This window comes from Lethenteron reissneri, chromosome 28, assembly GCF_015708825.2.
Source record: "Lethenteron reissneri isolate LAM-NWPU_2019-01 chromosome 28, ASM1570882v1, whole genome shotgun sequence".
In the NCBI taxonomy this organism is placed as follows: Eukaryota; Metazoa; Chordata; class Hyperoartia; order Petromyzontiformes; family Petromyzontidae; genus Lethenteron; species Lethenteron reissneri.
In genome coordinates, this window is record NC_083806.1 from 9,463,090 (window position 1) to 9,567,321 (window position 104,232).

At 45.1% G+C, this 104,232-nt stretch overlaps 2 protein-coding genes across 14 annotated transcripts; both read right to left on the reverse strand.

Annotated features, from left to right (window-relative positions):
• Positions 1–40,871: 40,871 nt before the first annotated feature.
• On the reverse strand, positions 40,872–87,185 carry LOC133348926 (RILP-like protein 1). 8 transcript variants are annotated; one of them, XR_009755854.1, is made up of 12 exons: positions 86,576–86,599; positions 84,953–85,142; positions 82,175–82,351; positions 77,534–77,690; positions 73,775–73,893; positions 64,584–64,829; positions 61,642–61,689; positions 59,095–59,237; positions 53,361–53,420; positions 51,587–51,685; positions 46,226–49,131; positions 40,872–45,906 (listed from the first exon to the last, which is right to left on the reverse strand). XR_009755854.1 is itself a non-coding variant. In XM_061562055.1 (11 exons), the coding sequence occupies exons 2-11, from the start codon at positions 85,091–85,093 to the stop codon at positions 48,942–48,944; spliced, it is 1,380 nt and encodes a 459-aa protein (XP_061418039.1). In that variant the 5' UTR covers positions 85,094–85,142; positions 86,702–87,185; the 3' UTR covers positions 40,872–48,941. The 8 variants fall into 8 exon arrangements, 6 of the variants coding, with proteins under 6 accessions (XP_061418039.1, XP_061418038.1, XP_061418035.1 ...); XR_009755855.1 differs by having other exon boundaries at positions 40,872–41,122; positions 41,225–49,131; XM_061562055.1 differs by lacking the exon at positions 86,576–86,599 and adding an exon at positions 86,702–87,185 and having other exon boundaries at positions 40,872–49,131.
• Positions 87,186–97,668: 10,483 nt separating this feature from the next.
• LOC133348929 (N-acetyltransferase 8-like) lies at positions 97,669–102,607 on the reverse strand. Of its 6 annotated transcripts, XM_061562063.1 has the most exons (4): positions 102,523–102,570; positions 100,852–100,922; positions 99,621–99,779; positions 97,669–98,922 (listed from the first exon to the last, which is right to left on the reverse strand). In XM_061562063.1, the coding sequence occupies exon 4, from the start codon at positions 98,918–98,920 to the stop codon at positions 98,162–98,164; it is 759 nt and encodes a 252-aa protein (XP_061418047.1). In that variant the 5' UTR covers positions 98,921–98,922; positions 99,621–99,779; positions 100,852–100,922; positions 102,523–102,570; the 3' UTR covers positions 97,669–98,161. The 6 variants fall into 6 exon arrangements, with proteins under 6 accessions (XP_061418047.1, XP_061418046.1, XP_061418048.1 ...); XM_061562062.1 differs by lacking the exon at positions 100,852–100,922 and having other exon boundaries at positions 102,523–102,584; XM_061562064.1 differs by lacking the exon at positions 102,523–102,570 and having other exon boundaries at positions 100,841–100,864.
• Between the last annotated feature and the right edge of the window lie 1,625 nt (positions 102,608–104,232).

Genomic DNA, 104,232 nt, shown 5'->3' on the forward strand with positions numbered 1-104,232 from the left:
ATGTATTTTGAAATATATAGAACAGAGATAGAAGATATTGATAGAATATAGATAGATAAAATATACATACGGAGATAAATACAAATGATAGAAGATAGCTATGAAAGATAATGCAATTTCAGGATTCAAAAAGTTCGTCACGGATATTTCCTCCATCGTGTCTCGTCTTCGGAGCTTAAACTACACCAGAGACAGCTGTGAGATGTCTCTGGTGTGGACCAATCAGTTTCAAGGACAATTCCATATATTATCAGGGCATGTTTTTTGTTTGCATGTTCACAAGTACGTGTGGTTAACGCAGCCAGGATTCCTTGAAAAAATATTTTGTTTGGTGTTTTAACATCTTAACACCTCCTGTTTGATTGCCAGAAAGGGTAGAACATATTGTTATATTTTGATACTGGCAAGAAAGGTCCCGTATTATAGATAATTTTGTATGTATGAAATAAAAAAAAGAATTAAAGCCCTATAGTCTTGTATTTGACGTGCAATGAGGGGACAAAAGCTGGCAGACATGTTTCCGCAGGTGAAAATAGACATCTGGTTGGCCCTGGAATATGTTCCTGGCAAGCTTCTGCACCAGGCTGAGTGATGTGGACAGCACTTATGCTTTTCCTGATTACATACCAGATGTGACTTGCTTGAGCAAACACATTAACTCTTTCCCCACGTACAAACGAGTCAGGCTTAAGTAGCTCGTAATGCATTTATAGAGGCAACTTTGCAGCAGACTCTTTAAGGAGGGGGGCTGCTTCGTGTGCAAGGAAAGTTTAGTTCAGTGGAGAGGGCGAAGGAGGATGGATGTAGGAATGCACCTGGCTCCGTTGAACGGCTTTTGCGATCTCAGACAGTCCTTCTTGATAGTTTCCACCATGTAGATCTCAGACAGTCCTTCTTGATGGTTTCCACCATGTAGATCTCAGACAGTCCTTCTTGATGGCTTCCACCATGTAGATCTCAGACAGTCCTTCTTGGTGGTTTCCACCATGTAGATCTCAGACAGTCCTTCTTGATGGTTTCCACCATGTAGATCTCAGACAGTCCTTCTTGATGGTTTCCACCATGTAGATCTCAGACAGTCCTTCTTGATAGTTTCCACCATGTAGATCTCAGACAGTACTTCTTGATGGTTTCCACCATGTAGATCTCGGATAGTCCTTCTTGATGGTTTCCACCATGTAGATCTCAGACAATCCTTCTTGATGGTTTCCATGATGTAGATCTCAGACAGTCCTTCTTGATGGTTTCCACCATGTAGATCTCAGACAGTCCTTCTTGATGGTTTCCACCATGTAGATCTCATACAGTCCTTCTTGATTGTTTCCACCATGTAGATCTCAGACAGTCCATCTTGATGGTTTCCACCATGTGGATCTCATACAGTCCTTCTTGATGGTCTCCACCATGTTGATCTCAGACAGTTCTTCTTTATGGTTTCCACCATGTGGATCTCAGACAGTTCTTCTTGATGGTTTCCACCATGTAGACCTCAGACAGTCCTTCTTGATGGTTTCCACTATGTTGATCTCAGACAGTCCTTCTTGATGGTTTCCACCATGAAGATCTCAGACAGTCCTTCTTGATAGTTTCCACCATGTAGATCTCAGACAGTCTTTCTTGATGGTTTCCACCATGTAGATCTCAGACAGTCTTTCTTGATGGTTTCCACCATGTAGATCTCAGACAGTCCTTCTTGATGGTTTCCACCATGAAGATCTCAGACAGTCCTTCTTGATGGTTTCCACCATGTAGATCTCAGACAGTCTTTCTTGATGGTTTCCACCATGTAGATCTTGGACAGTCCTTCTTGATGGTTACCACCATGTAGATCTCAGACAGTCCATCTTGATGGTTTCCACCATGTAGACCTCAGACAGTCCTTCTTGATGGTTTCCACCATGTAGATCTCAGACAGTCTTTCTTGATGGTTTCCACCATGTAGATCTCAGACTGTCCATCTTGATGGTTTCTACCATGTAGATCTCAGACAGTCCTTCTTGATGGTTTCCACCATGTAGATCTCAGACAGTCTTTCTTGATGGTTTCCACCATGTAGATCTCAGACAGTCCTCCTTGATGGTTTCCACCATGTGGATCTCAGACAGTCCTTCTTAATGGTTTCCACCATGTAGATCTCAGACAGTCCATCTTGATGGTTTCCACCATGTAGATCTCAGACAGTCCTTCTTGATGGTTTCCACCATGTAGATCTCAGACAGTCCTTCTTGATGGTTTCCACCATGTAGATCTCAGACAGCCCTTCTTGATAGTTTCCTCCATGTAGATCTCGGACAGTCCTTCTTGATGGTTTCCACCAAGTAGATCTCAGACAGTCCTTCTTGATGGTTTCCACCATGTAGATCTCAGACAGTCCTTCTTGATGGTTTCCACCGTGTAGATCTCGGACAGTCCTTCTTGATGGTTTCCACCATGAAGATCTCAGACAGTCCTTCTTGATGGTTTCCACCATGTAGATCTCAGACAGTCCCTCTTGATGGTTTCCACCATGTAGATCTCAGACAGTCCTTCTTGATGGTTTCCACCATGTAGATCTCAGACAGTCCTTCTTGATGGTTTCCACCATGTAGATCTCAGACAGTCCTTCTTTATGGTTTCCACCATGTAGATCTCAGACAGTCCATCTTGATGGTTTCCACCATGTGGATCTCAGACAGTCCTTCTTGATGGTTTCCACCATGTAGATCTCAGACAGTCCATCTTGATGGTTTCCACCATGTAGATCTCAGACAGTCCATCTTGATGGTTTCCACCATGTTGATCTCAGACAGTCCCTTATGATGGTTTCCACCATGTAGATCTCAGACAGTCTTTCTTGATGGTTTCCACCATGTTGATCTCAGACAGTCAATCTTGATGGTTTCCACCATGTAGATCTCGGACAGTCCTTCTTGATGGTTTCCACCATGAAGATCTCGGACAGTCCTTCTTGATGGTTTCCACCAAGTAGATCTCAGACAGTCCTTCTTGATGGTTTCCACCATGTAGATCTCGGACAGTCCTTCTTGATGGTTTCCACCATGTAGATCTCAGACAGTCCTTCTTGATGGTTTCCACCATGAAGATCTCGGACAGTCGTTCTTGATGGTTTCCACCATGTAGATCTCGGACAGTCCATCTTGATGGTTTCCACCATGTAGATCTCAGACAGTCCTTCTTGATGGTTTCCACCATGTAGCTCTCAGTCCTTCTTGATGGTTTCCACCATGTAGATCTCGGACAGTCTTTTTGATGGTTTCCACCAAGTAGATCTCGGGCAGTCGGCCCCGATGTCGTCCACCTGCAGTCGTCCTTCAGGCCCCGACCGCAGGCCTCGCTCCCCCTTATATCTCCACTTGGCTACGCCCCGGCAACTTTCAGCACTTTCTCCCGGCAGATTGTTCCAGAAGACTCTACCGTGTTTTATTTTCCTTCTCGAAACTTCCCTCATACAGTACCCTGCACCTGCTTTCACCAATCTCAACTGACCTCCCTATAACCTTTGCCATGTACAGTACCCTACACCTGTATATGAATAGAGCTGGCTCCATCTTCATGTTGGACGTCCTTTCGGATGTGCTACAACCCTTGGCTGCCACTCTGCCATTATTCTTGACCATTGGCCATCATCATCATCCCTTCTGGCCACGTGTCATATAGCAGGTAGTACGGATTTTTTTTTTACTTCTTCAGGCAAATTGGTATGTTAACTACCCAACGAAGAAGATCCCTGGTTTTGGTCTTCCACGAAGCTCATGGTCCACCCGAAACCACATCTGTACAAACCATGGCAGATGCAGATACCCGGTGCACAAATGGAAGATTAACTCTCCAGTGTGCGACTGCGGTCATCCAGAACAGACCGTGCAACGTATGACGACGCAATGTCCCGATCCACAAAACACGACCGAGACATCACGGCGATGCACTTCGCTGCTCCTGATGTGGTTGCCTTGGCTTGATCCACCGGAATGTGCAATTGCAGTTGTTGCTCTGCATCTACATCAGCAGCCACATGAAAGAAGAAGATATGTTACATTTAATGATCAAGTTTAGCTTTTCAAAAGCACTCCAAGCTGCTCGTGTCCACCTCTTTATTGCAACATTTGAAAATTACGGCAAGCTTTGAATAGCTCTTCCTTGGTACTCTTAGGTTTTTTTCGGTAAAGTCACGTGGGTAAAAATTTGGCTGTGACGGTCCCACCTGAAGACGGAGACTTGTGTTGCCTCCGAAACGTCGTGATTTAATTTAGTTATTTTCATTTTTTTTTATTATAAAAAATTTACCTACGTGACTTTACCGAAAAAACCTAAGAGTATGAATCCTTGCAGTCACTAAAGCTTCAATTCTAGAATCTTCCTTGGTACATTCATGCTGCTGTTTCCCAGTTATGTCACTCTGACAGGCACGGTGCAGTATCTCCAATTGTTTAGTCAACTTGTGCAGTACATGACATTTGAGTTTCTCATTTTTCTAAATATTAACTTTGTACCCATCTTTGTTAAGTCTTAATATTTTCTGCGGTCCATTTCCATTTGACCTGTAATTACACTATGGATGTCAGACGATCTGAGATGATTAATATTTCCCCCGTAAACGTTTACGCCTTTTGTTTGTCCAATCGAATCTTCAGAAAATATGTATTTTACAGGAATGTTGTTGTGAATATCTTTGGCAGCAGTGAGTCACCTTGTCTGACTTGCCATTTAATATGTATGTTGAAACTCTTCACGTAATCTCAGTGTGACTGTTTCACGTTGGTAAATGCTTTCGCTTTAAAACAAAAACATCTGAAGGCCACATGATGGGTGGGATAATCATCATTCCGCAGCGGAGTTCTATTCGGTAACAGTGGAATTAGAAAACTTACTTAATTTAGTAAGTTGTGTTCGTAAATATACCATATATTGATTGCGTAAGTGTGTAATTTAGAAACAATGCAATGACTAATTTTACATTATATTAGTAAAATTGTATACATTGTATACATTGCCCGATGAAGCTGATTGTAATTATCAGCGAAACGTCGTACTACTAAAATTTTAAAATGCTGTTGATTCTGTCTTCAGCACACCGGTGGGCTAAAGAAGTCAATTAATTTGTCCTTTGAAAACGTGACACATTTTTTACTGTTTGGCCGTGTCGGGTGGTGGAGGGTTACGACACATTTATAATAACAGGATCTGACCCAAAAACCTATATTGTGAATAATATTGGTCGCGAAAGCCTGCAACGTGTTAAATTGGGATTTACTGAGTTTTATTTTTACGTACTATACCTACAAATTACTATTATTATGTTAAACTCGCAGATAATTGACACTGACTCCGAGCATTACCCGTTACAGCTAATCTGTTCCTCAATGTATGTAAGTGCTCTGAAACCAAATACATTTGATACGGGAGCTTTTAAAGTCTCTCTTTCCTTCCCGTCCTTTTGTAATGCGCAGGACATCAATTTGATCAGTCTGCTATGGGTTGCACCCAAGCAACCTTGCAGCCAACTATTGGACGATGATAATGCAGGGTTTTTAAAATAAATTTGCATCAATTTGGGTTCACCCCCCCCCACACCCACTTTCCATGACCAACATCGCAAGCCAAACGGGTGGGCAAAGCGTGATATAAATGCATTCATTCTAGATTTGAAACTTTCGTGACTGCAAGGATTCATACTCTTTGTTTTTTTCGGTAAAGTCACGTAGGTAAAAAATCAAATAAAATTAATGAAAACAACTAAATTAAACCACGACGTTTCGGGCGCAACACAAGCGTCCTTCTTCAGGAGGGGACAACGTAGCGAAAGCACAACCACTTACTTAAGCTTACTTAAGCTTATTTAAGCTACGTGACTTTACCGACAAAAAATGCATTCAGTAAAGAAAATGCATTCAGTAAAGCGAATGCCTTGTGAATGACAAAAAAAACGCACACACACAATTTTTGTAAAATAATGACACTAAAAAAACCCCACCTCGGAATCTCCACACCCATTGGCCACAGCATTCTAGAAAAAAAGGGGCCTATTTGTTTCCACTGCACCCAGCCGGGGTCCCTGCGGGGAGTTTTTAGAAGTGTGGAGGTGCAGCGGAGTGTGTCGAGAAATCCTGGTGGTTGTTGGATCGTCCATCATTGGGCTCCCAGCCTGACAGGCCGCGGGGTTGCCTAGCCGAGATGGTGAAGCACTTTTGGTGGTGGTGGTGGGGTGGGGGGGTGGGGGGCAACAGAGGGGGGGGGGGGTGGCGCTCTCCTTCAATTAGTTAAGCGGAGTGAGCACCCTCACCCCGGGTTCCAGAGGGCGTCTCGCTGAGGGCGAGCGAGGTGCGAGGATGAAGAGGAATTGAGAATTAATCACGGCGCGCTACGGCAAAGCGCTTTGCTCTTACGCTTTGGTTCTTTCGGTAAAGTGACGTGTAAAGAGAAAATAATAAATTAAATGCTAGCATATTACGACGTTTCGATTGCAAGACAAGCAATCATCATCAGGTATAAATGAAATAGAAACACAAATCTAGTATGCTTCGAAATGTAATGTAATACAACAGAGAGTCGGATAACATAACAGTCAACACCCTACCTGGTTGATTACGTTCTTCAAATGTAGCATTCTCAGGAAGAACGTAATGAACCAGGTAGGGTGTTGACTGTTATGTTATCCAAATCTCTGTTGTATTACATTACATTTCTAAGTATACTAGATTTGTGTTTCTATTTCATTTATACCTGATGATGATTGCTTGTGTTGCAATCGAAACGTCGTATGCTAGTATTTAATTTATTATTTTATTTCGATTTAAAGCTTTCGTGACTGCAGGGATTCATCTTCTTGGTTCTTTCGGTAAAGTCACGTAGAAGGGAAGTAATAAAATAATAAAAATAAAACACAATAAAATATTACTTCCCTTATTATTTTATCTTTATACGTCACTTTACCGAAAGAACCAAAGAGTAATTCCTGCAGTCACGAAAGCTCTAAATTGAGTTCGCTTTGCTCTTACTGAGCGCTGCTCTTAATGGGACAGTTGAAGAGATGGTGAGAGGCAGACCGTTTAATATTCCCTCCCCACCCCACCCCACTTTTTAAAACAGAGAAATGTGTGGGTGGTTTTTTGTTGTTGCAGTTTTGCAACTGGTGGGGTGCCCACAGGTGCAGTGCCATGCAGTCTGAGCCTGGTCTAGATGACTACAAAAGCCACTGGTTTTCGTTGTTTCTCTAGGTAAAGTCACGTAGATAGAAAAATAAAAAAATAAAAAAATAAAAAAACACTAATGTCATTTACATTAATGTTTTTATTATTATTTAATTGTTATTAACTTTATTTTATTTTTTAATTTTTTTGTATTCATTTTTATTCTTCGTCTTTTTTTATTCACTTTATCTTTTATTATTATTCTTTTTCTATCTACGTGACTTTACCGAAAAAACCCAAAGAATATGAATTCCTGCGGTCACGAAAGTTTTCAGTCAAAGTTTAAAAGCCATTGCTGCTCCTCCTTCTATTCCATGTCTCGTAGACTCAGGCTGCCAGAGCGCAGTCTCTCAGAGCGCTTCCCACCTCTTGGTTTCCCACCTCTGCATCGTCGTGTTTTGTAGGCAAGGCGAAATGATGGGTGGCAAAAAAAACTGTGAAAATAAAGCATTTGTGCTGTCGAAAATGTTTTTTTTTCCCAAGCAGAAGAAAATGTGCGAACGTTTAACATTTGTAATCGTCATTTTAACACACAGTATGCTTTCGCTAACGATATCATCCATAATAGAAGGGGTGGGGGTTTGGGTTAGATCGCGTAAATATAAATGTGTCGTGAAACCCCACCACCACCCGACGCAGCCAATTATTCATGTTTGTCACGTAAACAAAACATGCCAATTCGTTCCTAGTTCAGCACACCGGTGTGTTGTAAATGTTGTGGTGGGTTTACTCTCCAACACACAGCCGGTGTGCTGTGCTCGTAACGAATTGGCCACGTTTTGCTTACGTGACAAACCTCACCAATGGGCTGTGTCGGGTGGTGGCTGAGTTTAACGACACAGTTAAACTCACGTGATCTAACCCCAAAAAGACCCTATTATGGGTTGTATCGTCACACGCCTGTGACAGTCAGAACCTTGAATATGAGCCCAGGTCAGGGTGGCCTGCGACTGCGGGTGCACGAGGAACACAAATGGGGCTGTGCGAGATGCCGCGACACCTTGGGGGGAGGTGTTTGTATGTGGTCAGTGGAAACGCAACAATGTGGTTTTTTTTTTTGCGTCGTGATTTTAGAACGAACAAAATTGTCCGACCGTGGGTCTCCGAAATGCTAACAATCGACCTCGCGAGAGAGCGTCTGAGATCACGTCCTACGGCGGTCTCGGCCTGATGGCGGCAGACCGGGACAAGTTCAAGAGGTTGATATGTACTGTGTTACTTGTGATGAGACGTGGAATGCGCCGTTAGGATCCAGAGCCCAAACATTTGTCCATGCAATGGATGCATCCAACTACTTCTCCAACGCCAAGAGGAATCCGAGTCAGTGCTGCTCTGCAGGCAAGGTCACGTGCACCGTTTTTTAGGATGCTAAAGGTGCGGAGCATATTGACGCCATGCCACACGAGACGATCACAGCTTGATATGGTGTAAAAAAATCGGTCACAGTTCCTATGATGACTGTTTCATTGCTTTTATGGCTTTATTTTGGTGATTTCGAAAAGTTTTTTGGTCTGGCCGTGTTTGTTTGTTGTCGTACAGAGTTAGACTGATGGCCTTAATCTAAGTTGTCTTGCGGTTGTTGTTGTTGTTTGACTTGTATCCCACTGGGATTTTTGCACACAGCGTTGGTGTACACGGTGCTTTTTCTGCAATATTTTGCTGTCTTTTCTTGGATTTTCTGTTTGCACATAGTCGCATAGTCACTTTAAGATGTTTTCTTGTTCATGTTTTAGTTTTTTTGTTTGTTGCGGTTGCACCCGATTCAAGAGCCGAATGGCTCACAGGGCTTGTACCTAATAAATGAACTTGAACTGGACTTACTCCATTCATTGTGTGCGTCACAGCGCGCTCTTGCTTGTGAGTGGCAATGTCAAGGACCTAGCTCGCGGTCCCTTTCACCCACTTCAAACATCGATGGAACATCCGCATGGAAAGTGCTTGACAACAATGATGACGATGATGGCAAAAACAACGCCCCACCTCCCCGATGGTCGCCAGATGGTCACACTGTGGTGCGTTGTGAGCACTGCCAACGGCGCTCACACTCACCGCGGTGGACATCGGGGTCTCTGGGTGGATGCAAAGGGCTGGTGAAGCCTCCACCGTCAACTAAATTACCAAAACAAACTGAGAAGAAAGATCAAACTAAGCTTGTGCCAGAGACCCCTGGAGGGACAGGTGTCTATGACATCTACTGGACGAACCCCATTTGGCAGGGCCATGAGACTGAACCTAGCCCCCCCCCCCCCCCCTCGGGACTCCTCCAAAAATCGCAGAAAACAACCACTGCCGGCTGGCCACGTGAAATGCCCCAATGCTTACTGCGGAGGAGAGGCTGCCACTCCATCATTTGGACATTTATAGCACCAAAATAATCTAAATAATCTCAACGCACGTTTCTAAATGTGGAGGGGAAAACTGGAAGACCCGGAGAAAAAATTCCAGACGACCACGGGGAGAGACATGCAAACTTCCAAATATACAGACATAAGGCTCGGGATCGAACCCCCGATCTCCTGCATACCAGGCGAAAAAGACAAATATCTCGCCGCCGTGGTGCCCCAAGGAACCAATGGATTCTATCATCCCGTTATAATTAATTGCCCAGGCGAATCCACAAGTGCACTCCGGCAGGCTTCGCTTTTTCATCTTCATATTTTCGCACGTGGCGACGAGACGGGAGGAATTGACGGCCGCAGCGACCCCTGTCACCACTCCCAGCTGTTCATCGCCCACCGCTCGTGGCAAGACAAAGCGGCGGAGGCATACGGTCACCAAATGGTAACTTTTAATGAGCCGGCACGACCGTGGCGTTTAAAATTTCACGGCAAACCAAAAAATAGCGAATTGCAACCGCGCCGTGTGCATGCTTACAGCAACGCACACGATCTCCATGAAAAACGGTGCAACGTAAGTGCCGCTGTTAACCTTTATTTGCTTTCACAGTCGTAAATCGTAACCGACACGGCATCCAGTCCCAGGCAGATTTGTTTACTATGAGCAACAGGATTTAATATGAGATAAAAAAAATTGCCTACGTGCTCGTGCTGGAACGTGACCGTTTCAAATCTACTGATGGTATTTGGCCAAAGTATTGGCCACTCTCGCCGAAGAAGCCACACGTCGCCCTAGATCTGTCTGTACTTGCAGCCATTGAGAGTCATATTTTATTCTGCCAGATTCATATAATGTAATTGTGTGGACAGTTACAATACAGAAAATAATAATAATACAGGACTAGGGTTGACCATAGTGCTGAGAACTAGTGAATTTAATGTGTTTACCTGTACCATGTAGAGATGAAAAGGAACTATATTCTTTGGGTCTTTCGGTAAAGTCACGTAGAACAAAAAAAAATTTGTTACAAAAAAAACTACGACGTTTCGATTGCAACACAAGCAATCGTCATTACCGAAATACCCAAAGAATATGAATTCCTGCAGTCACGAAAGCTTTAAGTCAAGATGAAAAGGAACTCCTTGGGGATATTTATGCCCCATCCAATATATATTTGGGTCTCGAATTCTCCCCTTTCTCCACCTGAGCCATGGTGTAATTGGTATGAACATCTGCAGACTTGCATTACGCAATGCGCTAATCTTTATACCTCGAGCACTTCGCATTCGTATCCGCTCGTTTCCGTTCTACCTCGATCGAGTTTTTACGCGCTCCCTGAAGTTCATTGGCATGGTGAGAATTACGTCGGATTTTGCTGGAGTTAAAACAAATGTCGCACCTGTTAAGGACAGGAAAAAAAAACTGTGATACTTTGCTGACATCGGTTGCGCAAACTACAAAAACGCAACATTGACAAATGCATAATAAAGGTGATTGTGGGTTAGATCGTGGAAGTATAAATGTGTCGTTAACCCACCACCACCCGACACAACTAATTAGTAAGGTTTGTCTCGTTAACAAAAGTGCCAATTAGTTACTTGTTCATCACACCAATGTTTTGGAGAGTAAATCCACAACTTTTCGATTTAAAGCTTTCGTGACTGCAGGGATTCATCTTCTTGGTTCTTTCGGTAAAGTCACGTAGAAAGGAAATAATAAAATAATAAAAAATAAAACATAATAAAATTCATTCGGACGCTGTCTTTCCTACAGACCTGTTCTTCACCTGAGGACGGCTGCTTGCATTGTGGCCGAAACGTCGTGAGAATTGTATTTTATGATGTTTTATTTTTATTATTTTATTATTTCCCTTCTACGTGACTTTACCGAAAGAACCAAGAAGATAAACCCACAACGTTAACAATTTGAGTACGACGTTTCGCTGGTGATTAGCACCAGCTTTATCAGGCGATTTGCCAGGATTGAATCATTGGCACGCTTTGTTTACGTGATAAACATTACTAATTGTCCGTGTCGGGTGGTGGTGGGTGAACCACATTTATATTTAAGCGATCTAACCCAACATAACCTTCATTATGAACATTGGTCTCCAAAGCCTACGTGTTACATCGATAAATGAGTTTTTGTCATGAGCACATATTTCCAGGTTGTCTACGTGTGTTTACAAAAATCCTGACTTTAGAAGCAGAACTTGAAAGTAATGCTAATTTTCCCAAACACCACACTCTGATGTGCTATTAAGGCTTTTTATATAATAAGTTATTCCTTGATGTACAATTTCCCTGCCATTGTATCGCCTCGAAAGACACCAACTGTTCATAACCATGGCATTCACGTTCATAGCACGGCACAATGTTTATTGTACATCACACGAGTCTGTGAAACGTTCCCAACACAAATATAATGAGTCGAATATGTTTTATTCATTGTGTGAACATAAACTAGACTCGAAGCTTTCGTGACTGCATAAATTACTCTTTGGTTCTTTCGGTAAAGTCACGTAGAAAGAAATTAAATTAAGTAATAATAAAATACGATGTTTCGATTGCAACACAAGCAACCATCATCATGATGTGACTTTAGCAAAAGAACCAAAGAGTAGGTGTGAACATCTTTAAACAAATTCTGTGTTTTTTAGAGATATGGCCCACAAGACTGAGTGAGTGAAACGCCTTAGTCCATCTCTTGTGATCGCCACAATTGCGACTTCTGTGTGTGGACCATTACAATCTTTTATCTGTGTCAAATATATAATGTTTAAAACATTATTATTTATCGGAAAAAATTGATTTATTGTTTGTTATGAACATGAACATGGAAATATAAATGGCTTTTATGGCCTGTAGGATAAAATTCCATCAACATAATTATCATTGTCCCTCAGTGGCATAATTCATCACTGTTTTATGATGCAAGCTAGAGGCTCTTGCCATATTTTGCATTTTGCGGCTCTGCTACAGGCGTAGTGTCTCATTTTCTTGAGAGCCTATTTGTCATTTGTCGTGACACAAGTTGGATTGTGCACAATGCAAAAGGTGACCGCGTAGGATTCCAAGTAAGTACACACCATCGTTATCCTTCGCATTGAGTCCTTGTTTACTTCAAAGCAAGAGCTTATTCTAAAGTGCATGTTTCAATTCAGAATTTGTATCGTCGCAGTGTCGCGGCGATGTGCGAGTGGAGACGGCAGTTGGTAAGGTTCACGCCAGCAGCTGCCCTGAGCCACTTGCACACCAGGGCCGCATCATCCAATAGGCAGAGTAGGCACTGTGCCTAGGGGCCTACTCACTCACCCAGCCACCCACTCACTCATTCACCCACTCACCCACCCACCCACTCACCCAGCCAGCCACTCATGCACCCACTGACCCACCCACTCACCCACCCACTCACTCACCCACCCACTCACTTATTCACCCACTCACCCACTCACTCACCCACCCACCTACTCACTCACCCACTCACTCACCCACCCACTCACTTATTCACCCACTCAACCACTCACTCACCCACCCACCCACTCACTCACCCACCCACTCACTCACTCACCCACCCACTCACTCATTCACCCACTCACTCACTCACCCACCCACTCACTCACCCACCCACCCACCCACTCACCCACCCAATCACTCACCCACCCACTCATTCACCCACTCACCCACTCACTCACCCAGCCACCTACTCACTCACCCACCCACTCACTCACCCACCCACTCACTCATTCACCCACTCACCCACTCACTCACCCACCCACTCACCCACCCACCAGGGCCGCATCATCCAATAGGCCACAGTCGGCACTGTGCCTGGGGCCTACGAAAACTTAAAGGGCCTACGAAAACAAATTTTGACCATGTATTTTTTTTGTATGAAAAAAATATATAACCAAGTTATCTTCTTGAATAAATATATTCATATATAGCAAGGATAGGCACAGTATATACACAAAGAAGTAGAGTCATGTCCATCTTGTCGACATTTTTTTCCATTGAAAAATTAGCAAATAACATCTCCAAATGGTATCTTTCGCACAATCTCATTCTCAATAGAGAGTAGTGGTGCAAGGGAAGAACAAGGCGTTGTCACTGAAGTTATCAATGAAGGCCTACTACACAGCAGTACCTCGGGCCTCCGAGAACCTTGACCCGGCCCTGCCTGCATGTAGGTGGCTCGTGTTCTCTGGTTGTTCGTCTACCGGATTGAAGTGGGAAACCAGTCGTGTCCGGTAGGTACCTCAAGCAACTGACCAGCCTGGCTTAGGCAATGGTCACCCCGAATGGGGGAGGGGGGCTCTGGAGAAAATCGTCACTTGAACGTTTGCCCGCTGAACACAAACAATCTCCTCCAGCCTGTCCGCGGTTGGTGAGTCGTTTCCATCTTTTTTTAAATCCTTTATATTAAGTTCGCTTGCTTGCTTAGGACCGTGCAAATCTTTCGGTCGTTTTTTAACCCACTTCCCGTGATCCAATCGAGCTGACATTTTCCACACAGACTCGTTGTGCGTGACAATTAATGTTCGTGGAAAAAAAATTCAAAAATTTTACACTGTTTAGGGAATTTTATTAAATATTTAATTACCTATTGCTTAATGGTGGCAGACAATCATCTGACCCATAGGTGGCAGCCATCTCAAGCCAGAGGACGAGAGGACTCTAGCCGCCACGCATATAAAGGATTTATAGTGAAAAACTTTGTTTTTACGGGTTATACTTATTTACATCCTTTATATTAAGTTTGCTTGCTTGCTTAGGACTGTGCAAATCTTTCGGTCGTTTTTTAACCCACTTCCCGTGATCCAATCGAGCTGACATTTTCCACACAGACTCGTTGTGCGTGACAATTAATGTTTGTGAAAAAAATCCAAAATTTTACACTGTTTAGGACAAAATATATATTTAATTCCCAATTGCTTAATGGTGCAATGCAATTATCTGACCCATAGGTGGCAGCCATCTCAAGCCAGATGACGAGAGGACTCTAGCCGCCACGCATATAAAGGATGTATAGTGAAAAACTTTGTTTTTACGGGTTATACTTGTTTTGTCTTCCTCCGCCACCGAACAAAGTGACAAACGTTTTGTTTTTTACTAAACACGCGAGGAGTGCTTGTCACAAATGTACCACAATGCTTTGTACTCAACTTGTCAAGGAGCATAAACCATCGCCACGAGAACTACAATCATCCTCGCAGCAGCTTTTGGCGAGCACGCTTTCAGATGCGCGCAGCTTCTGCGACCGTCTGGAACGCTCTTCCTTTCCGATATTAAAGGAAGTCGCTTGGAGCTACGTCCACTTTTAAATCTAGATTGAAAACGAATTTCTTTATAACTGCGTTTTGTGTTTAGTTTGTTGGCATTCGCCCGCACCTGCGATTAGCACGGTTGCGAAATAAGTTCAACATACGTATCCATAAGGAACACCGCCAGAATGTATGTGCATGAACTTAACATGTCATTATAATTTCGATTTAAATAGTGGGGACAAAAATATGCACCAACTCGAAAAGGTTGTGCATGGGCACATTGTTTTGAAACGCCATCTTATTTAACAATTTATAGACAATAATGCCTTGCTTCAAATAATGTAGTTATGATCAACTCGCTCAAACCCATACAAGCCCAAACGTTTGGTTTGCATCGTTTTGGCTGTTGGTGTGTGTTGTTTGACACATTTTGTGTGTTGTTTGACACTGACGGTGTTCCTTATGCGAAGCTCGTGCTGGGATGACTCCACACTCCGATTGCAGGGACGAGCTTACACTGGCTCAGGGCAGCTCATCTGAGCAGAAACCCACCTTGAATAAAACGTAACATTGCATTCCACGCAAGTACCTTTGACGTGCATTCTCAACGCATTAAGTGAATTGTCCATCGTCCATAGCTGGCGTGAGCGTTTCTTGACAAGGGGTGACCCTCGCAAGCGTCATCGTTGGGCGATTAATTCAATAACTGTCCATTACGCGGCTGCGGTCACCCTGAATAAACCACGCAACTCGACGCCCCGAGTCGCAAACGGCGATGGAGGCATCACAGCGATACAACTCCGCTAGCCCAGACGTAATTATCTGGCTCAACTCCACTTCTGTTAAACTCATAGCGGGTTTACACTATGAGACATCTCCTTTACCAGTGGCAAAATATAGTAGTAGGTTTTTACCCTTTAAACTGGTACAAAACTGACACCTTTATACAAGGCATCATGTTGTATAAAGGTGTCAGTTTTGTACCAGTTTGAAGGGTAAAACCCTACTACTATATTTTACCACTGGTAAAGGAGATCTCATAAGTGTAAATGCTTTCCCCGAGCTCTCAATACTCTGATAGTGCGCTGTCTTTGAGTTGTACGCCTTTTGGCGTCATCTGGTCCAACACCAATGGAGACTGGGCTCTAAGGAAAGCTGTCTCGGGTGTGGACCAATCAACTTCAAGGACAGTGCATATCATTATCATCATCAGAGTTGTTTCTTTTTGTTTGCATTTTGACTGCTTGTGTTGTGGTTATTGCAAACATGAAGCCTTGTATAAAGGTGTCAGTTTTGTACCAGTTGAAAGGGTAAAAACATACTACTATCATAGCAGGTTGCTATACAGAGTGCTACAAAAAATGTTAACACTTACATGGGACAATCGTTTTTAATGTAAAAAGAACGGATAATACAACTCTGACATGATAACAAATGTCATGTATAATAGATTTCGATTTAAAGCTTTCGTGACTGCAGGGATTCATCTTCTTGGTTCTTTCGGTAAAGTCACGTAAAAGGGAAATAATAAAATAATAAAAATAAAACAATAAAATACAATTCTCACGACGTTTCGGCCACAACGCAAGCAGCCGTCCTCAGGTGAAGAATAGGGCTGTCGGAAAGACAGCGTCTGAATGAACACCGCCAAGCTTGGCAGCGTATTTTAAGCTGTGTTAGAGGAGGAGAGCGCCTTGACAAAGGAATTTACATATCAACAGAGGCATTTAGCATATTTATGGGAAATGCAGATATGGGATTAGTCACTACTTGTGGAATGTGTAGGTGGTGGGGGGGGGGGGGGGTCTCAATGTCATATTATGCTCATGTATTATGTATAATAGCTTCAAAAAGTCAAAGAGTCTCCACTTGTTCGCCATCGTTGTCAACGCGTGGCCTGGAATCTTCTCCAGGTGGTCTCCAGAGCCCAGAGGCAGTACATTTCTCGTAGTATTATTGCAAATTCTCAGAAGTGTTAAAAAAAAAATTAAGCACCCTGTACACTGGCTCAACCACTTCAATGTAAAATGTATAGCGGGTTGCTATATAGTCAACATCAGCCGTACAAAGAATACGTGAATTATCTCGGGTATCGGAGTTACAATGTAGCATTAAAACAATAATAGTCTTTGGGTTACGACATTAAACATAGAAGTGGCCTACAGGGTCTTGAAGGTCCACTTTGCAGCAACAACAAAAACCGTGTCCTGGTGATGTCTTGCCGCAATGTTAAACTTTTGCAAAATAGTTCAGTGCATGAGCTTAACGAATCACCGAGCATACTCGTTAAGTTAGTATAGTCCAAATGTGCGCATTTCAACATTTGGCAAATTCAATAGAACAAGAGGCCACATCTTTGCCTGATTCATGTAAATTGGGTTAAGGACTGTAATGAAACTAAAGTCGTTTTAGTTAGCAAGGACTGCCTTGTCGTGCGAGATTCATCAGGGGAGGGAGACTGATCATTTTATTTGAATAGCAAAGTATTGCTCCCAGCAATCAAATAATTCCACCCTTTAGCTGAGCCACACATAAGACAAAGATCCCCCGTATAGCCTTAACAGACTGTTGGGGCAAGTGCTGTTAGCGAGTAGCGCCTATGAAGGCCGGTACGGCACACGAGGGGGTGGGTGGCCAGCACCACGCCCGGGCCGCCTTTGTCTCCCCAGTGGCGATGTTTACACACCGCACCGGGTCGACCTAGGGGAGGTCCAGAACCGGTTCAGATAATCGTCACTGGCGTTGGCCGTGAGCGGGAATCGAAGTCAGGTCACCGGGTTCGTAGCGGAGCGCGCAAACCGCTCCCTGCACACACGCGCACGCACACCACTCCACTAAATGTAATTACTAATTTCAAAGCTGAAATAATAATCGGGACTTTTATTGTAATTGGCCAACATGATGATTTCACTGTTAATAGGGTAACCTGGGCTGCACACAGTGTGGAAGGACCTCCTTCCTCTGAGAACACCATGGAACCTTTCTTGCCAGCATCGAGGTATAAGAATAGGTGTTACTGGTAGGAACCTCCTGGTTACACCAGCCCACAGGGGATTATTGTGTCCGTCCGTCCGTCGTCCATCCAAAAATGGGAGGGGTATGGCTGGGTGGAGAGGGGAGGGTGGGGAGGAACTGGGTGGGTGGGGTGGGGCTGGGTGGGGAGGGGAGGGGCTGGTCACCCCGTGGTGCCCTTATAAAACTCAACGTTTAACCTACTCACGCCGGCTTGTGCCCGCCCTCACAGTCGGGCATATTTGCGGAATACACCACGCCGCCGTTGACCCTGGCCATTGACCGAGCAACCCAACGTTCCTACCAGCTCCCTCCGCAGGAATGTGTTACCCTTGCTGGCAATAACACAGGAGGTGTTAAGATGTTCAAACACGAATATAAACCTTTTTACAATGATCGTGTCTGCATTAACCACACGTACTTGTGGTAAACATGCAAAACATGCTCTGGTAATATATGGCATTGTTTTGAAACGGATTGGTCCACACCAGAGACAGCTTTCTTTAGAGCCACCTCTCAAACGGTGTTAGACCAGAGGACGCCAAAAGGCGGACAGCACAAAGACAATGCCACTATCAGAGTAATGAGAGCTCGGGGTGAGCAGCTAAATCATGGGACCTCTCTTGCCAGTACCAAAATATAAGAATAGTTTTTACCCTTTTTTCTGGCACTAAAACAGGAGGTGTTAAGATGTTCAAACACCAAACAGAATCATGTCTGCATCAACCACACGTAACTATCGTGAACATGCAGACAAAAACATGCATTACATTTTGATTTAAAGCTTTCGTGACTGCAGGGATTCATATTCTTGGTTCTTTCGGTAAAGTCACGTCTGAATGAATGACGCTGTCTCCCCGATAGACTTGGTCTTCACCTGAGGACGACTGCTTGCGTTGTGGCCGAAACGTCGTGAGAATTATTTTATTATGTTTTATTTTTATGATTTTATTATTTCCCTTCTACGTGACTTTACCGAAAGAACCAAGAAGTTGTGATGATTATTAATAATTAGTCCTGTAATGCTTTCTCCCTTGAATAACATTCAATGATTCAGGGATTTCTTTCGATTCGAAAACGCATGCGTGGCTCATCGTAAGCACCTTTGGTAGCTGCAGGGGCCACTAATCTACAGTTCACGAAACATATTTAAAAAAAATCATTCTCACAAGTTGAATTCTATGCATTGGTGAGTGTAAGAATCGATTCAACATGTAGGCTTTCGCAACCAATATTATCCATTATAGATGGTTTTTTTGGGGTTAGATCACGTAAATATATATTTTTACGGGATCTAACCCAAAAAAAATGTCTTATAGAGAATTAATTTAATTAGATGAACTAATGCCTAATCTCAACACATTTTACATTGTAAGTATCAGGGTCTTTATTACCGGGTTTTCTGTATAATAAAGGTTGGAAATAAGTATGAGTGGGATATTGTAATAGGGTTTTCCCCTTTTTTCTGGCAACAAAACTGACACCTTTTGCAAGGCATCATGCTTACATTAACCACAATACTTGCAGTCAAATGCAAACAAAAAACAACAATACTCTGATAATTTATGCATTGTCTTTGAAACTGATTGGTCCACACCAGAGACAGCTTTCTTTGGAGCCTAGTTTCATATGGTGTTCATCTGGTCGAACACCAAATAAGACTAGGTTCCAAAGAAAGCTGTCTCTGGTGTGGACCAATCAGTTTCAAAGACAATGCATAAATTACCAGAGTATTGTTTTTTGTTTGCATTTGACTGCAAGTATTGTGGTTAATGTAAGCATGATGCCTTGCAAAAGGTGTCAGTTTTGTTGCCAGAAAAAAGGGGAAAACCTTATTAGTATATTTTGGTACTGCAAAGGAGGTCCCAGTATGAGTGGGATATTGTCACGTTATCAAAACCATTCTGTACCCACTCTGCATGGCCTTGCGCTCCCTAACTCAGCTACAAATGAAGGTGTTCTAACGTGTTCCAGGAAGCCAGCCAGAGGTCGTACGTTCGTATGTTGAGCGTTTTTAGCGCCGTGCATAGCCAACCATGCTCATTGGAGGGTGCCGGAAATATTCTATACGTTGAGGTGGCGGTGTAAGGACAACAAACTAAACACACACAAAAGCAGTTCGAAAAAAATTCGTTTTCAATCTGGATGATTTACAAGTGCATAGCTCCAAGTGGCTTACGAATATCGGAAGGCAGAGCGTTCCAGACGGCCGCTGGTTGGGTCATTGACTATTTGAAGGCGAAATCTCCCGCTGTAACGCACGGGAAGAAGAACAAGTAGTCCGTAGGCCACGTTCCACGAGGCTGGGCACCTGGCCTCTCTGGACACTGCCATCAGCACCCCCCTCCCCCGGCCCCCCCCCCCCCTTACCGCCGGCTGCTGTGACACCGAACGACTCAACACTGCTTCCCGTGCGGGCGCAGCTGCGGCATCGGCAGTGAGCGGCGCGCGCGGCTCCACATCGCGGAGGTTCGTGACCTCTTGGTGCATCAAAAATTGTCTCTTTTCATCGGAATAAAAACGATCATTTTGACGGAATGGTAAAAAAAAACAACACCATTGCGGGTGTGGCGGGTTATCATTTGCCAATGCGTGAAAATAAGAATGAACCCTTTAGCTACCTGCTTTTGTCAAATAGGTTGCACTAAGTCGGTTAATTTCCTTTGATGTAAAATTTGCTAATGGAGCAACGTAAAACCATTAAAAATGTTGTCTTGATTTTGGCCTGAAAAAAAGGAAAATGTCTTACTCATCCAAGTTTATGTGCCCTGTCTATCATCTGAATACCACAATCGATACCTGTTTGAAAATGTCACCAGATTCATTGCGTGTGTATCTATGTATGCATGTATGTTTAACTTCATTCGCACCGTACGTAGCCAACCATGCTAATCAGAGGTGTGGATTATGGTATCCGTTGCGGTATCCAGATGAATGTCATCAAAGTCATATTTATAATTTTAAGATATTATGTAATCAAGATCAATACTTGTTTTTTTATATATTTTGAAAACCTTACGATTATCATTATTATTATTTGCAGGGTTGCAGAAAGTGAACTGCTTACGTATTTTTAAGTGAGATCACAGTTGGTGCATTGTCCATAAAAGTTTATAATTAGGTTTTTTTGGGTTAGATCGCGTAAATATAAATTAGTTAGGTTTGTCACGTAAACAAAATATGCCAATTAGTTACCAGTTCAGCACACCGGTGTGTTGGGGAGTAAACCCACAACACTGTCGGGTGGTGGCGGGTTTAACGACACATGTATATCACGTGATCTAACCCGAAACTAAATCCCTATTACGGATAATATTGGTTGGGAAAGCCTGCGTGCTAAATTGGTCCATTGTTATTCATGTTTTGTTGGAAATGTCATTTATTCGATAAAAGATAACCCAATTGGCCCAATATTTAAAAGTGTTTTTTTTTTACCAAAAATGAACTCACATTTTTACGTGGATATTCCAACCAAGTTTGTGATGAATCTTGACGATTGGTGTAAATGTAAGCGATGTTAATCAACATACAAGTGCCGTGCTTGTGGTGTAAATTGCAAGTTTCCTCGTTCGGCCACTGTGGAGAAAAACACAAGAGCATCTTCACAAGTGGTATTGGTGGGCAAAGGATTGAGATGCAGAGGCATGCTTCCATGAGGTTGGTCTCACGCACAACCTTAATCCCTTAATCTGATTCCGAGCAAATCTTCCGCCACTGAGATCTAAACCAATAACACTGGTCAACACACTTTTTCTGGCATAAAGTTTTTGTCTATCACATCAGGTTTTTGAGATATCAAATATTGCATTTTCAATAAAAACTGCAGAAGAAAAATATTAAATAAATGTGGATATCTACATAAAATTATATTATAAACACACTATCCTAAAAATACGGCACCATATTTTAACACTAAAGCAGTAACTGACTCGCAACAACTTGCACTCATAAGTGACAGAGTTAATTTCGGGTAAAATCAATGAAAATGGGGTATGCCGATAGCATAAAAATTAGATGTGATAGAGCAAATTTGAGATCAGATTTGGAATCAGCATCCTGAAATTAGTCTAAAACAGCTGCAAAAGTCCAGGCCAGAATTATTTTTTTTGTTGACCAGTGTAATATAACGCTGGGATGAATGAGAACTCTTTACGTGTTTATTTTTCATTCTTGTTTCGTTCTTTGCTCGGTCCCATCGTAGGCGCGTCTATGGCGAAGTTTTCATCACGTTGCTTGTAGATCAGTGGCGACCACCTCGATCGGCTGACGAGTACAATCCTTGGAGAGACAGGCGCGGCCAAGGCCCTGGCACGTGCAGACCACGTGGTCATTTAGTGGGGGCTGCTGCTGTTACTGCCACTGGCACGCACGCCTCTGAAAGATGACTTTCGTACAGCTATGTATCTTATATGTTTCGTTGATCACCGATTGTCCCGGCCGCTTCCAACATTTATCCGACGGTCCAAAGGGCTGTGACCAGTCCGGCGATCGTCATCCTTTTGCGTGACAAAAAAAAAGTAGCTACGCTTGATTTTAGTGTCAAATATTATATACGATACATTATACACCACATACAACTTAAACAATGAAAATACCGCAATAAATACATCACCCCATGCTGAGTCTTTGAGATTGGAGTGGTACGTAAGGTACAGTAAATACAGTAACTTTTTAAAAGGATGTTTATTTTTGTCTATCTGTATGTTTATTTATGCCACTTTCACATAGTAAACAAATTTCAAACACCAAAAAAACCTTTCGATTTAAAGCTTTCGTGACTGCATGGATTCATATTCTTGGTTCTTTCGGTAAAGTCACGTAGAAGGGAAATAATAAAATAATACACATTTAATAACATTCTCACGACGTTTCGGCCACAACGCAAACAGCCGTCCTCAGGTGAAACGTCGTGAGAATTTTATTTTATTATGTTGTATTTTTATTATTTTATTATTTCCCTTCTACGTGACTTTACCGAAAGAACCAAGAAGATGCTTTAGAGTGAGTTCGTTAATGCCCTCTTTAGAATGACATTCAAGCAATAGAAAAATGTGGGACTTTTTTTCATTTTCAATCAGAAATGTCAAGCGTGCATTCAGTTTACCGGCAAATTAACCATCAGAAGCTATCGCATTGTTGACGTTGCTTCTAATCTCCAGTTTTCAGAAGCTTTGCGATCTTCATCACAGTGCGGTGGGTAATCAAGCGGCTTTCTTTCGTGAGAGTGGGGCGTCCATTCATAATTGATCACATTCACTCATTATTGTTGCACGCATTGTGGAGCCCTGCTGTAAACGAACATCTCCCGCTCAGCTTTTGCAAAGATCTGTCCGCAGGTGTTGTCACGCAGCTCAGCCTCACTGCACCGTAAGAGGCCCCTTTTTTACAGGGGGTAGGGTAGACGTTGTATTGGCATATTTGGCCGAATTTCCTATTTTGTGTGGCGTTATCGTGGCTTGGAACAAAACAATTCGCTGATACGTATGGACAGCATTTTCACGGACCCCCCCCCCCTCCTCTGTCGCTCCCACTGACAACTCCTTGACGAACTTACGGCCTAGCGGGGTTTTTTTTGTAAAGAGTTTCGCGTTGTGACTGCGATCGTGTTACAAGCCCTTTTGTCAAAATTGTGGCTTACATGCGTGTCAAATTGTCCACAATCGACTCTGCCAAGGCTATGTCGTGAAGTGTTGGCTGCATATAAAAAAGGGAGTCTTGGATTGAAAGCGTTTGAAAAGACCGACGTTTAGACCGAGGTCACTTGCGAAATCAAACGCGTTTTATGGAAATCCAAGGGTAATAATAACTCGAGTAACAACAGCACAACCACGAACCACAGTGGATGAAACCCTTCTTGAGCGAAGCAGATTGTCTCATGCTGACAATTCACTTTCAGATATACCGCTTTTCGAATCCCATGCGCTCAAGAGCTCCGCGCGTAATGCGATGTCAACATTCGTCAACAGATCGGCACGAGTGATTCGCGTCATCGGGAGAGCGCGTGCCTCTTGACCTTTGTGACTAAACTTCTTAAGCAATTGTCAATTCTACTCGGGCCTTGTGTGTGAGTGAGACGCAACGACTTGCACGTTGGAGTTTGTTGAATCAAAATGTGAAATTTGAATTTATTTAATACGCACCCCGCCCCCCCCATGATTAGAACGAGTTATGATGATCACAATTTGGGGGGTCACGATTCAATTCTGAGTTAAAATACATTTCTCATCGGTTGCATTGTTTCTTGCTTTTTTGCTTATTGCGCTTGTCCACTCGCCTTAATTTAACGTTCGCATCTTATTTGCATGCAATTTCCTTTCGTGACATTCAAACAAATGATTTGATGCACACAATGCGTCGCACATTCCGGGCACGTGTGATAATCTTATTCTTCTTCTTCTTCCACGCGTTTGTCTCACTCACGTGGGGTGCGCTGTCCTTGCCAACCTTCTCCACGCTGCCCGTGCCCCACGCTGCCCTGTCTCCATGCTGCCCTGTCTCCACGCTGCCCTGTCTGTCTCCACGCTGCCCTGTCTCCATGCTATCCTGTCTCCGCGCTGCCCTGTCTCCACGCTTCCCTGTCTGTTGTCCACGCTGCCCTGTCTCTCTCCATGCTGCAATGTCTCTATGCTGCCCTGTCTCCACGCTGCCCTGTCTCCACAATGCCCTGTCTCCATGCTGCCCTGTCTCTCTCCATGCTGCAATGTCTCTCTCCATGCTGCCCTGTCTCCATGCTGCCCTGTCTCCACGCTGCCCTGTCCTGCGCCATCTCTCTTTCCGCTCCTCGGGCCACGGTGTCCGATCGCACCACCTCGCCCCCCTCCCCCCACCCCCACCTCGCCCCCCCCCTCCCCCACCTCGCCCCCCTCGCCACCCCCACCTCGCCCCCTCCCCACCCCCACCTCCCCCCCACCCCCACCTCGCCCCCCACCTCCCCACCCCCACCCCCACCTCGCCCCCCCCCCTCCCCCACCTCGCCCCCCTCCCCACCCCCACCTCGCCCCCCTCCCCACCCCCACCTCGCCCCCCCTCCCCACCCCCACCTCGCCCCCCCTCCCCACCCCCACCTCGCCCCCCCTCCCCACCCCCACCTCGCCCCCCCCCTCCCCACCTCGCCCCCTCCCCCCCCCACCCCGCCCCTCCCCCCCACCTCCCCCCCTCCCCACCCCCACCTCGCCCCCCCTCCCCACCCCCACCTCGCCCCCCCTCCCATCCCTCCACCTCGGCCCCCCCCCTCCCCCACCCGCCCCCTCCCACCCCCACCTCCCCCCCTCCCCACCCCCACCTCGCCCCCCACCCTCCCCACCCCCACCATCGCCCCCCCCTCCCCCCACCTCGCCCCCTCCCCACCCCACCTCGCCCCCTCCCACCCCCACCTCGCCCCCCCTCCCCACCCCCACCTCGCCCCCCCCTCCCCACCCCCACCTCGCCCCCCCCTCCCCACCCCCCCTCCCCACCCCACCTCGCCCCCCTCCCAACCCCCACCTCGCCCCCCCCCCCACCCCACCTCGCCCCCCCCTCCCCCACCCCACCCTCGCCCCCCCCCACCTCCCCCCCCTCCCCACCCCCACCTCGCCCCCCCCTCCCACCCCCACCTCGCCCCCCCTCCCCACCCCCACCTCCCCCCGCCCCACCCCCCCCTCCCCCACCCCCACCTCGCCCCCCCCCCCCCACCCCCACCTCGCCCCCCCCCCCCCCACCTCGCCCCCTCCCCACCCCCCCTCCCCCCTCCCCCTCCCCCCCCCTCCCCACCCCCCCTCCCCCCCCCCCTCCCCCCCCTCCCCCCCCCTCCCCTCCCCACCCCCCCTCCCCCCCCCCTCCCCACCTCCCCCCACCCTCCCCTCCCCCCCCCTCCCTCCCCACCCTCCCCCCCCCCCCTCCCCACCCCCACCCCCCCCCCTCCCCCCCCCCCCCCTCCCCCCCCTCCCCACCCCCACCTCCCCCCCCCCCACCCCACTCCCCCCCCCCTCCCCCTCCCCACCCCCCCCCCCTCCCCTCCCCACCCCCCCTCCCCCCCCCCTCCCCTCCCCACCCCCCCCCCCCCCCTCCCCACCCCCCCCCACCCCCACCCCCTCCCACCCCCACCCCCTCCCCACCCCCACCTCCCCCCCCTCCCCACCCCCACCTCCCCCCCTCCCCACCCCCACCTCCCCCCCCCTCCCCACCCCCCCTCCCCCCCCCTCCCCACCCCCCCTCCCCCCCCCCTCCCCACCCCACCTCGCCCCCCCCCTCCCCCACCCCACCTCGCCCCCCCTCCCCACCCCCACCTCGCCCCCCCTCCCCACCCCCACCTCGCCCCCCCCTCCCCACCCCCACCTCGCCCCCCCCTCCCCACCCCCACCTCGCCCCCCCCCTCCCCACCCCCACCTCGCCCCCCCCTCCCCACCCCCACCTCGCCCCCCCTCCCCACCCCCACCTCGCCCCCCCCTCCCCACCCCCACCTCGCCCCCCCCTCCCCACCCCCACCTCGCCCCCCCCCTCCCCACCCCCCACCTCGCCCCCCCCCCTCCCCACCCCCACCTCGCCCCCCCCCTCCCCACCCCCACCTCGCCCCCCCCCTCCCCACCCCCACCTCGCCCCCCCCCCTCCCCACCCCCACCTCGCCCCCCCCCCTCCCCACCCCCACCTCGCCCCCCCCCCTCCCCACCCCCACCTCGCCCCCCCCCCTCCCCACCCCACCTCGCCCCCCCCCTCCCCACCCCCACCTCGCCCCCCCCCCCATCCCCCACCCCCCACCTCGCCCCCCCTCCCCACCCCCACCTCGCCCCCCCCTCCCCACCCCCACCTCGCCCCCCCCTCCCCACCCCCACCTCGCCCCCCCTCCCCACCCCCACCTCTTCTTCTGCCCTCCTCTTGATCTCGTTCCGGACGCGCGTAATTTATTATTTTCAATCAATAATTGAACGCCTGCAGCGTCAACAGCAGGTGAGCGAATACAATGAGGCGTGAATGTGAATTCATTTCAGGTTGTTATTGGTTGTCTGACAAACGCGGGTAAAAAAAAAAGATAGATTTTTTAAAAATAATAACAGGAAATTATTCTGAAACCCCCTCGTATTTTTCCTCTCGATATAATTCAAAACGAGACACCCCTCCCTAATCGCTGAGAGGTCACTTCCTGTTAAACGCATTAATATGGATTGTCCTTAACTCCCCTCTGCTGATAATTAATGTCATCCTCCTCTGACAAGCACAAATGAGATACACAAGCCTGCTGGCAGATAAGCTGCACTTTGTGGTAATTAAATATTGCGGCCACCGTTCAAGTCGGGGGAACATTTGGACCCGTAACTCGCGGTGATATACTCCTGAGAATTACATCACCGGGGTTGGTAAATGGCTTGGTCACAGAGTTTGCAATATCTCCATATTCATGAATCCATCTTCTGCGAAGGACCGGGGTCTTAACAAGTTATTGTTACCCTCACCATCTGGCATGAGGTCTCCGGTAACCTGTGTGAGCGTACGCCCCACTCGTTATCGCACGTGTAATGGGTTCCGGAGACACTTGTTGAGATAACTTCTTTATTACAATCCAACACTACAACAGTCCTGATACTCTGTTACAGCCTAGGCGCGCAGCCTAGGCGCGCAGCCTAGGCGCGCAGCCTAGGCGCGCAGCCTAGGCGCGCAGCCTAGGCGCGCAGCCTAGGCGCGCAGCCTAGGCGCGCAGCCTAGGCGCGCAGCCTAGGCGCGCAGCCTAGGCGCGCAGCCTAGGCGCGCAGCCTAGGCGCGCAGCCTAGGCGCGCAGCCTAGGGGCGCAGCCTAGGCGCGCAGCCTAGGCGCGCAGCCTAGGCGCGCAGCCTAGGCGCGCAGCCTAGGCGCGCAGCCTAGGCGCGCAGCCTAGGCGCGCAGCCTAGGCGCGCAGCCTAGGCGCGCAGCCTAGGCGCGCAGCCTAGGCGCGCAGCCTAGGCGCGCAGCCTAGGCGCGCAGCCTAGGCGCGCAGCCTAGGCGCGCAGCCTAGGCGCGCAGCCTAGGCGCGCAGCCTAGGCGCGCAGCCTAGGCGCACTACTCTGGCTACGCTCTGGAACTCGCCCTCACAAGGACGTAGAGCCGGGAGTTCCAGAGTCCCACCACTGGCCCTCACAGCGTCCCGGGGTCCTGAGATGGCTGGTCTTGGGTCTTGGGTCTTGAACTACAACTGGCCCTGATCGGCCAGGGAGCTGCCCTTTTATGCCTCGTCCCCAATGAGGGGTGGGGTTGTGTGCGCCCCCAGATATCCCACAGAGCACACACAGCCCCCCCCCCCCCCCCCGTTGGTGGCGCCAAGGGGCTTAATTGGCTGGGTTGTCTGGGATCCCAGCGCCTGGCGCCAAGGGGCTTAAGCGTCTGGGTTGCCTAGGGTCCCAGAGCCCCCAGCAGCCCCTCCCCTCTTATGTCACTACACACGCACACGCACCTTACCACGCATCCCCTGCACATGGCAAGGAATGCGTGGTAAGGTCATAGCACTCACTCGGTAACTACCAACGCAGGTTGCACATTTTTTTTGCCTGCCTGGAACACGTGTCCTTCATCTCTGCAGGGTTCACGGTCATTGCCGTGCTGAGACCCTTCACACACGGCGCGTGCACACCTGTGTCTGCTCAATTCTGCTCAAATGAGAGATATTATCGGCTGTCCGCTCCCACCGTCGGTGTGAAGGCCACTCGGCACTTGTGGCAGACGTGACCTGGGAATGGTAAAGCCACTCGCCTCTGATGGCTCGGGTTAGCTGGCGACGGGTGACCGTGGGGGGGGGGGGGGGTAGGAGATTGCTTATCCCCTGCCGGCTTTCAGTCGGTCCAAGGCGAAGCGTTGGCATCGCACTCGGAAAATGGCCTAAGCGTGTGGCAAAAAAACGTATTTGTACAATTAAAAGGTGGTCTTTGAGACGTCGCGCAAATACATTACGCGTCCATACGTCGCGACTCGTTTCGTACACAACAGAATGTTTGTTCTCATAGAGGGGCAATTAATCAGGCTGGTGGTTTTTTTTGTTTGCTAACAGCCTTTTGTCACCTGTCTTTAATACTCGTAGAGTTAACAGCCGTCGAGCGAACATAAGGGGCCGTCCATAAATGACGTCACGCACCTGGTGGGGGGGTCAGAGATTTGTAACGATGAGTGACGAGGGGGAAGAGGTTTGAGAAATGTGACGTCACGTCAAAATGCGCAACTTTAAATAAATATAGACAACACGTTCTACTTAATTAAATAGACTTTTTAATAAATGTTTTCTCCTACAACATCAGAGTGCAGCGCCACATTAAATACGCACTACAATGACAATAGTTTAAAGCGATTCGAAGCATGTTTTATTTTTGGGGGGGGGGCAGAGCTTTGTGACTTTTTGTGACGCCGTGTAACGAAGGGGGGGGGGTCAAAAATCGTCAAAAATCGCGTGACGTCATTTATGGACGGCCCCTAACTGCTTTAGAAGTTGTGTTTTTGCTTTATTTGGGAAAATGAATCACTGCGCCATTTCCGATGACGTCTCTTCTCCTATAGTGCTGCGTGTTTTCTTAACGGAAATTGGATATCACGCGATGCATGTGTTAGGGATATAACGCGATTGAGCGAACAGAACTCCTTTGCTCGACTAGGAATAAGCAGTTGTGCGGCTGCCTCGGTGCAGCATCGCACAATCCATTGGGATGCTGCTGGATCTTTCTGGATGCTACCCACGCATCCCACTGGGATATTTGCACAGGGTTGGTGTACGGTGATTTTTCTGCAATATTTTGCTGTCTTTTCTTGGATTTTCTGTTTGCACATAGTCACTTTAAGATGTTTTCTTGTTCATGTTTTTTTGTTTGTTGCGGTTGCACCCGATTCAAGAGCCGAATGGCTCACAGGGCTATACCTAATAAATGAACTTTGAACTTTGAGCTTGTTTTCAAGCCTGCACACGTATCTCACGTGTTATAGCGGACTGTGCTTTACCCCTATCACATATCATTTATTATAACACGATATTTCCATAACGCAGTGCTCTTCAGGAACGCAACTGGCGCGTTATAGGAGAAGAGACAATATATTTTGCATCACTCTCATTATTTTAAAGGCCTCTGACATTTCGATTTAAAGCTTTCGTGACTGCAGGGATTCATATTCTTGGTTCTTTCGGTAAAGTCACGTAGAAGGGAAATAATAAAATAATAAATATATAAAACACAAACATTCTTGCTGTGGATTTCACACCTGATGACGATTGCTTGTGTTGCAGTCGAAACGTCGTGAGACTTTTATTGTTTGATATTTTTATTATTTTATTATTTCCCTTCTACGTGGCCTCTGACATGTTATTGCCTGACGCAGTGTAAACATGCAACGGTCAAAGGTGTTGCGATGCTATGGTGAGGCACACATTTTAAAGACTGTACATCGTGAAGAGACGAAAATGAAAAGTGTCATTATTCACTGGGTTAAATTGATCGTTTTAACATTTATGTATTTTTCACATTGTCACTTTCATTGCTGGACGGAAACATTTACCATTGTGAGCTTTCATGCTTAGCAAGTGCCCCGTAAGGCTGAGCACTCGGAATGTTCTTCGTTCACCTGCACTGAACTGTTGATGTATTTGGATGTGTTGATGTATGTGGTAACTTAGCACTTTCATCACGTTCGCATTTTTTTCTTTCTCTCAAAACTAATAAAAAAAACAATATAAGCGTGTGACCAAAGTGGTGAATAATGCACGAAGGCAATGCATCATATCGAGCCGTATTACATGTTTTATTTTAAATCGGTATACGTTGTAGATAATGGGTAACGACTGAACGGCAGTACCGGATTACTAGTGCAGGGCCTGTAGTATATGTTATAAAGGGGCCCTAAATAAGTAAATAAAACACGTAAATATTGTTATTTTTTTACTTGCATAGTAAAGTAATTGTATTTTTTCATTTGCTATACAGCCAGATGATACGACAATTCGCTAACCTTAAACACGCAGTCGTTCATAACAGTTGAAGGCAGTATAGTACTATAGTAATAGAGCAAGTGCAGAATTGATAGCTTGAAAGCATTTAGCGCGGGGCCCTTGAAAGTGCGGAGCGCGTGGCATTTGTAGCTACTTTTGCTGCTAGCATAATCCGGCACTGCTGAACGGTGATCTGTATTCGCCGGTGCCTCAGCACCACAGAACACGCAACAACACGTTAAGGTCGTCTGCTCTCTGCGCACAATGGGGTCAATCTGTACACTGCCCCATATTCAGTGTTGAATATTGGGCTGCCCGCACCTCCCACGAGCACCGTTTGGCTACGGACGGTGCGAACGATGGTGTGCATAACGAGACGTGGCCACTGCATTGACCGCAGTGTTAAACAAAACAAAGAGAGATAATTTATTTCTATTCAAGTGAGAATCGTGACTCTGAATCGCAGCCACTCATGTAATCGTCAACGGGCTGAGTGAACCATTCCATGACCACCCAGAATGGATATGCGGGCGGAGGGGAAACCCCAAAGGGTGATAAGAAAAACATGTTTTTGTTAATGTAGTGAATGTGCCACTTGGTCTCTCATATTCTTAGGTTTTTTCGGTAAAGTCACGTAGGTAAAAAATTAAAATTAATAAAAGTAAAATAAAAATAAAATAAAAATCACGACGTTTCGGAGGCAACACAAGCTTCCGAAACGTCGTGATTTAATTTTTTATTTTACTTACCGAAAAAACCTAAGAATATGAATCCTTGCAGTCACGAAAGCTTCAAATCTATACTTGGTCTCTCGATTCCTCGAAGTGCAACGGTTAAGCAATGTGAATTGTCTAAGATTTCCTTTCATGATCTTCATGTCTGCTTCTGGCTGATGCTTAAAGTCACGGGCGTTCATCATTCAGTGGCCAGGGTGAGAGACAATTAAGTAAAATTGCCCATCGGACGACGCCGCATCTGTTTGGGTTGGTACCAAATAATAAATAAATGCGCTTGGGACACGTGCGATCTGGTCCCACGGGACGACAAGTTTTTGCTCGATAATGGGCGAGAGACAAATCTAAACGCGCATCAGTGCGGCACGGCGATGTGATCGAAACGAACGCGGCACACACACATACACACACATTGCCAAATGTGTCCTGTGCTCACGCTGCAATACCCTCCAGCGCATCAATAAACAATTTTCAGTTGTGATCTTCGAAAGCGGGAGTTTAAAAGTGAAAGTTTGAGCCACTGTTTGGTGGGAAAAAATAGCCAACGAATGTGTGCTTATCCACCGAGACGACCACAGCCACAGTTTCCATAGCACCGATCAGTACCGGATGATCCTCGTAGCAAAAGTAGCTACAAATGTTACGGGCCCCGCAATTTCAAGGGCCCCGCGCTAAATGTTTTCAAGCTATCAATTCCGATTCAGTGATTCTGCACTTGCTCTATCACTATAGTACTATACCACCTTCGACTTTTATGAACGACTGGGTGTTTAAGGTTAGCGATGTGTCGTATTATGTGGCTGTATAGCAAATGAAAAAGCACAATAACTTTACTGTGCAAGTTTAAAATGTGTTTTTATATTCACGTGTTTCTTATTTAGGGCCCCTTTATAACATATGCTACAGGCCACGCACTAGCTTGACCCGGCACTGGCACCGATGTGAGTGTTCTAAGCCCCTGTGACAGAAGCCATCAATGTATTCTGACTGCGGACATGGGGAGACGACTGTGAAAATAAAATCTTTCCAGATAAAACAAACGTGAGAGTTGTCTAAATAACTATTTACTACCATTGGAACCTCATTTGCCAGTAGCAAAGTATGATAATTGTTTTTTTACTCTGGCAACAAAACTGACACCTTTTTTACAAGGAGTCATGTTTGCATTGACCACAATACCTGCAGTCGAAATGCAAACAAAAAACACAACTCTGATAATGTATGCACTGTCCTTGAAGTTGATTGGTCCACACCCGAGACAGCTTTCCTTAGAGCCTCATCTCACATGGTGTTGGACCAGATGACGCCAAAAGGCGCACAACTCAAAGGCAATGCACCATCAGAGTATGAGAGCTCGGGGATAAGCATTTACACCATTGGAACCTCATTTGCCTGGAGTAAAATATGATATTATTATAACTTATGTACTATTTACTCACTTACTCATTAACTGCATGAGTTTCGTACATCATTCGAAGCACGTCACATGTGCGCGCAACCCGCATACGTTGTCGAATGTAAAAAAAAACGTGTGGATCTACGGTGTTGTATATAAACTAATATACAATTTTTTGAAATCGGTACGGTAGAGTTTATTATAATTTTTCGAACTCGTTACAATCAGTCATTTAGTGACTGCAATCAGAAATAATAAGTTAGATTTTTCATGCGTTAGCCTTGACTCAGCCAAATAAATAGTTTCGAAGTCAAAAATGTATTTGTAATGTAAATTAAATATGGTTCACAAATGTAAAGACATTGTAATGAATGTAAAGACATTCATGAACCTTCACTGCGTTGGAACAAAACGCAAAACAGGAATGAAGCTTTACATAGCTCATTCAAAATCATTTGGGCCGAGTTGCATGTTGATAGATCATGTCGTTACTTACATTACCAGTTACCCGTGAACAACAACAACAAAAACACGTTGTATCAATGGGCTCGTCCCCGATTATAAACGAGTGGAAAGATGCAGCGATTTAATATTGATTGTTTGTTTGTTGAGATCATGGTATCGGACACACAACAAACTCACGCGTAAGAATACTCGGGATAGGATGAATCCGTTCCAACCACCACCTCAACCAACTCGTTACTTACCAACCACCACAACCAACCACCACCTCAACCAACCACCATCTCAACCACCACCTCAACCACCACCTCAACCAACCACAACCTCAACCAACCACAACCACCACCTCAACCAACCACCTCGTTACTTACCAACCACCTCAACCAACCACCACCTCAACCAACTCGTTACTTACCAACAACCTCAACCAACCACCACCTGAACCAACCACCACCTGAACCAACCACCACCTCAACCACCACCTCAACCAACCACCTCGTTACTCATTACCAGTCACCCTTAAACAACAAAAACTCGTTGTATCAATGGGCTCATAATCGGTTATAAACGAGTGGAAATATGCAGCGATTTAATATTGATTTTTTTTTGTTCAGATCTTGATACCGTACACGCAACGACATCACGTGTAAGAATTCTTACTCTTTGGTTCTTTTGGTAAAGTCACGTTTTTTGAATAAAATATTTAAATTTCTACCTACGTGACTTTACCGAAAGAACCAAAGAGTATGGATTCCTGCAGTCACGAAAGATTGTAAGAATACTATTTGTGGCATTGCTGGGCATGGGATGAATCGTCCCAGCCCCAACGATAAAACGAAAGGGCCTGGTGATAATGATGACGACGAGATTTACCTTAGGCTCCCTCTTCCGCATCTGCATAGGGGCACCCACTGAGTGTTGAGTCTTCCCTGCTGATAATGTAATTCTACTGGCAGCAGTTACAGAACAAAGTGTTTCCATCATTAGAATCCCCACTGCTAACGAAACACTCTCCGTCCTGGTGAGAACAATCTAGCCGTGAGATACGGGTGGGTTTTATTCCTGGGGGGGAGGGCAGTTTATGGTCACGTTCCCATGGAATGTCAAATACATTCCTGCGGAGGGAGCTGGTAGGAACGTTGGGTTGCTCGGTCAATGGCCAGGGTCAACGGCGACGTGGTGTATTCCGCAAATATGCCCGACTGTGAGGGCGGGCACAAGCCGGCGTGAGTAGGTTAAACGTTGAGTTTTATAAGGGCACCACGGGGTGACCAGCCCCTCCCCACCCAACCCCACCCCTCCCACCCCCCACCCAGCCTCTCCCCACCCTCCCCACCCAGCCCCTCCCCACCTTCCCCACCCAGCCCCTCCCCACCCTCCCCACCCCACCCAGCCCCACCCAGCCCCACCTCACCACCCAGCCCCTCCCCACCCTCCCCTCCCCACCCAGCCCCTCCGTCCCCACCCAGCCCCTCCCTGCACGACGGACACAATCCCCTGTGGGCTGGTGTAACCAGGAGGTTCCTATACCAGTAAGAAACTATAAACTATAACGTTGTTATATTAGCCAGCTCACTAAGCTATAGAGCTCTTTTTCAGAAGCGACCTGGCCACAGGTGGCAGCTCAAACACGTGGCTTATCGTGCAGAAATGCATAGCAGGCAAATTACTCTGAAACGCATGTTTTGAAATGTGGAGGGAAAAACCGGAGGACCCGGAGAAAAATCCACGTGACCACGGGGGGAGAGAGACATGCAAACTCCAAATATACAGCAGCAGGCGTCAGGGTCGGTATCCAACCCACGACCTCCTGTACACCGGGCGAGGTAATTAACGTCTCGTCACCATGGCACCCTTAATACAGGGCCTCTAAAAAACCTTCCCTGCTTTCTGTTGAGGCACACACATGCCTAGCGGGCAGATTTTCACCAACTTTTCACTTCATTAGGAGTCAGAAGGTTTCCGACCACTCACACAAAACAATTTCACTTGCCAATAAATACTGGAACGAGGCACCACTATGAATGCTTTTAACTGCAGAGCATGGTAATGGACTAAGCGCAATGACTCCACGCTGTAGGAGGAGATTTGGGGGCTCATAACAGTCACATTTTGAAGAGACCCAGCTGGAAAATCAAACGCCTCGTTGGACTTGCGGAGTACTCGTCCCCGACGATGTGGACTGCGCATCCTCATCAGGGGCTTCGGTCTGCACCGGTGGGGGAAGGGGGGGGGGCTAGAGGGTACCCTTCCGCCCCCCCCCCCCTGGCCCCCCAGTCAGGAGGGCAAGGAGGGGGGCCTTGCAGGCGCTGCCTTTCCAAAGTGTCACTGTGGTCATCCGGAACAAACCGTACAACATAATAACGACGCGATGTCCGATTCACAAACACGAAGACGAGACGAGACGTCACGGCGATGATACACTACTCCGATGCTTCGGACGCGGTTGTCTGGGCTTCACCGCCTGAATGTGAAATTGTAGTTGCTGCTCTGCATCTACATCAGCGCATGCGATAGAAGAAGAAGCCGCCTCTCTGCCCGTGCCTTCATGGAGCGGATCGGCACTGTGGCACGAGCACTACAACCGATTGTTGAGTGATCTGGTCCGAGGTATGTCCAGCAGTGATCGTGAACACCTGAGGTTGGCAGTCCTAGACTGCAATCAATACAAATACTCCTTTGTTGAAGCTTTGGCTCCCCATCTTGCTCAGGGATAAAAGTGTCAAATTAATGGTAAGATCGTTGCTGTCCTAGGATCCTCCAGACGCTATGCAAACAAAATCAAATTCATAACAGAAATAATAATTTTAACACAAAGCTACAATGCTTTGATTTCGTCACTGTCGCCATGCGACAACTGAAGAGACACCTGTTGCGTGAGCGGGGTGTGACGCGTCCCTAATCGGTGACGTCACAAAGGGGACACACGAACGACGCCGATTGGTCCATCAAGGTGCGGGGCGATCCAAGGCGGAGGGGCGGGGGTGACGGGGGGAACAAGCGATCCTGTGTCCTCCCCCCACCACCCCCACCTCCCCCATCTCTCTCACATCGCTGGAAAGGTTGAGACGTTTTCATACTCGTTGGTTCTTTCGGTAAAGTCACGTGGGTAGAAAAATAATAGATCACGACGTTCCGATCGCAACACAAGCAATCGTCATCAGGTGGGGCAACCACAGCAGGAAAAAATAGCAAGAAAAAATAGCAAGAAAAAATAGCAAGAAAAAACTGCAAGAAAAAAATAGCAAGAAAAAATAGCAAGAAAAAATAGTAAAAAAAAAAACAGAAAGAAAAAATAGCAAGAAAAAATAGCAAGAAAAAATAGCAAGAAAAAACAGTAAAAAAAACTGCAAGAAAAAATAGCAAGAAAAAACTGCAAGAAAAAATTGCAAGAAAAAACTGCTGTGGTTGTCCCACCTGATGACAATTGCTTGTGTTGCGATCAAAACGTCGTGATCTAGTATGTTTCTACCGACGTGACGTTACCGAAAGAACCAAAGAGTATGGATTCCTGCAGTCACGAAAGCTTCAAATCAAGATTTGGAGGTGTTTCTCTCTCTTTCTCTTTGTACCAGTGTAGAATCGACGGGTCACAAGACACGGGTATCATCGTTTTATTCGTACGGTGACCATCTTTATTGCAATATAACCCACAGGTTACCGCGTGGATGAACGAGGAGGGGGGGGAGGGTGTTTAACGAGAAGTGTTCCCTCCTGTACTTGGTAAAACTGGCATCTTTGCTTACAACGTGAACGCACAAGTCCTCGCCACTTGATGAGCTCTCTCTTACTTCTCTTCACTTCCACGGCTATTTGTTTTATCGTTACAAAGTGCATGGGAGAACAACAACAACAACAACATTTTAAAGCGGTCTTCACTTCAGATAATTTCCGCCCCCCCCCCACCCAAAAAAAAACCAAATGTTTACAACGGACTGCTAATGTTACACTCTCACACATTCGAATTCGTAATCCAGACCTGCAGCTATTTGGTAATAAACAAAATTACCGGCAGGTAAGAAGAAAAAAAACATTTTCCAACTTGTTGAGTAATTGCCCTGAAATCCAACGGTCAAGAAATGTCAATACTGTATTTAAACCAATGGTGGCAGATATCAAAGCGAGCACATACATTCCCTTTTAAAGAGGTTTTACTCTTCTAATTCGTCTCTCCTTTAGCTACAGAAAAGGCAACATTTGTGGACAAAGTCCACTTCCTCTGGCACAATGCAACTCACACCTTCCAGGCACTACCAAACCTTGTCCAAACTAAATGTCCTCCTCACTACTCGCATAAATCTGATTACTACTTCAGGAAATATGTACTTTCAATCGATGCACTGGCATTTGTTTTACGCGGCACACACACTCTGCGACACTTATGTTGATGGGATTTCTGAGATTCACATACTTCATACGTTGGAGGCGAACACTTATTTCCATAAAAACGGACATTAACATCTTTGTCTCAAGGATTACAGTATAAACAGCCATACACCCCAACACTGTTACCGATTTTATGTAATAATAAACCCCGACACAATCCGTGTATACTTTGATCAGGAGTGCTCAAAAGTGGATGCGGCGAAATATCCACAGGCGACATTTAACGTCAAACGAAAATGCTGCTTGTTCTTGCTGAAGCAAATGAAACAGAACTCATTATGTTCTTGGTTCTTTCGGTAAAGTCACGTAGAAGGGAAATAATAAAAATAAAACAATAAAATACAATTCTCACGACAGTTCGGCCACAACGCAAGCAGCCGTCCTCAGGTGAAGAACAGGTCTGTCGGAAAGACAGCGTCCGAATGAACACCGCCAAGCTTGGCAGCGAATATATAAGCTGGGTTAGAGGAGAGCGCCTTGACAAAGGAATTTACATATCAACAGAATAATTATGCATATTTATGGAAAATGTAGATATGGGATTAGTCACTACTTGTAGAATGTGTAGGTGGTGGGGAGGTCTCAAATTCATATTATGCTCGTGTATTATGAAGGATTAGCAGTCATAAAGGGAGGAAGTAGGATTAGCAGTAATAAAGACCGCATTCATGAACACATTCTACTGCGCTTACGTACCAAGTAGAAACATTGGCCGAGTTGACGCTGAACGCGAGCAACGCAACACGAAGGCCTTGAAGCACTGCCGTGTATAGAAGAAAGCACAAGCAGTACCCCCCGTTCACAGGCAGTCCTCGACTTACGGACACAACTCGTTCCCGAGACCCGTCCGTAAATCGAACTGTTCATAAGTCGGAACACAGTAATTTACTGTATATTTAAATGCACACACACACTCGCACACCCAGCACGAGGCCGACTCATCGACGTATCAGCGGAGCATCGCTCAGCTGAACAAACCAGAGCCGCGGTTCGATTTGCCAATCGAGAGTGAATGTTTAAAAAATATATATTTCACAGAAGCTGGTTCGTAAGTGAGGGTGTTCGTAAGTCAGGCGTTCGTAAGTTGAGGACTTCCTGCACAGAAACAAACAGAATAGTAATCAGCACTGGCTGCAGCAGATCACAGACGACACTGGCAGCAAACAGGACAAATGCCAGCGATAACGGAGACCCGTTCAAACTCTACGCTGTTAAGCAGCCACTAAAGGAGTTTTGCCTCCACGGCTGCGGACAAAGGAGCTCAATTCAAAATAGGCAATGGAAAAAGAGGATTCAATGTTCCAAGTTCTCAGACAGTGACGGGTTCTTCTGGCATCAACAGCTAAAGCGTGACAATTACCTCCCATTACACATCACCGAGTGGTTTGTAAAAGCTGCGTGGCCTCATTGCCTCGACACTTTTGACCACGTGGTCTTTGCTGTTCATCCTATTGTGCCTTCTCAAATTACGAACAGAATATCAACCATCGTACTGACAGCCTCTGGTACCATGCCGATGGGACAAGCTTCAAAAACATATTACCCCGGTCTTATTATTTCCCCCGGTTTAATCCAACTGCACTTTCGGCATATTGTCTCGAAGATCAAATACATCCAATTAAACATTCTCACATGAGCAAGTGCATCTCTGTGCTTCAAGCCGTCGAGACTGTTAAAGTGATGTTCCACGGGACGTTTGCCAATCCCTCAAGTGGTCTTTCGAAAAGTGGGAGTCGCAGTTGCACAACGTGCCACCATGAGGTTGTTCATCGTACGACAGAAGCAATATTTTCTCTCGGTGACCAGCCTTTAGACCATCAACCCGCTACACTCTATACTCCAGTTCAAGCAATGAGTTGCTGCTTGGATTCTACTCCAGGATCTGAGTTGCACGATAGACACTTTGCATGGCAACCGTTTGAAACAGGAGGGGGTGAGAGTGCAGTTGTGTTGACACATTTCGGAATTCTTCCATTTCCACTGCAAATAAGTGTATCGTGCCCCAGGTGCATACAGAATTCGTAGGAGGCTGGGTTCCGCGGGCGTTTAAACCCAGTGAACTGCACCTGAAACTCCTTATCTTACCGGGGGCATGTTGCTCATACATGTATGAATTAATCAGGCATTTATCTTTTTCAAAAACTGTGAAATTTTTATAGTCTGGCAGCAGGAAAGGCTTACGAAAACATAATTCGAATCTTAATGGGTTCTGTTCAGTTGAATGCTGCTGCTATATAAACTGTTAATTTGTAATTTTGATTTAGGCTAAACATCACTGTATATTTAATATAAAATCCTGCCTTAGCAAGTTGTTTCTATCAATAACCATATTCAGATGCAATTCATATTGATGGCATGATTCAGTTTAACCAATACTGCTACCTAAAATTGTAAAACTGATGTTTCAAATCAAGATTACACTCGTGTTTATAAACGTGTATTTTAACATGATTTACACATTTAAAAAAAAATCCTCTTTCATCAACAAAAGGCAACGCTTAAATTCATAGCCATTCTGGGGTATCTGCCTGCTCTGATCTAGCTACAACTGTGCTTGGTATTCTGAGCATCCTCGGTTAAATGTGATGTACAGCAGGAGAAAGCCCACGAGATTAGTTGTATGGGTTTTAGAGGGCCTGGCTGCTCCTTGGCACTATACATTCCACGTCGCCAAATGAATACTAAAGAGACAGCACTGGTACAGGACCATGCTTCTCAATAAGCAACTTGGGTATGCAGACCAGCGCTCGACTTTACCTCGATCCAATATGCGTCGGTCATTGTGTTTAAAGATGAGGACGAGAGAGTCAGTGGAGGATGAAACGGCAATCAAGACATCGAGTTAAAGAGCACTCTCCCACTCTTGCATAAATTCAAACGTGTCTTAAGAGCCATGTTCCTAGGATGGCAAGAATGGAACAATTGTTTATGTTCTTTATCTGATGTGCATATTTACAGCCCTTGTTTTTTGTTATCACGTAAGATACTTTATGTTTTGATTTAAAGCTTTCGTGACTGCAGGGATTCATAATCTTGGTTCTTTCGGTAAAGTCACGTAGAAGGGAAACAATAAAATAATAAAAATATAAAACAATAAAATGTATACGACGTTTCGACTGCAACACAAGCAATCATCATCAGGTGTGAAATCCAGATAATTTTATTGTTTTATATTTTTATTATTTGATTGTTTCCCTTCTACGTGACTTTACGGAAAGAACCAAGAATAGACTTTATGTTGTCAGTTTCAAACGTGAAGTGTAATATGTATACGATCGCCAGGTCAGTGATGTGCGATCGTCTCCTTTCAGTTTGGCTCTGCACAAAGCAGGTTGAAGGGAACACACAACAGCTGCGACGGCCAGCGTGATCTCCCCGTCATCGCAACCCCTGAGCAATAAATAAATGACTGTAAGTGGGAGAGATGGCCTTTGCAACCTAGCCAATGGCATCGTTGGGTCAGAAGGTCCACAGCATCTTACTTTTGTTTTACTGAAAGTAGAAAATGTGTATACTAGTGGGAGAGATGGCCTTTGCAACCTAGCCAATGGCATCGTTGGGTCAGAAGGTGCACAGCATCTTACTTTTGTTTTACTGAAAGTATAAAATTTGTATACTTTGCATAGCACACATATACCTTAACGATGTGGTGTAAATGTAAATTGTAGACTTGCGCTGTAGACTTTTAGAAACATGTTCTGACCCAACATAACCAAATATTAAAACATTTTCCCCCAAATGATTTACCCTAATGTTTTAATAATAATAATAAAAAAATATTATTTGAACCCCAAAGCATTTTAAATTGTAGACGCAAGATTTTGTTCTTCAACGAGGTGTCCATGACAAAAGCAGCATGCACTTCTGATCACTCCTACAATTCACTCGGCCCCAGAACATGAAATCACCATTGCATTTACATTCATCCACGATTATACGTTAGATCCCGATTAGCTAAAGATTGTTAAAGGCTGGATAGACTTTAAAACGCGTGTATCTGAAGCTCCATAACTAGAGCAAAATGTATGAAAAGAGGGCAAATCATTATGCAGCTGGATACATCAATCTTGTGAGATCCAGATACCACAGCTTATGAGAGCCTATCGCACTTTCGACACGTGTGATCCAAGCAACGATCACATATCAGGACGTAAGAGGAAGCCAATCAGACATTAACACCCATCGTACGAGGCATCATTGTTACGTTATGTAATTTAAGCCAGATGCGGTGGTACCACGTGCTTTTGGAGGCAAGGATTGATGGATCATCCTCCCAGAACCCCTTGGGCTACGAGGTGGCCTAAAGATGGTGGTACAAGCGAGTGGTTTCATGAACCTATCTGTGCAGACCTTTGATTGTTATTCCTCCTCATTGTGGGTTTTCTATGCCAAATAATTATCTCCCCACCCCCCCACCACATGTAAAATACTCTTGAAATGTAACTGATAAAACTGGATCCAGTTGAAAAAGTAACAATGGATAATCAGCAAGGCCTTCCTGGGTGAATAAATGTAATTATTCACATGCCCGAGAGCTATGAATATATTCCAATCAAGCTTTGATACGAGTCACCCAAATGAGTCCTAGTCTATTCAAAGCTCGCACATTAATGAGAGCTATGAATACATTCCAATCAACCTCTGATACAAGTCAGCCAACGAGACCGAGTCGTGTGCGATGTGCCCCGTCAAATTTCAGCGAGCTCGACGGTCAAATTGGTTTTGGCATCGCAGTTGCACTGACAGCAGGCACCACCCTGTAAGACCACCCTGTATTTCGATTTAAAGCTTTCGTGACTGCAGGGATTCATCTTCTTGGTTCTTTCGGTAAAGTCATGTAGAAGGGAAATAATAAAATAGTAATAAAATAAAAAAAACATAATAAAATAATTCTCACGACGTTTCGGCCACAACGCAAGCAGCCGTCCTCATGTGAAGACAGCGTCTGACGCTGTCTTTCCGACAGACGCTGTCTTTCCGACAGACCTGTTCTTGAGAATTATTTTATTATGTCTATTTATTTTATTATTTCCCTTCTACGTGACTTTACCGAAAGAACCAAGAAGACCACCCTGTATCTTCACTTCTTTGTGTAAGGAAAATACCAAAAAAGTGTTTCTTAAAATTGTATTTCTCCATAATGCACAACTAAAATGTTTTTATATATAGTGAGCAATCTCACATTGGGTCATATCATATTCGGCAACAAAATTTACCGCGCGAAACAATATTCTGTTCTTCCAAAATGACTTCTCTTGCTGTCAAGTGGGTGTTCCGTCGTTATCGTCGTTATTATCGTTATCTATCCACTTTATCATTTAGTACATGGATTGTTGTGGAGACACCAGACACAGACGAGTGGGTTTCCTTTTCACGCGCGGTGGATTAAAACTTTTGGTGTACACGAGGCAAATTTGAAATGTTTTTTTTTCTTTCAGACTGCATTAGAACAAGTTGGAATGTGGAATTATCACCACACAAATTGTGCTTTCGTATTTCAAACGGGTAGTCTGCTGGAACATTCGACTCTCCGTGCCTCTCGCGCACTCATCATATGAAGACACGTCACTAAATTTCGATTTAAAGCTTTCGTGACTGCAGGGATTCATCTTCTTGGTTCTTTCGGTAAAGTCACGTAGAATGGAAATAATAAAATTGTAAAAATAAAACATAATAAAATAATTCTCACGACGTTTCGGCCACAACGCAAGCAGCCGTCCTCAGGTGGAGAACAGGTCTGTCTTCTCGATATACCTGTTCTCCACCTGAGGACGGCTACTTATTATTTCCATTCTACGTGACTTTACCGAAAGAACCAAGAAGATGACACGTCACTAGTTTGGTGATGAACAAGGGAGCAACAGCGTCTCAATGATCCGATTCACAAGTAATCCATGAATGTCAGTCTTCACGTAACTATAGTCACCCATTGAAAACAATCGGTTGCGCGTTCAGAAAGCACGTGGCCCACTGCATGATTTACGCTCCTGGTCACCTGGTGTTTCCATGCCAAAAGAAAATGTACTGTACTGCAGATAACTAATACTAGTTATCAGTATTGTAACCATTCTGCCAAAGTGCACTTGATTCATTGCACAATGGCACGTGGTCAGAAATGTACACAAACGATTTGCTGCAAAGCATCTTCTTGAACTCCCTCGGATGCTTTGCGATGTAACACACCACGTGTGTCCACTGCCCACCTATTGTCAGCATGTTTTCAATACATTTGTAAACTTGTACAATTGTACGTTCAGTACTTTAACATGATACAGGAGTTGCAAGGGGAACTTAAATCATCTCCATTGAAATAGGGGGTTAGGCCTGCTGACTGCAAGTCATAACAAGACCGTTAACATCAATCCCTACAACATGATGACTTTTGGTATTCAAGGAAATGGCTATGCATAATAATCAATTGGTGCCCATGCATTTCATCACTGAGTGTAGATAACATCCCCCAACTCAGAAGTCTTCGCCCAGAAGTTGCTCATCCGCGCTGAAAAAGTTATTAAATTGGGTTTATATAACCAGTGCTTCTAAAATAGCCGACCTAAAACTTTTGGCCTCAAAACGCATTTGAATTTGTAGTAATTTAATTCCCACTTGATTCCACCAAATAGCTCTCACTCAGCCAATTTCATGACTGAAACTGCACATCTATCGTCACAATTCTGCATATGCTATGAAAAATAAATGTCACCCTTAAAACACGTAATTTTATACATATACTCTTTGGTTCTTTCGGTACCTACGTGACTTTACCGAAATAACCAATGAGTAAGGATTCCTGCAGTCACGAAAGCTTCAAATCAACACAATTTTATGTTATCACAAAGATGCATCTCAATGCTTACAACAAAACACAATCCTACAAATGCATTTTTGATTACAAAGAAACACATCTCATTAATATATTTAGAGCTTTGCGTACATTAAGATCGGCGTAGACTCCTGCGAGCTAATTAGCTCCGCAGGCCCTGCACAACCAGCACCACACCTCTCAAAAAACCTCCGACAACTTCCACTCGGTGGGAGGTTACTGCTTCTCTGCTGCTACTACTGCTGCTGCCCCAAGTTGTGTCAAATTCCACAACACGGCATGGCCATTCATGCTGTTATCTCCCTGCCCGTTCCAATCCAGGCTGAAAACCTTACTCTTCTCTTCTGCCCATGACTGACATGCTAATCTCTCACAATACTGGGGCCACTGCCCCAGCCTCTGTGGTTGGACCATCTCTAGCTCCACCCACCTACCTTGATGCACCCATCTCAGGCCTATATAAGACCTTGTCTCAGCAGCTCTCTCTCTCTCACCTGAAGACGATTGCTTGTGTTGCGATCGAAACGTCGTGATATTGTTATATCTACGTGGCTTTACCGAAAGACCCATAGAATATCTAAGAAGTGTCTATATTTACATCATTCCTTAATAACATATGGACGTATTAGCGGTACACCGGTACAGCATTGCCCTCGAGTGAGCTGCAGATTATCCATCAGCAGTTGCCTTAGATTCAGCAGCTGCGTTCCCTGTCGAACGTGTGACACGAGTCGTAAACTATCGATGCCACTGTCCTCCAATGATTCCGAGAAATTAATCGAGGAACCGACCGACCAAGTCTCGGGAACGAGGATTCAAATCTTGGCCTTTGGAACACGGAGGCAGCCAATCGTCATCAGGCTGGGTGCTGCTCTACGGCAACAGACTGCGAAGCTTCGTGTTCGGCCGCTCATAATGTCCGTCTTACGACTGCTTCGACATTACGAAAACCGACTTTGACGCACTACCACCACCAGCACCACCACCCCGCAAGATTTTCTCACCGGAAAATAAATGATCGCGAAAAAATTGCGATTTTTTTTTTAATACCGCGCACCAACGGTGTACCGCCAATGCGTTCACGTTCCTCCCCGTTTCTATGGTCACTGCGACACGCATCCCACTATTTCGTACAGCATGTTGAGATGCAGCGGCGTTTAAATTCTCTATAAATCCAAATTCCATGGTACTGCATATCACTGCATTCAAATGAGAATCTGGCAGCACAGATGGCATGTGATGGTCAGAATTGATGAAATAGCATCGGTGAAGATGCACCAATGGACACATTGATAAGACTGCCCAATGTTATCCAACACAAGCTATATGCAACTGAAGAAGTATTTAACACTAGGAGACCTCCTTTACCAATGGCAAAATATAGTAATAGGTTTTTACCCTTTCAACTGGTACAAAAACTGACACCTTTATGCTTACCCTGAGCTCTCAATACTCTGATAGTGCACTGTGTTTGAGTTGCACGCCTTTTGGCGTCATCTGGTCCAACACCAATGGAGACTAGGCTCTAAGAAAAGCTGTCTCGGGTGTGGACCAATCAACTTCAAGGACAGTGCATATCATTATCATCATCAGAGTTGTTTCTTTTTGTTTGCATTTTGACTGCTTGTGTTGTGGTTATTGCAAACATGATGCCTTGTATAAAGGTGTCAGTTTTTGTACCAGTTGAAAGGGTAAAAACCTATTACTAAGTATTTAACACTTGCCATGATGATAATCATTGTAGGCTGGCTTCAGGGTGCTCCACACACAAGTATTGTGAAAGCAAGGGCACTTGAAAACGAAATCATGAGATTATGTACTGGTCGCTGAATAATCGGTTGTGGCCAGATTCAAACCAACAAGAATTGAAATATAAAACAACCTCGACTGCTTTGCATTGTCGAGCAACGAGGAGCGGAGTGCTCCTATCCGTGTGCTACCGGGGCAGAAGAGAGATGTCGTCATGTGAAGTCGTCATGTGGGATGGAGTAACGCCTTTCCCGCGCGGTCTCATCACCCGGCCACTGGCCGCAGCTTGAGCAGAGCAGAGGTCGCAAACGGGTTTTGATTCCTTACCCGTACCCGGCCACACCAGGGTCGAAAACAGGTACCCGTACCCTACCCGATACCCGGCTACCCGTACCCGGCCGGGTATCGGGTAGGGTACGGGTACGGGTACCCGATTGCGACCTCTGGGATGAAGCCATGTTGCAGGCGTGGGTGGGTTGATTCTAGGATCTTGAATTGTGAGAAGAGACAAGACGTTGGGAAATGAGTGACAAACGGTTACTCACCAGTAACTCACGGCCTACCCGTACCCGGCCGCACCAGGGTCGCAAACGGCTACCCGTACCCGGCTGGGTACGGGTGGCCGGGTATCGGGTAGGGTACGGGTATCGGGTACCTGGTTGCGACTTCTGGAGCAGAGGCAGTGCGCAGCCCCAGCGTGCGACGGACCCCGTGACGCGCGCGGCGCAAGTGACGAATGGGGACTGTGTCGCCGGCACCTCTCCCCCTCTCTCTCTCAAAAGATCACGTGAAGCAGAGAGCAGCCTTCACGGCGGATGCCCCTGGTCAGTATTAGCAGGGTGTCTTATTCGAGCCCAGGCAGGTTAAATTTCATTGGCACCCCTTCGTCAATCCACCGTGCCTCACCCCCACACTACTGCCGAGATTGAGTTGCCTCCCTTAAACGGGTTCTAAGGCAATGTGCTCTCGAGTCAAACAAATCACCACTTCTGCAGATGCTAATGAATGTCTGCTTGTGAGAGCGGTGGTGCGCGGTGGTTAGCGAGACGCACTACCCAAACTGGCGACCTTTAATTCGATTGCCGGGCAAGGTTAATAACCGGCGGTGGGGAAATGTCTGGACCAATCCTGGCCGCCCCCCCCCCCCCCCTGCACCGACCCACATTGACCAGTGTGAAGTAAAGTCAAAAATCCCACGACCAAAGTAGGCATGGGGAGGCCCTCATCTACGCTTTGGATTGACAAAAGTAGAAGTGTTATAAATATATTCACCCAGTCGTTAAGACAATCAAAAAGTGCAACAATAGCAAAAGTTAAAGGTTTAAATCGCAGGCTCGCGAGAGATGGTGGGAGATTGTGGAGGCCTTCACGCAGCAGTGGATTAACAACATATTCCACTTCCTACCCCTTTTCGCCTTACATGGCAGTAACAGCCATGCTCGCCCACCTAATATTTTTCTCTCCGCTGCCACCGGTTGAAGTCTTCCTCTGTAGGCTGTGTGATATTTGGCTACAGTGCATCGTAAGTCACCGAGACTTTTTTTTGACGATTCCTCGTCAAGCAATCAAAGATTTAATACGATTTGACGCTAAAATACTATTGCTTTGGAGTGCTGCAAACATGACCCGGTATGTCATGCGCGCGTTATAAACAAGAAAACAAAGCATTCCTTGCACATTTTCATACCCAATGAGCAAAAACTGTGGTATTATACATGAACTCTAACCCATTTGTAATACACCACATATAAATTAAAAGTCACTTGTGCTTATTAAAATGCGATGAAGTAAAACGTATTTAAGTGTGAGGGTGGTTTTGTGCTACTTGACCCAGATAAACAAACCTACTAAAAACAACTATTTAACACGAGTTGACTTTTAAGCAGCAATGCCTTAACAGGTGAAATACATGATCTATTTAATACTTAAATTCCCAGCTCCATCATGATTATGTAAAAATTTCCTTTTTTCATTCATGAACCCATGGGACTTTCACTCGAAGAAGCTATAATCGCCAGGGCTCTCTCTCGCTTTAAATGAAGAAAAACTGAGTTTTGCAGTAACAAGCAACACTCAATTGTTGACCTTGCACAAAGTCTCAAGATGTGCACAGCAGTCCGTAGAAATATTTAAAAAACAAAAGCAAAGCTAACGCGATTCTAATTTTCATCAAAAGCGAATGCTGCTGCTAGCGACGGCTAAGGAAAGCGGACGCACGCTGAACAGAATGAGGAAACGGTGGCCTCACTCTGGACTTCAGCCGACGACATTGAGGTGCATATATCCACATTAATTAGCAGAAGTATGTATCCCCACGACATGCCAAATAATAATTGCATCCAGAGTGATGAAACACAGTACCTCCGAAAAGCACGGTTGGCTACGTACGGTGTGAAATAAGTACAACATACTTACGAACGTACATACATACATACAGCAGAAAATAAAAAAATAAAACTGCTTCGAACAAGGAAACACATTCCCTGATCCAAGGCGCTTTTTCTCAACCACGCACATGCTCGGCCTGCGGCTCCAAGTAGCACAAATCGACGGCCGCGCTCGATACCGCAGCGCTTGAGAGGGTGAACATCTCGGCCCTTAACCCTGTAACGGCAGCCTCTGCGTCAAAACACCGCCGCCGACCCCCTGACCCCCCCGTAGTACGCGCGTCGGGGCGGGGGGGGGCTACGGGTTGAGGCTGATGGACTTGAGGGTGGCCGTGCTGCCGGTGAGGCCCGACGCGTCCGCTGCCTCCCCGTCGTTGGGCAGCCTCTGCTCGGGAGCCGTCGCAGGGTGCCGAGCCTCGCCGGGGCGCGTCGACTCCACCGACAGCTTCCTCATGCCCGCGGGACGGTCCTTGTAGAAAAAACTGAACCTGAACAGAACAGAACAGAACAAAAAAAAAGTATAAATATAATAAATAGATGTTCTAATAGTAATAACAGAAGGCACGGTTTGGAAACGGCAGTCGCCCTTGAACGTTAACGCGCTGCAATTCACGAGGATTGGATTGCCCCGAGTGGCGGGGTGATATTCGCAGGCAGGTGGTTATTGAATAAATTGCACGCACAAGAAAAATCCCTAACGCTGCACACGTGCCGCCGACTTGTACGTGAATTTATCATTCTAAAATGAAACACTACTTTTAGGGATGGCGAGCGTCACTCCTCATCCCTCCTCCTGTTACAATATCAATGGATGTCAATAATTTGTCAGTTGTGTGCAAGACTTCATCACATTCGTAATTGGGATTTACAGGAGAGTGGCATTTCAGTGCATTTTAATTATTATATGAATTAACAATGAATGTACAGAACTTGATATTTTGAATTAAAGCCTTTAAAAGGTCTGGCTATATAAGCAACATTGGCCTATATGAAGTCAAATGTAGGTATACAGTGCATGTCACTCATACCATGTTAGCCTGTAGGTAGTACAACAAGATGGACATTCACAATACTTGTTTTTAAACTACTGTCTCCATAGCTGTATCGACCCTGTCTCCAGCTGTGGAATCAGGGCTGAGAAGGCAGGAAGATTACTGAAATGAGGAAGTAAAACATGCAAGGAAGAATATGGATTAATGGTAAGGCCCAACCAAGGATAAAGCAGTGGTAAGTGGGAACTCTTTACTAAGTAAAACATTCATAATATAGGTTTTTGGGTCAGATCGCGTTATTTATAAATGTGTCGTAACCCTCCACCACCCGACACGGCCAAACAGTAAAAAATGTGTCACATTTTCAAAGGACAAATTAATTGACTTCTTTAGCCCACCGGTGTGCTGAAGAGAGAATCAATAGCGTTTTAAAATTTGAGTAGTACAACGTTTCGCTGATAATTACAATCAGCTTCATCGGGCAAAAATGGTGAAGCTCTCCTGTTGCTTCCGGTCTTAAATAGAGCAGCATTCGGGTGACGTCATCATTTAATTCAATTCAATCTGGTGCAGTGATTCGAGGCAAGGAGGGGGAGGGTATCGTAATTATATAGATTGGTAATCATTCAATTGTTATTCATTGGTATTTGTTTCCCTTATAAGGAATTGTAATTGTATTTATTTGATAATACGAATAATATTGGTCGCGAAAGCCTACGTGTTAAATTCAGTAAAACATGCTGTCGAGCTCTAACAGAATGACAGCCGGATGCTGGCGTAGTCGAAGAGCAGACCTTGAGGGTCAACTGTCGACTTGAAAATAACTACGGGAACAAGCAGCAGCAAGGGATGGCGAGGTGTGGGTGACATTTATGGCACTGGCCATCATGGTGACCTCTTGACCTTGATCCCTCAACTACTGATAACGAAGTCGAGACCTCACTGATTGCATTGAATGCCCTGGGCTCACCGCATGAACCAGCGAGACGAGCATGCAAACGTACACACATACGAACAAAAGATTGAACAGATTAATGAATGTGACCTAATGGTAGCACGTGTGCCACTTGTTGTAGATATTCACGGTTTGAATCCAGCGGCCTCTCTTCATTCATACTTCGGGTGTATTAACCATCAAAATACAAGCCATCTTTTTCCAAATGGACGTTAAAAGATCATGCGAGAATCATTCGCAAGAGCGCGCCATTGTGTGACCGGCGACACGGTCCAAACTTGCGAAGTGTGAAAAATTACCCACAAATCACTCGGCTGGAATCTTCACCAAAGTCCTCGCTCAACGTATTTCCGCACAACGAGTCTTTTTGTCGCTCGAAGGCTTTCCACACAAAGCGGAATGCGCCCGTTATGACGCTGTTTTTGAGCGATCGGCGAGCGACCACCTTTTTATACTCTTAGGTTTTTTCGGTAAGGTCACATAGGTCAAAAAATTTAAGAAATTTAAATAAAATAATAGATATTTTTACCTACGTGACCTTACCAAAAAAAACCTAAGAGTATGAATCCTTGCAGTCACGAAAGCTTCAAATCTAGACCACCTTTTTCTCAAGCTGTGCGGCCGATCGGTACGGGAATTCTGGGTGTACGAGCGGATTGACCACAGCGCGGAACGGCGTACCCTCACCTCAGCTCTTCGCCTCACCATCTTACTTCGTGTGCGTACGTCGCATCTTGCAACTCCCCCCCCCCCGCCAACATCCCCACCGTTTTTTTTCTTTTGGGGAAATTATTTTTCACCCCGCGCGTTTTTGCTTCACGCGGCACTTTTCGTCAACACATCTACCGCGTTAAACGAAGAATTGCTGTTACACAGCGATCATCGCCGTCGACTGCAAAAACATTTTTGTAAGAACCCTCCTTAAAGATAGTAATGAGGCGCAGAGAGGCTGTACTGGGTAAACAAGTGTCACGACAATAATGATGATAAACTTACAAGCGACGGATGCCCGAGTCCTGTGGGGAAGGCTTGACGATGGCGTGTTGTGATGGGAGAGCTCTCACGGGAGGTGATGGGTCCAGGTCACTGTCCTCACTGCAATGGGGGGTGAAAATGTGTTAATTTTGTGCTCGCAAACACAGCTGCTGCATCCTGCAGTACAGCGCTAAAACACACCCAGAGCATTGTGTACATCCCACCTCGCAGAAGCCATTGAAACGAACAACTCGATGCATCTTGAAGGTTAACAAATTTGGGTGCATTGAAAGTGATGGAAGCCCAACGGAGCAAAGCGGACACAAAGCATGCGGCTACCGGAACACAGAGAAACTTTGCGGATGAAACTATATTCCTCGAGACGGGGCTGCAGGTTATGGAATAAGAACACGAGGAGGAAACGTGCGTGAACATCCACACATCTCACAGTGTGTACGGTAGAACAACGCTGTGCAGAATATTGAGTGTTGGTATGTAAAAGAGTTGTGTTTGTGATGTTTTGCAAAGACATGCGAGTTCTACAGTATTATAGCATATATTACCCGCGGACAAAACAAGCTAGTTCAGATCGTATTGAACTCAGGACAGGTTACACTTTACACATCATGCTGTCTGCTGCTTCTGTAGCATTCACCAGCCACGCAGTTGCAGACACACGTGATAACGTGTTGGAATGTCACAGGCTGACACATTACGTGTCTCCATGTGACATTGGTACAAACAAAATACACGTTCAGATCCATATTCTTGGGTCTTTCGGTAAAGTCACGGAGAAAGGTTCAAAGAAAATAACAAAAAATAACAAAAAACTACGAAAAGACGACCGCTTGTGTTGCGATCGAAACGTCCTAGTTTTTTTTGTTATTTTCTTTGAACCTATCTACGTGACTTTACCAAAAGACCCAAGAATATGAGTTCCTGCAGTCACGAAAGCTTTAAGTCAAGATTTACGTTCAGATCCATGAAGGAATGCAAAACCTGGTGGTCTAAACTGAATGTTAAATCGCTCATCTTGAACAAGCGACCCACGAAATTTGAAACCGTCAATTGGAAAAACCGAGACTCAATTGATTAAGGTGTTAAACAAAAAAAGTCAGTCGGAATTCCCCCCTTTCGCTGTTCGCTCTTCACAAACCAAAAGTGCGCATGTCAGAATAAGTGAGCAGAGACAGGCAACCCTTATAGAGTAATGGCATACAGTATCGTGAAATGTATCTATAGTTCACGAAGCAAGATGACCTTCATCACCAGATATGAACAATGATGACACACGCACAATATGTACTGGGAAGTTGTTACAATTACTGTTTTGCAGGTTAAGGGAATGAGATGTTGGGGCAGCATCTTATATCTGGATTCACGTATATATATTGAATATATGAAGGAAGACTACAACGATATAATTTACTCTTTATAAAAGTGATACTTGAATGTGTGTGCTACAATTTTGCCTTGACCAGGTAAGTGTTACATTACGTACGTGTTGTCTGGGATTTGATCTGGCCTCCCTTGCACAAGACACCACGCGTTATCAATGACATCTCAACTGGTTTCAAACAGAAAGCAAACACGTCACATTTTTTGCCGGCCGAATACAGGCAAGGCGGCGGCAGGGGGAGGGGTGAGCGAGCATCGGTTCCCTGCGGGAATATAAAGCGAGTGGGGCACACGACAGAAGGCAGCGGGGGGATTTCAGAGGCGGGCAATGAGGTGCCAGGGCAAGAATTCCAGGCGATCAGGTCGACGCCAAGCAATGGGGAAAGTGTGGGAATACCTGACGGGAAAAAAACCTCGCAGCCGTTTCCGGACGCCCGACATCCAAGGGTGGTTGTGGCTGGGGTGGGTGCCGGCGGGGGGGGGAAGCCCGAAAGGGGGGACACAGCAGGGACAGGAGGGAAAGAGCGGGCACAAAATAAAATGAAGGAGAAAGTGGAGAGAAAGGGGTAAGCGGAAGAGAAAGGCAACAGGTGGCCTTCCTTGAAGGGTAATACTAAAAAAAAAATCGAGCATATTCACAGTATCTCCCCCCTTTTCCCCGACCACTTTTGTTAGTTTTTTGACGATATAAGCTGCGCGATTCACTCGCAGAACGGAAACATGGTTCGTAGTTTTACTTCGTAGGTTTTCGCGGTTGTGCAGTACATGCTTTCGGGTTGCACCGCGCGAGCTGTTCGGCATGAGGTCTGACATTATTCTCCACGTGCTGGGAGCTTACTTTAATTTGTTCTGGAAGGACACACCAGTTCCGAAAGCACACGGCAGTGAAAATGTCGTACGTCATTCTGGACAACACGCGGTACGACCCGAAAATACATCGGACAGGCACATGGTTCCTGTGACTCACGGCAGAGCCCGGGCAACGCACACACAAGCGCACACAAGCCAGCGCAACGCGGCACCCAGACCTCGGCAGACAAGACTGCAAGTGGCAAAGCATTCACCGCTCTGTCATTTCTTCAATGAAGATTTATGATAATCGTGACACCATGCAAATCTGGATTTTATTATAGCTACCCATTCCTGCTGTTTAGAGAGTGCATTCATCAATTGCGGAGGAACCTGTTGTGTGCAGTAAACATTAATTAGTTCTGGGAGGCATATCAGTCCACACTTTAGTGAGCCATATATCGTATTTTATGGCTTTTGCAAATACACAAGTCCCATTTATTGACTATTTTTAGACAGACGTGTTCATTCAAATTGTTTAACCACTGACCGTGTTTTTTAAAATTGGTTTAATTATGATCTACTCTAATTGCATAGGTCCATCGATTTATCCCATGTGTGGGTTTTCTTTCTGAGCATAATGAAACCTTTGCATATTAATGTCATGAGACATTTACATAAAGTTGAAACTACCAAGACAATCAAGTGAAATACACAAGAGCCTGATTTCTTAATTCTTAAGAGTATCTTCTTCATTCAACAGAACCTTTCCAATGTTTTATTTTATTTACAACCCTTTCTTAATCCCCTTCTGAATGAATGCCTGACTAAGCCAAGTCAGTTACGGTGGTTGTTTGACCATCCTTCCCCGTGCTAGACTGATGGCCTTAATCTAAGTTGTCTTATGGTTGTTGTTGTTGTTTGACTTGCATCCCACTGGGATTTTTGCACACAGCATTGGTGTACGGTGTTTTTTTCTGCAATATTTTGCTGTCTTTTCTTGGATTTTCTGTTTGCACTTAGTCACATATTCACTTTAAGATGTTTTTTGTTCATGTTTTTGTTTTTTTGTTTGTTGCGGTTGCACCCGATTCAAGAGCCGAATGGCTCACAGGGCTATACCTAATAAATGAACTTGAACTTGGTCAATGCTTGTTCTCAGTACTATTGCATCAAATAGCCTCAATGTCGAGAAGCATATACTTTGCTTCCCACCATCATCATCATAATTAGTCAAGCTCTATTCTCTGCTGTGTGAAGGCATCAAGTCGAACAACCCTTTCTCGTGGTCTTGCGATGTAACAATCTAACAGCACGCGAGCCAATTTAATCGCTCCATCTCCCCGGTGGACGTCCTCTCAGCCGTAAATGTATTTTTCAGGTGCCACCGTCGCGATTTTTACCCCTTCTATCGACGCGTACCGTCCAAGTCCACTTCTCTTAACAGCGTATGTGTGACGTCTTTAACCTGGATTTGTTCATTTACCCACATGCATCAGAATTAAGGTCAATTGACGAAGACAATGGGAAACTAAAGAATGTACAATGAGGCGTGGAGAGGCGTGTAAATAAACTGCATGCGTACGAAATGTAACGTACCAAAATCAATTGATCAAATACAACTGTCAGCAGTAGCACAACACGCGGTGCCAACGAGGACACTCAATTGATTTTGATAATGTTGAAGTTCTGTGCAAAACTAATTAAATAATCTATCGAAATTTAAAGAAATAAAAAATACTTTACCGGTTCATACAGCTACCGCCTTAGTGCTGCGTGGAAGCGAATCATCAAATAAGACATTATTTAAATGTATGCCTACAAAGGGCAGCGTACTTCAATAGGGATTACCGTTGGTACGGCTATTTTAATACACACAATAGACAGGGAGGATAAGTTCACAGGGCTCGCATAATGCATAATGTACGTTGCATCAGTAATCCCTCCCCCGCCCCCCCCACGTGGTGCAAGAGCACAGAAGTGTGGTCACCACATCTACGCCTCTATATAAGGAACGAAACAGTTAGCCTTCTCCACAAATCTGGCTGTCGCCTGATGAAGCTAGTTGTAATTACTGGCGAAACGTCGTACTCAGATTGTAAATGTTGTGGCTTGGCTCTCCAACGCACCGGTGTGCTGTACTAGTACACTACACTATACACTACACAATACACTACACTACTATACACTACACTACTATACACTACACTACTATACACTACACTACTATACACTACACTACACACTAGTGCTGTACTCGTGACGAATTGGCCACGTTCTGTTTACAGTGACAACCCTTACTAGTTGGCTGTGTCGGGTGGTGGCGGGTTTTAACGACACATTTATAAATTTACGCGATCCAACCCAAAAAAACCTCTATTATGGAGACCACACAGCGTCGCCACTAATCTACTTTGCTCTCAAGGGAGATTTTCACATTTATACCAAACCTCTTGTCGTCAGTGTGTCATCGATTCGCATTGGCCCAATGTACTTCTGACCATCCTAGGGGTCAAATTTGAAGCACTGGCCAAGAACACATATAACATAGATAGAGTAAAAAAAAAACAAGAATGTAGTTTTTTCTAGCTGGTGCAAAGCCATGCAATCGAGGCAGTCACGCTTGGTAGTACGGCACACACGTTGTGTTTGTGGTGTTGCAGTGCCACCTCCTGGCTACCCGGTATATACTTCGCTCGCGATGTTAAAAATCACCGAGAAAAAAATGTAACTAGAAATCTGTACACGTGCACGGTGGCCTGATTAAATGAATATGGGCATTAAAAAATAAATCTTGGTCAACCCTGCCAACACGTATTAAATGTGCATTAACGCAACAATTAATTCGTTAAAATGAACTCTTAACACTCATGATACACACATTATAAAAAAAATACACATAATTTGAGATGCATCAAAATAATACGATGTTACACCTTTGGGCTTACAGAATGCACAAAACGGGACGGTACAAATGAGACGGTACAAATAAATAAAAAATCATCTTGTGTTTGACCTCCACATCACAAAAATGTCATGAAAATCGTGGTGTGTTGGGGTGACGGAACTTGTATACCATCTCACAGAGGGCACATGATGGGACTATATACCTCGTGGGGATGTTAAAAATATGCCTCGTGGAATGTTAAACATATACGTCGTGGAATGAATAAGTAGGAAATCCCAAACAAAACTCTTAAAGACCCACTGCAGCACATCTTCCCACTTTTACCACTTTCTCAATTAAAATCACATTACAGGCAGGAACACACACGATGTAGAGCGCCCTGAGCCGACTGCACCAGCAGATTTTACACGTCTGCGTGTACGTACAGGTGTGATAGACTTGAGGATATTAATGTCAATCAGCTTCCGGTCTCTCTCTCTCGAGGTCACGTGGGGCGTGCTTATCAACAATCAGGTGCGAGCAGTGATAACTATGTAATTTTTGTTATTCTACGAATGGTAAGCGTAAAAAATGACGCGGCGGTGGGACTCTTTAGGATCGAGTTGAAGGAAACCCCCTGTGTTCACACGAGCAAATCAGTGAAGCCGGAGAAGGGATCACAGCCAGAGGAGCACAGCGAACATTGAGGCAGTGCAAGCGAGATTGAGCCCCTTAGTGGAGGAAAGGCAATACAGCAGCAATATCAGCTGAAGCGGAAGCCAGGTGTACGTACAGAAATAGCAAGCGATCTATCCTTCCACACATTCCCATTTCTGCCCACCGCACAAATCCTGATCTCCAAGACGCTGATCAGTTAGGAGTAAATAAAAGTACAAGCTGCTAAGCACGTGCAAAAAAACGAGCAGAACGTCTTACGTGAAAGGTGACGGGTGGACAGAAATCAGACTTAGATGGAGGAAAAATAATGCTTGACCAATATCAGAGTTCCCTCTTGGAACACTGCCACGGTAAAGGCTGACGAGCACATTTATAAAGCAGCGCCATGCAAGAATGAGAATAAAACCAGTTCAGGTGAAGCAAGTGTAAATACTGGGAATGTAACAATGCATCAACTCCTCAAAGGCTAAAATCGATTCTTACAATCGCAACACGTGCATTTCATCGTGCACATACGAATCGGATGTTTTCGATCTGTACGTCATTGTATGTAATCGGTTCACGTGAAAAAAGATTGTTTCTTGAATTGAATTGCAATCCCGAATCATGAAAATGCAATGACATCGCGAGAAGGATGAATTGTTACACACATCCCCTATTAAACGCCTCAGAACATTAATGTTTTGCATAAAACAGGGTCCTGTGGGTCAAAGCAGACATTACTCGTGACCAGGAGAAAAGGGGGTAAAGGTGGCCACTCAAAGTGAAGCCCAGAACGCTCATCCTTAGCTACACTATACTCTTAGTTCTTTCGGTAAAGTCACGTAGGTAAAAAATGAAATAAAAATTAATAAAAATAAAATAAAAATCACGACGTTTCGGAGGCAACACAAGTCTCCGTCGTCAGGTGGGACCGTCACAGCCAGATTTGCTGCATCAAGGTACACTTAGCTACACTGTTGAGTGTGTGGCTACCACTGGATGACATTCAGACTGGTGCCCTTTATTTGTGACCAGGTCAGAGGCCATGGGGAGCGAGCACCTCCTGTCCAAGGGAGACCTCGACTCAATTAAGGAGAGCAAAGCTGTACATTCCAATGTGTCACCACAACAGAACGGCGAATGCAAGCTGAAAATGTTAACACAATAAGATTTTAAATATTTAACGATGTAAACATTTTTAACATGGATATGAAAAGGATACCCACATCTTGGTTATTTTCCTTATTTACAGAACAGTACTCAATAATGACTTGAAATTAATCATGTCATTTGTTTAACATTAAGCAATATAACACTCGTCACAAAAAATATCAATATGTGAGCCTCATTTTGTTTCCCTCTTGAAAACATCTGGATTCAAAATCGCCAAACAGCACCCCACCTTTTGGGAACCACACTCAACCCTCTTTGGCTGAATTAATCCTGTGGTGTTCGTGATTACCGGAGGGGCTCGCAAATAACGCAGGCTGCACAGTGTAATGAGTACATGTTGTCCATTTTGTTACATTTTGTCCTCATTACAAATTTCCACGTGACAAGCCACTTAGTTCAGCTATCATGTGGGGCCTTTTTGCTTCTGATAAAGAACTATAAAAGCTCAGTGGGCCTTACCTGATTAATAAAAAATAATTGATATTTTTTTTTTTCACACCCTAACGCCTTTCAACGGATTCTAAATGTCTGCTTCCAATGAGAATGGTTCTGAGACCGTGGCGGGCTGTGACGGGCTGTGGCGCAACAACCCCGACAGCTGCCAGGCCGTGCCATTCATCACCTCTTGTAGTACGCCAGCTCCTCCTGGAGCAGGAAGAGCTTGGCCTTGAGCTCGTTGCGCTCCTGCAGCACCTCGCGCAGCTCCTGCAGCGTGAAGCGAGGCCGGTTGGGGTCCTTGAGATCGACCACGAGCTTCCCGTCCATCTGAGCTCGAACACGGACACACGACACCACGCCCCCACGTGCGCGCACACTCACAGCTCTGCACCGTCATCGAGCGAAGAAGTCTCGAACACACCTTGGGCCATGCGAGGCGAGACCGACGCGGCTGCATTTCGAACGTTAGTGTACAAAACAAAACGCGTGCACGCCAACGGCAGGTGGCAACAGCAGATGGCGGGATAAAATTAGTCACGAAATATTCGTAAAAAGGAGGGGATTTTTTTTTACGTTGATGACCGAGTAGACGAAACTCATCAAACGCGGCGATGAGCGCTGACTAGCCGCCAAACACCAGACATCATTTAATGAGTGTCAATGAAGGTGCAGGCTAAGATCATTTTGTAAAGTTATTAGAATCACGCTGCTTATTTGATATTGGGTGGGGGAAAAAAAAGTGCCAAACATTTAATGAAAGTGGGCTACATTTGTTTTATGCTCGTGTCAACTAGACAAAAAGAATGACTAAATGAATTTCACACATTAAAACTGAACTAAAATTCTGGACGCTGTCTTCAACTAAACTAAGCACTGCAACAAAAAAAAATGCCGACTAATTTGGACACTGTAGTACAGCAATTGAATATTAAATTTTTGTGTGTGTACATCTCTCAGTGTTACCCCCTCATATGGGTGGGTTTTCTCTGGTCACTCTCGTTTTCTCGAACACACCAAATCCCTGATGGATGGAACTGACCAAACATCTCAATGCAGGAACCCCAAGAGGACACAGTCAGGCTTTCATGGATTAATTTTGTTTTAAATGAAGTGCAAGACTAAAAAGAATGTGTTCCATGCACAAGAAGAAACAAAAAATAAACACACGGCATGGCCATCTGTTAAACAGTTAATAACACCTCAAACATAATTATGATTTATAGCCTTGGTCAATTCATATATTTTTTTAAATAGTCAGATGAGAAGAAGTGCTTCTCTTGCTTGCATGTGATTCTACTGGACCTGTGTGATGAACCTTAAACCAGGTGTGGTACTACACCACCACCAAGTTTTAACTCCACCCTCAATCCTCAATAAACCCAAATGTTTCTAGTCAAAAATTTAAAATCATCATTAAGAAACTGCTTACACTTGTTCAAACAAGACGATAACGCACAATTTAAATATCACTTCAAAGGACTTTAAGGGACCAGATGCTGGGCAGGACCTTTGAGCTAAAAGTAACATTACATTGCCAGCTGCTGCATTGGCCTTGTTGGCACACAGTGGGTTACTGGATTCATATCAGGATGCAGGCAATGTCACACTGCCAAGGGCAATAAAACAAGCAAAGTGTATTATCAGCACAACCCACTTCTCGGTTAATCACATCCAATTGAGATTCCAATCGCCAAGGTAAATTGACATTTTTAAAATGTTTCCATAGACCAAACCACATTGAATGCACCAACATCTCAGAAGATTGGTTAGTACTTGGATGGATGACCCATCCGTGCATGCCATGTGTTGCAAGCATAGTGGTGCGAGGTGGCCAGGAGATGGCAGAACATCCAATTGGGTTCAGTCCACAAATTATTTCAAGGATTGGATTTGTTGAACACGTAGGCTTTCGCGACCAATATTACCCACAAATCTGGCTGTCGCCTGATGATGCAATGCAAGTTGTAACTACTGGCGAAATGACACGTTTATATTTACGTGATCTAACCAAAAAAACCTCTATTATGGACATTAAGGATTGGATCTATCTGATGACTTGAGTCTCTCTGCCAGGAGATGGCAGTGTTGAGTGGTCACTTCCCCTGTCCCTATCTGGCCAATATAACCCAACAAATGGCATTAGTGTTAACATTAAATAGATTGGATGCACTTTATAAGTTGTGCAATGGCTATATTTAAAGTTAGGTGGCATATGGCATCATTAATTAAGCGTCCTCGTATTTAGTGGCAGCAATGGACAGACAACCATTCCTTCACGTGCCTAGGCCTCAAATAAGATCTGAAGATAAGTTCCAAGCCTCAATGTGCAGATAAAATCAGTGCCAAATATTTCCGGATACACACGAGGCAGTCAAATGCACGGGTATCCAAGGTTGCATGCAATTCCATTCAATATAACACGCCACACCTGTGCAGCGTTGGGCACATGCACAGATTTTCTGCAGGTTTTATTCCATATATGTATTGGACAAATATTTAAATTAAGGACCCTCCTGAAAACAAAAGTCCCAGGACTCAGCAAGGCTCTCCTGGATAGACGAAGAAAATAATGATACATTTTAAGTGAGTTTTACCTTCATCTTTACAACCGAGTTGTTGTACTTCTAATGCCCCACTGTGTTAATGGCAAACATGCTGATGTGTGTTGCAACACGTTAATTTTAGCAAGGCAGTCAATCAGAGCTCTCGGTAAGTAGTTTAGACTCATTACCCACACACTTTCATCTTCTTCATCCTCTACCCCAGGGAAGAATGAAAGCTGTTTAAGAGAAAAAAAATCCACATGTATGTGCTGCTCCAGTTATGCGACACTCAAGAAAGACATAAACACAACAGCACCATCATCGGCAACCTGTGAAACAAGACGTTTGTGAATCAGTCACCAATTATAGCAAATCTCAACTGTGCTCCACAGTTGACGATCAAAGCCTTGTCGCCAATGGCTGCACAAGAAAAAAATATATAATATTAAGCAATTGAAGTCAATGCTGGTTATTTTTTCTCCCCGCTATAACCTGTATAGTCAGTCAAGCAGGCAATGGCATGTCAGATGCATGGGTGAATCACACTGGAGTGGGTTGAACGGATCCCACAGTTCAGGTGCAGCGTTCTCGTCAATAACTTTTGGTAATCCAGCAGCATTCTCCAAACCTGACGCTGCTGATGAGACCCAGAAAGATGGGAACCCAGTACAGAGTTTGCTCGCTGAAAATAAATGCTGCCTGATAATATTTGTGTGGGAAACCAAGAGGCTAAAGGACTACAAGTATGTTTTTATTCACGTGTAGAGACACAGGACAGAGCTTTGCATATATATATATATGATTTCACCCATAATGCTCTGAGGCCATGCGTACGTTTGCGCACGGCGTGAGGGATCATCACCCTCTTTGCTGATAAAAGGCGCTATAGAAGAGACATCATGAGCAGTTACGAGGCATGTTCAATTGTCTTGGTGTAGAGAGGGCCGTATAATCCAATAGGCACAGGGCCAAGGGGCCTACGAAAACTAAAGGGCCTACGGAATTTCTTCACCATGTTTTTTTTGTATGATGACATTTTTTACCAAGATATCTTTCACAAATAAATATATTTATATGTAGCAAGGATTGGCACAGTGTACATACAAAGAGGCAGAGTCGTGTCAATCTCAATCGCTTTTCTTCATAAGGTGAAAAAAATTAATGCCGGAGATAAACTTTTCGAGATTTTTTCATTGCAAAATTAGAAATAACATCTTCAAATTGTGTTTTTCGCATAATCTCAAGGACAGCACCGTGGGAAGTGCCAACTAGAAAAAGTTATCACTAAGGCCTACAAGAACTTCTAGATTTGAAGCTTTCGTGACTGCAAGGATTCATATTCTTAGGTTTTTTCGGGAAAGTCACGTAGGTAAAAATTTTAAAATTTAATTAATAAAAGTAAAATAAAAATAAAATAAAAATCACGACGTTTCGGAGGCAACACAAGCCTCCGTCTTCAGGTGGAACCGTCACAGCACGACAGCTGTATCAAGTAAGAGAAATTCCAAGAAAACAGTCCTTGTATATATACTGGTTGAGGGTGGGAGGAGCTAAGGTAGGCCCTGGATATTAATATTGTGAGGTTCGGTGCGGCTGAAGCACGCTGTTAGGAATGAGCCTTTGTTGTGTAGACTGGTTGAAAAGAGTTGTTAAGGTGAGGCTGAAGTAAAGGTGCGTGTAAATGGGACTGGACCTTTTGTTATGCCTACAAGAACCTTAATCCGGGCCCTGGTTGTAGAAAGTTCAGAGGTCACTTTTGCCCGATGCCTCACCCTGAAATGCAAGAACCTGATTGCAATATTTGGCGACAAAATCCAAACTACGGGTACATGTTTAGGTCACAAAAAACATTCCACATGCTCGGAGAAAGAATTCTACCGAGTCTCTGTTTATTAAACACTGGTCAAGTGATGTAAGAGCAACCAGCATTTTGATGCACGACGACCCACGGGGACTGAGAGAGCCGGTTGTACCCTGGCTTTGCCAAAAGCTGGGGTGTGGCAATATTTGACGACAAATGCAAAATACGGGTCACGTGTTCAGGTAACAACCAAAATCAACATTGTAATCACAATTTTCTACTGAGCCGCTGTTTATCAAACACTGGGTCCAGGAATTGTAAGAGCACCAACACAAATGAGCAAGCGAACCTCTCGAGGGCTGCTGTACCTTGTCTTTGCCAAAGCTGGGGTGTGGAGGTATTTGGCGGCGAAAAATACGGGCAGCATGTTCAGGTCCATGATAGGGGCGTTGTTGGGTTAGATCGCGTAAATAGAAATGTGTCATGATCATCATGGGACCTCCTTTGCCAGTACCAAAATATACTAATAGGGGTTTTCCCCTTTTTTCTGGCAACAAAACTGACACCTTTTGCAAGGAATCATGCTTACATTAACCCCAATACTTGCAGTCAAATGCAAACAAAAAACAATACTCTGATAATGTATGCATTGTCTTTGAAACTGATTGGTCCACACCAGGGACAGCTTTCTTTAGAGCCTAGTCTCATTTGTTTGCATTTGACTGCAAGTATTGTGGTTAATGTAAGCATGATTCCTTGCAAAAGGTGTCAGTTTTGTTGCCAGAAAAAAGGGGAAAAACCCTATTAGTAGAAATGTGTCGTTAAATCCGCCACCACCTGACACAGCCGATCGGTAAGTTTTGAGACGTAAACTAAACATACCAATTCGTTACTAGTTCAGCACACCGGTTATGTGTTGGAGAGTAAACCCACAACATTTAGCATTCGACTACGACGCTTCGCCCGTAATTACAACCAGCCTCATCAGGCGACAGTCAGAGTTGTGGAGAAACAGGTAACAACAACAAAGAACAACAAAAAATCCACATTGTAAGCATACTTTTCAACCGAGCTGCTGTTTATCAAACACTGGCCCAGGAATTGCAGTAAATACACAAATAAAGCAAGCGAGCCTCCGGAGGGCTTGCTGTACCTTGTCCTCGCCCATGCCGGGGTGGTGTGGAAACAGGTAACAACAACAAACAACAACAACAAAAATCCACATTGTAAGCATACTTTTCAACCGAGCTACTGTTTATCAAACACTGGCCCAGGAATTGCAGTAAATACACAAATAAAGCAAGCGAGCCTCCGGAGGGCTTGCTGTACCTTGTCCTCGCCCGAGCCAGGGTGGTGCGCCACCGCGCCCTCCTGGCACTCGCTCTGCTCCAGGAAGGCGCTTGCGACGCTCGCCGCCGTCTCGCGCAGGCGCCCAATCTCCTGCTCGCGCGACTGCAGATCGGCCTCCAGCTCCACCTTCTGCTCGATGAGCGACTTCCCCTGCGCCTCCATCACGGCCAGCTTGTGCCGCAGCTCGTTGTTGATCTTGATCAGCCGCGAGAGCTGCTGCTGCAGCTACGGAAGGCACGGACACACGCGTGTGACGATCGCACCGTCGCCAGCCGTGGGTCAATCCACCGCTGGACAAAAGCATCAAGCACGAGGTGATTTTATCGCTCCGTCTCCTTGGTGGATGACCTCTTGGACACGTTCCATTCCTTGGCTTTCGATTCCATCAGTATTCTTCATCATCGGTGTGACAATGGCACTTTAAAACAAATATTTTCCACGGAAAAATTACAATTGTGCGAGCGGCGTCACGTCATGAGGTGAATTCTCCATTCACAACTCTCACAATGAGCAGTGCATCAAAATATTAGATGATGGTGCATGAATGTGATATCATGGAACTCATTCTGTAATACCTTTAAAGACCCTTTTAATGCATACACTGGGGTGGTAAGGGGGGTAGCTCCCACATACCCTGCTGCTGAAAAATATCCATTGCATGGCAGTGCAACCAATATATTGCATTTTAACAGCTGGAATGTAGCCAAAGTGAAACACAAACTTTAATGTGACAGAGTATATTTTCAGTCTCTGGTGACGGGGCTGACAGCATGAACTCGCTACTACACACGAGAACCCAGTATAACAGTATAATCATCGGTGGCTCCCCAGGACTCCAACCCGGGTCTCAACGTTGCCCATAAAGTACTCTGACCCCTACGCCACCCGGAACCATCTCTTACAATGGAGCGGTGTGGCCACAAGGCAACTTAACTACAATACTTGAAATAAGTGGTGTACAAACACCAAAATAAAGCCCCCTCAAAGAATTGTAGCCAACATTAACGAAACCTTTACCACTTGCATAGGCTTGTGCAGTCATGTTTTTAGCGGATGTCTTTTTCGAATTGTACTTGCACCGTGATATTCTTAGGTTTTTTCGGTAAAGTCATGTAGGTAAAAAATTTTAATTAATAAAAGTAAAATTAAAATCACGACGTTTCGGAGGCAACACAAGCTTCCGTCTTCAGGTGGAACAGTCACAGCACGATAGCTGTATCAAGTGATTATTTTTTATTTTACTTTTATTAATTAAAAAATTTTACCTACGTGACTTTACCGAAAAAACCTAAGAATATGAATCCTTGCAGTCACGAAAGCTTCAAATCCAGAATTGCACCGTGATGTTCGGCATGACGTCCGCCGTTACCCTAACAAGCTCCGAGCACATTGAGCGAAAGGCCGGACATTATGCTAAAAAGGACGGGCGAAACAACCCAACAACACAATGGAGTGCTAAGCAACAGCCTTATGACAAAATACATTTATTTAGTCGGCTATCACATGTTTGGACAACGGCCGTGTTTCAGAAAGCCACCGCCGATCATCGTTGCTTTATGTGCGCTACTGCAGGTGGTCTCACCAGTGTTGAATCACATCTACGGAGTTGCACATGCATGGGAAACTCTACCTGATGACATTCACAAAACATTAAACCCACCGTTATGCGATTGTGAACATCGGTGACAATCTGCGGCTACTTTCAGTGCTTCTGGCATTGCAGTAATGTGTTGAATGTGTGTTTTTGTTACGTGCCTTTTAACGTGTTTTAATTGCTGTTTAAATTCCATCTGCTGCGGCTTCCTCTGTTGATTGCTCAGGGTTCCGATGCGAATGAGATGTTTCACCCCACACACGAGGCTTTCCAATGGGGAAATATTTTCGCAACACATAGTACATAAACTAAATGTGCGATAATATTATTTCAAATATTATTTTCACCATACTTAACGTAGTGTGAGAATCAAGACGACGGGTTTGAATGCCTAAAGGCAGTGCTATAAAATTACCTCACCAAGTGAAAACGGATAAGTCATTTTAAATATCTAAATTTTCTTTAAACAAATTACATTTAACTTAAATACACAACAAAACCGATAAATGATAAATGATGCAAGAGGCTATGAAAGTAAACTATGCTCTGTCGACTAAAACCATGCTAGCTATAAATTACTGTAATGAAAAACTAAAATTCCACTAATTTTGGTCTGCAGGCAATGTAAAATTGATATTAACACAAGTACCAAAAACGTTTAATACCGCGTCTCCAACCTAAGCACAAGCGTCACATCAATTGCCCATGCCTCATACGAATGTTCACACACATACAAAGACCCCCCGTGTAGCCTGTAACAGACTGTTGGGGCAAGTGCTGTTAGCAAGCACCTATGAAGGCCGGCACGGCACACGAGAGGGTGGGTGGCCAACACCACGCCCGGCCGCCTTTGTCTCCCCAGTGGCGATGTTTACACACCGCACCAGGTGCTCATTTGAGGCTGAGTCGACCTCGGGGAGGCCCAGGACCGGTTCTAGATAAACATTATCGTCACCGGTGTTGGCCGTGAGCGGGACTCGAACCCGGGTCGCCAGGTTCATAGCACAGCACGCTAACCGCTACACTACCGCCCCGTTACCCACTTGAGGACTTAGTTCGACCTACACACACATACACACCCCCTGGCGTGATTCTTAGTAGCATCATGCCACGACACTTCCACGCGCCTACGCTCCTCGGTTATCATCCCAGCCGAGACCCCTGGACGCCCAACGGGCACGGCGGTCGCGGCACCCACCTGCTCGTCATCCGACGACTCGCCCCCTTCAGCGGACCCCGGGCCATCACCGCGGGCCTGGCTGTTCGCGACCAACACCTCCAAGATCTCGAGCACGCGCACCACTTTGGGCATTAACTGGGCCACTTGGACCGAGCCGCCGCGCGCCACCATCTGCTCGAAATCCCTGCCCACCATGGCCGCGATGGTGTACACGTCATCCACGTCCAGATCCATGGGATCCATATCGAGCAGGGTCGGCAGCTCTACCTCCTCCTCCATCTCCTCCCTCACCTCCTCCCTCACCTCCTCCCTCACCTCCTCCCTCACCTCCTCCCTCACCTCCTCCCACACCTCCTCCCTCACCTCTTGCTTCCCGCCGAATGTTGTCATTTGCTCTATCGCTGTCTGGACTGCCTGCTTGCTATGTCACAAATCGAGGTTTTTTTATCGTTTTATCTATTTGTATATTCTGTTGTTTTAGTGAGTTGTTATACTCGTGCGTACCCCTTTAAGTAACTTAAATAAGTGTTTTATCTGCTTGGCTTTATGCCTCTGTATTAACTGTGTGAATCTTACAAACGCATACCTACAAGCTGCAATAAACACGTACAAAGCGCCACTTGTGAAAAGCAAACCAACACCGCAACAATTCAGAGGTATAGCTATAATTTCAACATGAACTGGATAATATTTTAATTATATAATGCCCTTAAACCTGCGAATGTGCACCTCCGATTAGCACGGTTGGCTACGTACGGTGCGAAATAAGTTCAACGCACATAAGTACATACAAAACGTTGCCTTCATCCTCTTTTCTCTCTTAACAGTTACTCTATCTTCCCGATGACCGCTCAACAACGACAACACAATCCCGTTCAGCAAACCTTGCCGGCTGAGCATCTGTTGGATACCTTTTTTTAACCCTCCCCGGAGTGATACAAAAAAAACAAGTGATTGCACGACGTTCAGCAAACAGTAACGTGACACCTGACCACCTTTGTACTTCACCGTTTTATGAAAACGATTGTACATTAACATCGTGGGCAATCCTGGCCCCCCCCACCACCAGCGTTAACAAAGAACAAAAAACGGACCGTGACGTTGCAGGTGTGTGAAAGCAAAGTTTTTTTCCTTTTTCAAATGTTGATTGAATTAGTCATTGAATTGAAGACGGAAGAAAAAAATATATGAATTGAAATACAAGATGCATCCTTTAGTGCGTCCCCCCCACAGAGAGGCAGAATGGAAACGGTCCGCTGAGGGAAATAGCTCGTCACAGCCTGTGCACATGCGGCATCACAGTACGTTCCCACACCGCCGCTAGCCACTGACCAAGTGCACATGCAGCGCACTTGTGGATGCGCGGCTCGACTCGGAGAGCGTGACGGAAAAACTCCAGCTTGTTCACGGGTTCATTTCAACTTCTATTTAAACATCACATTTTCATCGAGCGAGCGGTAACGAAGAGCTATCCACTCGACTTTCAGTTCTCTCTCTAATGTTTAATCATAAATGTTGCTGGTAACTTGAGCTCTTTCAGTGACCAACTGGCATGGCCAATATTTGACATATAAATTCGGATGCTTTAGCGAGGCACGTGTCATAAGATGGCTTAAAACCAGAAACCCCTTCAGCACACTTACACCATTGAGCCATGTGATCTGGAGGTCTATATAAGAAGGATTACAGAAACGTGTTTGTTCTTTTATTCTGCCAAAACAGCGGCTAAAGTTCATGTTATACACCACTTTGAATGTAATGACTTCATCTGGAGTTGAATGCGGTCCAAGTCACTCAAGCGTGTCGTAAGTCCTCGGCCACGAAGGGAGCTGTGGACTCGCTGCTGCGTTTTGAATTGCGGCTTTTGCACACTGCTACGACATACCGTGCTCGCGCATAACGTGGAACAGAAGATGACGTGTTGTATTCAACGTCTCGTCTTCAGTGAAGTCATCTCTCGGGCGTTCAACTCGGCAGCATCCCGATTGACTTAAGAAATGCCCAGGATGTTGTACCTTACAACGGTGGTCTAAGTGATATCACTGCGAGAGCATCCCCGGAATGAGAGTGCAGTCATAGCAATAAAGGCCCCAGCACACCGAGCAAGTTTCGTCTTGTCGGTAAGCGAGGCTTTTGTGGCCAGAACTCTGTTTGAACGACACCGAACGCAACGATTGCATTCACATCGACAATCCACATACCACCTTTTGACGTCGTTTTTTAAACACAATCGTCACAAATGCCCCTCGTCTTTGGGGAAACATTTCTTGCCAAGTTCATCCTGCCCGAGCAACATTTGCTTCATCAAGACAAATCCTCCATGACAACGGGCAAGTGTGCCGTAACCTATTTTTGAAAAACAGAGCCTCGAGAATTCAATTGATCAGCAACTAAACAAAGACAATGATCCCCCGTACAGCCTTAACAGACTGTTGGGGCAAGTGCTGTTAGCGAGTAGCACCTATGAAGGCCAACATGGCACACGAGGGGGTGGGTGGCCATCACCACGCTCGGCCGCCTTTGTCTCCCTAGTGGCGATGTTTTACACACCGCACCAGGTACTCATTTGGGGCTCAGTCGACCTAGGGGAGGCCCATGACCGATTCAGATAATCGTCACCGGTGTTGACCGTGAGCGGAAATGGAACTCGAGTCGCCGGGTTTCGTAGCGCAGCGCGCTAACCGCTACACCACCGCTCCCCACAAAACTACACTCGGCAACTACACTCAAACTATGACACACACTTCAAGATTTCAACAGCAGAGTTTCGACTTTGCCCTCGCTGGCCCTCGCAAGAAGATGCTACTGTCCAGTAATTATTTTACGTTGAACTCGTTGGGGAGATCAGAGACTTGAGGTTGGCAGCTCTCTACAGGCACCCCCCCCCCCACATCCACACCACCAATGTAGCCTCTTAAGCACGTGTCCACACACCTCCCTCAAATCAGTTCCGTGTTCAGTAATTGTGTGGACTATGACTCAAGCGATTATGATGGATGGTGAGATCACAGCGAGCGAGCCACCAGCCAGCGTGAGTAGCCGATGCAGCGATCTTTCTCGGCTAACTTTAGCTCAAACGTGTAATGCTAAACCAGTGCTGTGCACTCACTGTACCTTTGGAAACTCCAAATAGAGTGAGTTGCAATTGCTTTTTGCGTTTAGTTTGTTGTCCTTACCCAAGCACCTCCGATTAGCACGGTTCGCTATGTAAGGTGCGAAAGAAGTTCAACACACATTGGATGGTAAAGGCATGGACCATCAAAGATTTCCCCAAACCTACCCCATAACCTCGGCGACTTTCCCCGTGGTCATGATTTTCCTCCTCCTATTTGGTCAATCCCAGAATAGTGTGATTACTATCCAAACGTTGCACAGCGGCGTCGGAAGGAAGGGAAATGGAATCAGGCTTGAAAGTACAAAGCGAAGGAGCAGCAGCGCATCAGAAAGGGAATTAACTGACACATCTGCCCTTACTGCAACAGCATGCCACAGCGTGCCCTGCCAGATGCCATGCTGCTGAAATTGTGCCTCTCTCCCCCTGTGGGTGCCCACGCTCATAAAAAAATATCCCAGTTCTGAACATGATTTTTGTGGAAACAAAGTAGAAACTTTCCAGCCTTGCCTCGCCCAAACACATTCCTGCGGAAGGAGCTGGTAGGATCGTTGGGTTGCTCGGTCAATGGCCAGGGTCAACGGCGGCGTGGTGTATTCCGCAAATATGCCCGACTGTGAGGGCGGGCACAAGCCGGCGTGAGTAGGTTAAACGTTGAGTTTTATAAGGGCACCACGGGGTGACCAGCCCCTCCCCACCCCTCCCACCCACCCAGCCCCTCCCCACCCTCCCCACCCAGCCCCTCCCCACCCTCCCCACCCAGCCCCTCCCCACCCAGCTCCACCCTCCACACCCAGCCCCTCCCCACCCTTCCCTCCCCTCCCCACCCAGCCCTCCCTCCCTCCCCACCCAGCCCCTCCCACCCACCCAGCCCCTCCCCACCCAGCTCCACCCTCCACACCCAGCCCCTCCCCACCCTTCCCTCCCCTCCCCACCCAGCCCTCTTTCCCTCCCCACCCAGCCCCTCCCACCCACCCAGCCCCTCCCCACCCAGCTCCACCCTCCACACCCAGCCCCTCCCCACCCTTCCCTCCCCTCCCCACCCAGCCCTCCCTCCCTCCCCACCCAGCCCCTCCCTCCCCACCCAGCCCCTCCCTGCACGACGGACGGACACAATAATCCCCTGTGGGCTGGTGTAACCAGGAGGTTCCTACCAGTATAAATGTTCTACATGTGTCAAAACAGACGACGTGCTCCATTTTGTGTCCGCTGTCTTATCACAACTCAACTGGTTCAATCGAAAAGGTCTGAGAAATTAACCACTTGTGAAAGTATACACGCAGCGATACGTGCTTCAGAAACAACAAAGTGTTGAAACAAATTGTGACGTGTTTTTTGGGTTGTACCGTGTGCTTTTCGGCACCATGCCCAGCACCGAGAGTTTATTTTTAGGAACTTCCTGAAATAGTATCGCTCTCCCTGTGGATGCTCAGGGACTTCCTGTCGAAGCTCACAGCAGGTGGAGGGAAACGTCGGACATGATGCCGAACAACATGTCGCAGAGCTGTGCAGCACATCAGCAAAATATGCACAGTAGTAACAATAGCCTTTTGTTCTGGACACAAAAAAATGAGCAAGTACAAAGGAGATTTGCGATGGATCTGCATCCCCGTACATGTAGTGAGTGTTGGTAAATCTCCAACGCAGTTTGGCACAGTAAACAATGGAAAATGGCGATATTATTTTTAAATCTGACTTTGAAAATAAACCAAGCTCACAGGCTTATGCAGTTGTGTGTACGCACGTGTGCACTTTCGGATATGAAGTTCATTTTAAAAATTCAACTAACTCCAAGCGCAAAAGAAACGTCAAGATGGTGCTTGCGCTGGCATATTTGCATGGTAATAACCCTATACAGCCCCAAGCAGCATTATAATTCTTACAATGTTTGAAAATGCTCTGGCTGAAACTTTGCAGACACTTACCCAAATTCCATTCATACCGTTTAAGTTTCCCTCCGATTCCCAGCGGCAGAAACAATGCACCTCACCAACTGATGTTATAGCCAGGACCCTATGTATGATTGCCCCTTATTTGATATCATCAGTTGTGCTTATTGCTTGGCAATATAAAATGCTAGCTATGTACAAACGAGCAAAATATGATTTGTACAAAAAGTACATTTCATTCATATGCAATGTGTAAATATTTTATTTAAGGTAACCGCTTTATATTCACTTGTATGGACATTCTTTAACTTGTGCGTGGTTCACTCCTCCCTATACTTACTACATTGTTTTATTAAGGGAAAAATATTGTCTGAAAAATATTACAGAATTTGACAAATAGATTTCACATTGACATCTAAACAATCATACAATACCTATTTCAATATGTATCGTAATAAGTTTACCACTTTGAAGCATATAAATTGATAGGCAGAAACATAAAGTGGTTTAAAATGCAAGGCAGGTAAGACATTACCAGTTGGAAGGACAATTGCAAAACGAGCAGAATAGGTATACCTTAGCTAATTATTGAAGGTGGAAAGAGGACCATATTATGAAATAAAGAAGGAAATTAGAGCAGGATTGAGTGTTTTTGAAAACGTAAATTTGATTATAAATTTTATCTAAGGAAGACAGCCTTCAAAGAATATTCATTCATTCATCATGCATAGTCAGCGAAGGACCATTCCATCAAACGTGTGACCTCTTGCGACAGCGTTCGCATGACCTGCTCTTGGCTGCCGTACACCGGAGTCTCGAGTGATTTGTTTGATCCACGTATCACAATGGGGGAGACCACGGGGGCGACGTTATTCATTTGAGAGCCGCAGTCCTCACTTGGAACCCCAACCGATATTACCCACTGTGACATTTGGATCAGAAACATCAATACTGACGAAGAAAATTGGACAAAAAAACTAAAAAAAGAGTGTGCCAAGAAGTACGGAGAGGCGAATGTTAAAATTACGCTCAAGATGAAAATAGGAACAAGTGGTTCATGGAAGAAACTAAAATTGTATAAGACATCGTATTGACTGGTAAGAAAAGGAAGTGGGTTTTGGGGCAGGACACATCGCTCAAGGGATGATGGTTGATAGACAAGAACTGGTGGCTGAATGGCAGCAACGAGAGAGAAAGCGCGAGAGAAAACGACCGCCACGAAGATGAAGCGATGAGATCTGCTCGTGCAGGAGTGAGGTAGATGGATTGTGGCATCGGACGAGCGTAAGAAGATGGTGACGGCAGAAGAAGGCCTTGATCCAGTTGAATATAGATCATTGCTGATGATGATTAGACCTCTACCCAAACATGTCCCGCATTCACATCGCTACTTACCGCCTCCACGTCTTCATTCTTTTGGCTGATATCCCGGTCCTTGGCTCTTATCTCATCCCGCTGCTTGTCCACCACTTCCTTGAGTTTGACCATCACGTCCCGCTCCTTCTCAGTCAAACCTGAAAGGGTAATGTGGGAAACAAATCACAGGCAACCCTTCAGATACAAGGCCAATTGTAAAAGCCAGATGCCAGAAAAGGCATCCTTGCAGCATGCAGGTCAGTCATTTTTTTATTTTGTTTTACCCTGTTCTGCTACTTTTAATACATTTATAACAGTGCAGCACCATCATTACTGTATTGGCCATGTATGATGATGTGAGTGGAGCGCTTCAAAAGAGCACATTCAAATAAAGCAATCAGGATACCAATAAACCACAGCGGCAATTTATAATCAGCATTGTTAAGTATTCACACATTGGGTCTTTTATATGCAGCGTCATATTTATTATTCGTAATTTGTTTATTTTGGTATTCTTTGAGTCTTTCGGTAAAGTCACGTAGATAGGTTGTTATTTTCTTTCAACCTCTCTACGCGAGTTTACCGTAAGGCCCAAAGGATATGGATTCCTGCAGTCACGAAAGCTTTAAGTCAAGATGTTTGTTTTGGGTTAGGTTGTGTAAAAATGTGCGTGTGAACCTCCTCCATCCATCAAAAAGCCAATCAATAAAATTGTCACGTGATTCAAAAGTGGCAAATGTATAAACCGAGCTCCTGAGCCCCTGTTAACGACCTGAAGAGGCTGGATGTAATCTCCAGTGAAACGTGACACCCATTTAAATGTCGTTAAGATAATTACTCTCCAACAACAATACCGGGCAGTGCTGCTGAAGCAGTAATACATCGGCAAGTTTGATTCGCGTGACACTTCTGTGAATTCGCGGTGTCGGCTGCAGGAGGGTTTTACAACACACATTTCTACATGATGACCTAACCCAAAATAAACCAATTACGAATCATATTAGTCATGAAAGCCTACGTATAAAGTTTTGTTGTTTGTATTGCCACATATTCCATATTAATGTTCTAAATATTTTCTTCGGATCAAAGGGTCTGTAACGTGGCACACTATAAGTAGAGTTGGATAATTCTAGATTTGAAGCTGTCGTGACTGCAAGGATTCATATTCTTAGGTTTTTTTGGTAAAGTCACGTAGGTAAAACATTTAAATTAATAAAAGTAACATAAAATAAAAATAAAATAAAAATCACGACGTTTCGGAGGCAACACAAACTTCCGTCTTACTTGATACAGCTGTCGGGCTGTGACGGTTCCACCTGAAGACGGAAGCTTGTGTTGCCTCCGAAACGTCGTGATTTTTATTTTATTTTACTTTTATTAATTTTAAATTTTTTACCTACGTGACTTTACCGAAAAAACCTAAGAATATGAATAGAGTTGGATAGCTTTTCCATGGGGCTCATAGCCACAGGGATAAGTTACAAAGCTAGGCGGCCAGGACAAGTCCTTGACGTTCAGTCTTCGCAATCGAGCTATTTAATGTCTGCTACTCACCGTATCGGAGCCTTCAAGTGCTCCACAAGCCACTGCAAATGCTGCCATATTTACACTCACATTTACAAGATGATACATTTATAGCTACCCCGCTGAATTTTTTTCTAATATATATAAAATCCTCAACTTTTAAAACAACAGGAAATTGAACATTGTGAATATCGCCAAAACCGTGGCTCCTTATTATATAATAAAATTGAGTTTAAAACTTTTAGTAAGTGTATCGGGATTGTTTGGATATATGTAGAGGCTTTTAAATCAAATTCTGTTCTCTCTAAAATGTTGCGAGTAGTATGTATTTGCATGATTATGACACCTTAAGGGATTGCATATTACACAATGTAGAAAACCGAAAGGTACAATCCTGTGCCACAAAAGCTGCAATCACAATGCAAACTTTCAGCTCTGTGACACGTGTGTCAATGTAAAAGGGTTGCAGCATTTGAGGTTTAGCATGTGTCAAGTTAAAGGGTGCAGCATTTGGCCATTTGTCAGGGCTAAAATAAAAACCCCGCATGCTCATGTAGTTTTCACTGTAACTTCGTGGGTGTGTGCCTCTTACAAGCCATGTAGGGAATGCATAGCTTGACATTTTATGGCATCTCTACCTGCGGGAAAACACCGCAAACAAATGCTGTCACTGCGCTATTTAGAAATGGTAACTGCTATCACGCCTATCACACACGTGGGGGCTGTTTTGTATTTCCTATACTCAAAGCCTCAATGGAGTAAACAAAAGCACATTATTTCTGCCATTGTTTTAAAGCTTCAATACAAACTCAGATTCCAGTAGCTGCTGCTCCCAGCACCTCAGGCTGGGGGCAACCCATAATCCATAGAATGTGGATAAAATGAGTACCACTTTGTGCGAAGTCAACAGCGGCTGCGCTATGGAAAAGACTGGTCTCCAAAGTGGAATTTATATAGTTTTACAGCACCACTATTGAACCTATGTGTCATCCATTGCTCCTTAAACATGAAGACACGGACTCGTTTGATAAATGCTACGGTGGCATTTCCACCTCTGTTCCTTTCTTGTGGAATTCCACTCTCCCTCAACATAATGAGTTAAAGGTGACATCTTTTTAGGGTGAAACAGGTAAAGAATATTACGTGACTGTATAAAAATGTCCTTGTGATTTATCAGCGTTAGCATAATGAATGCCCATCTGCCAGTAATTCTGCATTCTTCTTTGGAAGAAAATATTATTATTATTCGGTTGTGACGATTTTTTTTTTTACCAGCTTTGTCTGGGCCCAATGTAAATCTGAAGTTCAAATTATCTGACAATAAACTGTGACCTTTGGCCAGGAGGCTATGACAAAACAAATGAGGACCATATGACATTCACAGCCCAATGTCACATTTTCCCAATGGCAAGGACTATTTAAATTAACCTTAGCAGTACACCAATTGCAGATGTGTGTGTGTGAATTAAACGTAATAAACGATACACTGTTTGTCTTTACCCTTTCTAGCCAGGCTTTGGCACCAGCACGCAAAGACCTGTTCTTGCGCATGGCAGTGTTTCATGTACACTCTACAGCTGACAAAAAAGTCTGTAACTCAGTGAAGACATCACCGGTCTGCTGCAGGAAAGAGTTTGTTGGCTCAGTGGTGATTGGTGCACACTCGAACCACCACGTTGTCCTTTCGCTCTATTAAATCGGACTATGTGGTGGAACACGTTTTTGCAGCCTGTATTATTGTCTACTAGGTGTGTAGAGGTGTCTCGAATAAAATTGCTTCTTACGGTCATGATCCATGCGTCAAATGATGCGTGTGGAAATTCGCAATTTCTAACGAACCGAAATTATGCAAACGATATTTTAATTCTAGATTTGAAGCTTTCGTGACTGCAAGGATTCATACTCTTTGGTTTTATCGGTAAAGTCACGTAGGTAAAAAAATCAAATCAAGTGGTTGTGCTTTCGCTACGTTGTCCCCACCTGAAGAAGTACGCTTGTGTTGCGCCCGAAACGTCGTGATTTAATTTAGTTGTTTTCATTTATTTGATTAGATTTTTTACCTATTTGACTTTACCGAAAAAACCAAAGAGTATGATATGTTAATGGTTCGTTGAGGACAATGAAGCAAATAAAACCATACAAACTAAACAAAGAAGAAGAAACGATACAGAAAACAAGACAAAGAATCTATCAAATCGTGGCCATGAAATCGCTACGTGGCTAATTTACACTCGTGTGAAGAGGAGCGAGTGGCCTGATCCTGGTCCTGCTCACCTTCCGCCTGCGTCTCCTCCACCTCGGTGTCGGCACTGTCGGTGTCCCGTCGACGTAACGCGCTGTCCAGTTTGCGGTTCTCCTCCTGCAGCTCCGTCATGCAACCCATCATCTCCTCTTCCCTTTCCCTCCAGTACGTCTCCACCAACTCCAGCTCCTGTCAACAAGATAGGCCAAGAGTCGGCAAAGACACAGAGCAATGCAGTTTCACTTCACAAGCAGAAGAGTGGTCTTCAAGACGAAGCTGACATTAATATTGTCTGACATTTCCAAATACGGTAGACAAATTGTCGATATTTTTTTTTATAATTAAAAACTCTTTGTCATTGGGGGCTGCCAAACTGTAACTTGTATAAAGGCTCCAAAATAATTTTGTAGGAAGTACCACCTAAAGCCACAAGGACCCCCATTACTGTGAGCATAGTTTTACGGTCGCAACCCATGAGAAAACAGAAACAATATACCAACATGTCTTACGTGGTTTAATGTGTGTATGTTGAACTTCTTTCGCACCGTATGGAGCCAACCGTGCTAATCGGTGGCCAATCAGAGCCAGTCCAGGGACCCCCACCTCAACAACCAACATTGTCCACGTTGATGATGTTTGGCGAAACAACCCCAATGATCGACATGACGCAGAGATTTCGATGTAAAGCTTTCATGACTGCAGGGATTCATCTTCTTGGTTCTTTCGGTAAAGTCACGTAGAATTGAAATAATAAAATAAAAACAAAACATAATAAAATAATTCTCCTCGACAGACCTGTTCTCCACCTGAGGACGGATACTTGCGTAGTGGCCGAAACGTCGTGAGAATTATTTTATTATGTTTTATTTTTATTATTTTATTACTTCAATTCTACGTGACTTTACCGAAAGAACCAAGAAGATGACGTAGAGAGGTCTTCATCTGGCAGTAAATTATCATATGGCTGTAAATTATTATTTATGAAATATATCTATAAACAAGGCAGCATCCCAACAAAAATGTACACTTTCATAAAACACCAATTTATATTTTTTGTAATAATTTTTTTCTTTAGAGAGGTCTCAATATGCTTAAAGACAGTTAAAACAGGGACTGATGAATAGCCTGATACAGGCCGGTGGCCATGGCCTGTAAACACTGTGGTGTGTTTACCAGGTAACCATGTGCCACAGTGAACACAGCCTCCACGGGTCCACGGGGAGGTTAATTAGGTCACTGGACACTCTGGCTCAGACACAATTGACGATGCTTGTTAACAGTGTTATGACAATTCACACCAGCAAAGGTCTCTAGGGTGAAATCCTCGGGTCCCTACCACCTAACTGTGTTGCATCCAAAGTAACGAGTTTCATAGTGTGGTGACATTAGGTTGTCTTCCACTTGTCAATGCAGTATTGTCTCATTCGACATTCGGACTAAGTGTGTCCTTGCTCAGATGAGCATTGGGTGGCACTCATCTCCATTGGTGGCCCTCAGCCCGTGGTGGAAATTCCACATTCCCATCGTGGGGGTCAATATTTCCAAGCTGTCGGAAAGACAGCGTTCTAAGGACAGACCTGTTCTTCACCTGAGGACGGCTGCTTGCGTTGTGGCCGAAACGTCGTGAGAATTTTATTTTATTATGTTTTATCTTTATTCTTTTATTATTTCCCTTCTACGTGACTTTACCGAAAGAACCAAGAATATGAATCCCTGCAGTCACGTAAGCTTTAAATCGAAAAATGAAACTTCATTGTCACAGATCTGAAACCCACACTGAATATTCCTACGTTCCTACAAGACATGGAGAATTTCATGTTTTTCTAGCAAAAGTAATCTATTTAGGAGGCGCAGCGGTGCAGTGGTTAGCGCACCGTACTACGAACCTGGCGATCTGAGTAAGATTTCCTGCTGTGGCTAACAATAGTGGCAAGTGATAAATTAACTGGTCCTGGGCTCATCACTACATTAATCAGCACTGACCAGCATGGTGAAGTATAGTCACATTAAGCAGTGGATCGAGATCTCACCCTACAAGAGATAATCCATTGTTTCCCATACGAGAGGTGAGATACAGTGTGTTGTCGAGTGATCCTAAGTTGACGCACAGGCCTCCATATGCCATTTTATACATTTTCTTCAAGAAACCTCTTATATAATATACTAGCTCTACTACCCGGCTTCGCCCGGGACTTGGATTGACCACGCCCGGCCGCCTTTGTCTCCCCAGTGGCGATGTTCACACACCACAGCAGTTACTCGTTTGAGGCTGAGTCGACCTAGGGGAGGCCCATGACCGGTTGTAATAATCGTCACCGGTGGTGGCCGTGAGCGGGAATCGAACTCGGGTCGCCGGGTTCGTGTACAGTCTGGAAAGTACCCACATGGCAAATTTCAAGTTTGTTGCATGTCGGGAAGTACGCGAAACATGTTGAACAGACACACATAATCACAAATTTCCCTTTTATATACATATATAGAATATAGATAATACATCACTACATTGATCACAACCTCAAACTTAACCACTGGTCTGCCTACAATCATTTCAGGAAATGCTATACTGTACCTCAATAAACACCTCAAACAGTGCGGCGAACTTTTACAATGCGGTAAAGACAATAACATTACACACGTGGTCAGTCTAACTAACGCAACAGTGACAAACACATTGCAACTCTCTAGTAATGAATTAGCCACAAATCCACGCAAGAGCAACTATATGCGGCATGTGATAGATTAATCGACAGGTTTGCCAAAAGATGAGACAAGGCTGTGGTTTTGAACCATTAGGCTTGGTTGAACATAATGAAAATTTTAACTTATAGCATCCGAGGCTGTTTTTGGCACAGTAAACCACACATTCGTCAAACCAGAAGCCCTCGGCTGCCTGCACTGGGAATGGCTCACGCCGCATTGAGTTGTGTCGTGCCCAGTATCATCGAGGCTCATGACATCAAAACGAGTGAGTAAATCGTGATTGCATGATGACATCCAGCCACAGAATTCCAGAGAGCATCAAATCTGGTTATGCCCAAGCTGGTAATGCCAAGGATGTGTCAAGAAGAAATCGATTTCTGTTGGTAGATAAATTATACATTTATGCCAATTACGTCCACAATATGTGCTGACAGTTGATTTGCTTAATTAATGAGTAAACGCTAGAGAATGGATTATGTCAAAAGTCAATTGTTGTATCTCTAGTGTTATCTAGGTTGCAAATCAAAGTTTTGGCAATGTCATAATTGCAAAAAAGTACCGGCCCATCTTCAACGTTTCATGAAATGTTTAGGATAAAACAAAAAAAAAGGCGTATTCTTTTCAGAATGCAATTGGAAAAAAATATATATCCTTTCACGTCATAATTTAAGTAAAATGCAATGATTGATCGTTTTTTAAATTTCAAAAAGCTGTACTTGAGCTCGCCAAAAAGAACAAACACCAACAAAAGGTCAATTAGAATAATTTAACTTAAGAAATGCGAGCAGCTCACTGAATACAGAATTACTAAACGTCAGCATGTTTCAGTGATGTTTCCACATTTATTTTCCAAGCGCTAAACCAAAGCCCACATCACTGACCCAGATTCTGGTGCCCATCTTGACACCTATCCCTCGCACACACGCCGATGATATTAGAGCCACTTGCCACAAAAGGGCTTCATCTGAAGGTCAAGTAGTCTTTATCATCAATCCCATCTGAGATGGAAAGAAAAACATATTAGCCCGAGTTTCATATTGTCTGCAGCTATCTGCCATCTACAAATGCCCTTTCGTTCTTGGCTACTGTTACTGTAAAAACATTGCCACCAAGGAACTCGCTTGCAGTGATCCGTATACAGCACGAGACATTCATGCTCAACTTCAGCATTGGCACGTGGCAAACATATGTACCCCGTGGAATTCCACAAGGTATTAATTTAGTATCTGTGGGATCCAGTGACAAGTTTCTAGCTTTTACCAATCAGCAGTTTATATTCCATTAATTCATGAAGTAGGTGTAATTTCTTTCTCTGTTCCATTGTTGTGGAAACTTACAACGAATTATACAATTAGGAATAGATTGATTCTAGATTTGAAGTTTTCGTGACTGCAAGAATTCATATTCTTAGGTTTTTTCGGTAAAGTCACGTAGGTAAAAAATTTAAATTTAAATTAATAAAAGTAAAATTAAAATCACGACGTTTCGGAGGCAACACAAGCTTCCGTCTTCAGATGGAACCGTCACAGCCCGACAGCTGTATTAATTTTAATTTTAATTATTTACCTACGTGACTTTACCGAAAAAACCTAAGAATAGGAATAGATTGGGCTAGGTGATGCTGTAGCAGAACACCCAACTCACAATCAAAAGCTGGTACGTTTAAAATCCCCATCAGATGTTGACTCAGCCCATCATTCCTCTCGGGTATTTTAAATAAGTACCACTATGTAGGCAGCCAACATAATATGGAAATTTATCCACTGGTTTACGATCGACAATAAATGTTGAGTAACACATTTGAGAGATGGCGACAGTTTCGGAGATGCCTTCATCCGTCAGTGTATTGGTCATGGCTGGTGATGATGATAGCCACACAATACTCGTTCGAGACACATTGACGTACAATGCTCCTTTCTTTACCATGCCCATGGGGCCAAGAGTACAGTCTGGACCGAGCGTGCCCAATGTACCTGCTTGTGCCGGGAGTCCCTCGCGGACAGCGTAATGGTTTCTCTCTTGGCCGACTCGAGTTGCTCTCGCAGCGTAGTAGACTCGGTGTCTGCTCCGTTCCGAACAGCCAGAGCCTCCAGCATTTCCAGCACGCGGATCACAGGCGCCATCAGCTCGTGCACTGCCTCACGTGCCACCTGTCCATCAGAACGGACCCTTTGAAGTACTGTAAATGTCTTCAAGACGTAACTAAAACAAAACAAGCATCTAATATTTTAGATACAGTACGATCAAATAGAAATATGCATTGATTCACAGATTAGAATACATTATTACACTTGTAATGCATACAGAGCATCCTGCATGTAATAATGCATTTTGTAATTGTTTGAAAAGTGCATGAAAACAATATTCTGTTTGTAGAACACATTAAAAAGTGTGTAGAATAACAAACTATTTCAAAACTTACTTTAGCTTAATTTGTATACATTTCAGAAAAATGTGCATTCACATTTTGACAAATGCATGTTGATGTTAAAACATTAATAACAATGCACATTTATCTCAGTAAACTATCTTTTCGGGCCACCCTGTACGTATCGTCACCAAGGTCCACATCATTTGATAACGTTAATGTGTTTCTGTCCGAGCACTGAAAGTGAAAACTGATCTAAATCTTAACATGGGGGAAATAGGATTAGAGTTCGGATTAGAGTGAGACTGGTGATCAGGGCTAGTGATAGTATTGGAGCAAGGGTCAAAATAATGGCTATGATTAGTGGGAGGATGAGGGCAAAGGTTACATTGAGGGCTGAGCTATAGACGGCGTTTGGGCTCCAGAAAATCCATCGGTCAAGTTAAGGCTAGAGTTTGAGTTGGGATAAAAGTTTGAGTTTGCACTGTGGTTCAAATGACTACTATATACTGTTAGAATAGATTGAGCACTAGTATAGCTGTTTCGATTTAAAGCTTTCGTGACTGCAGGGATTCATCTTCTTGGTTCTTTCGGTAAAGTCACGTAGAAGAGAAGTAATAAAAGAATATTATTCTATTATGTTTTATTTTTATTATTTTATTACTTCTCTTCTACGTGAGTTTACCGAAAGAACCAAGAAGATAGTATAGCTGTTAGGATTATTGATGTAGTTAAAACTAAATACAGTACAGTAGTGTTCCAAACTGTAAGACATTAGTTTAAAGCTCCCAATGTTCCGTGATGTAAATAAATAGCTGTATTAACACGTATAAATCACACTAGTGATATCATTGATATACCATAATTGCGTGCTCTCCTGTCATTTATAAAGGCTTTTTCTATCCTAATGAAGTCATACTGTTCAACCTGAGTGTGTATGTACAAGATATACAGTTCAACTATTTGGGTTATTTCCCTCAAGGCTACGGCTTGTGTTTATAGGTTTTTTTTTTTGGCAAGCCGCAATAACATATATTAAGTGGATTTCTCCCCTCGGTACAACAGTACTTTAAATAGCGTGGACAAATAGGTCAATTTACCCTTATAGAAGAGAAGGGGGCTCCCACCTCATCTCCCTCGATTGGAGGCCCTTCTACAAGTTCACACTTTTACCTTGACTACTTTAAATAGCACACCAAGGGAAAGTGTTAATCGAGTTGCTTTATGGAACCGACCACTGCTATGGAATCGAGATTGGGGTCAGGTTTCATATTTAGTGCCAAGCAAGCACCATTTACACTAGATTTGAAGCTTTCGTGGTGACTGCAAGGATTCATACTCTTAGTTCTTTCGGTAAAGTCACGTAGGTAAAAAATGAAATTAAAATTAATAAAAATAAAATAAAAATCACGACGTTTCGGAGGCAACACAAGTCTCCGTCATCAGGTGTGACGGTCCCACCTGATGACAGAGACTTGTGTTGCCTCCGAAACGTCGTGATTTTTTTTTTCATTTTTTACCTACGTGACTTTACCGAAAGAACTAAGAGTACCATTTACACTTTTTTATGAATGCCTCGTGAGTAGACAACATGTGCAGTGCTCCATATTTGCAAGTGGAGATCAAAAGGTGGGAGATAGGAGGTGGAGCTGCGGTGATGCCAGATATATGTATTTACGTTTTTAGAAGTTGAACATTAGTTTACTGTGGCTGTAGCCGAGGATATTACTTCAAGACACTTTGTTACCCACCATCGGCAATTGTCATTATGTTCGTGGCGGTGGCACGTATTGATTTGTACCGAGATCTGGTGCTATTATTAGTACGCTGAACCTTACGAGGGTTATACTAATAGGGTTTTTCCCCTTTGTTTCTGGCAACAAAACTGACACCTTTTGCAAGGAATCATGCTTACATTAAAGGCGTCATCTGGTCGAACACCATATGAGACTAGGCTCTAAAGAAAGCTGTCTCTGGTGTGGGCCAATCAGTTTCAAAGACAATGCATAAATTATCAGAGTATTGTTTTTTGTTTGCATTTGACTGCAAGTATTGTGGTTAATGTAAGCATGATTCCTTGCAAAAGGTGTCAGTTTTGTTGCCAGAAAAAAAAAGAGGGAAAAACCCTATTAGTATATTTTGGTACTGGCAAACGAAGTCCCATGATGTAACTTACGAGGGTTATTACAGTTTTGATAAGACGTAAGCCGATTGCCGCTGGTTTGATTTGCGAAAAAGGAACAACCGCTGTAGGGTTAGGGACTAGCCAAAATCCAAACATTGCATGCACACATTTTGGGAATACTGGTTCACCACTATCACCACCACCATCACCACAACTGGTTGTGGCGTGAGAGATGGTGGCATTTGAGAACCACTTCACCTCTCCGCCCTCGGTCCCAGCCGCCAAGGCCCTCTCGAAGCCGCGTCCCAGGAGCGCCGCGATGTCGTACACGTCCAGGGCACCCAGCTCCTCTGGGCTCTTGTCGAGAGGGGAGCCCGGCATCTTGAGCTTCTCGTCCATTGCGGACTCCCCACTCGTCAGCAGATACTTCTCCAGGTCTCCTTCGTCCCTGCTGCCGGCAGACAAGGCAATGGGGTTGACGGCCGTGATCGGTGGAAGTGTGACAGTGGATGCGGTGGTGGTGGTGTGGTGATGCTTGGGTTATGGTGATGGTTGGGTTATGGTGATGCTTGGGTTATGGTGATGCTTGGGTTATGGTGATGCTTGGGTTATGGTGATGGTTGGGTTATGGTGATGGTTGGGTTATGGTGATGGTTGGGTTATGGTGATGCATGGGTTATGGTGATGCTTGGGTTATGGTGATGCTTGGGTTATGGTGATGGTTGGGTTATGGTGATGCATGGGTTATGGTGATGCATGGGTTATGGTGATGCTTGGGTTATGGTGATGCTTGGGTTATGGTGATGCTTGGGTTATGGTGATGCTTGGGTTATGGTGATGCTTGGGTTATGATGGTTGGGGTATGGTGATGGTTGGGTTATGGTGATGCTTGGGTTATGGTGATGCATGGGTTATGGTGATGCTTGGGTTATGGTGATGGTTGGGGTATGGTGATGGTTGGGTTATGGTGATGCTTGGGTTATGGTGATGCATGGGTTATGGTGATGCTTGGGTTATGGTGATGCATGGGTTATGGTGATGCTTGGGTTATGGTGATGCTTGGGTTATGGTGATGCTTTAGTTGCGGCAATGAACAAAACGTTATCCTCGTTCCAGTGTTGGCGGTGGAGATGGTTGTGGTTACAGTGACGGTGATAATAGTTGATGGCGGTGGATGTTATGCTTTTGGTGATGATGCAAAGCGGTGCCGCACTTTTCGCTTTGATAACGACAACGGTGATGTTTGGTTATGATGATGGTGGTGGCGGTAGTGCAGCAGTTCTGGTTGATGCTCGTGATGTTGACGGTGGTGCTGGTGGTGGTGGTGGTTATAGTTGTTAACGATTATGGTGGTGGTTATAGTTGTTAACGATGATGGTGGTGGTGGTGGTGATAGTTGGTAACGATGGAGGTGGTGGTGGTGGTGATAGTTGTTAACGATGATGGTGGTGCTGGTTATAGTTGTTAACGATGAGGGTGGTGGTGGTTATAGTTGGTAACAATGGTGGTGGTGGTTATAGTTGTTTACGATGGTGGTGGTGGTTATAGTTGTTAACGATGATGGTGGTGGTGCCGGTGGTGGTGCTGGTGGTGGTTATAGTTGTTAACGATGAGGGTGGTGGTGGTTGTTATAGTTGTTAACGATGATGATGGTGGTGGTGGTTATAGTTGTTAACGGTGGTGGTGCTGGTGGTGGTGCTGGTGGTGGTCATAGTTGTTAACGATGATGGTGGTGCTGGTGGTGGTTATAGTTATTAACGATGATGGTGCTGGTGGTGGTTATAGTTGGTAACGATGGTGGTGGTGGTGCTGGTTGTTATAGTTAACGATGACGCCGGCGATATCAATGGTGGTGCTCAGTAGCTCGACAACAGCTACAACATCAGACACGAAGAAGACGACGACGACGAAGACGACGCTGAGCAGCAGATCAGCAGCTCGTCGCCACGACCGACAACAACAACGACAACAACCACCGCTGCAGTGCCCCGCGCGTGTTATTTTTACCTCTCTCCTCCTCACGCCGCCGTCACCGTCACCCCCTCAGACACCTCCACCACCGTCGTCACCCCCTCAGCCTCCTCCACCACCACCACCGTCACCCCCTCAGCCACCACAGCCGCCGTCACCCCCTCAGCCTCCACCACCGTCACCCCCTCAGCCACCACAGCCGCCGCCGGCTCCTCGTGCCAAGTCGTGGGCGCGTTGCGGGACGCGGTCAAGCGGCGGTCAACTCCATCGTCCTCGTCGTCCTCCGCCGCGAACTCTCCCTTCCCCTCTCCAGACAACCTCCTTCTCCTCCTCCTCCTACTCCACCAACACCTCTCTAAATGGACGCCCTATAGAGAAGATAGCCGCCGCCGCCGCCTCCTCCGCGGTGCTCGAGCGAATGGGTTCGGCACGCGGCCTTCTGCGGACGTCGGGAACGCGGCGCTCGCCCCGTCGCGGCGGCGGCGGCGCCGTTAGCTGCAGGCGGCTGCTGCTGCTGCCATCAGGGCGGGGGGTGGGGGGGTGGTGGAGGTGGTGGGGGGTGGGGTTGGGGGGGTGTGGTGGCGGGGGGGGGTGGAGGAAGGGTGGGAGGGTGGTGGGGGGGTGGTGAGGGGGGGGGGTGAGGGGGGTGGTGGTGTGGGGGGGGGAGTGGGGAGGATGTGGTGGTGGGGGGAGTGGTGGGGGGGGTGGTGGTGGGAGTGGGGGTGGTGGAGGGGGTGGTGGATGGGGGTGGTGGAGGGGTGGTGGATGGGGGTGGTGGGAGTGGGGGTGGTGGAGGGGGAGGTAGGGGGGGTGGTGGGAGTGGGGGGGTGGTGGGGGTGGTGGGGGGGTGGTGAGGGTGGTAGAGGGGGGGGTGGTGGTGGGGGGGTGGTGGGGGTGGGAGGCGTCACGCAGAGGAGGGGACGAGGAGAAGGCGCCCCCCCTCCACGGGGTCGTTCCGCTTTAGCGCCGGCCTCGTCACCTACAGACAGACCACAGCCTCGTCACCTACAGACAGACTACAGCCTCGTCACCTACAGACAGACTACAGCCTCGTCACCTACAGACAGACTACAGCCTCGTCACCTACAGACAGACTACAGCCTCGTCACCTACAGACAGACTACAGCCTCGTCACCTACAGACAGACTACAGCCTCGTCACCTACAGACAGACTACAGCCTCGTCACCTACAGACAGACTACAGCCTCGTCACCTACAGACAGACTACAGCCTCGTCACCTACAGACAGACTACAGCCTCGTCACCTACAGACAGACTACAGCCTCGTCACCTACAGACAGACTACAGCCTCGTCACCTACAGACAGACTACAGCCTGACAGCTACACCACACAGACCACAGCCTCGTCACCTACAGACAGACTACAGTCTGACAGCTACACCACACAGACCACAGCCTCGTCACCTACAGACAGACTACAGCCTCGTCACCTACAGACAGACTACAGCCTGACAGCTACACCACACAGACCACAGCCTCGTCACCTACAGACAGACTACAGCCTCGTCACCTACAGACAGACTACAGCCTGACAGCTACACCACACAGACCACAGCCTCGTCACCTACAGACAGACTACAGCCTTGTCACCTACAGACTACAGCCTGACAGCTACACCACACAGACCACAGCCTCGTCACCTACAGACAGACTATAGCCTCGTCACCTACAGACTACAGCCTGACAGCTACACCACACAGACCACAGCCTCGTCACCTACAGACACAGACTACAGCCTCGTCACCTACAGACTACAGCCTGACAGCTACACTACACAGACCACAGCCTCGTCACCTACAGACACAGACTACAGCCTCGTCACCTACAGACTACAGCCTGACAGCTACACCACACAGACCACAGCCTCGTCACCTACAGACACAGACTACAGCCTCGTCACCTACAGACTACAGCCTGACAGCTACACCACACAGACCACAGCCTCGTCACCTACAGACACAGACTACAGCCTGACAGCTACACCACACAGACCACAGCCTCGTCACCTACAGACACAGACTACAGCCTGACAGCTACACCACACAGACTACAGCCTCACCGCAGCTACACCGCACAGACTACAGCCTGACAGCTACACCACACAGACTACAGCCTGACAGCTACACCACACAGACTACAGCCTCACTACAGCTACACCACACAGACTACAGCCTCACCACAGCTACACCACACAGACTGCAGCCTGACAGCTACACCACACAGACTACAGCCTCACCGCAGCTACACCACACAGACTACAGCCTCAGCGCAGCTACACCACACAGACTACAGCCTGACTACAGCTACACCACACAGACTACAGCCTCACCGCAGCTACACCGCACAGACTACAGCCTGACAGCTACACCACACAGACTACAGCCTGACAGCTACACCACACAGACTACAGCCTCACTACAGCTACACCACACAGACTACAGTCTCACTACACCTACACCACACAGACTACAGCCTGACAGCTACACCACACAGACTACAGCCTCACTACAGCTACACCACACAGACTACAGCCTGACAGTTACACCACACAGACTACAGCTTCACTACAGCTACATCACACAGACTACAGCCTCGTCACCTACAGACACAGACTACAGTCTCATCACAGCTACACCACACAGACTACAGCCTCACTACAGCTACACCACACAGACTACAGCCTCACCACAGCTACACCACACAGACTACAGCCTGACAGCTACACCACACAGACTACAGCCTCACCACAGCTACACCACACAGACTACAGCCTCACCACAGCTACACCACACAGACTACAACCTGACAGCTACACCACACAGACTACAGCCTCACCACAGCTACACCACGTGCCCAACAGCCTCATGGCAACTCACGCCGCACCCCTACTACAACCGCATCACGAACAGCGCACAATCCACACACACCACTCAGACAAACTACAACCTCCACCACAGCTCACACGACACACACACACGACTCGTACTACAGCCTCATTACTTAAGATACTACAGCCTCATTACTTACAACTCATTACACACACGTGTAGCATTTTTAACAGACTGTCGTTGCAAAGGGGTGGGGTGGAATGCACCGCGCCCGGCCGCCTTTGTCTCCCCAAGTTCTGATGTTTACGCAACCCATTTAACTTATTACTTCGGGCTCACCCCCACCCTTATTGATACCGCACACAGCTGACAGACACACCACACACTGATGACAGACACACCACACACACTGCTGACAGACACACCACACACACTGCTGACAGACACACCACACACTGACAGACACACCACACACTGCTGACAGACACACCACACACACTGCTGACAGACACACACACACACACTGCTGACACACCACACACTGACAGACACACCACACACAGCTGACAGACACACCACACACAGCTGACAGACACACACACAGCTGACAGACACACCACACACACAGCTGACAGACACACCACACACACTGCTGACACACCACACACACAGCTGACAGACACACCACACACAGCTGACACACCACACACACAGCTGACAGACACACCACACACACAGCTGACAGACACACACACTGCTGACAGACACACACACTGCTGACAGACACACCACACACACACTGCTGACAGACACACCACACACACTGCTGATGGACACACCCATACGCACTGCTCAAAAATAACTACGACTGACATAGATACACACACGAAATATATACCTCCCAAAACGTGTAACGCTTTCATCAACAACACTGCCTTAAAATATATAATGGCCAACGTTGCAGGCAATGGTCCTTCGTAGCACAAACATCATTAGCGATTGGCCCATCTGTCACGGCAATTGATTTCATGTTCTCTGACAATGGGGCATTTCCCGAAACGTTGTTTTTATTAACTTTTACGGCAGTTTTATTGACGAATTCGTTGAGGTTTTGTCCATTTTTTTGTTATTTGTGCTTGTGCCCCGCCGCGAAAAGCAGCATCACCAAATAATTTGCTACATTTTGAATACAGAACTGTTCCTGCCAGGTGGATTTAGATCAGCGGGGAGGAGGTCAACAGAGTAACCAAAAAAGTTTGAGAAGTACCGCTTTCGGCGCTTGCTACTGACACACAATAGAGACAAATCCCCCGTTGTAATCTTCAAGAAACTGTCGTGGCACGGTTGTTCGTGTGGGTTATTGCTCAAGGTGTGGTTCAACGACAAACCTGCCCGCCTGAAATGCCCCCTTAGTGCTGATGTTTAACCCCCCCCCCCCCCATCGGGCACTCATCATTTGGAGGCTGAGCCGACCGAGGCGACCACCGATCTCACTTGTAGCCGTGGCCGGGAATGGAACTCTGGCTTGGCCAGGTTCGTAGCGCAACGGGATTGACTACTGCGGGATCTGTTTTATTGTTATATATTCAGATCTTTAATTGGGATTGAACTAGAGAATTCCATTCCGCGAGAGCAAGTGGTGGAATTGTTACGTTTTTTTCGGGGCTGGGTCTTTGCGTCGGGCAGTAAGTAGCAGGCAACCAACATAAGAAGATAATTTTATTAGAATTCGGTAAAATAAACAAAAAAATTCGATTTAAAGCTTTCGTGACTGCAGGGATTCATCTTCTTGGTTCTTTCGGTAAAGTCACGTAGAAGGGAAATAATTAAAAAAACATAATAAAATAAAAATTCTCACGACGTTTCGGCCACAACACAAGCAGCCGTCCTCGGGTGAAGAAACAGAGCTGTCGGAAAGAGGCTGTCCTCAGGTGAAGAAACAGCTCTGTTTCAGAAACAGCTCTGTTTCTTCACCCGAGGACGGCTGCTTGTGTTGTGGCCGAAACGTCGTGAGAATTTTATTATTATTTTTTTCCCTTCTACGTTACTTTACCGAAAGAACCAAGAAGACCAACAAAAAACCCTCCATAATTCAAGAGCCGCAATGCACGAGAATGCGAGGCGGTGGTCCTTAATATATAACGTCACGAAGCAATCCTTAATGAGCCAGATGAATTGGATTCACATAGGGCAACCACTTTCCTCGAATGGAATAAACATATTGAAGTTTTTTTATTATTCACACACGCACCTGTCATTTGTCACGTGACACCACCCATTGTGACGTGTTGATGATGATGATGATGCGGGCCCAGTAAGCATGCAACGTTGGCCCAACATTGAACAAACCTTGTCCTACAGTATGTTTATTGGGGGATCAGCAGCCTGTTCCAAACGTGGGACAACACTTCTGAAAATATATGAGACGTAAATTCCATGCTCTTGGTTCTTTCGGTAAAGTAACATAGGTAAAGAAAATAATAAATAAAAATAAAATGAAAGATAAAAAATTAATCAAATTAAATCACGACGTTTCCATTGCAACACAAGCAATCATCATCAGGTGTGAACACCACAGCAAGAACATTTATACTAAAGAGGTAGATATGCCAGGAGGCTATGCATGATGATTGCTCGTGTTGCAATCGAAACGTGATTTAATATTATTTATTTTGTATCTTTATTTTTATTTATCATTTTCTTTACCCGCGTGACTTTACCGACATAACCAAGACTATGGATCCTTGCAGTCACAAAAACTTCAAATCGGGAACGTGAATTCCAGTTTAATAGTCTTAAGCCAGAGGTGGATAGCTGAATTTTGTTGAATATATTGTAAAATAAAAGGCTCGTAATTTGTAGTGGTAACATAATCCCATACGTTATAGATAGCATCGTTGTTCACTAATTAATCAACTGAATATTTCAACGTTTTATGAATTGCAATGGGATTTATTGGTTAATTAAATTTTCGATTTAAAGCTTTCGTGACTGCAGGGATTCATCTTCTTGGTTCTTTCGGTAAAGTCACGTAGAAGGGAAGTCATAAAATAATAAAAATAAAACATAATAAAATAATATAATAATACAAATGAAACATAATAAAATAATATAATATTATGTTTTATTTTTATTATTTTATTACTTCCCTTCTACGTGACTTTACCGAAAGAACCAAGAAGATGGTTAATTTAACTCAATTAAGAACGTATTGTTTCCTTTCAAGGCCAAACACACACACGGTGGTGTAATTTGTCGAACGTGCGTTTGTTGTTGTAACTTGTTAACCCGCCCCTACTGGACATGTGTGAAATAAAGAGCTTTAGAGATCATCGGATTCCTCCCGCGACCCAAATAAAATTCTGGTCCTGAACTGCACTACAAATTGCAAACCGTTGTGCTCTTACATTCCCTACACCGCATAAGCACACGGCAGGTCGTCGCGCTCGCGATTGGCTCGCTCCCCGACCAATCGCGAGAGCGCGTCGTGCCTGCGCGCGCTTGTGGCCGTTGATTGGTCGAACTGCATTGAAGGACCGACCAATCGTGTGCGACCCCACAGAGAGGGGGGGTTGAATCGACGTCACTTCCCCCCTGTAGGAATTTAAATTTTATTTAAATATTTATAGTGGAGGAATCCGATGAGCTATAAGGGGCCGTCCATAAATGACGTCACGCACCTAGGGGGGGGGGGTCAGACATTTGTGACGATGTGTGACGAGGGGGGGGAGGGTGAGAAATGTGACGTCACATCAAAATGCGCAACTTTAAATAAATATAGACAACACGTTCTACTTAATTATATAGACTTTTAATAAATGTTTTCTCCTACAACATCAGAGTGCAGCGGCACATTAAATACGCACTACAATAACAATAGTTTAAAACGATTTGAAGCATGTTTTATTTTGGGGGGGGGGCAGAGCTTTGTGACGTCATATTTGAGGGGGGGCCTGACTTTTTGTGATTTATTTAAAGTTGCGCATTTTGATGTGACGTCACATTTCTCACCCCCCCCCCCCTCGTCACATCGTCATAAATGTCTGCCCCCCCCCCTCCAGGTGCGTGACGTCATTTATGGACGGCCCCAAAGGCAATCGATGACTCCTAACCTTCCAATCGGCATCGATACTGGAAGGCCTTTAATTTGAATCGACACGTGGAACGTATCCACCGATGCGATGACATGCGGAGATGTCTCCCCCTGGTGATTGCGGGCAGAGCACGACAACCACGTGGCACTTGACATGCGCACTGAGTCATATTCTTAGGTTTTTTCGGTAAAGTCACGTAGGTAAAACATCAAAATTAATAAAAATTAAATCAAAATTAATTAAAATAAAATAAAGATTTTATTTTTTATTAATTTTGATGTTTTACCTACGTGACTTTACCGAAAAAACCTAAGAATATGAATCCTTGCAGTCACGAAAGCTTCAAATCTAGAATTAATGCGCACGGAGTTGACACGTGCGGATTTACAGCGTTCAATATTGGTGAACTACAATCATAAGTCGGTATAAATGATGAATTACCAAAAAAAAACAGGAGTTAGTTTGATTAGAAGCTTTCGTGACTGCACGAATTACTCTTTGGTTCTTTCGGTAAAGTCACGTAAGAAAGAATATAAATTAAATAATAGAATACGACGTTTCGATTGCAACACAAGCAACCGTCATCAGGTAGAACTACATTTGAGAGAGAGACAAAACACAGACACGGAGACACACACAGACACACAGAGAGAGACAGACAATACAGACACACAGAGAGAGACACACAACATAGACACACAGAGAGAGACAACACAGACACACAAGCAGAGAGAGACAACACAGAGACACACAGAGAGAGACACACAACATGGACACACAGCGAGAGACACAACATAGACACACATAGAGAGACACACAACATAGACACACAGCGAGAGAGAGACACAACATAGACACAGAGAGACAGAGAGAGAAACACACACATAGACACAGAGAGAGACAACACAGAGACACACAGAGAGAGACACACACATAGACAGACAGACACACACACAGCGAGAGAGAGACACAACATAGACACACAGAGAGAGACACACAACATAGACACACAGACAGACACACAGAGAGAGACAACACAGAGACACACAGAGAGACAGAGAGAAAGAGAGAGACAAACACAGACACACACAGACACACAAGCAGAGAGAGACAACACAGAGACACACAGAGAGAGACACACAACATAGACACACAGAGACCTGTGTGTCTATGTTGTGTCTGTCTGTGTGTCTCCGTGTCTGTATTTTACATGATGACGGTTGCTTGTGTTGCAATCGAAACGTCGTCCTCTATTATTTAATTTATTTTCTTTCTTACGTGACTTTACTGAAGGAACTAAAGAGTAAGAGGAGTTAGTTTCATCTCCATTACAAAGTGAGACCACTCCCATGCATTTCTGCTGTTTTCACTACACCCTTATTATGATGTACGTTTGCGTTCTGCAATTTCAAGAGAGGACTTAGTTTCAATGGGCTATTGTTATAATTGGCAATGGTCTTCCCCTTGCAGGTTTAACCCCCCCCCACCCCCCATCATCATCAGCTTACACGTTTTCAGTCAAATTTTCTCTGCATTTCTGATTTCCCCATGGCGTTTCCGTTCGTCACAGTCCCAGCGGATGCCAAAATGTCTCGCTTCTGCGCACGAACTGATCGAATGGGCTCTCATCATCATCAGCAGCGGCAATGATCAATACACTGCTGCATGAAGGCCTCAGCCAAGTCGCTGCCACCTCTCACGATCTTATGATGCGATAATCCATGCCAACTCCTGCACGTGGACTGATTTACCAGTTGAACACGTAGGCTTTTGCGATCAATATCCACAATAGAGATTTGTTTTGTGAGTTTACTCTCCAACACACCGGTGTGCTGAACTAGTAACGAATTAAAACGTAGGCTTTCGCGACCAATATTATTCATAATCAACGTTTTTGGGTTTAGATCGCGTTATATATAAATGTGTCGTAACCCTCCACCACCCGACACGGCCAATCAGTAAAAAAGTGTCACGTTGACAAAAGACAAAGAGTTCACTGCTTTAGCCCACCGGTGTGTTGAAGCGTGAAACCACAACATTTACAATTTTTGAGTAGTACGACGTTTCGCTGGTAATTGCATCCAGCATCATATGGCAATTCGCTTCAACACACCGGTGGGCTAAAGCAGTGAACTATTTGTCTTTTGTCAACGTGACACTTTTTTACTGATTGGCCGTGTCGGGTGGTGGAGGGTTACGACACATTTATAAATAACGCGATCTAAACCCAAAAACGTTGATTATAAATAGTAACGAATTGTCACATTTTTGTTTACGTGACAAACTTTACTGAATGGCTGTGTCGGTTGTGGCGTGGTTTAGAGACACATTTATCTTTACGCGAACTAACCCCCCCAAAAAAACACTCGAGAATGAACCGATTCCATCACTCCATCTCCCCGGTGCCTATATTGTCTCAAGTCGCGTTGCGTTCCCCGGCTGCCAATCCCGTTAAATGATTCTTGACCATCGTCCAAGGGAAGTCAGCCCCACTTTTCGTGTAATCTGCATGACGTTAATTCGCATGCATGTGCACGTTTGGTTTTTCTTTTAACCTGAACACCTCCTTGAACATTACCACAAGGGGGTAGCAACTGCTCATCGTGAGTTGAAAATGTGTGGTAAGGGGACGTCCATAAATGACGTCACGCACCTCGTGGGGGCGGGGGGTCAGAGATTTGTGACGATGTGTGACGAGGGGGCGGGGGGGTTTGAGAAATGTGACGTCACGTCAACATGCGCAACTTTCAATAACTATAGACAACACGTTCTACTTAAGTAAATAGACTTTTTAATAAATGTTTTCTCCTACAACATCGGAGTGCAGCGCCACATTAAATACGCACTACAATGACAATAGTTTAAAACGATTTGAAGCATGTTTTATTTTGGGGGGGGGGGCAGAGCTTTGTGACGTCATATTTAAGGGGGGGGTCTGACTTTTTGTGACGCCGTGTGACTAGGGGGGGAGGGGGTCAAAAATTGTCCAAAATCGCGTGACGTCATTTATGGACGGCCCCTAACGTGACTTTGATAGAAGGTGACGTGAGGTTGACACAAAGTGATGACAGATAGGGGACAGACCAACGGCCGACCTAGGGTGACGTGGGGTGCTGTGAACGAGGGGAGAAGATCTTCTTGGTTCTTTCGGTAAAGTCACGTAGAATGGAAATAACAAAATAATACAAATAATAAAATAATTCTCGCGACGTTTCGGCCACAACGCAAGCAGCCGTCCTCAAGTGGAGAACAGGTCTGTCAAGTAGACAGAGTCTGAATGACACACTCCAGGCTTGGAGCGACTATTTAAGCTGGGATGGAGGGGGGAAGGGCGCCTTGACAAAATAATGTGCATATCAAGAGGAATTTAGCACATTTATGGGAAATGCAGATATGCGATTAGTATTACTTGTGAAATGCGTAGGAGGTTTGGCGGGGGATTTAAAGTCATTATGCCCGTGCATTGTGCAGGAGAGAAGAGATGGGGCGAAGGCAAAGGGGCCAGCAACCCGCGGCTTCCCAATCGCAAGTGGCTCTATCAAGGACCCCTTGGTGATGTTATTCACAAGTGCAATTGTGCCTCTTGAAATATTGAGTTGTTTTTTTTTTACTTACTACCGAAATCGAAAATTGAAACAATTTTAATTTTGGAGCTTTAGTGACTGCAGGAATTATTCTTTGGTTCTTTCGGTTAAGTCACGTCTAAAGATAAAATAATAAATTAAAATAATATTATTTTAATTAATTAATTTATCTTTAGACGTGACTTAAAATAATATTATTTTAATTTATTATTTTATCTTTAGACGTGACTTAACCGAAAGAACCAAAGAATAAATTGAAACAATTCTCGTTATTTTTGTGTTCCGGTCCTTGGGAAAGAGACATGGGGTATAAGAGGACTGGAGCGAAGGGTCAAGGGAGGAAGCCCTGGGGAAATGACGGGATCGGTGTGGGGAGCTGACGGGCGTGAGTGACATGGGACGGAGCTGCGTGAAGTGAACTTCGTAGGGTGTAGATTACAGACGATGCGACACGAAGTGGATTTGTGTTAAGTTTTATTGAATCGTGAATCGTTGTGTTGCATACACCTCGTTGGTCGTAAACCGTCGTACACAATATGAACTGATTATATATTATAAGTGCTGATGTTAATATAATTACCAAAAATAGTTCAACTCTGGTGTATCGGAGCCCCAGGCACAACTTTCACACTAGTGGCTCGTGTAAATCGTTAAGTGATATTCAATGTACACATTTGAAAATGTGCGCGTTTGTGTTTTTTTATTTTATCTATTTCGACTGGTGTGGCTTATCCCCACTCACTCCGAATGTCCAGTCGCCACTGACTGCAAAATATATTATTTGAAAAAAATTTTTTGCTAAAATGATTACCAACGCATCATTAACCACTCTTTTTTCTTCACACCGAAATCATTTAAACTTCACGTATATTCATTAGGATAGTCAAGAAAAACGTAGCCGTCATTTTTGTTCTTGATACCACACCACGTTTCAGCAATTGCAGAAATGCTTTTGATCATTGAAAGCCTTCAAAAAACATATTCCATTTCGTAAATGATCAATTTGATCAGAAGCATGAAAAATGAATGTCCATTCGTGTACAGTGCTTCTTTTGTGATGACGAAACCTTTCTTCTTATACAGGGCAATGGCTGGGCGCTGAACCATCGTGGTCTTCAACTGGCAGAGGCGATACCCGTGCTCCCGTGCCCTCTGCAGCACCGCGTCGACGAGGCACGAGGCGATTCCACGTCGGCTGTAGCGATCGTCTACCACCATGCGGAACATCTCACACGCACCGGGGTCCTGCGTGCTTGAAACTAGCGCCAAAGTTCCCACGACGTCTCCACCTCCGCCCCTTCCAGTGGTTTCGTCGCAGCAGGTGGTCTCAGCCACCAAGAAACAGGAGCCGGGACGCTCCACAAAATGCTCCCGTATGTTTGCCATTTGTGAGTTCAGCATGGCCGTCACGTAGGAGCTGTACGCAAACCAGCAGCAGTAGTAGAGGGCAAGAAGCACCGACATTACTCCTCCGATGGCAGCCAAGAGTGAGGAGGTACAGATGTAAATCAGAGCCAGAGTGGCGACCATTATCAGCAGATTTGATGGGCGACTCACTGTGCTGTAAAATAGGGGTCGTGCCAGTCCCATCATTCCTTGACAGAAGAGCTCACGTACACGATGGAAATCTTTATCCTCGTACGGTCGGATGTGAAAAGAAAGTGCTCCCGTCTGCTTTTGCAGGGCAGAAGCACGCTTTGCTCTCTTGGTGGTATGAGAGGCCTCCATTGCTTGGAAGGAGGGGGGGAGGGGAAGAAACACAAATTTATTTCATACTCTAGAAATATTTGTGCTGCATGGTATTTATTCACTCAAAAAATAACTATAAATTACAAAGATCTTTTCTTCATCGTGTAGCATGACTTGCGTGTTTGAGCCCAGCCATTGAAATAATGGTTATGTTATGCATGCAAACTTAATGCTGTTCCTGATGTATCCACAATAACCGTTATTTACGTGATTGTAGAAATATGCATACTTCAATAAAAAAATACATTCTATAGACTACATTAATTGTGAATGTACTTCAATAACTGTATTGCATTTTTCGATTTGAAGTTTTCGTGACTGCAAGAATCCATACTTTTTGGAGTTTTTCGGTAAAGTCACGTACTTTATTATTTCTATTCTACGTGACTTTACCGAAAGAACCAAGAAGATGAAGTACTGTATATGTTTGTACCGCAAATACGTGCGGTTAGAGCAGACTTGATGCATTCTAATCGGTGTCTATTTGGCGTTGAAACATATGAACATGTGTATTATTGTCAGATCCCATACATAGGAGATGGGGATTGGTGGGTGAGCATCGCTCAACGATCGCAGTAGCAACAACAGTGCACTTGTTAGGCGCTTTTCTCAACGTATACAAATATATATACAGTATATGTTTAAACAGTATAACAACGACGACACCGCAAACACTTACTTAAATCGTACAGGACGCTATTGGTCCCTGTATTCTGTTGCCCCTGTCAACGCCGAAGATGTGTCACCTCCCCCGCCACCCAAAACACTGCCAAGTCGAAACTGATGAACGTGCCAGTGATCGATCACCCACGCACCGACGGAGATGAGCAATGTTGGCCTTGTACAGCGCGAAAGAAATTCAGCACGCGTACGTGCATGCACGCGGATTAGCAAGGTTGGCTACGTACGGTGCGAACGAAGTTCAACGTACATGGCAAACGTAACACGCGCGTCGGTGATGACCCCAAGAGCTGAATGGCTCACAGGGCTATACCTAATAAATGAACTTGAACTTGAACCAATCAATGCCCTGGGGTGGAGCGATGGATAAAGCCAAGTCCTGTGTCACTGCTGCTATTCTTATTCTGTGATTCTTACTCTTAGGTTTTTTTCGGTAAAGTCACGTAGGTAAAAAATAAATAATAAAAATACATACTAAAATTAATAATAATTAAAGAAATAAAATAATAAATCACGACGTTTCGGGCGCAACACAAGCGTCCGTCATCAGGTGGGACAACCACAGCACGAAACAATTGTTTCTTGTGTTGCGCCCGAAACGTCGTGATTTATTATTTTATTTCTATTATTTTTATTATTTATTTTTTACCTACGTGATTTTACCGAAAAAAACCTAAGAGTATGAATCCTTGCAGTCACGCAAGCTTCAAATCTAGAATCAACACGATGTCACTGCTGCTATTCTTATTCTCTCTGTGTGTGTGGCAGTGATTCTTATTTAGCCTTTACACTGCAGTCTTGCAAACTCGTTGGTTTTCTTTTTCGATTTAAAGCTTTCGTGACTGCAGGGATTCATCTTCTTGGTTATTTCGGTAAAGTCACGTAGAAGGGAAGTAATAAAACAATAAAAATAAAACATAATAAAATAAAATAATTCTCACGACGTTTCGGCTACAACGCAAGCAGCCGTCTTCAGGTTCACCTATTTTATTATGTTTTATTTTTATTACTTCCCTTCTACGTGACTTTACCGAAAGAACCAAGAAGATCGTTGGTTTTCGTTAACAATTTTTTGTATAATGTTAATAAATACGTGGGGTTCGGTGACACATAGTAGCAGTGCTAAGTTTGTTGTTTCGACAATTTACACTTTCTAAAGCAATCTGGCTAATGTCTCGCACCTGCAGAATAGGGCATCTCGCAACCCCAAGGGGATACCTGTACCCTACCAGGTGAAGAAGAACCACTGCGTAAGACGGCCAATACGTATAAGGGGCCGTCCATAAATGACGTCACGCACCTAGGGGGGTGGGCGGGGTCAGACATTTGTGACGATGTGTGACGAGGGGGGTGAGGGTTTGAGAAATGTGACGTCGCATCAAAATGCGCAACTTTAAATAAATATAGACAACACGTTCTACTTAATTAAAATAGACGTTTTAATAAATGTTTTCTCCTACAACATCAGAGTGCAGCACCATATTAAATACGCACTACAATGACAATAGTTTAAAGCGATTTGAAGCATGTTTTATTTTCAAAATAGAAATATTGTTGGAGGGGTGGGGCAGAGCTTTGTGACGTCATATCTGAGGGGGGGTCTGACTTTTTGTGACGCCGTGTGACTAGGGGGGGAGGGGGTCAAAAATCGTCCAAAATCGCGTGACGTCATTTATGGACGGCCCCTAAGTTCAGTGGGGGGTGGGGGGGGGGCAATGTCCCGGAGCTTCTGCTGGCCACGAGAGAGAACTTCTGGAGATAGAGTTCGTGTCGTTATTCTTTGGTTCTTTCGGTTAAGTCACGTCTAAAGATAAATGAATAAATTAAAATAATAGCAAATTATCTTTAGACGTGACTTAACCGAAAGAACCAAAGAATAATTCCTGTAGTCACGAAAGCTCCAAAATTAAGATAGTTCGTGTCGTTGTTGTTGCTTGCTGCTGCGGCAATTCAGAATTACGATGGCAAATCAAGCGACCGGGATGTCTGCCATTCGTGTCGTTGTTTATGATCTCAACGACACGATACCGTCGATAAGTAGACAATGTTTCCTTTCAAACACTGTACAGTAGTGAAAACAATATATGCATTATGTGAATGTATTTGGTTTAAAAAAAACGAATTTTTTTCTGATTGTTAAATAATGAGACGGATTTTGTCCCCTAGTTAACGCGTGATCATTTTTATTTTATTGCATTAAAAAAAGCACGAGCAGTATAACACGTAACAGCTTTAAATTTCGATTTAAAGCTTTCGTGACTGCAGGGATTCATCTTCTTGATTCTTTCGGTAAAGTCACGTAGAAGGGAAATAATAAAATAATCAAAATAAATTATTTTATTATGTTGTATTTTTATTATTTTATTATTTCCCTTCTACGTGACTTTACCGAAAGAACCAAGAAGACGAAACAGCGTTGTTGTTTTCCAGCCCACGGTATCATTGTTGGATTGGTTCATGATTTACAGATTTGAATGAACTAAACTATATTATTTTACGTCACGCACCACTGCATCGGCAATGGTTACACACGAAGCCTAAATAACAAGTCAATAATCTTGGTTTGAAGCTTTTGTTGACTGCAGGAATCCATACTCTTTGGTTCTTTCGGTAAAAGTCACGTAGGTAGAAATTAAATCAAACTAATCGCGACGTTTCGATCGCAACACAAGCCGACTTCAGAATTTTCTTGCTATGGTTGTCCCACCAGATGAAGTTCGCTTGTGTTGCGATCGAAACGTCGTGATTTATTCTATTTTATTTCTACCTACGTGACTTTACCGCAAGAACCAAAGAACAAGTGAATGCATTCGTCAGTAACGCTGCCTTCAAAAGGAAAATACGACGTTTCGGGCAACGAGCCTTCAACACAGCATATAAAAACGCCCGATCGTACTTACCGATCGGGTTGGCCCCGGCTGGAGAGTCGGACTTCTTACGGAGTTTTTTTCACGGATTAGATATCCTGTTGGACCTCGCCCTTCACCCCCTCAACCCCCCCACCCCCATCCGAACCACGTGGAATGTTGTGTAATGTCCACGGAAGTGCAACGCATGATAAAACTTGGCACTGGTGCTTATATATAGCATTTGGCCAGAACAAGTTATAGTTAAGTAACTTTAAAGAGGTCTTAGAAATGATAAGAAACGAGAGAAATGAACGATCATGCACGGAACAGCAGGCAGCATGGATAACACTGGTGAACACACTTTTTCTGGCATAAGGTATTCCAACGGGGTTAATGTAATTTTGGGGTGCTGATTTCAAATCTGGCATCAGTTTTTGTCTATCACATCAGGTTTTTGATATATCAAATATTGCATTTTCAATAAAAACTGCAGAAGAAAAATATTAAATAAATGTGGATATCTACATAAAATTATATTATAAACACTATCCTAAAAATACAGCACCATATTTTAACACTAAAGCAGTCACTGACTTGCAATCATAAGTGACAGAGTTAATTTCGGGTAAAATCAATGAAAATGGGGTATGCCGATAGCATAAAAATCAGATGTGATAGAGCAAATCTGAGATCAGATTTGGAATCAGCACCCTGAAATTAGTCTAAAACAGCTGCAAAAGTCCAGGCTAGAAAAAAATGTGTTTTTTGTTGACCAGTGTAATGTATAAGTCGCCATCTTGTACAATATTAAATTTTTGTTCCAATAACAGAAATTTCACGGGAATATTTCCACTCATTTTATACGCAGACTTCAAACCGACCAAAACACATTTACAATGAGATATACAGGGCCCAATTAATTGTCCGTTGCAGCGTTTTATTAGCAATGGCTACCGCATTCCACAATTTTACTTGCGTGGCTAATTTTACCCTCTGTGGACCACATTCTAACACGGTGGACTCTGCACCGCAGAATGGGATGAACTGGGCAAGGTTAAATTGCATCCAGGGTGAACATAGGGCAAGAGGGACGACATTGTCGAAACTTAACCAACTTCGATTTAAAGCTTTCGTGACTGCAGGGATTCATCTTCTTGGTTCTTTCGGTGAAGTCACGTAGAAGGAGAATAATAAAATAATAATAAATAAAACATAATAAAATAATTCTCACGACGTTTCGGCCACAACGCAAGCAGCCGTCTTCAGGTGGAGAACAGGTCTGTCGAGAAAGCAGAGTCTGTTCTCCACCTGAAGACGGCTGCTTGCGTTGTGGCCGAAACGTCATGAGAATTATTTTATTATGTTTTATTTTTTATTATTTTATTATTCTCCTTCTACGTGACTTTACCGAAAGAACCAAGAAGATTAACCAACTTCCATGACCCGCTTCCAGAGGCAGAATTACAAACGCTGTGAAATGTGACAAATTCATACAATCTGTTCGTGTATTTTGTATTTGTTGCTAGGGTTCATAGTTGGTGGTGCAGAATGGCGTCACACAAATTCCTCTTGGGAATTTGACATCAACATTTCCATGAACAGGGGCAGAATTCATTTTGGGAAATGTATTGATGGCAGAATTTTCGTAAAATTTTGAAAAAAAATAGGTCATGAACTGGGCCCATGGGATAATATTCTCATGTGTGTGGGTTACCAATCAAGTCTTGAACTTCTTCCATTAGCTCGACTAACTCTGATCGC

Bases quoted from the DNA above. Each gene is read 5' to 3' on its own strand.
- LOC133348926 (XM_061562051.1), bottom strand. The intron at 82,352-84,952 runs GTGAAGTGGTTC...TCTGATGGACAG, and splicing joins CTGGGACCGAGGGCGGAGAG to GTGGCACGTGAGGCAGTGCA. The intron at 64,830-73,774 runs GTAAGTAGCGAT...TGCCTTCCGTAG, and splicing joins AGAATGAAGACGTGGAGGCG to CTGCAGCAGCAGCTCTCGCG.
- LOC133348929 (XM_061562067.1), bottom strand. From the start codon at position 98,920: ATGGAGGCCTCTCATACCACCAAGAGAGCAAAGCGTGCTTCTGCCCTG.